The sequence below is a fragment of the Centropristis striata genome, chromosome 3 (assembly GCF_030273125.1).
Source record: "Centropristis striata isolate RG_2023a ecotype Rhode Island chromosome 3, C.striata_1.0, whole genome shotgun sequence".
In the NCBI taxonomy this organism is placed as follows: Eukaryota; Metazoa; Chordata; class Actinopteri; order Perciformes; family Serranidae; genus Centropristis; species Centropristis striata.
In genome coordinates, this window is record NC_081519.1 from 10,736,971 (window position 1) to 10,880,459 (window position 143,489).

At 39.3% G+C, this 143,489-nt stretch overlaps 9 protein-coding genes across 14 annotated transcripts; 3 read left to right on the forward strand and 6 right to left on the reverse strand.

Annotated features, from left to right (window-relative positions):
* Positions 1-3,785: 3,785 nt before the first annotated feature.
* timeless (timeless circadian clock) lies at positions 3,786-18,419 on the reverse strand. Of its 2 annotated transcripts, XM_059329384.1 has the most exons (32): positions 18,227-18,417; positions 16,732-16,843; positions 15,979-16,132; positions 15,683-15,797; positions 15,490-15,552; positions 15,245-15,346; positions 14,249-14,404; positions 14,036-14,169; positions 13,349-13,436; positions 13,083-13,259; positions 12,065-12,282; positions 11,870-11,973; positions 10,611-10,780; positions 9,980-10,105; positions 9,688-9,839; positions 9,506-9,603; positions 9,300-9,420; positions 8,812-9,013; positions 8,565-8,704; positions 7,912-7,991; positions 7,691-7,814; positions 7,511-7,593; positions 7,254-7,368; positions 7,091-7,173; positions 6,808-6,965; positions 6,502-6,721; positions 6,267-6,335; positions 5,695-5,813; positions 5,309-5,579; positions 4,778-4,829; positions 4,585-4,664; positions 3,786-4,379 (listed from the first exon to the last, which is right to left on the reverse strand). In XM_059329384.1, exons 2-32 carry the CDS (start codon positions 16,811-16,813, stop codon positions 4,246-4,248), a joined length of 3,990 nt encoding a protein of 1,329 aa, XP_059185367.1. In that variant the 5' UTR covers positions 16,814-16,843; positions 18,227-18,417; the 3' UTR covers positions 3,786-4,245. The 2 variants fall into 2 exon arrangements, with proteins under 2 accessions (XP_059185367.1, XP_059185368.1); XM_059329385.1 differs by lacking the exons at positions 7,691-7,814; positions 7,912-7,991; positions 8,565-8,704 and having other exon boundaries at positions 7,511-7,561; positions 8,841-9,013; positions 18,227-18,419.
* Positions 18,420-21,071: 2,652 nt separating this feature from the next.
* prph (peripherin) lies at positions 21,072-26,972 on the reverse strand. The gene is made up of 9 exons (XM_059329232.1): positions 26,390-26,972; positions 24,313-24,373; positions 23,777-23,872; positions 23,083-23,247; positions 22,865-22,990; positions 22,562-22,782; positions 22,137-22,189; positions 21,869-21,942; positions 21,072-21,784 (listed from the first exon to the last, which is right to left on the reverse strand). The coding sequence occupies exons 1-9, from the start codon at positions 26,929-26,931 to the stop codon at positions 21,713-21,715; spliced, it is 1,410 nt and encodes a 469-aa protein (XP_059185215.1). The 5' UTR covers positions 26,932-26,972; the 3' UTR covers positions 21,072-21,712.
* A 5,726-nt stretch (positions 26,973-32,698) lies between these two features.
* Positions 32,699-41,045, reverse strand: pmela (premelanosome protein a). Its single transcript, XM_059328973.1, has 12 exons — positions 40,988-41,045; positions 38,076-38,171; positions 37,826-37,972; positions 36,750-36,884; positions 36,358-36,519; positions 35,978-36,262; positions 35,031-35,870; positions 34,779-34,934; positions 34,559-34,661; positions 34,097-34,302; positions 33,920-34,010; positions 32,699-33,274 (listed from the first exon to the last, which is right to left on the reverse strand). Exons 1-12 carry the CDS (start codon positions 41,043-41,045, stop codon positions 33,121-33,123), a joined length of 2,433 nt encoding a protein of 810 aa, XP_059184956.1. The 3' UTR covers positions 32,699-33,120.
* A 12,659-nt stretch (positions 41,046-53,704) lies between these two features.
* Positions 53,705-54,641, reverse strand: paxx (PAXX non-homologous end joining factor). The gene has a single exon (XM_059328990.1). The coding sequence runs from the start codon at positions 54,517-54,519 to the stop codon at positions 53,929-53,931; it is 591 nt and encodes a 196-aa protein (XP_059184973.1). The 5' UTR covers positions 54,520-54,641; the 3' UTR covers positions 53,705-53,928.
* Positions 54,642-55,267: 626 nt separating this feature from the next.
* cdk2 (cyclin dependent kinase 2) lies at positions 55,268-69,328 on the forward strand. The gene is made up of 7 exons (XM_059328988.1): positions 55,268-55,686; positions 57,840-57,917; positions 58,010-58,130; positions 58,222-58,392; positions 59,312-59,413; positions 67,011-67,214; positions 68,363-69,328. Exons 1-7 carry the CDS (start codon positions 55,571-55,573, stop codon positions 68,465-68,467), a joined length of 897 nt encoding a protein of 298 aa, XP_059184971.1. The 5' UTR covers positions 55,268-55,570; the 3' UTR covers positions 68,468-69,328.
* A 2,635-nt stretch (positions 69,329-71,963) lies between these two features.
* Positions 71,964-77,384, reverse strand: olfml3b (olfactomedin-like 3b). Its single transcript, XM_059328982.1, has 3 exons — positions 77,286-77,384; positions 75,417-75,702; positions 71,964-73,710 (listed from the first exon to the last, which is right to left on the reverse strand). The coding sequence occupies exons 1-3, from the start codon at positions 77,382-77,384 to the stop codon at positions 72,926-72,928; spliced, it is 1,170 nt and encodes a 389-aa protein (XP_059184965.1). The 3' UTR covers positions 71,964-72,925.
* A 4,741-nt stretch (positions 77,385-82,125) lies between these two features.
* avil (advillin) lies at positions 82,126-92,280 on the forward strand. Its single transcript, XM_059328974.1, has 19 exons — positions 82,126-82,185; positions 82,695-82,769; positions 82,955-83,151; positions 83,234-83,342; positions 83,432-83,542; positions 84,996-85,201; positions 85,297-85,375; positions 85,536-85,634; positions 86,015-86,168; positions 86,283-86,383; positions 86,453-86,590; positions 87,226-87,384; positions 87,468-87,647; positions 88,284-88,441; positions 88,542-88,686; positions 90,946-91,134; positions 91,207-91,275; positions 91,556-91,666; positions 91,877-92,280. Exons 1-19 carry the CDS (start codon positions 82,126-82,128, stop codon positions 91,988-91,990), a joined length of 2,454 nt encoding a protein of 817 aa, XP_059184957.1. The 3' UTR covers positions 91,991-92,280.
* A 2,427-nt stretch (positions 92,281-94,707) lies between these two features.
* si:ch1073-456m8.1 (leucine-rich repeat flightless-interacting protein 1) lies at positions 94,708-100,608 on the reverse strand. Of its 2 annotated transcripts, none has more exons than XM_059328987.1 (6): positions 100,331-100,608; positions 99,956-100,030; positions 97,257-97,292; positions 96,855-97,016; positions 96,625-96,708; positions 94,708-96,309 (listed from the first exon to the last, which is right to left on the reverse strand). In XM_059328987.1, exons 1-6 carry the CDS (start codon positions 100,427-100,429, stop codon positions 95,824-95,826), a joined length of 942 nt encoding a protein of 313 aa, XP_059184970.1. In that variant the 5' UTR covers positions 100,430-100,608; the 3' UTR covers positions 94,708-95,823. The 2 variants fall into 2 exon arrangements, with proteins under 2 accessions (XP_059184970.1, XP_059184969.1); XM_059328986.1 differs by having other exon boundaries at positions 97,257-97,295; positions 100,331-100,606.
* Positions 100,609-103,498: 2,890 nt separating this feature from the next.
* Positions 103,499-143,208, forward strand: LOC131968207 (growth/differentiation factor 11-like). Of its 4 annotated transcripts, XM_059328979.1 has the most exons (6): positions 103,499-104,566; positions 107,163-107,274; positions 107,850-108,032; positions 111,276-111,797; positions 128,491-128,864; positions 138,306-143,208. In XM_059328979.1, exons 4-6 carry the CDS (start codon positions 111,383-111,385, stop codon positions 138,684-138,686), a joined length of 1,170 nt encoding a protein of 389 aa, XP_059184962.1. In that variant the 5' UTR covers positions 103,499-104,566; positions 107,163-107,274; positions 107,850-108,032; positions 111,276-111,382; the 3' UTR covers positions 138,687-143,208. The 4 variants fall into 4 exon arrangements, with proteins under 4 accessions (XP_059184962.1, XP_059184961.1, XP_059184964.1 ...); XM_059328978.1 differs by lacking the exon at positions 107,163-107,274; XM_059328981.1 differs by lacking the exon at positions 107,163-107,274 and having other exon boundaries at positions 138,309-143,208.
* Positions 143,209-143,489: the final 281 nt, after the last annotated feature.

Sequence of the window (143,489 nt, forward strand, 5' to 3'; positions counted from 1 at the left end):
ATTTTAATGTGCTCAGTTTGACAAACAAGGCATAATAATGGACTGATAGAAGTCCATTCACACCAAAATCTGTAGCCTTGTCCCCCCCCCCCCCCTCTTTTTGCAATAAGAAAACAATAGACTATCTAATTAAGGCCCAAACTTAAAAATAACAAATAAATTACAGATGCCTTTTTAATTAAGGATTTGCTATCTATAAATATGGGTGGATTACTGAACAGGCTTACTAATCATTTGGCCAGTGGCACATGTTTCAGGGGCCCCCGGGCCTTCACCCACAAAATAGCAATCAAGACACACTAAACAGAAAACAACGACCACAAACAGGCATTATATGACTACATAGACATACAAAACAGCTGCAAAGAGACATAAAATGACCACAATGAGACTCACAACAATCATAGAGGGTGTAGAAAGACCACAAAGGAAGATAAAATGACTGCAAAGAGATACAAAACAACTACAAAGACAGACAAAAAGGACTACAAAGAGATAAAAAACAACTACAAGGAGACATAAAACTACAAAGAGAAATACTGTGACTACAAAGTGATAGAAAACAACTACAAAGAAGTATAAAACGACTACAGAGATAGAAAACAACTAAAAAGAGGTATATAGTGACTCCAAATAGACATACAAGACTACAAAGATAGAAAACAACTACGAGGAGACATAAAATGACTACACAGAGATAGAAAACAACTAAACCGAGATATAAAGTGACTTCATATAGACAAAAATGACTACAAAGACAGAAAACAACTACAAGGAGACATAAAATGACTACAAAGGTTTAAAAAACAACTATAAAGAGCCATATAATTACTACATTAAGATACAAAGTGACTATAAAGAGACTTACAACCAAAGAGGATGTAAAACAATCACAAATAGACATTAAATGACTACAAAGAGGTACAAAACAACTTTTTCTGGCAGTTAAACAACTAAGTCTGTGTGCTTTGCCCCTTTGTAGGAAAGATAGTGGGTCCTTTTCATGTCTATGGGTCTATACCCAGGGGACGATTGTCTCATTATTGGCCTATGGCTATAACAGTTACACTCTCTCATGAGAGCAACCATTATAAAGGGTTTATACATTTTAATTAATTGTTTTATTAATGATGATGAATTATACATTTACTAATGTTTTATAGAACATTCGAGCCAACAGGGACACATTTTTGGGTTGCCAGGTTTTCTTTGGTTGGTGATTATTTTACTCCTGCAGGACACTAGCACTCAAAAGGACCTCTGACCTCTGACCTACTGGTAAAGAGCATATAAAACAAAATTTAATTAAAGAACATCAACTAAGCTATCAAGGGATTAAGTTCACTTTATTTCACCAGGATGAGCCACTCAGTATGAGTACTGCAGTCCAGTTAGTCTTTGGTAAAAACTCATTATTAGTAACTTATAAACATTTTTAACTGACTGCCTAACTTCTGTTGTGTGCTTATTAAAAGGTGAGAAACCTTTGACGGTAATCACTCATTAACGTTTAGAACTAGATCTCCAACGATTTGTCGACTAATGAATTACCTGATTGACATTAAACTGAAGATATTTGGGTTTTGAACTGACAAAACAAATCATTTAATGATATCACAATGGACTTTGAGGAGCTGGTATGGACATTTTTCACCATCGTCTCATTTATATACCAAACAATTAATCACTTGTTCGAGAAAATAATTGGCAGATTAATCTACAATGAAAATGATTGTCAGTTGTATCCCTATTCATAACTGCAGACTTGATGACACTCATTATCCTTTAATAATGACTGGACTAAAGACAGAGATTTATTTACAACCTGACAGTAATTGTAATTAATGGCTTATAACTGATCATTAACACAACAGTAATTTAACAATTAGTAAACCCCTTTTATAGGGTGAAAGTGGTACAGACATGATATAACATGATATAACAGGCTAACTCATTATCTTGTCCCTTTTGTATTCAGACAGTTACACACTGAGGAGGGTTAGGAATTTGCTGTGTTTAGAGAGTAACAACTGGTGACACAGGAGCCTGTGGATTGTGTTGGTAGATTCAGAGGGAATGAGCTACAGCTGTGAGTGCCGAGACTGTAGGAGCACTTTATTTGCACCACAGGGTCTACCGGAGGAGGAGGAGGTTGTGTGTGTGCCAGGGACAGGGTCTTATTTATTTATAGCCAAGACCATAGACTGCATGGCCACCACACTCATAGTTCAACAACTACACACACGGGTGTTCCTTGTTTACCATGTGCAAGGTGTTTATATTTGCATACGGAGATAATTTTATGATCTGGTCAGTCAAGTTTGACTTGACGGAGCAGATCATAAAGACATGGCATGTCTTGTAGATTTCACGGAAAAACGTGACAATTGAACTACCTGCCACAGAACTATTGTAAATCAAAGGCTATGTGTGTGTGTGTTGCAACATGAAGCAGATTCTGGGAAATATAAGTTGCGCAACAAACAAATCAGGTAGTTTTTTTCTCCGGGGAACTACACAGACATTTCCCTGAGAATTTACCTAAATTAGCCTGCGTCCCAAATTGATCCACAGCAAGAGAATGACTGCATAGACCTTCTACAACCTTTACCTTTTTGTGAATAAACAGTTCCATGAATCACCTGTGGCTGTTGCAGTGACATTAACATATGCTTTAAAACCTTTTCTTATGCATACTTTTCACCAACATAATATATTTGATGTGTTAAATCCTTAACATGTAATTTCTGAGAAGATTTTGAGACAACTGAAGCACTCAAGTGTGCTTTCTGTAGCCTTAAAATGAAAAGCCAGGTCTTCATTTTCATAAAAACAAAGCATGGCTTCTTCTTACTGAACATTTGCATCATTTAATGACTGTATAACGCATCTGTTGTTGACATTTACGCAATACACCCTCCAGGCTTTCATGTTGTGGTTACAAAACAATGAGTCATCCCCTTACATTCAATCTACAGAGTGCACGCCTGGTTTAAGTTGGCAGATGGGAGACATACTGAGACAGTTCTCTGTGAAGAGGAAGTGATATTCCTTTTACCTCGTAGTTTCATGAGCTAAACCCCCCAACAATTGTGCTCACATGGTTAACTCACAGCAGTATCTGTGGATTGTCAGGTCTGCTTGTGGCTCTACAGGATGGGGGCAGAGCAGATGCTGTGACAGGAAGTTACTAACGTGGTCCAGATGTGGGGACAAGAGACCACCTCAGACACAGCTGCAAAACGTGCAAGAGTACAGCAGGTTTTGTATAGCTTTTAGAGTAAAATACAAGCATGTTTCAAGCATTTTCAAGGAATCTAAACCAAAAATATAATTGTATCCTTTATCCTCATATCCAAATTATCATCATCTAATTACAATTGTGTGAATAAACACATACAAGCATATTCCTAACCTTGAAAAAGGCCTTCAAGACTTTGTACTAACCCTGTAAAAGGTAGAGATTCAGCACAAACACATTATGCAGAGCCTGTGTTGAAGAAAATCAAAATAAGTTTGTTTATGTGATTTTTCTTAGACAAATATGGACATACTGAGACTCAAATCTGCAATATTTCCATTAAGCCTGTCCTCACTCACTAGAGGTACAATGCTGATTAAAATTTTGGACATTTTTAACAGATATACAATATATTCAACTTGCATATTCTACGTGCAGGTATTCAGATATTGTTTAATAATTAACAGAGGTAGTAGTTAAACATTTAAGTGCCATCTAGTGTTTAAATGCCGCAGTGCAACAAAAAGCTGCAGGTGAGCCACTATTTGACAACAGTTTTTTTTATTAATAGGAAAGCATGAATTTAACTGTGGAATAGAAGCATCAACATTGTAAATGACAAAAGTACAAATCCAAGAATCAATTTTCTCACAACAATTATATAATCAACATACAGCTTCCAGATAAAAGATCAAGCAATATCTGAATGATATCTGGGCTGAGACTCCTGAGAGAACCACTAACAAAATAGAAAACCAGCAGAACCTATTTATGATAACAACATAAAAGCACCAATCAAGCTTAGCAAAAAGATGACAAAATTAAATGCTGAATAGGATCTCTATGTATCCACAGGGGCTGGTTTAAGGGCCTGTTTCTTTGCGTTGTTTGGTTCTCCATTAATAGAGTTTCTGCATACCTCCAGAGAGCTTTATCCACCTCTAAAGTGAGAGCCTTTAATGTCTCCCCCGTCTGCTGTTTTTACAGCCCATTAGAGAAAGTCACTAATCCTCATCGTCCTCTTCATCAATTAAGACCATCTTCCGTCTACGCTTCACAGGAGCGGAGACATCCTCCCGGTCTGAATCTGCATCACCGTTGATTTCCATATTATCAGCTGCGGTGGTGGAGTTATCCTCTGTAAAGAAAGTAATTTGTGAGCCAAAATGCTGCACTTCAGTCATGACTAAACACTAATGTTGGAGGCTCGTAGCACAGATGTTAAGCTTAGCATGAAATAAGGAATGACAACACATTTTTAACCTTTGGTTTTACATGTTTTCTGGCTGACTGCCCAGTTAGTTATAATTAAACTAACACACTAAAACACTAAAGTGAAATACCGTTCTCCTTATCATCATCATCATCATCATCGTCGTCGTCCAACACCCTGCTTCTTTTAGTTGAGGTCTTCTCCTGGGACCTGATGTGAACAGGATTAGATTAAGAATTAAGTAGTGCTTAGAATTAAAAATAGACATTTCTCAGCTGAGGTTTGGCTTAAATGAAAAAGAAAAACACAGGGCGATGCCTCACCTCTTGAGAGCACTGTCTGTATCCTCAGTAGGAGTGAAATCTGACACAGGAGCTAAAAACAGCAACAAAAAAGATGAAAATAAGAACAAAGTAATCTCAACCTCTGACTCATCTTTGATTAGAGGTAGATTTAAGATATAAAATGCTGCATCTCAAAAGCAGTGTCCCCTCAGTATTAGCTCTATCTTACGTGGCTTCACGTCTCACTTCTAAGGAGGTTGAACTCCTTTTATACTAAAAACTCCTTTTTTAACCTTGATATGTTGCTGATTTTTATGTCCATTATGTTCAACATTCTGAGATGCAAAACAAGGGTGAAAGGTACTTAACCATCACAAATAAACTGCTGGTTTTCCAGTTTCAGGCTGAAACAACACTTGAGAACTTTGCAAAACCACATTCTTTGGTGCTGGATTAGCAAAAGCTGACTATTGTAGTAACCATGTAATTTAACACTCACATAAGTGACAGAGCTGTAATTAACTGCCGTCACCTGAGACGAGGGTCAGACTCTGAAGCTCCCACATGTACCTGTGTGTTCAGAGGTGTGATGTTTCTTCTTGCGTGTGAGCAGCAGAGCTCTCAGAGCCTGAGCTCTCCGTTCTCCTGAGACCTCCTCCTCCTCTTCCTGCTGCTGCTGCTGCTGCTCCTCCTCCTCCTCCACCTGGGCCTGTCCGGGTGGACTTCTGGATCCGTCTTGCTCCTCGCCTCCTTTAGGTAACTCCTCTCTTGGGGTAAGAGCTGCGGCTGCACTCTGAAGCTGGGTTACACTGATCTTTGCTGGGATCCTCCAAAAGCTTTCCTGGTTACACAAGAGAAAAAAATAACTTTTTAGAAGGAAACTCTTAACAGTCTCAAAAAACACAAATATCAGACCAGAGGGGTTTGATTAGAATGAGGTGAAATGAAAAACACACCTGTTCATTAGCAGGAGCTCGTACTCCCAGACTGCGCAACAGTTTACGGAAGCTCTTGTTTTCCATGGCGTCTTCATTTTCCTCCGTCAGAGGAACAAGTGGCACATCCTGGGACGAATCTTTTAAATGGAGCACAACAACTTCATTAACAGACCAAACAGCACCAAGTACAATATGTTTTTGTGTACGTGCTGTAACTTTCCTGAGAGCTAAAACCACTTACAATTGGGTTTTTCCTTACCAACTCATGAGACCTCCCTGATCATTGTCATGATAAAAAGAATCTGAAAACATTTATTGGGGTACTGCTGTTGGCGAGGGCAGCAGCTTAACATTTTTGTTTGTTTTTAAATTAATACGGTAACTTGGAAAATTAAGCAACAACTATTTACGGACCCATGTTGCAAAATCAGGGTTTCCTGGATGTTCAGTACAAATTTCAACTCAATCAAGTGGCACATAAGCAATTGTTGTGGTTTAGGATACAAATAGAAAGGAAAAATCCATGACATGAACCGAGAGGTCTATGTGAGTTTTTAAGGAATGATCCAACACTTCCTTACTGCACTTACTATCAATTTCGCGGTCCTCTGCTGTTCTGTTTAGACATTTCTGTAGCCACAGCAATGGTCCGGACAGGCCTGATGAGAAAAAAACAAAAAAAACACCATGAAACAAATCCTAAGAGTACATTATGGAAGAAAGTTTACATCGTTGATTTCATCTAAAAAAAAGAGACTCCAATAGTTATTCAAAGATATAAAATGTAATCCATATGTTATTTGGCACAAAGGGCCTGTATCTCACCTTCCTGCTGCAGCGCATACACCGAGGTGCTGACATCAGGTCTCCTCTCCACTGTGGAGTGAAGGCTTTGGCTTCTTCTTCCTCTATTTTGTGATGTTTCCCTGTCTTGCTCTTCCTCCTCTTCTTCACTCTCCTCAGACTCAGACTCATCCTCTCCCTCATCTTCATCTTCATCTTCATCATCTCGGTCTAAAATATCATCTAGGAACTCTTCTTCAGTCTGTGGCAAAGAAAGAGTGACCTTTACTGTAGAACACTATAGATCAGATTAAGAGTTGGGAAATTAAGACAAAAAAAAAACTTTACCATTCCTTTTCCAGAGCTCTTCCCTTTAGCACTGCTGCGACTCCTCTTCTTATAAAGTTCTCGTCTCTCAGACACCAGGCCCATACTGAGCAGCTTGTCCACCACACGTCCACGAGACCGCTTGGCTGTGATCTTCTTCAGGATGTTACCCAGCACATCTGTGAAAATACATCAATAAAAAGGGTCACCACACAAATTATAAGTAATCTTGACAAATGAGGACAGAGATTTCACCAAAAGCCTCCTTCATTTTCCTCTTCTCGTACAATACGCTGTCCTGTACCATCAGAGTCTTTGAACTCCTCGTAGAGCATCTGCAGCTCCTCCTCCTGCTCCTCAGTCCAAAGAACAATACGGGTTCCTTTCCTTTTGGGACAGAAAACAAAATGTCTAGAGCCAGCCTAAGATATATACCTCATATTAATCATTATGTCTTAAGTATATACTTCTGTTTCCTCAGTTCTTTAGCATTGCCCACCAGGCCCATACTGATAAGCTTGTCCACCACACGTGCACGAGACCGCTTGGCTGTGATCTTCTTCATGATGTCACCCAGCACGTCTGTGAAAATACATCGGTAAAAGGGTCACGACACAAATTGGAAGTATTCCTGACAATGCTGATGTACAACGACTTCAAATGAGGACAGAGGTTCGCTGAAAGGCTCCTTCATTTTACTCTCGTGCAATATGCTGTCCTGTACCATCAGAGTCTTTGAACTCCTCGTAGAGCATCTGCAGCTCCTCCTCCTGATCCTCAGTCCAAAGAACAATCTGGGTTCCTTTCCTTTTGGGACAGAAAACAAAATGTCTAGAGCCAGCCTGAGGTATATTCCTCATTAAATTAACATTATGATATTACTCATTATGTCTAAAGTACATACTTCTGTTTCTTTAGTTCTTTCGCACTGCCCACCAAGCCCATGTGCACAAGCTGCACCACGACCTGGCGTCGATTGCGGTTGCTGTTGCTGAGTAATGGCAGCAGATACTCGACTATATCTGGCACTAAACACAAGAATCAACAGTCAGTTACTTCATCCAAGTACAAAATGTGCAAATGCATTTTGTAACTAATAATACAACAAAACAAAAGAAAGCAGACCTTCAGAGTGACGGTGCTCTTCATAAAGTTTGCGCAGCTCCTCTTCCTCCTCTTCAGTCCATGTTGGTTTCTTTCCCTCTCTGACATATTGAGGACAACAAGACTCAGTATTTCAAATTACAGGAACCAAGACTTTAACTTTCATTATCTAAAAGTGTCAGAAACTAAAAAAACATGGTTTATATTTCATTTATAACTCCATTACCAACCATTTAATTTAATATTTAGTGCAATGGTGTTCTTTACCTCTCATTGATCATGGTTCAATAAGGATAATTCATTCATTACATTGGAAAGACCTACATATAAAACACAATGGTGTTATGACATTGATTTAAAAAAAAATATATTTTACATTTTTTAATTTTCTTTTCTTTAATCAAAAAATACTTTTAACTATTTATTTTAGATTTTTAAACCTTCAAATGGGTCAATTTGGCCCGCAACATAGGAGGGTTAAATTTCATATGTTTGAAGCTACATTTCCTCTGCATGTTATGGCACGGTTTGACTTAACTCGACCTGCTCTTTTTTTGGTTTTCTATAAGTAAAAGTTTTGGATAGCACCTGCTACTTTTTGGTATCACCATGGTACAGCTTAAAGTAACACACACAATGGTAGACACACAGTGGCAGTAACAGTAAGCACCCACCCGTCCTTGCTGTAGCCTTCAGTCATCTCACGTACGGCTCCCACATTTTTCCAGAACAGCAGTTCGACGTATGCCTTGTTGTTTTTTGCTGCCAGCTCAAAGAAACGCTTCAACACAAACTTGGCAAAAGTCACCAGTTCCTGTGAAAGACAGAATAAATATAAAACCCTGTGTCTAATCTACACTTATATCACAAATAGTTTTTCTGATACGGCTGAAGAAAATGTTTCTCATTTCATTACTGTACCGCGTAAGCAGCTGCAGCAGGGTCACTCAGGATCTTGTTGAAAACGTTGAAGACCGACAGCTGGTACAGCTGGGCATCCATCTTGAGGTCGACAGCCAAGCGGTGCAGCATTCGGGCGATGCAGTGGTTTGTGTGAGGTGTGTTTCTTGCATATGATTTTAATAAGATGAGATATGGACGCACAACACTCGGGTTGGAAAATCTGAGAAGGGTAAGAGAGGGGGAGCACGCCCCATTAGGAGGTCATAACATGGTTAATACAGTTCACTACAACTAAACGAAGGTTTGGAAACAGATTAAGATTATTGAAATTTAAAAAAAGACATAAAAACTAAACTGAAACAATCAAAAACACTCTGAAAACTAAGGGATAAAACTAAAATAATTTGAAAAAATGAAAATAAAACTATTGAAAAGTAGAAAACTATAATAACTGTGATCACAGCATTACAGTGGCATGTTACTGTTAGTATTACTGTTTTCCTCACCTCTTGATGAAGTCAAGAAAGTTGAACTCTTGTTCAGAAACCTGCACAGACTCCAGCTCTTCCTCTTCTAACTCTAATGCATCATCCTCTTCCTCTGCTGCAGGCTCAGGAGGAGATGACCCTGAAATCAAAACGCAAGGTTTGAATGCTGCACAGAAGCTTTGATACGAAGCAGTCACATAAATATATATATATATTTTAATTACTTGGCAGGTTGGCATGCAGGATCTGCTTCAGGAGCTCCAGTTCCTCCTCAGGTTCCACATCAGCTGAACCAAACACATCTCCCTCTGGCCACACCTCCCTGAGAGTGACAAGATGGTGAATATCTGAGTAAATAAGCATGTGATTATTCTGAGGGATCGATGGCCTGTTGAGCCTCACTGACCTGGCGGCACGCAGCAGCCCCATCGCTTCTGGTCCCAGTCGAGCCAGCAGGGCATCCTGAACCCGCACCATGGCCTCCGTTCGCTGCTCCTCAAGTGGAGTTTCAGATGTGGCATCAAATGGCACGATGCTTTCAGTTAAAGACTCGGATAACTGCACGCAGACGACAGCGAGGTGACATTCAGTGTCGGAACCAGAAAATAGTTTCATTTTAGCTTTTCAGTTCACTGATGTCAGACTAATGTGTTTTTGGGAGCTCCCTGCTCCCCCTTGAGGTGGATTCTCACACTGACCTGAAAGCCTGAAGCCCTCAGCTCTTCCTCCACAATCTTCCAGGTCTCTGCCAGAGCCTCCGGACTGGTTTCCTCAGCCGAAGATCTTTTCTCAGCTCGAGACTTTTTCCGCCTCACCTTCTTTTTCTGCAAAGTTAAATGCAATATGTCATTTTCTGCCACTAGGGGGTCGCTCAATCTAAACAATAACAACAGATGGAGTTTGATGAGGTTGTGTTTGACGCTGTTCTGCAGTGTCACAGAGGGACTCAGCTTGTTGTTATGGTAAGATCCAGACATATGATGGCTTAAATAATGAAATGTTACTTCTAGTTACTTCTGTCAGACAGCCGAAATGCTGCGTCTTCATATCATGTGATATATGAGATGGTATGATATAAAGACATTGAAAGGTGAACAAATGAAGCAGACTTACAGAAAATAAGTACAGATTTCTCTAGTTTGGAACATTTTTGGAAACATTTGGAATAATGTAAGTACACAACTCGGCAAAATAGGTTGAGTCATTTTAAGATATTTAATTGCAGAAAAGTAACATATTGTATCTTCAACAGATCTAGTTATAAATAATTTAAACAGGTACTAAAAGAAAGAATTTACACTAATTAAAAAATTCAGTACAACAACTGACCTGAACCATCAGACTTCTTCGACCTTTGCAGAAGCGCTCCAACATGCGCATGAAGAGATGAGTTGACTCCACCAGGTCTATGAGGTAGGACTGAGGCTGAGTCGTCTCATCGTACTTCCTCAGCAGGGTCAAGAAAATCTCCCTGTACTCCATCATGTAAAATATGTTGCCTGGAAAGTACATGAAAATACATGAGGCAATTATGCAAACCAATATTTCAGACATAGAACAAGATTTAAGACTGAGTAGTTTATCCATGTATTTGAATCATTATGCAGTGATGAGACACGTATGTTCCACTTGAGCCTTATTACAGTTTTTTTTACAACCGCTATGACCTGTTGTTCAACACTTTTAACGCTTTTTCAAAACTCTACACACAGTTACCACAACATCAGCCTGTGTGGGCTATACAATTAACACAATTCTTCTTCTTTTGACACAAAATAAACACATTTTACACGCTTAAAATTAGTTTTAACTCCTTTTACGCACAAGCTCAATCAAGACCAAAACAGATGTTAACTGGTGAATTTTCATTTGCTTTCACAGTTTGTCAAAACAGAAAACCTCATGTTCAAAACTAATGGATTGAAGATTACATTCATCACAGCTTCTGCTCCTTTTTCTTTTTGTGTATTTGACAATACAGTAATGAATGACAGCTAAATGCTGATTTTTTTCCCTCTTTACTCTCCTGTAAGTCATTTTCATTTGCAAAACAGTAAAGTGTTTACTGCAAATCCTGTCATTTACTGTCTTTTTGAAGTGAGTGCTGTACAAAAAAAGGAACAAAATTCATGGCCAACAAATGAAAAATTAAGAACATTATCACAAACATTTACATGTACGATCAATACAATAATCTGTTGATTGTAAAAGAAAAAGGAAAAAAAGTCGATTTGACACATGCAAAGGGATTCAGTTTGTGCTATTCCATCAGTTGTCAGTGTTTTTTATGACACTGTGCTATGACTGACTAAATGTTTCTGTTGGAAGACAATGTGTATCAGTGCTTTGGTACATTTGGTGAACTGTGTTAGTGTATTATTGTATTTTGGAAGTGTGTGTCTGTGTTTAGTTACACTGCGTGATTTAGAGCATGAAATGAACTGTGCGTTAACAGTTTTGAAAAAGTTTTTAAGGTTCTGACAAACGGGTCATAGCGGTTGTAAAAAAAAAACTGTAACTAGAAAAAAGGCAATAATTCAAATATTCAAACTGAAAAGAGTACTCTATGTAAACAAAGAGCATCTCACTTTTAATGACGTTGGAACTCTGACGAATGGTTTCATCCTGTGAGCGGTCCATCTCGTTCACAGTCAGCAGCAGCTCCTGATAAGCCTTTAGTGCCAGGTGCATCCTGGAACCAAACCAGTGATTATCAGTCTGCGATCAATGCTCAGATCTAAAAAAAATAATTCTTCCAACATGCTTCCTGATGATCTTCTTACCTGCGTGACCAGGATGTGGCCTCTTTGCGGTCTGTGAGCATCATCTCATAATAGTTGGTGATGTTACGGTCAATATAATGGAACGCGCGTATGGACATGGTCTCAGAAACTAAATCAGCACGGAAACCGTTGCCACGGTTAAAGGCCATGAAGAAGCTGAGCGCCCAGAGGTAGTACGTCTCGTCATGTTGCTGAGTTTCCTCTCGAATCAGACTTTCCTGTAGATGAGACGAGGAAATACAAAGTGATGAGAGTATTCTACTTACGACCTATGCTTACGACGTACAACAAACCTGGAGAAGCTTTTACTTGCCAGAAATGTACACAGCAACTTAAGATTTACGTATGAGTCATCTACTCCACAGAAACGTATCAGACATATTCTTATGCCATATAGTTAGGGCTGGGCATTACGGCTTATAAATAATATCTCAGTTTTTTTTAGATATACCATGATCCATGATCATATACCATGATCTATACCATGATATACATTATTTTCATATTTGTATTTCACTTCATAAGTGTGATCATTGTAGTTAATTAATCTGAATTTTTAAGGAACACATCTTCATGACATTTTAGAGGGCTTTAATTTTGAAATTCTGAAATGTATTCTTTAATTAAATTTGACTAATTATTCGCAAAATTTAAATTAAACTGTTCATGTGAAATACAGTTATTTTGGTGTCCTCATAATTATTACTAGTAGTTGTAGTATTATTTCATTTGTCATTTAATATTTATTGTTTTTTCTTTTTTTATACTTTTTTTATGATCATTTATTATTACCAGCCTGGCTGACTTATTATATGAATGTTAAATTACCTATCACATAAGGTTACATTAAAAAATATTTGATATATGGCCCACACCTAAATATGGCTATATAAAGGTATTACACTTTTTCAGTCCCATTTTTACCATTTGAGGACCACTAAACAATATACAAAAAGGGAAATTGTTGAATTAGGTCTGTGAGTCTATGCATTAAGTCATTAATGTTTCAGCAGCTGACCTTGACAAGGTACATGAGGCGATTGTAGCAGTTCTCCAAGAAATCCACACAAAACTCTCGCAGGAAGAGACGAACATTTAAGGCGGAGCGTCGTTTGTCTTTACATTCCCGAGCCTGTCGATTCCTCTTGGGGACACGTCTCACTGCTTTGCCTGTGTCATGAGTGTAGTTTTTAAACTAAAAAACCACAAAAGAGATTCATATTAAAACTATTTGTGCAAGCATTGCTTAGTGACACAGATGATTTACACGAATTCATTACTCACATTATGAACATGTCTGTGATAAATCACATCTTTGTCCCCGATCGCCTTGAGGCCTTGAACAACAAAGGACCCTCCGAAGCGGGAGTGTCTGAAATAATAACAATGACGCACAAACACACAATAGAACACACATTTATTTTTCATACTAGAGAAGATAAAACAAGTTCAGTTCAGTTCAGCTTTTATTTTCGAACATGTGCGAGTAACACAACAAAGTAAACTCAAAAACAAATACATCCACTGAGAACAATCAAAACAAAAGAAAATAGCAATAGTCAAAACAAAAGCTATAATGTGAACGCAACATGTCCGAAAAGGAGTAGGATGAAGAATATGCTTATTTAAACCTACCCCTTCTCCACTACTCAATGAACACTTTTTTTTTTTCCTAAACATATATTTTTAAATAATACATATTTACAAAAAAAATGAAAATAGATTAAATAAACAAACACATGAATAATTTATCATTTATGAAAACACCCGGTTGTTAGAGCCCTTTTTCCTCCCTGTACCTTGTGAAAACCATGTGTTTGTACCGCATTTTAAACTGGATCATGCTTGGACATTGCTTGAGTCATATTCATATTGGGACACAGAGCTTTCTGTGACTAACATGCAGGGATTCTACGACATTTTGGCTTTGTATATCGAGAAGGTGATGCATGTATATGAGCTTGTTTGTACCTGGTTCCTCTTTGAAAAGTGCGGGAGTGTTTTGCTGCTTGCTCCCTCTGTCTCAGTGCCTCCAGCTCCTGAGAGTCTTTTTGCTTCTGTTCTGCTGAGCGAGCCTGACCGGCGCTCACCAAAGCTTCCGCCGTCTGTAAGGAAAGAAGAGCTCAAACACAGAACAGCTGGAAACCTACATGCATGTCTCCCAGAGGTGTTATTCTGACTCACCTGGTCTCTGAACATGAGGGAGATTATTTCCAACACATGCATACTCCACTGCTGCTCACTCTGAGCTGACGCCAGGAACTTGATCAGGTCATCGAAGCCGCTCATGTGAATGGCCCACAGCAGCCGATCATGGATGCTGGCATCGTCGTCCACTTTCTACAGGAGAGAAAGAGATTAGGCAAGAAGTACAGGTGAGATGAAGGGTGAGGTCAAATGTCCTGTGGGACAAAACGTAGACTCTTACATGGGACTCATTATGTTTTTCCTTATTTTCTGTCATAAACACTCACGGCCACTTTATTAAGTACACACTTAACCTAATAAAGTGGCTGGTGAATGTATAAAACGTTACAATGTTGCATGTGCATGTCAAAAGTTCCAAATAATAATAAAGTGCCTTATGAGGAAAAATTTCACGTTTCCGACCACTGTGAATGCTCCGTTTCAACATTCAACAGATTTCAGAGTAACTCTATTTATAATAATTATCTGTGCAATACGGACTTTCCAAAGAAATCATGTGCCATAATTCAATTTGTCACACTGTTGTTAAATATACACACACATTTGTACATATCTCTATTTACTTCTAATCATGACAATGTTACCACCATTTTTTTGTACATATCGCTATTTACTTCAAATCATATTTTTTATTTTATTTCTATTTGTACATTTCTTTATTTACTTCAGATTTTGATTTTATATTGTTGTATATTGAGTGTAAAGTGCTTTTTTAAAACTTTTTTTTATTTACAGAATTACTTTCTATTCAATTGTTACACAGCAGCAACTGTGTTCACATTACATACACTGCTACATGTAGCTATATGCTAACATCAGGGAAACCTGTAAACTTGGTTGCCGATGTTGTTAATTTCTCCCTGACTTCAGATCATATTCTTGCTAGAACATGTTCTATTGTACAAATTTTGGTTTAGAGGCTTGTTGTGTATAAAACTGAGCATCTCAGAAAGAGGGTGAATAGAGTCAGACCTTCTCTTCCAAGGGGTCTGCAGGTACATGAAGCACATTTCTGACCAGCAGCAGGATCCTCTCTATCAGCAGGGTATCCTCCTCCTGTCTCTGCTCCCAGTCCTGAAATAGAAGAAGGTGAGTCGGGACAGGCAGGAAAAAACACATAGAACAACAGAACCATTTACTGATATAATGTGAGAAACAGGTGAAGGTCAAGTAGGTAAAGGTGGAGTTTGTTCTGTTGTCTTTTTGTGAAAACTCACCAGTTGTAAAAGTGTGTATAAAGTCTCACTTAAAATGCCAAACACTGCTTCACTTGCAAACGCCTTAAAATAAAAGCAGAGGACACAAAAAGTTCTCATTATTATACAATGCAGTACATTTTAAAGATGAATTATGGTTGTTATTACAGTAATGGCATACGTTATTATTATTGTTGTAATAACACCACAATACCTCTTTACAGGCTTGTAAATGAGACGTCACTTGCAAAAAGTGATGTCTAAACACTGGATCATCAGGGACTTTCCCAAAGCAAAGCATGGCTGGCTGAGTAAGATTGACCATGAGCCTGAAATAAAACCAGAGAAGAGTCAGTAAATCTAACGCCAATATATTTAATAACATTGATACCGGTATTACCAACCACAATATTGGTATTGGTGTATCAACAATCCATGTGATAAGACCATATAATAAATATTTGTGAGCATTCATTTCAAGTGAAAGTAGTTTCATGTCAAGGTTTATACCTGATGCAGGCATCAAATAAGGCCTTGTCTTTTCCATGTTGGATGATTATAGGTAGAAGGTCATTCTGTATAATCTCGCCTGCACCGAGCTGCTGGCGGACATCACGGGTGTCATCTTCATGGCGTAAATACCTGATCAAGTCTTTCACACTCTCTGCAGACAGAGACAGAACAGTCACAGTGGGGGCAGGAGTTTCCTGTTCTTAACCTATGGCATCAATATATACCCCTTCTTTTAGATAATGCAGAAATATGTACAGCCTTTACAGAGTTAGAATGGCTAATTTCATCAAGCTGAGAAAAATATGCAGTTAGAAAAACAGAGCCTGCTCTGCATAGACAAAACAGACATTTCTTATGACACACATAATCAACACTAGAATGACAACAAAATGAAGATTTGACTAAAAATAGTAATATCAATCCACACCGTTTCAGACCATTGTTATCACCATATCTGTGCACAAAAAGTGGAAAAGCTAGAGCAAAATACTACTAAATAATGTCCACTTCAGACCAATGACAATCAGCTGTGATCTGGGAAAAGTAATTGAGTTTTAATGCCCTCCACACTGCTGAGGTGGTGCCCACAAAAACTTCAGTGCTGCACCACCCCATTGTTCTAGTGTTCATAAAATGTATTAATGTTGTGGAGAAGGAAGGGTAGTTGTCAGTTTCTTATGTGTTGTGGTAATTTATAAAAATCCTAGAGGGCCCTGACGGAAAAAAAAAAAGATTTTAAAAACCACTCACCTAAGCAATCAGGTTCCTTGTGATAGATGTCTCCCTCCAGATAGCCGAGAGCACTGCATGTTGCCAAAAGCTCGCAATTCATCTTGAATAAGTCCAAACAGCATCAGACAGCCTGAAGGTGAAGGTTCAGTTTAAACAGCCACATAGGATGATACAGAAAGATCAACAGAGTATCTCAAAAACCTGTGTTTACTACGAAGTTCAGATTTTGTGTTTTATTCTTCAGGACCAGATCAAGACAATGAAAATCTGCTCATTGCCATGAAGCAGCACATAGTAACAGACTTTAACTTAGACTACACATGACATGTACATTTAGAAAACTATTTGACCTGGCTAATCTGTCAGGGGATATCACACGTTTCTATAATTTGCTTATCACTTGTTTGAAGTGAAGTTTGAATACATTAAAGCGGGTTCTAGGTGTAAGTTATCAACAGCTGATCAACATGTTGTGTGCTGCATTAAAATGTTGACCTTAACATGTTGACCCACTGGAAACCAGACTAACCTTAACTTTACCTCTTAATCTTACTTAAAACGAGGGAACATAACCACATCGTCACACTGTTAAAATAATAGGTCATTTTTTGTCAAAAAACGTTTTTTTTGGCCTAAATCATCTCCTCATGACGCCGGCCACCTCTGGTAAAATCGCCTACATCCTCAGTTGATCAGATCATGTGATTTTACCCCTTTAAGATCATCACATCTTTGGTTTGCCACATTCACAGGCATCAGATAAGAACCCAGCAAAGAAGAGCTAGAGGGAGATTGTTTAGTTCTCAGTTTAGTTTATCAGTGTTTTATTGGTGACACTAATATTATTAACATTTTACTCTAAGGTGTCATAAGAGTGACATGAGCGTGTCATAAACATGACATGGGATGTGTCATGAACATTAATGACACTTTGAAGTAACATTAATGCTCATGATACTTGTCATGTCATGTTTCTGACAGGCTTGTGTGACTCTTATGTAGACACCTTCAAAATAAAGTGTTACCATATCTCGCTTAAGTCACAAAGGCATGTTAAAAAAATTGCCTAAGTCATTTATTTCTCTTAAGTTACATCATTTACACACAGTGTTATTACTATGCCAATAGCCATCCTTTGTTACATCCTTTTTGAGTGAAATGATCAATAAATGTCACATGTTTCACTTTTGGTGAAGTTTTTTGTGTTTCCTGCAAAACTGGAAAAATTAGTTAGGTGATTATTTTAACTGTGTGACGATATTCAACATTGTTGTCTGTTATATAAAAACACAGTGTTTAGGAGGTTATGTTAGCCACGGTAACTAGCTCGTTTAACCCATATATACATGTATATATACCGGTATGTCTGATAGACTATATACATGTACATGTCTTTGGGTTAACCCACAAAGTGCTACTGTTATGTAGCCACTGTGGTAGTTAGCTTCAGTTTACAGCAGTCTGACAGTTTGAATCCTGGTTAAGAGAGAGAGAAAAAACTCGGGTTACTTACCAGATCGTTTAAACGCCGTAACTCGACAGGTTCTGTGTTCAGCAGCTGCTAGTATGTAAAGTTAATCGCTTTATCATTTGTTATGAAGCTGGTTTCAGCCCGCTGTCTCTATAACGTCGGACAAGTCTCGCGCCAAGACAGCGAGCGAAAACTCAGAGAGCGGATGTAGAATGACGTCATGACGTAGAGCCTTTTTGCCCTGAGTTCAGTTCTTCAGGCAGCGCCTTACCAGTTATTCTATAATAAATTGACCTACCAAACAAACCCCTAAACAAAATCAATGAGTTAGCGGTTTCAATTTAATACAAGTAAACTAAAATTAAATTAGGAAAACAATTATATTTAACGTTTCAGTGTGCCATACTTTGACATCTTTTTTCTTTTTTTCTTTTCCAAAAGAACATTATGCATATACAGATGATTGTATACAAGTAACAAAAGAACCAAGATCCACTATACTATATAAAATATTACAGGGTACATACATTAAGGGCCTTAATAGCCTTTTTGTAAATTTATTGTCCACTTATTGTTTGACATCATTCAGGAAAACAACAAAAAATAGTTTTTTAATTGGTAATTGTGCCTTTTTTTGTTGCCAAAATCATTATCAAATTCAATCAAAAAAAAAAAAAACATGTCCTCTTTTCTTGAGTTTTTGAGGAAACCAAACACCAGATTTTCCTGTAATAGCATAAAGCTTTCAAATACATGAGAATGAAAAATCTTGCCAAAATGTCTTGACATGAGAACCTCTTGCAAATTCACAATTGTTCATGAACCCAAATTGCCTCTACAGATCAGTTCTCTCCATTACTGTAGACCTTTGCAGCTCCACCCAGTGGCACGATGGGGTTTTGAAGTTAGTTTCCACATGTTATATGGACATATATGGAAGTTGTTATTGTATATATACAGTTATCTTTTCATCACCATAGCTGTTTTGTCATTTTAAAACAGATACAGAAATAGAATATATAAAACAATTATATAGAAATACGTAAAATATTAAACCTGCAAAGTCCGAATCTAATCAAGGTTAGAAAAAAAATTGGCACCTTATTTTTTTCATGTTGATGATGATTGAAAATGTTTAACATGCAGCCTTTCGGATTTATGTTAATGTCCATAAAACAAAAACGAGTAACATAGTAACACACAGTAAATAATCAAGACTGACCTCCAGAGTTTTGCTGGAAAACAAATAAATCATATTTTTCAGGCAAAATGTCAGCTGATGATGTGAATGCTTTTTGTAATCATATTTACTTTCGAATAATAAAACTGGATTTGAAATAAAACTGAACACAAGTTTATAATCAACCCATATCAAATCCTCTGATTCTTAAATGAAGCCATTAAACAAACTCAAACATACTCTTAGCAGTCATTGATGATAAATATGGGGCATTTATATAAATGTAGTTTGGACATGTTGTTGAATTGATCCTCCAAAGTCTGCCTGAAAATCTCCACTCACATGCTGCTACCAAGCTTCTAGGGGTTGATGGATGAGAATGGCATGAGGAAATGAAAGGAGACTAATGTCATTTACAGTTAAATTAAGTCAAATTTGAACCTTACAAAGTCAGGACAGCAAGTCTGAAATGCGGCTAACCAATAGCTTAGCTTAGCCCAGCTTAGTGTCCTATGAGGGTTTTTTTCCAGTTATTTTCACTGTGTGGCCACACCGGCTATTTTTTTAGGGACAACTGAACTTTATACTCATAAAAATTAAACAGTAAATGTATGTCAAACTTCATTATAGCTGATAGCTAATTTAACTCAAACTAAACTTAGTGAGTGATACTTAGTATCTCGGTTTAGTTAGCTATTGGTCAATTTGATCTTTTGCTAATTAAATGTATTTGTCTGATTATCTTTAGTTAGCAAATTAAGGACGTTTCCATCAACTGGTTTAGAGCGAATTAACAAAGCTGCATAAACGTACATTGGTCAGGAGATGGCAGTGTAACGTAATGCTGTAGGCTAATCGGTCAGTAAACAGTAGAAGAAGTAGAGATTGCATGAGAGCATAGACTGTATAAAATAGCATGAGAGAGAAAAAGCAACAACAAAAAAGAGGTTGCAATTAGACAACTTTGACACTCAGTCACTCATTCAAGCCAGCATAAAAAAATTGATGTGCTCTCATAATAATCTTCAAAAAGCACATAGAAGTTTGTTGATGGAAACACTTGATGGTGTTTTGAATGTGGGCTCAGTGGATTGTTTTCTTCCTGATGACAATGAGGCTCCCCTGTCTGACCACAATGATCTGATATGACAGCTGGTTGGGGTCAAAGGAAGCAGGTTAGTTTCCTCTAAAACTGCTTCACTAACCCCTGAAACTTCACTTTAAGGAAGCATTTGTGTGAAAGACTGTTGGTGTTTGAACTCTGACCCTTTCGTGTTTTTTTTGAGTTCATTAAAATAATCAAAACACTTGGCCACATTTGGTGGCACTAAAAGACACTTAGCTGTTCATTTTGAATTAGGATGCAACTGGCTAACCAGACTAGCTACCTATGCTAATTACATAATGTCTTCCCTGATGGCTGATGATCTGTTCTGCGCATGTACTGGTTCAAAACACCCATGATTGTGATGGCTGCTTCAAAACAATAATCCACCAACCAATGGGTGATGTCAAGAAGGCTATGTCCACTTCTTTCATAGTCTCTAGTGGCCCCATATTTTTTCCCCTGGGTTTAAAGGGGTTGACACATTTATAGTGTTTTTCTATGGATCAAAACACTGCTCATAGAAATTAGGAAATTAGTATAAACCTCCCCAAAAACCCAGTGGAACCGTTATAATGAGATCTGTGGACAGACAAGACAGATTTGCTCCAATTAAGTTTATTTGCTCTTACATATTCATTCATCAGTCGTGCCAGATACACACAGCATTGCAAAGCACATTCAGCAAAAGTCTTTTTGGTCATATTTTCTGAGTAATTTCCAGTGTATTACATGTTTATTATTAATCCATGTATTTGATTTGATTCGTTAGTTTCCACTATAAGAGGATAGCAAAGCGTCTAAAACAAAAGCAAATAGGTAAATGGGTCAGTCTATCTTTTAAGGTATGTAGACCAAAAGGGCAGTGTCTTTTGTTAGTAAGTCATATCTATGACACAAACTGTACTAAAATCCCTCGTTTAACAATTGAGCAATTTCAGCCTTTAGTTTAATACTATGCTAAGGATTGCACTGTAAATCAAGGCCTCAAGTGGTATGTTACTAAAGTGGCTTTGCTTAGCTCTACAGATGACACAAGTGTATAGCAAAAGTTGGATGGCTTAAATAGCACCAAAGTGACACTGTCTAAAGGGATTCATTCGACATTGCATCTATACTGAGAGACTCTCTGCGACAATTTAACACATACAGTAACTAGTAAGAATGAGGACTATAGTTTTTGTTTTGTTTTTTTCCCTCGCTTTTAAGTAGTGGCTCTGGCCTTCACATTTTCTAGTGTTTTCTACTCATCGTTGTCGTCCTTGTCGGTGCGAGCCGACTCTCTCTCCTTCTCCCTCCTGGACTCCTTCACCACCTGAGGGAAAAGAAACAGAGCAGGTCAGATTCACTATCATTAAATACATACAGCTAGATTTGTTTTTAGTATCAATCATTGTACCTCTCCGTCTCTAGTCTCAACCGTCTTGATCACAACAGTCCTCTTGCTGTGGCTGTCTGGAATGTGTTCATAGTCTAATAAAAAATGTAAAAAATCACAGTAAAGATCAAAGAAAATAGAAGTTTTTCTTTTTTTCTTTGTGGCCCTTTGTAGCCACCTGTACTTCAGAGGTGGACTCATCAGGAGTTCACGGACATCATGTTAAGTGACACACAGATGGAGCATTTCAAGGTCTAGTTGGGCATGAAACTAAAGAACTATAGCTTACCTCGATCACCGTGGTGATTGCTCATGCCAAGATTGAGAATGGGAACAGTAATCCTAAACAGGGAATATAACATTTGGATGTTATAAACATATGTGTAACAACAAGTCAGTTGTTTTACTTGATGTTAAGACTTGCAAAATAGCTTTGTAGTTGACATAGATAAAGACTAGGACAAATAAGATATAAACCAGCACTTTTTTGGCTGTCAGATGAAAATTTCCACAGCTAGAAAGTCAGTTTTAGCACAACAAATGATTACTGTTAGCAATTTATATTCAGCTGTCTTGCTTTTTTTTTGTGTGATAAAACTGGATTATCTGGAGGACCTTAACATCAACACCTCATGAACAAACTTGTAATCAAGAGAGAAATCAAAAGTGATAAGAGAAAACAAATACAAAGCAAATGGACCTGAGATGTCTCACCTGCTCTCCTCACCCTCCAGCAGTTTACGGTAAGTAGCGATCTCAATGTCCAGAGCCATTTTGACATTGAGCAGGTCCTGGTATTCTCGGAGGTGGCGAGCCATCTCCTCCTTCAGGTGGCGGATCTCATCCTCCAGTCGGCCTACGTTGTCCTGGTAGTTACCAATCTCGTTTCCAAACTGGTCCTCCATTTCACGCATCTGCCTCAGCAAGGCTTCATTCTAAAAGCACAGCAGAACACAGTGCGATAAGATGGTGTATAGTAATGAATATCGACAGATGATGGTTGGTGTTGGGCCTCACCGTGTTCTTCAGTGCATCAACTTCACAGTTGAGAGACTGAATCTGCCTCCTGGACTCGTTGGCGTCCTGCTTGGCCTGCCTCAGAGCATCAGTGTTGCGCTTCGCAGACTCAGTCAGATCATTAAACTGCAAGAATGAAAGATGAAGGACACAAACATAAATGAATGAATGCTTGTTTATTTATGTGTGACAGTCAGTGTGTCTGTCTGCACACCTACCTTGGACTTGTACCAGTCCTCAGATTCCTGCATGTTCTTTAAAGCGATGGTCTCATACTGGGCCCTGATGTCCCTCAGAGCACCAGTGAGGTCGGGCCTGGCGGCGCTGTCCACCTCCATCTTCAGCTGGTGGGTTTGGACGCTCACTTGAACATCCTGGATTTCCTGATAATACCAAGACATTGACAAAATATTGTCGGAAACACAAAACTCTGGACCATTCTTCCATTAAAATTTTACTTCGCCATCTGTATCCTCCAGGGTTCAGTGTTGGGACCCCTACTGTTTTTTTTTTACAGAAAAATCTCGCAAATGTAATTACCTAGCATTGGATTTTATCCAACTTCTATACTGATAACACACTACTAATTGTTTCTTTTTCCTCCTTCTGAAACTAAGAGATTGCTTGCCTTTCAGATATTGCTGCCTGTTCTCGCAGTCAAGCTCTTTAAACAGCAACATGTTGCTTCATGGTCATAAGTGCCAGTGGTAAAGACAGTAAGAAAATTAGATGAGGCTTGTTAGTTCAGCACATAAAGTTACTTTGTGCACCATCTCTGGTTCTTGGGATATATGTTCAAAAGTTACCATTATAGGTCTCTAGATTACTTAGTTTACTAGGTGATTCCTGTAAGAAAGGACTTTTCTATTTATACAAACAGTGGAAAAGTGCAGACGAGGCAACATTACTTACTTCATCATGGAGCTTCTTAAGGAATTCAATCTCATCCATCAGAGATTCGATCTTCCTCTCCAGCTCCAGACGGGCCAATGTGGCGTCATCCACATCCTGATTTTTATGAAACAAACAGTGCAAAACAGTACTAATGAGAATACATTTTGATACACTTAAATATGAGAATGCTATTTGATGTCGGACTGTATTTGACAAATTATTGTTTAATTCTAAAAATGGCATTGCAAGTTTCCTTTGGTGCACAGATATATTTTAAGTTATCTTGTGAAAAAAGGATGTGAACTCCATGCTATAATCCAATTAGAATAAATCTGATTTGTACATCATAAATCAGCCTTTTTGCTTAAAGTGTTTTAGAAGTCAATTTCCTGTGCAGCAATCTAGATCAATGACATTTTAGAAATCTGCCCTGTCAGTGTCACTATTGTGGTTGTGTTGGAGATGGAGCAGAGCTGTCTATTGTGACCTGTTATCTGAGCCTGAGGACACTGTAATCAATAAGATAAGCATGGTCCGGTGATATGAGTGTTTACCTTGCGGAAGGCAACCAGGTTATTCTCAGCATCTGCCCTCTTCTGGGCTTCTTCATCCAACCTTAAGGACAAAAGAGCGAGACAAAACATTTCAAACAATGTACCAGTTTCTTTCATGCTTCAAGAATCTCCTTTTTTACAAGAAAAGGGAGAGAGATTTGTGTCGGCTTTGTCCAAGAACAGCCTTTCTGTCTAAGGTTGTGCCGGGGCGTCAGCTGGCAAAAAGCTTTCTGGATCAATTTGTTAATTCACTGTCCTGTAAAAAGGTTTTGGGGGGATGCCCGGTGGGATCAGCAGCTGCTCCTTTGAGCTAATGTGGTTTCCCTACAGTTCAATAGGGTCATCTGCACACACTCAATAAGGTTATATACACACACTTCCCATCTTTAAAGAGTTTAATTGATCATTTTAAAATTGGCTAGTGAACAGTGACAGGACAGACTGGAGTACAGATAATTTGACATTTACAAGGCAGCTCCAAAAAATCTGAAACGGACCCATAATGTAATTTGCCATGAAAAAATTATTTCTTATAATAGAAACTCAGTTACAATCCATGAATCATCACAAATTATATCACAACGCACAATACACACATTTGCTCATTCTCTGACTGATGAGCTCCATCTGTCCTGTCAGGCAGGACTCATGTCCAGACCGGACATAAAGTAGATTAGTGGGGAAAGCATCGCACTGTGGGCCCTGCGTCCTCATCTTTAATTCATGCTGTGTTACAGGGGTCCTTTTGTCCTAATGGGGTCTCTGGCACCATCCCATCAGCACAGAGGGACACTGAACACACCTAATGGAGTCATTGAGTCACATTGATTTTTCCTCACCACGCCTGATACCCAACCCCTCTTCCTCTTGTCTCATTTCTCTCTCTCTCTCTCTCTCTCTCTCTCTCTCTCTCTCTCTCTCTCTCTCTCTCTCTCTCTCTCTCTCCTCCCTGCTCCTCAGTTGGCCCCACCCTGTGTCTGCTCCATCCATCCATCCATCCATATTGCATGCATAATTATGTGTGGTTTTTTGAAAGTCCATACATTTGCATCATTTAAGGGGGAATCCCGGAAAACTTTCTTATCCAACCCTGACATTCCCGTACATGTTTTTTCACAGATTACAATTGCACTTTTAAAAACATGGTTAATGTTGTATAACGCTGCAGTTTGGTTAGGTTTGAGCAAGAAAGCTTCTTAGTTAAGTCTCATAAAAGATCATTATTTGGGTTAAATTGAGTATGTTTGTTGCATAATTAAGTCAACTTTGACTTTTGGTTTCACATGGGACGCAAGCAGTAGTTTCCCGGGTGAAAGTCTTGTATTTGTTCCAGGGACTTTTGTCAGAAACCTAATCTTGGAGGAAATTTGTTTCACTCCAAACAGGGCTGCCTTATCTAATTTGACATTAAGTGCAAATTACAATTTTCTGTGGGTCACTTTGCTGTCTTGTATTGAGGTTTACCTCCTTGTTTTTTGTTGACTTTTGCCAGTGCACGAGACATTCAGTCAACCTACATTCATGCATAGAAACAATCTCATGTGCAAGATGCATTGCAGTGTCCTGTATCAATGTGTGTCCACATGTGCCACGCCCTACACCACCATCATCACTGGACTACTCAAGTGGTTAACGCCCAGGGACTCTCCACCTTCTCTGTGCTTAAAGTGGACCATGTGCAGTAAATTTTAACAGTGTAAATTATTGATTTGATGGTGATAGCAGCACACACCCACAACTCAACATAAATGACTGACAACCCCAAAACAGAAGGAAGGAAGAGTTTGACTTGGTTTGTTAGAACAGGATGCAACTTTCTCTGTAGCTTTCTGTAATGGATCTGTTATTTGCTTGAGACAAAGCCGAATCTATCTATCTATCTATCTATCTATCTATCTATCTATCTATCTATCTATCTATCTATCTATCTATCTATCTATCTATCTATCTATCTATTTATCTATCTATCTATCTATCTATCTATCTATCTATCTATCTATCTAATGATCTTTCATTCTATCTATCGTTCTATCCATCGTTCTATCCTCTCTTTAATGCATTATGTGCTGGTACCAACCTCTGCTTGTACAGGGCCAGGTCCTCAGCCAAGTTGTCCCTCTCCAGCAGGTACTGGTCTCTCTCCTTTCCGGTGGCGTCCAGTTGGCGGCGCAGGTCCCTCACCTCCTCCTGGAAGAGCTCAGAGGCACGGTTGGGCTGACCGTGCTGCTGCTGGCCCTTGAACTGGTTGAGCTCCTGCTGCAGCGAGCTGTTCTGCGTCTCCAGGTAACGCACCTTCTCGATGAAGCTGGCGAAGCGGTCGTTGAGCTCCTGTAGCTCGGCCTTCTCGTTGCTGCGGGTGGTCAGGAACTCCTGGTTGATGGCTTCGGCCAGGGTGAAGTCCACCTTGTCATAGGAAAGGCGAGGTGGCTGGGCGACGGGGCGAGAACGCTGTTGGTGGTAGGTGGTGGAGCGGGTCGAAACAGCAGGTGACATTGAACGCCCATAGCGGCCCCCAGAAGCAGGCATACGGGAGGACACGGAGGAGTAAGAGGACATGGAGATCGGGTGAGGGCTTCCAAAGGCACGCCTGTAGGAAGTTGCAGTTTGAGACATGCTCATGGTTGGTCTTGTTTTGTTCTTGCTGTGAGAAAGAGAGCTGGAGTCTTGGAGATGCTCGTGAAGCAACAGGACATCAGACTGAAGAGTGCCCCTGGTTTTTATGCACACAGGCAGCCTATCCCGTCATCCTCACGCCTGCCCCTCCCTCATTTCTCCTCACCCCACCCACACAAACCCTTTCCACCTCAATCACCCATCAGCATACAGGCTTTGGCCACTCCCTACCCTTCACAGATAGACCCTGCCCCTCTCTGTCTCACTCTCTGTCTCGACAGCTCCACCCTTTTAACCAGAGGACTTGGCAGGAGGCCACACTGGCTTCCACATTACTGCATTGATATCTAAAGATGTCTCCTCACGCCCACCCCTCCTCGCCTCTCTGATCAATGCCCTCGTTGACACTTGTTCTCTGCTTCTTATTCATTCAGTTTTGATTTCTATTTCTCCACATCTCCCATGCCTTATGATTTCTCTCATCCTTGCACAATGCACTTACATGTAATCTTCTTACCTTTACTATCAAATGTATCTATCAAGGTTTCAGTTACATGGTTCCCAATAAGAAACTGTGAAATTGTAGGCTAAACTGAATCACGTGGATACATTGATTTAATTCTTTTTTCCCCTCCATCTGTCTCCCTTCCTCTCTCCTCTGTGTCTCTGTGTCTCTCTCTCCTTTTACAGTAATGGAACACTTTATTGATATTCTGGGCGTCTGGGGCAGAGCCATGACTCCACAGTTATTCAATCCTTTTCGAAAGCACTAGATCCAGTAATCCCAGTCAGTAGAATAAGAGTTGTCAAAAAATGTTAATGCTTTTTGGTGAACTTTTTTTTATTTTCTGGTAGACTCGTATGGAGTCTAAATCAGGACTTAAATATGACAGGTCAAAGAATAGTGACTGTCCCAATAGCAACAGTCCCAGCACAGATGAATACCAGTATAGGATGACATTATTAAAATGTTTTGTTGTTTTGAGTTTAATATAACTTGGAAATCATTAGTCGGCACTTGTTAATATTAATCAACTTGATAAATTTAAACTAACTAGTCAGTATTCACAATAGCAAACTTACTCTATAGCACCTTTAAAGGCAGAATGAGTAGGATTTGTCCTGTGCTGTTTGTAAACACAACATTCAAAGTTGGCCCCTCCTCCCCGGCTCAACGACAACAAAATGCTTTGGGACAACTTTTGTCTGAGCAATGACTGAGAGTTTTACATTATAAATGAGGCCGACAGTAACCATTATTTTCATGGGAAGCAGGCAGCAAGATCGATAAACACTGTTTTTATACAGGTGGTTACAATGGCTTCAAATGTTGGGTAAAAAAGGGTGATATTCTGTGAGGCAGCACGTTTAAATCTTTGTGCAGACTGTGTGTGTGTGTGTGTGTGTATATGTGTGTGTGTGTGTCTGTGTGTGTGTGTGTAGTCATTTTAATTGACGACTGCAGACAGGCTACCACTCTCATATGAAGTTGACGTAATTCTGAGCATGCCCTGTGGCGACTGGGTGTGGCTCTGTCTTCCCTTTGTGTCCCCTGTGTTGCTTGGTACCTCTCATCCTGTCCATTTAAACTCTTTTGTATGTAATATAATACAAAATCAAATACAACATATTCATATTTGTTTCTCTTTCAACCATACACACTGTAACACATCAACCAGGAGTGTTTTTTTATTTTACCCTGTGCTCAGCACTTCTACTAATTAGATTCAACTTTGTGTATCCTCTTCCTGGTGGAGCATCTGGACTGCACTGTAGTAAAAGTATAGTTATCACATCTTTAGTCTGTGATTCACAAACACACACACTTGATTTTCCTCCTTCCATGCCGCATGGCTGCTACTGCCGAGGTCTGGCTCTCAGTGTAATAAATGGCTCATGTTAGTCTTAGCTCCGTAATCTAATCAACCTGCTTTATGGTCAGTAACTCTCTCCTCTCCCTCCCTCCCCCTCCGTCCCTCGCTCTCCGCTCAGAGCACATCTCACTTTCTATTCTTTACCCGGATCCTGCTCCAATCTGCCCACATATCAAGGTTTCTTATCAGTGTTAAGACTATATCAGCAGTCTACACTTTAATTAGCAGCATGTGTGTCAGGCACAAACACAAACATGCAAAAAATACACAATTCAATGATTAATCAGTAACTCTAACCTTCAGCCAGATGTTACGATTAGTGATTGATCCTCTGGGTTCTGGGAGGATCCCCGAAGGAGCCATAAATTCAATCATGCTTCTTCTTTGACAGTGTCAGGCTAGAATATCTGTTCCATATATTGAACTCCCAGTATGTGTGTCATGTTTCAAACAGCCATTTAGGTTTCTCAGTCGTACAGGATAAAATCAAAAGGAGTAAACATATTGTGTTATGATTTAATTTTAGCATGGCATGGGCATGGGCATGGAGTTCCCCTTTTGTTCATATAAGATGTCTTGGGTGTGGTTTCTGATAATAAATCTAAATCTAACAGCAGCATGCAGTGACATCAGCACAGAGCACTGCTGCACTGAAACTGATTTTACAGCATCATTTTATGAAATTAAAATAAAGGTTTTTTTAGTGTGACACAAAGGGTATAGTAAAGATATAAAACTGACTTGTGATTATCTGTGAAACTATTGTAATTTTCAACAACTCAGAATATTGTATTGTATTTTATTGCAATGTTTGTTGTAGTTGTAGCGCACCACCTCCTCTTGTCTTAGACATCTTGATCTGGCTAGCACGTGCATTTGTTTTGGAAGCAAGTTAAAGAAAAACAAAACATTGTATTTCTTAAATAAAATAGACATATTACATAGCTGTCTCGGACAAAGTGGGACAATTCAGTCTTGAATCCTTCAGTTCAGTTTCGAATCCTTTTGAATCCTGTCCAATCCATCAATGCTCTCCATCTGTTGAATGACTGACCAAGGTAGACTGTTTTCACCCATACTCTTTGTTTAGCCACAACCACCATATATAATATTAAAAAAATCTAATTCTTCTCAGGAAAATCTCCTGTTTCCTTACAACTGGCTAAAGTACTGCTCCCTGCCAAAACTCTTCCTTGGGAAAGATAAACATACAGTTAATTTCATGGAAATAGCCAATCTTATCTGCTTATTTGCCTCTCTCGCGTTGCAGGAGGGAGAGATCTAAAAGATCCTTCGCTCCTACAGCCATCAAGCTGTAGTAGCGAACAACTTTAAGAGCTAACAGACTCAAGGATAAATAAAGTAATTTTATTTTTGTTATTTTTTTTATTTGATTGATCAGTATAGAATTGAGACTGTCTCATAACCAGTTTAAAACTCCTTAAAGCAGCTTTATTAAAGCCTATTGTCTGTGTTGCAATAAGCCTTTATCACTACACCCTGGACTCTTCTGCAGTTTCTGCGGTGTAGAGTACACATGAAGGAAACTGCATCCATTTTAACACCAGTTGCTAGGGAGTGGTGAGCAATAAAGAATCCTTCAAATTAATCAGAGTTGTGTAGCTGCTTGTGGGGCATCAACTCACTGACTCAACTCCAGGTTCTCTGTCCAGAGAGGGCTTGTTATCTGTCAGAGAGAAGCTGATTCCTGGATCTTGGTGACAGTCCAGCCAGTTTGACTGGGACAAGTGGTGAGGATGCTGTGACCTATCAAAAGCTGTAGGCCTGGTAAGATCTGGGAGGGCTGCCAGACTGCCAGAAGATAGAGATCATTTTGTGAAAAATGACGGCCTTCCAGCAGAGCGGTGGGGTTTTGTCTTGGCTGCAGTGCACGTCCGGATCGAACGGAGATGGCTGACAACACTTGGTACATGTGGCCGAGAGACATTTTAACAGAGGAGGATGATTAACGGCTGTGTTTGTGTAATTACTGTAATGGAGTACTGCAGTGTTACACAAGCCTGTTGGGGGGATATTCATTAATGCATGTAAGTAAAGAGGGAGGCAGTGAAAGGGCATTATAGAGCATGCATAAGGGAAACCACACTGATGTTTCCTCCAGATATCCCATATAGTTTGTTGAGAAAGGTACGCCTCAGTAATCTCATATTTAACTGCCCACAGTCACACTATCGCTGTAATACAATAGACTAAATCTTAAATTCAGTAAAAACAGACATCAGGACATAATGCAACAGACACTTCTTCACACCTTTGATTGATAGATGCAAACCATGTTCCCAAGAGCCATCTCTTCCTTTAACACTCCACATGTTTGGTCCCGCTGTGCATGCCAGACCATATAGCTTCTTCCATTAAAGATTTTTGCTGCATTGACGTCAGCCTTTTTGCCTGCACTGCAGTGTGTCATATGATGTGCATGTTACGACCAGCAGCTCTTTGTCAGCTCAATGCAGGAATGTATCCTGCCTCTGCAACATCTTAATACATCATTTTAATTGAGCAGAGATCAGAAGGTGATGCTCGTATTTTTTTAGCGCACTCAGCTGCAGTGTTCCTGTAACCCACCACTTCCTGAATGCATCTCTGCTCAACTAAATCCCTGCTGAGACCAGGAGAAACATCAATGACATGCCTGTACATATTATGTAGTTTGCTGCAGTCAAGAGACGGCATCTGTTGTTGGTTTTAGATGTTATTAATAGGCAGAGATGGGCAGTATTTTAATTAAATGTATTTAAAATATGTATTTAATTACTGAATTTTGTAGTTTGCATTTTGCTGGACAGAAAAATAAGATGTTATTTTTTATGAAATACTTTGCTTTCTCTTCTACTATTTTGTACTGTATATTACTCTGCTGCAATGGTAATGTTTTGTGTCTTTTGCACAGTTGGTTTCATATAAAGTTGGAGATCTTAGAAATATACTTACTTCACTTCACTTAAATCTCTTTGAAAAAAGGCTTCTGCTAAATGCCCAGTCTTGTTGTCATCTGAAAGAACTAGAGAATCACTGTGTCCTAATTGTTCAGGTGTTTCAGTCGGCTGTTCAGTCAGTCCTAGCAAACAGCTTGACTGACTTGAACCTCCCAGTATGCAAACTCAAAGACATTTTAATCGTCTGCTTAAAATCTATTATGTGGAAAGTTAGACGACCTCATCTTTTCAGTGAAGCAGTCAATTCAGACTCATACGAGGCTGCTAACTGTTTAGAATGTCATAATATCAGTTTATATGGAGTAAAATACATTTTTGTATTTTTAAATTACAATATTTTGTATTTTACTTTGATACATTTGATGAGCAAGTACTGGTAATTCGTAACAATCGTGTTTGGTGTGTTATGTGATACAACACATACATTTGATACAGTGATACATTTTGAAACCCATTTCATTATTTTATTGATCTGTGCTTTTCTTCAAATAAAGTAGTTGTAGTAGTTTAGCCCTCAGAGATGTTTAGCTGCAAGATCTACGGTTTAACTGGTTTAGTTAAACCTACATTTGTTGATTTTTTTGGCCACTTGGGGGCAGTACAACAACATATTTCCTCAAAAAGTTATGAAAGCAAATGTGTTAGCAAACAGTTGCCTATTTACACATGTAACAGATGTGTAATACTAATATTAAATCTTCTTTTTATCTCACTTTTGGTCACTACCAACTCGCAAAAGGTGAACAGTTGTTTAATCAGCGCCTTTTTGTTGGAAACAGCCTGTTGCATCTAAAAGCAATTCTTATGAGAGTGTGCGGGGTTATAATTCTCGGCATAACAAGCAACACCTTCTTAATTACACATTTGATCCGTTGTAATAATCAACAAGAAAGAAACACTTCATGGTGATGAAGTTTCACTTTATTCATTTCAGGGTAGCAAACATAATAACGTTCTGTGATGTCAGTGATTTAAATTACATTTTAAAGAAATTTAACTGAAACGTGTTATTATTGATTTTCCAATTGTTTTAGTATAAGTAGGCCACAAATGAGAGAATAGGTTATGGCATCTATAAACTACGAGTGCCAATTAATAAAAAATATTGCAGGTCAAAATAAATATCACTTTCCTCTACAAAATGTTTCGACATTCTTATGACACTTCTTTATTTCACACTTGACTCCTTCCTTATTTCTACACATGTTGGTGCACTTAGGGCTGGTTAACTTAACTTGGTTCACTTAATTGGTTTGCATTTAATACAATGACCGGGGGTTACAGTATTATAACAGATTATCATGTGTATAAAGTCAGTATTATAGCAGTTTGATGTTGAGTGCACAAGCTGATGATGATATTCACACAATCCTCCCCTGAAGAAGTGGACGACTCTCTCCTGGTGACTGTCGACTCAACAAGTTCCACAACAACAAAGGAACTGATGTTACTGAGGAGCTGCCGCCATTACTGGCATCATGGTCTTCTCTTAGTGGCTGGTACTGCTTGAACCGCCTGTTGAGAGACATTAAACAGATGAGACAGGTGAGGAGACAAAGTTCAACTAAATATGGTGGTTTACCCAATGAAACATATGAGCTTCCACAGCATGAAATAAAGCCCAACATTGATTTGTAGTTGAGAGACAACTACGACCAGATTGTTTTACAAGTAGCTCGTTTAGCTAAGTTAGCTAAGCTACTACAATGCTAATCAACATCAGATGATAGACAAAGGGTTTATGTGATTGCATTTTCATTAATGTTCTCAATCAGCATGTTAAAGTTGTCATTGTGAACATGTCAGCATGCTGATGTTGTCTAAGTCCATTTTGGCGTTCCACAGGGATCAATCACTGGACCCATACTTTTCCTTCTGTAATACTGAAAAAAATACATTATGCTGATGATATAGTTTTTCTGGCCACTTCAAGATTGTTTGATATTGTTCATGCTGGCTTATCAACATGGCTTAATTCAACTTAGCCATCATAAATGACAAAGTGTTCTTCCTGCTATGAAGAGTGAATTTCTCACATTAAAATTCAGTGAAAATATTAAACTTTTGATGCTGAGGACAAGAGCAATTTATCAGGCTTTTCTGGATTTTTTTCTTCTTCTGATTTTAGCCCCAATTAAATTGATCAAATGATGTACTCACCTGTACATCAAACCAATACAACAGACAACACAGGCGAGAACCATTACACCAAGGACTGTGGCTGCAGTTCCCGCTGGGGAACCACCGGAGGCTGAAATTGAAGCACATCATACAAATGAGAGAATAATCTATAGATGTATTACTTTTGTGGCAAATAATCATTTTTCCTCCACCCACCTACGGTTACACTGACTCTTGCACTTGCCACAGCAAGACTGACATCATTTGTCAAGGAGACATTGATGCAAAATACTCCAGAGTCATTGAAGAACTGACGAAGGATCATTTGACAGTCTGGAGAGGGTGTAGCTGCACTACAGACTGTCTCCACCGGTGTGATACAGTCAGCATCCGAAATGACTGTGCAGACCTCACTTGGCAAACTGAAGGAAAGATAGTGAAGAAGCAGAGACAAAGTGGACATGTTACTTTCATAAAAGTGATTTTTGTGCTACATAATACTTAGGAAGACACCACAGTTTCTGTGTAGGCCAGCTAGAAGAGCATTGTTGTATTACTTACTGTATAAAGACCATTAGTCCAAATCAATACACTTTTGATGCTAAGCTGAGCTGTGAGTGAACCTCTTGACCCTGTCTGTGTGCTCTCTATATTGAGGTAATGGTTATTATTGCTTACCTTCCCTGACACGAAATAGTGACGTCCACAGCATTCTGATCCAACTCGGTTGCCAATGCTACGACGTTGGCCACCTGTACAATCTCTACACTTTCAATACCCTCTGGAGAGTTGAAAGACGAAGAAAAAATATTTAAACACTATTAAACATACTGTTTCTATTAAATCAGAATATCATCCATTAAGGTTCAAACTGCCATGGCTACAAAAACTGACTTACGGACAACATCTACAGATGTGGCGAGGGAGCCATATCGGTAGACCATGCAGTCAGCTACAAGCTCTGGTGCTTGTCTTTTAGCCACAACGAGGGCGACCTGTGCAGGATCTGTTTCCACCTCTGCTTGAACTTCACCTTCAGCTGGAGCGACCTCTTCTAGCAAAAGAAGAGAAGTGTTGTTGTAATGTTGTTGTGAAAAGAGCCATTTTTAAAAATCTTGTGTACTTATTTAAGTTTACTGTGAACATTTACCTGCAGGAGCTGCAGTAGCTGCAACTTCATTCTCAGTTGCCTGCACTTCAGCCTCTGTTTCATCAGCTGGTGCTGCCTCTTCTACAGCTGTGGCCTCAGTGGCAACAGGGGCTACAATGTTATCAGCAGGAGCTTCTGTTTCAGCTTGGACAACCTCTGTGGCAGCATCATCATCAGTAGCAACCTCAGCAGCATCAGCATCAGCAACCTCAGCAGCCTCAGCAGCAACAACCTCAGTGTCTTGCTCTACAGCTACTTCTGCTGCAGGAGCAACCGTGACAGCGACAGCATCCTCAACTGCAGCTTCTTCTCCCTCTGCAACAGGTGCAACTGAAGCAGCAGCATCAATCACAGGCACATTTTCTACAGCTGCATCTGTAACCACTGCAGTTTCATCTGCAGCAGCTGCATCAGCGTCTGCGGCATTTGCATCTGCAGCAGCTGCATCTGCCGGCTCTTCAGCTGCAGGTGCAACAGGGGCAGCAGTGGCAACCTCACCGGCTGCTGCGGCTGCATCTGCGTCCTCAGCAGCAACGTCTGCTTCTGCGGCAGTGTCCTCAGCAGCAACGTCTGCTTCTGCGGCAGTGTCCTCAGCAGCATCGTCTGCTTCTGCAGCAGTGTCCTCTGGAACAACAGCTGCGTCGACTACTGCAGGTGCTACTGAGGCAACGTCGACTGCCTCTATGTCTGTATCAACAACTGCTTCTCCATCTCCTGCTTCAGCTGGTTGCACAGAAGCAGGAACATCCAGAGCAATTGCATCTCCTCCCTCGGCTGGTGCTGCAACGGTGGAGGGGATCACAACTACTGCTGGAGCAGCAGAGGCATCGATTGGAACAACTGAAAGAAAAGTTTAAAACAACTGAGCAAAACTTATGACAGACTTTTTATAGGAGACTGTTTGCTTAAAAGATTTTAAAAATAGCATAAATAGTTCAAAATCTCACCAGCAGTTGGGTTTCCACAGCCGTCGGGGATGCTTGCCATCAGGACCACCTGAGGTTTGAAGGTCCCGACGGCAAGGTACGTGTGAGTGACGGTCTGGTCTCTGGAGATCAGGGTCCCCGTGCTGTCACCAAAGTCCCAGCTGAAGCTGATGTCGGCGGTATTCAGATACTGGCTGGGATCGTGGAGCTTGACGGTGAAAGCAATGGCTCGGTTCTGGATGAAGTTCTGGTCATTCTGGTTTACGTCATTGACTTGGGCGAGTGATATGGTGAAGGGAACTTGGTCTGTTGGCCACAGAGAAAATATGTTGAGCTGTTTTACTGAGGCTTGTTAAAACATTACAATACAATCATTTTGTTGAAATAGTTTGATAGGTCACCTGTGATGGTGAAGACCGTGGAGGCATAGCCGAGAGGGATGAACTTGTCTTTGCCACGGCAGTGATAGATGATGACCTCCATGTTGTAAGAGCCAAGGGGGACGTTGTCTGTACCGATAGAGAGGGAGGAGGACGGTCCATCTGCCACCTGCCAGTAACGTCCTTGAAAAAAGTAAAATTGTGATTAGAGTGGTTTGGTTATCACTCCAAAATTAATTGAATTTGCACATTTTGGAGGCACTCCAGGTGTCACTTTCATCAAATAGCACCAGATGCTACGCATGGGAAAAAGTGAAATAAAAATGCCTGTCCTTGCTTTGTTGTGGCAGTTGAACCAGGGAGCAGCCTAGATTTAAAACAGAATAAATATGATATAAATCCAATATCTTTACCCCATGTCTTCCACACAAACACATAGCGGGGTTTCCTGTCCTGCATCCTGGTGAACGGTGTACCGTCGGGGAAAGTTCCGGTTGACTGGGTGTCCTGGTCAGGATACACAGGCTGACCTGCCTGGTACTGTTGGCCTGGAAAACATGACAGATCATACAACAATAACAGATATGTGATCAATTAAACTATGCATGGTCTGGGGCAACACAGGTCTAATAAAATAAGTATTTTGTCCTATCATAACACCAGCACGATTTCAAAATCACATTGGTTTAGTGATTAGGATAAATTGGATTTAAGGATTTAATTCACATAATAATTTGTTCTTTTGCACAATAATCTATAAATTAATTTTAGGGATGCACAATATTGGATTTTTTGTCAAAAATCCGATATGCCGATTTTTTACAACTCATTTAACCGATTACCGATACAGATATTTTTTCCCCGCACAACTAATACCCACAATCAGGGCAAATTTGGCCAATTTCCCAATTGAAATAATAAGTAAAACATAACCTGTGCAACTGTACAGCAATTAAACCCAAAATGAATAAAACTGCATGTACCTTTCAGACTGCTGCTTAAATTCAAATTTAACTTAAAAGACGAGCCCAATATGTGACGACTCAATCTGCACTGTGCAAACGAAATCACAAAAATTACAACAACTGTAAGCAGCTTCAGTCCCTAATCAGAACATAAATAAATAGGTGGGCTCAGACTACACTGCACAATTCTCTGAGCTACAAACAAGGTGCAACAGAGAGATGATGTGCACCCCATTATTTAATCAGTTTATTATATCGGCGTGTTGGCCGATGTCCGATGTTCATTTTCAAGCCAATATCGGCCGATACCGATAACGTGCCGATAATATCGTGCATCCCAAATTATTTTATTAAAAAGTATAAGTTTCTACAAATGTATAAACCTTTTCATTGCTTGTAATAAAATGATGAAATATCCACTTCATCATTAATTGAAATAGCAAAAATGATGACTTCACAATAAGTTGCCTATAACAGCTACTACCTGCCCTCAGTCAGTTGCTTTACTGAAAAGGTTTTCTTACCATTAATGGTGCAGTTTCTTGCCCAGACGACCTCCCCGTCAGAGAGCGTGGTCTGGTTTGGAGGGAAGTTAAGATTTATATTGAAGGTCGCTTTAGCTCCAGTCAGAGTGGGTGCATCATTTTTCAGATCAAAAGTTACTTCACCACCTGAAAAAGAAGAAGATTAAAAACAATTTAACATCTTTAGATTCAGAGACAGACAGACTCTTGTAACATTTATGTTTTAAGAAAAAGCTAAATGAGGCCTCACCAAACCAGCAGTTCCTGAATCTGGCGTCTCCGTCTTTCCACACTGGATACATCCGTGTGTTCCATGAGCGGTAACGTGTGAACTGACTTCTAGGCTCTGGTGAAGAGATTATAAAAGAAATAGATGTTTAAAGGTCCCATTTTGAAAAAAGAATTATGGTTAACAGTGCTGTTAAAGTAATTCCCTGGCTGCAATGATGGTGCAGAGATGCCAAGAGGAAAGATGCAGAAGATGTAGAAATACTGACCAATCAGAGAAGACTGTGCTGTTACAGGAGGGCTTAAAGAGACTAAAACAACTCAGCTATATCCAGACAGTATGAGAAAATATTAATAATAATAATGATATTAAAACTTAAAAATGTTCATATTTTATCTCAATTCATCATTTGTACACTTTTCTATCAACATCTTAAACAGAAAGAGCAGCATGAGCCACAGTCCCCACAGTGACAGGTTGTGCAATGTATTGTTTTGGAGTTGTTCTTTGTTGTTTTTAAGGCGAGCAATAGGTCTTCTTTAAAAACAACAAAACTATCTTAAGGTTGAATGTCTTTTTAAAGTGGTGCAATTTGTTTTCCTTGTGTTATATTTAAGTTTTGAGGATTTTATCAATGATACTTGACAGTATGTACAGTCAGGTTGTCCTCGGGGACAGTTTCCTACAAAAATAAATGCACTGGAATTCATAGGTATTCCACCTAATTTTGTGCAGTGAAGAAGCAACATAATGTTAAAAGCCACATGTTAAAAGCTTGCTTAATTGTTGGGACTGGTGGCGGTTTGCCTATCAACCAGAATTCTGGTGTTGGTGTCCTGTTGAGGAAAATTATGTCCGGATGTAGTTTTTCAAGCCTAGCCCTGGTCTTTTGCCATGACCTTAAGAAAGTGATTTTGGTGCCAAAACCAAACTGCTTTACAGCATTAACAAAGTGTTTAAAACAGCGATTGTGATGTTTAACAGCAGTGGTGATGTAAGGTACTACAGTGGCCATCACGTGTGAAGAATGTGCTCCGGTCACAAGTTGAAAACAATGCTTGTCACATGTCAACTTTTATAGGATAGCATGCAACTAACGCTGAAAGAGTAAATCATAGAGAATACTTTGGTTCACTGCAAATGAATACTATTCGGTTGACTGTGCCACATATCCACGCCCTCTAGATGGAAAATGTATTTGACATTGTTCCTAAATTTCAGGGAATTTATGCAGTTAACAAAGAAGTTAAATAAAAGGGGAAATAATCAAAAATGGTGAATTGTTCGCTTTCCAGGAATATTCCTTGATACATTTAACAATGTGTTGCACATTGCAGCAACTGGCTGTAATAGATTGTCATGTGTTGGTAGTTTTCTTCACTGTAAGCCAAACTGAACTTATTTGCCATCATAAAATAACAAAAAATCTCAATAATCAGTGTGTGGATCAGCCTGAATGTAGTGTGACAAGTAATGGAAACGTTTAGTCAGCTTTAGTTTGAAGCAGTGACACTGAGCCCAAGAAAAATCTCCCTGAGGCAACAATAACGTTTATCATACTGTAATGTATAATAAGTAAAGGTTAAACCTTTCCAGTAGAGTTAAAGTTGTGCAGGCTTTTTAAAATAGGCTCAACTACTATCAGTTATCTTTGACTTTTTATATTTGCATACTTCCCACTTTGTATTAGACCTGCTGCACAAATAACCATAGTCCAAAGTCATGGAAAAAATGATAAGACCATATTTTCCTTCAATTTCTTGTTAATTTTAATGTTGCGTACAACTAAAAGTACATTTGTTTGGACAAATATATTGATAACAACAAAAATAGCTCATAACAGTTTAATGTAAGAGCTGATATCTAGCCATTTCCCATGGTTTTCTTAATAATAACCAAAATCATCATTAAGAAAACTATGAAAAATGTCTAGATATCAGCTCTTAAATTGAACTCTTATGAGCTATTTTTGTTGTTATCATTATATTTGTCCAAACAAATGTACCCTTAGTGGTACCAGGCATTAAAATTAACAAGAAATTGAAGAAAACGACTGTATATGATAATCAAGCAACTCAATGATAGAGATGCTTATGTAAAGGAGAGCAGGTCTGTGTTTTTGGTGTTGAGGTGGGGTGAGGAGTGTCGGGGTTCTTGGTGGTGGGAGTCACACGACCTGCAATCCCCCTCAATCCCTTTCATGTGACCATCAGCTGAGCAGCAGCATCAGTAATCCCAGTGAGAGGAATGAGAGATTCCAGACAACTGATTTACCCGGGTTTTTTCTCAGCCTGTGATGTGTGTGTGATGTATGAAAACATTTGTTTGCATGAAATAACCTCATATTAACATGATGAATGTTTTTCAAATGTTTAAGTGTGAAAGGAAAATAACATAATGGATGCAGTATTCTGAATCACAGCATCTTGGAACATATTTGAGCCTGAGGTCATGAATTTAATCAGCATAAGAAACAACGTTTAATTTGCGTGTAAAAGTTTGTGCAGAGTGTTTTAGCTTGAAATAAGCGTGAAATGACGGATCAATTCATTTCCTGTTCTATTTGTAGGCCAAACCGAGAAACACTAATGTTTTACCGTGTGATTTGATGGGAAAGCAGAAATGTGTTGATTTAAATTAGTCACAGAAAATAAACATTAATCACTTTTTTTCTGTTTATAAACTGTGTTTCGTAGTTTTTCTTAATGCACTGACAACACAGCAAAAACTCTCACAAATTATTTGGACTTTCAAACTTTTCGTTTTGTGCTAATTTATATTATATATATATTTATTCACTTTAACCATATGCTGTTTTCTTGCTAGATATCTTTTATAATAGTGTTAGATAAGACAGAAAAGTTCAATGGGAAATAATTCAACAAAATCTTTGATTTAAGTTGTTTTGTGATGGGAAATAAAAGTGTACTCACTTGTTGCCGTGGCAAATGTAAAAGCTGCAACCAGCAGCACCAGTACCAGAGACTTCATGCTGAATTTGTTCTTCCTTCTCCTCTCTTCGAGCCCCGATCCTTACCCTGCAGACCTAACCCCAACACAACTCCCAGAGAGACTAAACAAATGTCCTCTCACTCTCTTTAAGATGGCCTCAGACCTGAATTACCATAAAGTTTCTTCTCACCTCTGACATCACTGGGAGTATTAAACTGGCACCTCCCCCTTTAGTAAGAGCAGTTATGACACTTTGTTAACTATTGTTATGTCTTACAGTTTCTTGCATTTTCATAACTTTTCATTAAATTCCATCAATGTTACTTGTAAACAGTGTCTTTTAAATTTGTGAACCACATTTTTAACTCGTTATGAAACAGTCAATTTAATGCTGATGCCTATAGTATATGACTAAAATAAGCAAAGGAGAAAATTAGCCAGAAGATTTGAAGTTTCTTTTGGTATATTATTCTTAATGCCTGTCACTCATTCACTGTAATATCTGTATTTTCTTTTTTCTTTTTTAAGGATTCAAAGACAATCCTGAATTGTGCCTCTTCCTCCTAGACATGTATGTACTGTGTCTATTTTATTTATAAAATACAGTGTGAGATGTGATTTGATATCAATATATGATAAGTAGTCACAGATAGATACATTATCTCATGCATGCATCCTGAAACATCTGTGTTTAAAAAGAAAAAAATATACACGGTTGGCCATAAAGTTGGAATCATTTTGTTTTCAGACACAATCCTCTGTTATTTGTGGTTTAATTTTCATTGTGATATGTTTGGAAGAGATTGATTAAAAACGTTTTGAGATTATATACACTTATCTATCAAGAATAAATCACATTGTCACAATCATTTCATGGAAAGAGGTAAAAAATAGATTTTATTCCAACTTTATGGGCGACATGTATTAAAAGTAAGTCGCGTCTTTCTTTCACTTCCTTCCAAAACAAATGTTAGCAGCTAGCCAAAACAAACAGCAACCGTTAAGCCTGAAAAGTGGAGCCAAAGCTGAGGTGCGTTAAACTTGCATTCTTTCTAACGGCCAGCAGGGGGCGACTCCACTGGTTGAAAAAAAAAAAACAGGATTGGACAGAGGTCTATGAGAAAAAATGACCCTACTTCTCACTTTATTTATCACCTCAATAAACATTTTCCTAATGAGTTTATGGTCTCAAGCACTAGTTTTAAGTCTCCTGCTACAAAATTATTTTTATTTTGTAAATTATGGTGCATTTAGTGTAAAAAAATAACAACAACAAAAATGGTATGTTTAACATGTCGCTACCTTGTCATTGACAAATTACTACCATGGTGGTGTCCTTTGGTCCTGTCCGATACACCTCTTGTTTCACCACAGCTCCGCCCTCTTGTCCCAATATGGTCACTTACGACTCCAAAAACCCTAGATGGCGAGAGCAAAAATGCCAAACTTCAAAACAGCAGAACACAAACCAATGGGTGACGTCACGGTGACTTAGTCCACGTCTTTTAGATTCTTACGACTGGCAGCGGTTATATTATTATTATTATTATTATTATTATTATTATTTTTTATATACAGTCTATGGGTTATACTTGTGGAAACACTACCGCTTTTGTCCACAGGGGGCGTCAAAATCAACACAAAAGGAAAGCCTCTTATAGATGTTTAAAGCCAAATTAAAATTTTACAACATGTCATGAATGTAATATATCAAATAAAACGTGTACAGTAACCTAATGCTTAAAAGGCCTCTGAAAGATTGATAGAGTGCAGGTAAATAATTCAAGTGAATACAAGGTAACTGACGTCCCTCAAGCAGGACAGTATTTTCTGAGTGCATTATTGGAAAGTCAATGGATGCTTTCTGCAGTGTAAATGAAAATGTTGTGCGTGATGCTTGCTTCAGGATGTAGAGAGTGGTGAGAACTGTGCACAAAGCTCGAGTCATGCCTGTTTCTGACGTATGACCTTAGAGCTATGTGTGCATGGGCGTCACAAGAGAAGTGTGTGGGAGAAAATCAATAGCATCCTTTTATTTCCCCGGCCATTCCTCTGTATCCTGCTGTCCACCTCGGGCTGCTGCAGCTCTGAGAATCTGACACACCCATGGTCATTTTACTGTTGGAGACATAATCCAAAGTTTCATTCAGAGGAAGAAGAGAAAACATTTCGAGGAAATTAAAAAACTTTTAATTTTCTTTGTGCACATTTATTCTAATAAAGCATCTTCAAGTAACACGAGACATCATCCTGAAACAAGAAGTCATTGAGACAACAGATTAATTATTCATGTGACTCTCATTATGTGGGTTCATGTTCTGTAAAGCCGGAAAATAGTAAAGCCACATTTAAACACACCTCATTTACTCTATAATAATCAATAAGGATGATGTTGTATATTTGTCTATCATGGAAGCAAAGAGAGAAACAGAAAAATGTGTGCTTATGACACTGAATCTGGATTATAAGATTAATTTTGAGGGGAAAAAATGCCAAAATTGATTTGCAAGGCAAAATGTAAAGTTATAAAAATAATTTAAAAATATTTTTTTTCAAGTTGAGGAGTCAGTCATAGCTTTAAGTATTATAACTCATCTTTGAATATATTTTTTATATATATATTATAGTTTCTTTTCATTTGTGCTTGGTTTTGTTTATTCCTGTCACATAATTTGTGTGCTATTTTTTGCAAACTGCAAAGAGATAAAAACAATAAATAATAATACAAAGATAATAAAGAAAATGTATAAGTACTGTATGTATAGTCATGGAAAAAATTATTAGACCATCCTTGTTTTCTTGAATTTATTGTTAATGTAATGCCTGGTACAACGAAAGGTACATTTGTTTGGACAAATATAACATTGAATGTGCTTATTATCAAGAAAACAATGGAAAATGGCAAGATATCAGCTCTTAAATTAAACTCATATGAGCTATTTTTGTTGTTATCATTATATTTATCCAAACAAATGTACCTTTAGTTGTACCAGGCATTAAAATGAACAAGAAATTGAAGAAAACAAGGATGGTCTAATATTTTTTTCCCATGACTGTTATACCAAGAAATTTTAATAAATAATTGTACTTTAATAAGAAAAGGTGCATCTATTAACCACTCTGTTGTTGCAGTGATTAGTGGTTTTCCCACTAATGTCTGATGCCTGTGAGTCTGCTCAGGCTGCACTACATGTGACCCCTCATGTGCTAACAGCGGAGTTCAAGAGGAAATAAATCCTTCCCACAAAGCACCTGACTTAACATACCACAAATAGTCCACTGTTATCTTTTTTCCTCATTAGTCTCTCTTGTAAAGTAATAACATTATTTCTGAGTTTCAGGGAATGCATGCATTTAACAAAGGAGTTAGATAAAAGGGGAAATAATTAAAAAACAACAACTGTGAACTGCTCGCTTTCCAGGAATATTCCTTGATGCATTTAACAATGTGTTGCACAGATTGGCTGCATTAGTTTATGATGTTTAGTAGTTTTCTTCACTGTGAGCCAAAATTAACCTATTTGCCATCATAAAATAACAAAAAAATCTCAACAATCAGCTTGTGGATCAGCCTAAATGTAGTGTGACAAGTAATGGAAAGGTATTGAATTTAACATCAGGGCCACTGTTCAGATTTTAAAAACACAGAACCTGTCCCTGACTGCTGTCAGACACATTGACCAGCTTTCAATCACTAATTCACACAAAATGAGGATTGCTTTTATTATTGGCCAAACACCAAATCAATAAGACTGTCTGGTTTGGGAAATGTCAGTAAAAGAACAAACCAGACCAGCAATTTAGTTAATGAATACAGAGAGCACCATTGTCATTTACAAGTCTGAAACAAACCTCCTTTACTTTTTTCAGTGACCCTAATTCCTTCAGTCTTTTGGTCATTTTATTTCATTATTGCCACAAACACCAGAACTAAAAAACAGGACAAAGGAGACAACTAAATGAAACACACACAAAGCAAAACTTTCAGTCATACATTGGCTTTCAATGGGACACATTTCTGATGAATCCTCTTAAAGGGTAACTGTTTCTAGATTGTTTCAAATCTGTGAGTAACCAACACTTTCACACAGGTAGCAACCAGAAAGAAGTGTGATCACTGTGAGAATCAATCTCTGTCAAAAAAAAAAAAAAAGGAACAAAAATGAGACCAAACTGTTAAATGAACCAACATACAGTCATGGAAAAAAATGTTTAGACCATTGTTTTCTTCAATTCTTGTTCATTTTAATGCCTGGTACAACTAAAGGTACATTTGTTTGGACAAATATAGAGATAACAACAAAAATAGGTCATGCAAGTTTAATTTAAGAGCTGATACCTAGACATTTTCCATGGTTTTCTTGATAATAACCAAAATCATTATGAAGAAAACTGGGGAAAATGGCTAGAAATCAGCTCTTAAATTAAACTCCTATCAATTATTTTATTGTTGTCATTATATTTGTCCAATCAAATGTACCTTTAGTTGAAGCAGTCATTAAAATGACATTTTTTCCCATGACTGTATGTGTAAGCAGGCATCAGCTATAGTGACATTTTCTGCTTTTAACTTATAATAATCTTCATCAAAAGAGAAATGGGCTGTTTCACATACTGGGTGGATGCACGTCGAGCCTCTGGGCTCTGATCATGTGCAGTGCTGGTGTGAGTCCCTCTAACAGAGGCTGCTTCTTCATGCAGTAACAGATGACATCCAGGACCTCATGACCTGCTCCCTACTTCAGATTAATGAGCTTTTTTAACAGCACGCATTTAGACTTATGATAGTAAAAAAGGTGATCCTCATAATATTAACAATGACTTGGTTCTATTCAAGTGTCCAGTAAGCCACGACAGTGAGCCAGCATTCACATTACCAGGACCCTGAAACTAAAGCGGCTAAATGTAATTCAGCCATCATTGATTTTATTATTATAACCTGTATTTTTTCTTCTGTGACATGTCAGCTTGTTTCTGACTGGAGACCATGTTGTATTTTACACAGGGGTCCGGCAACCACAGAGGCCTGAATCTGGTTAATTCGACACCTGGAGGAACATAAAGTAATATGATATATTAATAATAGATTTTATTTGTATTGCACTTTACAGTTCAGCAATCTCAAAGTGATACAGAGAATAAAAAAAACTATGACAGGAACATGATACAATAATAAAATGACCAGGTGTTAAAAGCAGAAACTAGAAAGACAATAAGCAAAATGCTTTCATAAAAACAAATGTTTTCAGGTCTTGCTTGAAGACATCTAAAGACATTGCAAGGGGGACACTTGTTGGAGGAATAGAGAGAGAACAGAAATTGTACTGTTGGACATGGTCATCTGGCTGTGACTGTCACCATCCATTCCTCTGCTGCTCTGCCAGTAATTTTCCACTCTCCTCCCCTCTGCTCACTCTCCCTGCTGGCCACGCCCTTCTCATCAGCCAACTCTGTTCACCTGTGCACTCAGGTGCTCCTCATCAGCATCCAGCCACTATATAAGCTACACCAGCCCAGCACTACAGCGCCAGATTGTCTTTGTAGTATGCAGAACTTTCCAGCGATTTTCCTCGGCTTGATTTCCCGGTTCCGACCCTGCTTGTTCCTGACCCAGAATCTTCGTCTCTGCCCTGGTTATCTGACTGCCTTCCGTCCCCGACTCCGAACACTGCCTGTGAGTTCTTGGTGTTATTTTGTCTGCTTCTGTTGCCACTCCGGCTTCTCCGTGGAGGATTACTCTTCGGCCTGCTTCTGCTTTGGTCTTCTGGACTGCAGCTCTGTCTATAGACTTGTTAAGGAAGACTGTGTTCCTGCCTGCTGCCTAGTGCAGTCATCTGTTGTCTGCAGTAAAATAAAGAACATTAAAATCACAGTAAGATTGTACTGCGTTTGGGTCTTCCTGATTTGTGACAGTACAATCTGGCCAAGAATGGACCCAGCACACAATCCTACCCCTTTGAGCCGTCTCGAGAGGATTGAGGGCGTCCTCCAGCAGCACGAGGCCATGATGGCTGCTGCCACAATGGAAGCCAGGCAGGCGACAGAGGTTAATGCACAGGCGCTAACGGCATTAACCGCACAGATGCAGCAGCTAACTGTGCTGCTTACAAATCCTCCTGCTCAGGCACCGGCAGCAGCTCCACCACCAGCACGGTCTACTCTACCACTCCATGATGTTTCTCCTGAGCCCCGGGTGGGGACCCCTGAGCGCTACGACGGCGACCCTGAAACCTGCAGCCCCTTCCTGACAAACTGTTCCTTGCTGTTCTCCCTCCAGCCTCGCACTTTTGCCTCTGAACAGGCAAAAGTTGCATTCACCATCAACCACCTCACCGGTAGAGCTCGCCTGTGGGGAACCGCGGAGTGGGAGAGTCAGTCTCCAGCCTGCTCCTCTTTTCAGTTGTTTGCTGAGGAGCTGCGCAAGGTTTTCGGCCTGGCGGCCGCCAGGTCTGAATCTGCACGGGGACTCATGGACATGCGGCAGGGAGATCGCACGGTGGCGGATTATTCCATTGATTTCCGCACCAAGGCCCGCCAAAGCAGGTGGAACACCGAGGCTCTGGTAGATGCTTTTCTCCATGGACTGGCGAACTATGTTAAGGATGGACTGGTCTCCCACACAGTTCCGCTGTCGTTGGACGGGGTCATCGAGTTGGCTATCCAGATTGATCTGCGTTTCCAGGCACGTCGTCGGGAGAGACGCCAGGGGCCCCCTCCACGCCAGTCGATTTTCCAGACCACAGGGGGGGTCAGTCACTCCACTGAGGTGCCACCAGTGGAATCTGAGCCAATGCAGCTGGGCCGTGCTTCCCTCACGCCAGAGGAACGCGAACGACGCAGGCAGAGAAACCTCTGTATGTACTGTGGCAAGGCTGGACATTACAGACTGACCTGCCCAGCAAAAGACCAGGCTCGCCCGTAAACGAGGAGGTACGGGTGAGCCCTACGACAACGCAGTCTCCTCTAAGGCCACGACTTCAGGCCCGCCTGCTCCTTTCCGATGGTCCTCGCACCCTGGCCATTTTAATAGACTCTGGGGCAGACGCCTGCATCATGGACGAGGGGCTGGTACAGCAGTTGGGGCTCGAGCGGGTTCCACTGTGTGACCCAGTTTCGGCGTAAGCTCTTGATGGCCACGTCCTGGGGACTGTCACACATCAGACCACCCAGGTACCCATGCTGCTGTCAGGGAACCATTATGAGTTGGCCCAGTTTCACATCCTGAATTCCCCCGGTCAGCCTCTCATTCTGGGATATCCCTGGCTACGTCAGCACAACCCCAACATTGACTGGGAACGGGGGGTCATCCGGGAGTGGGGAACCACTTGTCACCGCACCTGCCTGAAACAAGCCTCGTCTCCACCCCAGTCATCCCCTTCCAGTCCACCACCTGACATCTCCAGGGTGCCTCCAGAGTACCACAGCCTCCGCCTGGTGTTCAGCAAATCTAAAGCTTTGTCTCTACCTCCTCATCGGCCCTACGACTGCTCCATCGACCTCCAGCCTGGCACATCTCCACCCAAGGGTCGCCTGTACTCACTGTCTGCTCCCGAGAGGAAAGCGATGGAGGTCTACATCAACGACTCCCTGGCAGCAGGCATCATCCGTCCATCTTCCTCTCCCGCGGGAGCTGGTTTCTTCTTTGTGGAGAAGAAGGATAAGACTTTAAGGCCCTGCATTGATTACCGTGGTCTTAATGATATCACCATCAAGAACCGCTACCCGCTGCCACTCATCTCATCTGCCTTCGAGTTGCTCCAGGGGGCCACCATCTTCACCAAACTCGACCTTCGCAACGCCTATCACCTGGTCCGCGTCAGAGAGGGAGACGAATGGAAGACTGCGTTCAACACCCCTTCGGGGCATTACGAATACCTCGTAATGCCCTTCGGCCTCACCAACGCTCCTGCCATCTTCCAAGCTCTGGTCAATGATGTCCTTCGGGACATGCTCAACCGGTTTGTGTTCGTCTACCTAGACGACATCCTGATTTTTTCCAAGTCTCAAGAAGAGCACATCAACCACGTTCAGTCTGTGCTTCAACGTCTCCTCGAGAACTCCCTGTTTGTCAAGGCGGAGAAGTGTGAGTTTCACGCATCCACAGTCTCGTTCCTGGGGTACATTGTGGCCAAGGGCAGTCTCCAGATGGACCCGGCGAAGGTCTCGGCAGTCACCTCCTGGCCCGTTCCTGACTCCCGTAAACAGCTCCAACGATTCCTGGGTTTTGCCAACTTCTACCGCCGCTTCATCCGAAACTACAGCTCTGTGGCCGCTCCCCTCACGGCTCTTACCAGCTCCAAGGTGCCGTTCTGCTGGAACCCAGCGGCCGAGGCCGCCTTCAGGACCCTCAAACTCAGGTTCACCACAGCGCCCATTCTCCAGCTGCCGGATTCCGACCGCCAGTTTGTGGTGGAGGTGGACACTTCCGACGTGGGGGTGGGGGCGGTGCTCTCACAACGGTCTGCCTCCGACCAGAAGGTACATCCGTGTGCCTTCTTCTCTCGGCGTCTGTCCACAGCCGAAAGAAACTATGACATTGGCAACAGAGAATTGCTGGCGGTAAAGTTGGCTTTGGAAGAATGGAGACATTGGTTGGAGGGCGCGAAGGTACCGTTTATAGTCTGGACTGATCACAAGAATTTGGAATACATACGCACAGCCAAAAGACTGAACTCTCGCCAAGCCCGCTGGTCCCTGTTTTTCACCCGGTTCTGCTTCGCCCTTTCCTATCGACCGGGGTCCCGCAACACTAAGCCGGACGCCCTGTCTCGCCAGTTCCAGAAGGAAGGAGATTTGGGGAAGGAGCCAGCCAACATTCTTCCACCCCCCTGTGTGGTGGCTACTCTTACCTGGGACATGGAAGAGAGGGTAAGAGCAGCTACAGGGGGGCAGGCTGGTCCTGGTGCCTGCCCTCCCAACCGCCTCTTTGTTCCTGAGGTCGGAGGTCCTGCAGTGGGCCCACTCCAGCAAGCTCACCTGCCATCCCGGATCCCAGCGCACTCGAGACTTCCTCTCCCAGCGGTTCTGGTGGCCCACGCTGGCTAGAGATACTAGTGACTTTATTAAGGCCTGTCTCACCTGCAATCAGCACAAGGCCTCACATCAGGCACCTGCAGGGCTCCTTCGGCCCCTCCCGGTTCCACATCGTCCCTGGTCCCACATCGCATTGGATTTTGTCACCGGTCTTCCTCCTTCCCAGGGCCACACAGTCATCCTTACTGTGGTGGACCGTTTCAGTAAGATGGCACATTTCGTGCCCCTGCCTAAGTTACCGTCAGCCAAAGAGACTGCCCAGTTGGTGCTGCTACAGGTGTTCCGCCTGCATGGCCTCCCAGCTGACGTGGTGTCCGGCCGGGGTCCCCAGTTTACCTCGGTCTTCTGGAGGGAGTTCTGCAGCCTGGTGGGGGCCACAGCCAGTCTCTCCTCTGGGTTCCACCCACAGACCAATGGACAGAGTGAACGGATGAACCAGGAGATGGAAACGGCTCTGCGCTGCCTGGTTTCACGGAATCCATCGTCCTGGTCCCAGCAACTTCTGTGGGTGGAGTACGCCCACAATTCACTAACCAGCTCTGCTACCGGCCTTTCCCCATTCCAGTGTGCGTATGGGTACCAGCCCCCTCTCTTTCCGGCCCTGGAAAGGGAGGTCTCCTGCCCCTCGGTTCAAGCCTTCATCCGTCGCTGTCGCAGGACCTGGGTCCAGGCAAGGTCCTCCCTTCTGCGTTCAGGGAGGCATCACGCTGCGGCAGACAACAGACGGCGGTCCACGGCCCCAGACTACAAGGTTGGTCAGAGGGTTTGGCTCTCCACCCGAGACCTGCCTCTGCGGGTGGAGTCTAAGAAGCTGGCTCCCTGATTTGTTGGACCGTTCCCGATCCAGCAAATAATTAATCCAGCTGCAGTGAGACTCCAACTCCCACGCTCCATGCGGATCCACCCGACCTTCCACGTCTCAAGGATCAAGCCAGTCCATGAGAGTCCGTTGGCTCCGGCAGTGCCTCGTCCTCCCCCTCCCCGTCTCATTGATGGAGATCCTGCGTTTACAGTCCGACGACTGGTTCGGTCCCGCCGCCGTGGGAGAGGTCTCCAGTACCTGGTGGACTGGGAGGGCTATGGTCCGGAGGAGAGGTCGTGGGTTCCGGCGCGGCACATTCTTGACCCAGACCTCATCACTGACTTCCACCAACAACATCCTGATCAACCGTCCAGGACCAGACGACCTCCTGGTGACACTCGTCAGACTCCCTCCACCCACCCAGCTGAGGAGGAGGAGGACATGTAACTCTCTGAGGGGTTTTACCCTCCTCCAGACCCCCTCCACCCACCCAATTCTGTTTGGATTTTTTTTTTTTTGGGACGTCAGGAGCCGTCCCTTAAGGGGGGGGTTCTGTCACCATCCATTCCTCTGCTGCTCTGCCAGTAATTTTCCACTCTCCTCCCCTCTGCTCACTCTCCCTGCTGGCCACGCCCTTCTCATCAGCCAACTCTGTTCACCTGTGCACTCAGGTGCTCCTCATCAGCATCCAGCCACTATATAAGCTACACCAGCCCAGCACTACAGCGCCAGATTGTCTTTGTAGTATGCAGAACTTTCCAGCGATTTTCCTCGGCTTGATTTCCCGGTTCCGACCCTGCTTGTTCCTGACCCAGAATCTTCGTCTCTGCCCTGGTTATCTGACTGCCTTCCGTCCCCGACTCCGAACACTGCCTGTGAGTTCTTGGTGTTATTTTGTCTGCTTCTGTTGCCACTCCGGCTTCTCCGTGGAGGATTACTCTTCGGCCTGCTTCTGCTTTGGACTTCTGGACTGCAGCTCTGTCTATAGACTTGTTAAGGAAGACTGTGTTCCTGCCTGCTGCCTAGTGCAGTCATCTGTTGTCTGCAGTAAAATAAAGAACATTAAAATCACAGTAAGATTGTACTGCGTTTGGGTCTTCCTGATTTGTGACAGTGACCAAAAAAAAAAATGGTGGTTGTTGTCAGTTATAACATAGTAATAACATTTAGCAGTGACAAAGTAATTTAACACATAACAAGCAGGATCCTGTTAATATTATTGTAGTTAGAGTTTGTTATTTAGTAGTATTATTTAGCTTTTTAGTTAAATTTAACTAGTTTAGCAGCTGACTCAGCTTCATACTTTGGTTGTTATTGCAAAACTTTCACCTCAGTGACTCCTTGATTTTCCACAAATCTGTTCTTTATACAGACGTTTATTATACTATACTTATATATTATTATAAGGAAGTTTCAGAATGTTTATTTGAATGGGAATGTCCATTATTCACCTATTTTATTTCTATGATCAAAGGTCAGCATGCGAGGTGAATTTTAATTGAAAAGAGGATTTTCATAGTGACAGAGATAATTTCAATTTGTCAAACACAGGTGTGACTTTAAACTGTGTGAATTGGTGCAAAATGCTATCATAATTGGTGGGAAAGAGATGTGATACATGTTTTTGGTTCCTCCGGAGCTTTTTCTGCAATGACAAATCAACATGTGCTTGTGTGTTTTAATAGAGATGTATTTCAGCTTCTGCAGTGGCGTAATAGAAACAGATCTAAAGCAGTGACGGAGTGCACAACTACACTAACAGCCACTAGAGGGAGCAGCTTTGTGTCCCCTTCACTCTGTCCTGTTCAGCACACTGTGAAACATGAGGCATTTTACTGCACTATTTGACATTTACCGGAATATCAGAACAAATTATTTCTGTGCATAAGGATTATTATAACAAAAATAATCAAAACTGCCTGTCTATATATGTTGGAAACAACTTGGCTATGCATGTGTAACCAAATGATAAATGAAGATGAATAATCCCCTTTTTTCTCAGTTTACATACTATGTTGCAAGTTTCTTGTGTTTTATTTTGTGTCAACATGTAAAATTAATTGTTTTATTGAGTCATTTATTCTATAAACCTAAAAAGCTTAGACTGTTACAAGACTTTTCATCCATGTAACTATAACCCTTCACCTAAAATGGCAATATTGGACTATTCATGGACTTTTTGAGAGTTCTTTAAACGTAAATGCACAGTATGCACACACAGATTCTAAAAACACATTCACAAATTTTAGTGTGCAATTAGATATTCGACAAATCTGACACACACACACAGACACAGACACAGACACAGACACACACACACACACACACACAGTTACATAACTCTCAACACACATTTGCAAATAGTTACAGCTACAATAAGTTCTTAGAGATATGGAATTTTTTATTTTTAGTTTGGCACAACTACTACTACTTTGGGTGTCTACTTGTTTTTTTTGTTTGTTTTTTTTAAACTATCAGACAAAAATAAAACGTTTTTGTGCATTTTTTCTCTCATTTCCAGAGCAAAATAAAATTCAGTAATTCATTCAGATTAAATATATTATATTAAATAAAAATATAATTAAAATCAGTGTTGAGTATATTTTATTATACACCCACATATTTATTATAATTTATTGTAATTTACTTGTGCAATAATATTTTTTCCAAGTCTGTATATTTTTTTGCTATTTTTCTACTATTTATATAAATATACTTTCCATTTATTTCTATTCTTACTGCTTCCTGTTCTTTAAAATATGGACTTCTTATTTGTTGCTTGGTACAAGAAGTATGTACTTGTTTTTTTAGTTTAAAAATAAATCGATCAAACAAAAATAAAAAAATCAACTTTTTATATGCATTTTTTTGTTGCTTAAACTTAGTCTTTATTTCATTTCCAGAACAAATTAACATCCAATAATTCATTGACAGATTAAAATATCATTAAAATGAGTGTCCAGGATATGTTATCACACATGTCATTTAAAAAAAAGGTTCATAATGTTGTGATAGTGGGTTAAAAGAACATTCGTCTGTGGTCGTGCAGCAGCAATGTGAGGACACAGAGCATCAGATCAGATCAGATCAGCTCTGATCTTCATCATCGAAGGCCACGCCGGTCGCTTGCTGCTTCCTCTTGGTTCCTGGGTTGATGAGCGATGTCCCTGGAAGTCGTTTCTTCGTGGCCACTGATGGACCACCAGTCTGTGGCTGCTGAGGCTCAAAGTCTAGGGGCCGCCTGTGGTGATTCTTCACCGGGCTGACAGAGGGGGATCCTCCTGTGCTGCCTGGCTGAGCGAGGCTGTCAGCCATCCTGAACAGCAGCTCCTTCAGCTCCTGGGTGGCCTGAGGGCTCTGCAGCCTGCAAAGAGCCACAGTCAGGTCAACTGGACTGCAGCTCACATGGAGCTGTGCACTGGTGTCCTGCACCACCACGGACACGTCCCTGCTAGCACAGGCCGACCTGAGCTTCAGGATGTACTCCTCTGTAGATTTCAAGGCAAACTTCTGTCTGAACTGGTTCAGTGAATCCTCTGTATACTCTGTGCTCCAAACATCAGCAGCATCTGTCAGACAAACATTAAATACTCCGTGTTTTCTGCGTGTGTAGCACAGGAACTCAGACTGACTCTTTTTATCCAACACAGTGCAGTAGGACGCTTTGAACGCATCCATGTTTTCTCCCAGAGTTCACTGAAAACTACAGAAACACCGAGGAAGCAAAATAACGACTTTTGTTCATGCCTTTGTTGTCACCGCTTCCGTATCCTACGTTGCGTGCGTAAAACGTCATCGTAGTGTCATCACGTTACCTCTGAGGTTCGGTTGTTGGATGTTTGTTTCTTATCCCGGCACAGCCCGACTCCATCTGTCGAGCTTCAGGGCTAGGTCAGATTACTATTAAATGTAGTCAGTATAACATTTTAAATGCAAATAAAATCCATATTCAGCCTTTACAAATGTGGTGGTCAAATTCAATAACCCTTACAAAAACAGTACAGGCACAAATTACAGTGTATTAACTTTAATACACAGAAACAGAAATTCATCATTTTGAATTGGTCAAATGAAATTACCCTTTTTTAAAATGCCATAATTAAAATAAAAAAATTAAAAGTAATCAAATAATCTTTGAAAATGCAACTGTAACTACAGTACATGAATCCTAGTAATGTAATTACATAATCTGTGTAACATGTAAATGTTACTACCTATTTTATACAGTCTATGGTTACTACCTTATCATTAAACCAAAAATTTTCAACGCAACTGACAGTAATTTCTTAGAAGTACTTTCAAAGATTCCCAAGACTATTTTGAGGAGTATCCTCTAAACACCGCCCGCTTCAGACCTGGTGTGGAAAAAAAAAAACGAGCGCCCCCCGGGTAACGCGGGAAACGCTACCGTGTTGGTTCAGTGTTTTCCAGAGCCACCGCCACGCTAATCCACACATTTACGGATATTATCATCTCCAGGGCCAACAAATGACCCGATCCCGCAGCCTTTAGCTGTTTCGCTCTGACCTGAGACAGGTAACCCTCGCCAGGACCGCTGCCCGCAGGCTGTGGAGGACCCGGGCCGCCTGAAGCTAACGAGGAGCGGGGAGTTATATGTCGGTCCCCGCGCTGCTCGGTACCGTCTGTCTCTGTAGCTCACACACAAAGAGAGGAGCCCTGCTAACCAGCTAAACTACCAGCACACCTCCTGTCCTATTGACTTGTAAACATGGATACGTTTCAGAAGGTGGAGAAGATTGGAGAAGGGACGTATGGTGTAGTTTACAAAGCCAAGAACAAAGTCACCGGAGAAACTGTTGCTCTCAAGAAAATTCGCCTGGACACGTAAGTTCAGTGTTGTTGGTGATCATCTGTGCACCCCGGGAGGCCGAGCTAACACTGCTTCAGCTAACTGCTGCTTTACTTTGATTCAGACGTGATTAAGTGTTTAGTTCAGGGATGGGCAACTTAAACGCTGGAGGGGGCAATCATTTTTCATTGACACATGGTTCGTACAGGTGCTTGAAACCCTTGAAAATGCCTAAATTTTAATGTTGTGTTTTCAAGGTTTGAAAAGTGCTTGAATTTTGGATAAAGTGCTTAAAACTGATCTGCATTTCCTTGACAACACAATCCTATAGAACAGAAATATAATTAGTTGGAAAACCTGAAATGAAAACGTAAAATAATAATTTTCAGTATGCATGTATTCAAAGAAATATTTTTCCAGCATCTTACAGCTGTGGTAAATTACATAATTTACCACAGCTGTAAGATGTAGGATGCTGGAAAAATATTTAAAATGGACCTTGAAAGTGCTTGAATAGTGCTTGAATTTGACCTTGGAAAAGGTGTACGAACTCTGTGGACACTACCACAGGGCCACATAGGACCGTGCACTTAACCAGATATGATGAAACTGCAATTTTAAATATGATCACAATGCAGTAACTTAACATTTCATGCTCAAATGCATGTATAACAGTATAAATAGGAATACAAAAGGTTTTCAGTGCAAGAACAGCAGACCAACATTAATTGCAAGAAGTAATTTTGTTCATTTTTGTACTGAACTTTTAAGATTTCATGCTCAAATGCATGTAGTTTTACTGAGGGCCACTTCAAGCAAGGGTGCGGGCCGTATGTGGCCCCCGGGCCTCCAGTTGCCCATCCCTGGTTTAGTTCATCCATCAGTGCGTGACCGCTTCCTGCCATCAGTCTGAGTCACTGTTTAATGCTTACAACTAAAAGTGCTACAGTAAAAAAATGTTTCCCAACAACCACCCTGTGACCTGTTTCTACATTTAGACACTGTTCATATTATTCCCTATACATAAAAACACTAACATTTTAAATTTGACACTCTTTTTCTGCAGACATTTCAGTAAGGATAACACCAAAATGTGTTGCATTTGTAAGAAATGGTCCATAATCAAGAGCTGCATGAAAACAGAAAAAATATCACCAGCAATTTAGATAAAAAGGCCGATGCTATAGTATTTTTTTGTGCAAAAATTGCAGAAAATGCTGATTCCAGACTCTAAAATATGTATGTATAATACACAGGAAAAACCGTCTTCACTAACTTCAGAAGTAAAAAAACTGTTAGTTGCCCCCTAACTATAATCCATGGGTGGTGTTTTTGAAACCTGTTCCCAAGTTTAATCTGAGGGGTCACATGACAACTGAAAACTGGGTCACAGGTGCCAAAAAGTCTGAGAACCACTCAGTATATGCAGTTTTAAATGTGGGTCAGACGCATTGCTGTGCTTATCTGTTACTGATCTGTTGTCAGCTGATCTATTAGCTGGCAGTGCTGGTGCAGTGATATTGAGTATTTATAGTGCCGGGTATAAGAGCTGCCACTCATTGTACAGCTCTGGTCATCTCTCCCTAATCAGTGGCGCTTCCCTGTGTCAAATTAATAATAAACTGATCAATTTATAACGATGAACGACTGAACAATTCTTACCTATTTTTTGTTCAAGCTATATCTCATTGTACACAAAAGGAATCCAGAATGTGTACATTGTATAATAGTTTAATTGTACAATAAGAGCTTATCTATATAAATAAAAGATCATTCTCACTGTACTGCTAAAAAATAAAAATAAAAATAATAAAAAAAGGAATTGTGCACAAAAATGAGAAATGTCATTGTCGTACAAAAATAATTGTTATTGTTGGAAAGTCTCATTGTTTCAATCAATGTATTTGTATCTTCCAAATATACTTAAATGAGATTTAAAATAAAGGTTTTGAATGCTTAAACATCATCTTTGCCATTTCTTAATGTGCCCCTCTGATTAAACACTGGCCCCTCCTTGGCCCCCACAGTAAAACTGGTCTAGAACCGCCACTGTCCCTAATGGATGTCAAAGTTATTTTGTCTCTCAAGTTGCTTTGACTGCTTGCTGAAATAATTAACGTAAATGATAACACTATTACAATCTGAGAATACTGAATTACTTAACCAGTTCTTTTACGATGTATTTCAGGGAAACCGAGGGAGTACCGAGCACTGCCATCCGAGAGATCTCCCTCCTCAAAGAACTCAGTCACCCAAATATCGTCAAGTAAGTGCACAACTTAAATCCTGCATACAAGATTCCTACGTTACATGTTTCTGTTCAGTTTTTAAGCCGACCTGTCTGTTAACATGCTACAGGTTGCGGGATGTCATCCACACCGAGAACAAGCTCTACCTTGTGTTTGAGTTCCTCCATCAGGATCTAAAGAAGTTCATGGACTCCTTCACGGTCGCTGGCATCCCCCTGCCGCTGGTGAAGGTAAACATCAGCTATTTGCTATTTGCAGAAAGAAGAAATCAAATGTAAATGGACTCACCTGGGTGTTTTTTTGTTTTGTTTGCACGTGTAGAGTTATCTGTTCCAGCTGCTGCAGGGCCTGGCCTTCTGCCACTCTCACAGGGTTCTGCATCGAGACCTGAAGCCCCAGAACCTCCTCATCAACGCCCAGGGGGAGATCAAGCTGGCTGACTTTGGCCTGGCAAGAGCCTTCGGGGTGCCCGTCCGCACTTATACACACGAGGTAACGTATACAGCCACACTGTTCATGCATTTCATCAGGTTTCTTCATAAAAACAGCACTCCAAATAAGGGATGGGAATAATTAATTGATGATCAATTAATGGTCATTAAGAATTTGGTCGATCACATGGAATTTTTAATCAATCTGTGCATTTTTTTCGCCCTTTTTTTCTATGACTGCGTATCAGTACTCACTGAACTGAATCACAGCCGAGCTTTCAGTTCTGTGGCCTCACGTCAATAAACCAATGAGCTGAGAATTAAGTTGGATAAAGCAGTTGCAATAACAATTATACAACATAAAACAAGAGTTTTAATGTGAGCAAAACTAGCTTTCTGTATCAAACCTTGCTAGCATGAATGACTGAGTTTAATTTTATCCAAAACTTATTTAAACACAAAAAGCATTTATATATGCAAGATTACTGTGAAAACTGACCTCATGCCTCTTCTGGGGCTAAAACATTGAACTCCTTGACGTTATCTTTACAGTATAATTTCACTCGAGTTAGTTTGACGATTGATAGGAAGTCTCTTTTCATCCTTTCAAAATAAAAGCGTTCGCCGTCAAAACAGGCTTTTGCATAGAACTGCATATATAACTTTTTTTTTCCATGTATGCATGTTTTTACACATACTGGAGTATATATAAAAGCATAGCGATTAATTGATCATTAACATTATAGATAATCGAGTTGGCAGGTTCCTTCCTAACGCCTATCCCTCGTCCAGATGCAGAAAAACATCTGACAATACTCAACTTTATTTTTACTTTCTACGCTGCAAGTCACTAAACAAATCTGTTTTAGGAGTTTTCTTTTGTTTCAGCACATTTTTGTGGATATTTATTTTGGTTAATTTCTTCCAGAGACATATTTTCTTATTTTTTTCTTCTTACTATTTTCTGTGATATTTTTCAGGTGGTAACACTTTGGTACAGAGCACCAGAAATCCTGCTGGGCTGTAAATACTACTCCACAGCTGTCGACATCTGGAGCCTGGGGTGCATCTTTGCTGAAATGGTAATTTGTACACAGTTTCATTTTACAAAAAGCTTCACTGTGAATGAAGGAGGCCTGCACAACATGAGGCACAGTGGATCAAATGTAACATTTAACCACCAGACTCCCTATGAGGCGAGAACTGATTGCTGATTTCTTATTTTTCTTGTGCAATTTATTTTGTAATTTGTAACTTTGGATGGATCTGAATTTATATATATTGGTCGAATAATTAATGATGTTTGAGTTTAATTGAATATGACTATTTGTTAATCTTTTCTGTCTAGACCAGACTATTTCATTTATGTTTAATGCTGGTGGTACTGTAGCTTTAAGAGCCAGCAACCTCAGACGCTAGAAAGTGAGGTCATTGACCTGAGTAGTGAACTCTAGGCTAGCAGTGGAGACACACGGTTTTTTACCGTGTCCTGTCCGGTATTGTTTAGAAAACCAAGTTTGTGGAATTTGAGTGACACTTGTGGAATAAATTTCTATCCTTTTTCTAACATCACCTGGACTTCGAGTGGATTTTTAAGGACAACAGTTTTTGGACACGTGTAAGCCAGGAATACCTGCTAGCCAACATTAGCCACTACATTAGTAAAAAACCGTCTCCTTGTGGATTTGCCTGTGGACCAAGAGTTTGGAGTTCGTGGATTTTGGAACGGAAAGGAAAAGGCTCTCTGCAAGCTCTCAAGTAAGTGCAGCTGCTGTTTGGAAAAAACGGATGTGTGGACGAAGAGCATTATTATGCTAATTAGCGCCGACGACTCGCTAACGACTCACGGACGGTGCGCTAACGATCCGAGGACGGCTATCCTTTGTGAGTGCTTTGAAAGACATTGGAACGCTTTGTTGTATTAAGCTAACAGCAGCTAGCAAGTGGAAAGGGCTAGTCTTGTCTTATGAATAATGGAGGAGGACAATTCAGCCACATTGAAAAAACGATCAGTGAAGCCTACACTCAAAGCTATGGAAGAAGCATTACAGAAGAAAATACGGTCAAGGAAAGCTGTACTGACCCAGCTTACAACAAAAAAGAATGAGATGCGTCATTTGATGGATGATGATGGAAATTTAGAGTTGATCAAGACCAGGTTGGTTGTTGAGTTTAATAAGCTCTTCAGAGAGTTTCAGGAGCTGAACATTTCTGTTAAAGAGTTGTTTCTGCAAGTTACCTCAGAGGAAGAAATGAACAGTGATCAAGAGAAGTGGTTCAAACCAAAATCTGATTCATTCAAGAGCTTCAGTGATGACATTGATGGCTGGACAGCAGATGTCCATGTACGTATGGAGGAAGCAAGAGAAGCTAACGAATACATTAAACCATGTGATAGCATATCAGAGGCATCTTCAAAAAAGTCCAAAAGGTCTAAGGCAAGCTCCGGTCGTTCTTCTGCCTCTTCGGCACGCTTGAAAGCAGAACTGGAAAGGGCTGCGCTTTTGGCCAAGGCAGCAGCACTGAAAAAGAAGGAAGCCTTGGAGAGGCAAGAAGTAAAGCTGAAGGCTGAGAAAGAAGACCTCGAGCTTCAGACGGCTTTGGCTGCTTCAGACGCTAAACTTAAGATTTTGAAGAAGTTTGAAGAAACTGATGCTCTAAAAAAGGAAGATGAACAATCTAAGCCATTGGAGTATCCGACTATGACAAAGGACCGTCATAGAGAGTCTGTAACCGGCCATGACGTGACTGCTGAGCATCATGGAAATACAAGACATAAACACAAGTCACCATCACTCTTCAAAGCTGCACAGTTGATTTCATCAGCTACGAGTGACGAAGAAGAAGATGATTCGTCTTTCATCAGCAGTTCTAGTGAAAGTGTAGCAGGTGCTTTGCCCACTGCAAGACGACGTCAAAGGGACATTACAGAATTACTGATCAAGCAACAAAAACTTTCTACTCTACCACCACAAAACATTCCCGTCTTCAGGGGAGATCCGTTGGAATATAGACTCTTTATCAGAGCGTTCGAGCATGGTGTTGAAGGTAAAACAGAGAGCAGCAAGGATCGGTTGTACTTCATGGAGCAATACACCAACGGACAGCCGAGAGAGTTGATTCGGAGTTGCTTACACATGGATCCAGATAAGGGTTATCACAAAGCAAAGAAACTCCTAAAGGAACATTTCGGAAACGAATATAGGATCTCTGTGGCATACATAGACAAAGCTCTAAACTGGCCCGCAATCAAGGCAGACGACAGCGAAGGTCTCAACGCACTGGCTCTCTTCCTTACCAGCTGTAACAACGCAATGTCAGACTTGGATTACATGGAGGAGTTGGATAATGTCGCCAACATGCGCGCCATTGTTAACAAGCTTCCTTACAAATTCAGAGAAAGGTGGAGGAGTGTTGCCTTTGACATCCAGGAGCAAACTGCGAGAAGACCCAAGTTTAAGGATCTCGTCAAGTTTATTAACATGCAGGCTAAGGTTGCACTACACCCTTTGTTTGGAGACATAAAAGACAGCAACAAAGGACAAGTTAAGTCCTCAGTAAACTTCACAACAGAGAGGAAGAGTCACAGGACGACCTTTACTACGTCTGCAACACCAACGAGTAACCAAACAGGTGTTAGCACAGAGTTAAAGCCAAAGCCAAAGAGTCCTACTAGCTCTAGCAGCGCTTTCACCAAGCCCTGTATTTTTTGTCAGGGTGAACACAGCATGGCGCAATGTAAGAGGCTGAGGAAATCGCTTCACAAAGAGAAGATAGACTTTCTCCGTGGCAAAGGACTGTGCTTCAGTTGCTTGAAGCAGGGGCACATGAGCAATTCCTGTGAGGAGAAATTACACTGTGAGGCCTGCTCATTGCTTCATCCCACTGTGTTGCACATAAAAAGCAAAGACAAAGTTGCACCTAGGGGAGAGCCATCAGATGACGGTGAGAAGCAGTCTGTGATCAGTGGGTTTGTGGACAAAGCAAACAATGCATGTTCTGATACTGGGGCCGGGGACACAGACAGTATCCTTGCCATTGTTCCGGTACAAGTAAAAGCAAAGAAAGGCGACAAGGTGGTAACGTCGTATGCCTTCTTGGATCCAGGCAGTACGGCCTCCTTTTGCACCGAAGAGCTTATGAATGAGCTCAACCTTACTGGAAAGAAGATTGACATTCTCCTAACAACCATGGGAGAACAAAAGACTGTTCGCAGCCATGTTGTAACAGGTTTGGAAGTGTGTGGCCTAGAGAGTTGCAACTTTATAGAACTACAGGAAGTTTTCTCTCAAAGGACCATTCCAGCTAACAAAAGGAACATTCCACAACAGGAAGACGTGGACAGATGGCCCCATCTGGAGCAAGTGAGAATTCCCCACATCAACGCAGAAATAGGTCTGCTGATTGGGACCAATGTGCCAAAGGCAATGGAACCAGAAGAGGTCATCAGAAGTGTTGACAATGGACCTTACGCTGTGAGAACTATCCTTGGGTGGACCGTGAATGGACCATTGAGAGACAACAACTGTGAGCCTACTGGAGATGGAAAATACATCACATCCAACAGAATATCAGTGGCTAAACTGGATGAGCTGTGGAACCAACAGTTTAAATACGACTTTCCTGAAAGTAACCAAGAACAGCTGGAGATGTCCCAAGAAGACCTCCAATTCATGGACAGTGTTTCACAGTCTGCCAGGTTGGTAGAGGGGCATTACTGTATTGGTCTACCACTGAAGAAGAAGGACCTTCAAATGCCAAACAATCGTGTTGTAGCAGAACAACGGGCCTTAAATTTGAAGAGGAAACTTCTCAAGAACCATTCGTTCTGTGAGGAGTATGTTGCTTTTATGAATGATATGATCACCAAAGGTTTTGCAATGAAAGTTGCCGACCAAGAGCTGGATCGTAAGGATGGAAAGGTTTGGTACATTCCACACCATGGAGTGTACCATCCTAAAAAACACAAGCTGCGTGTTGTGTACGATTGTGGTGCTTCTTATCGGGGAGTCACGTTGAATGAGGAACTTCTCCAGGGACCAGACCTCACTAGTTCCTTAATTGGAGTTCTCACCAGATTCCGGCAAGAACCTGTGGCTACTATGGCTGATGTGGAGGCCATGTTCCACTAGGTAAGGGTTCCACCAGAAGACGCGGACCTCCTTCGGTTTCTGTGGTGGCCTGGTGGAGACCTGAACCAACCACTGGTGGAATACAGGATGGTCGTGCACCTATTTGGTGCTACTTCATCACCGAGTTGTGCGAGCTACGCCCTCAGACGTTGCGCTGAAGACAACAGGGACCTGTTTGATGCTTCAGTAATCAGCACAGTGTTGCACAACTTCTACGTTGATGACTGCCTTAGGTCAGTCAGCTCCGAAGAAGAGGCGGTGTCGCTCTGTCGTGATCTGAAAGCCATTTGCCAGAAAGGGGGCTTCAAGCTAACAAAATGGGTTAGCAACAGTTGGGTGGTACTGGCAGCTATACCCGAGAAGGAAATGGCAAAGGAAGTAAAGGATCTCGATCTGGATCAAGATTCACTCCCCATGGAAAGAGCATTGGGAGTACAATGGTGCGTTGAGTCCGACCAATTCAAGTTCCGGATTGTCATCCAAGATAAACCTCCCACCAGAAGAAACGTCCTCTCCTTGGTGAGTTCTGTTTACGATCCTTTGGGATTCTTAGCTCCGGTGGTTCTGCCTGCAAAAAAGATCTTGCAAGAGCTCTGTAGGCTAAAGCTCAGCTGGGATGACATGATTCCGGATCATCTTGCACAGCAGTGGTTTGAATGGATCAAAGACCTGCAGTTGCTCACTGACTTTGGAGTTGATCGATGTTTCAAGCCAGCCCACTTTGGAGAGGTCACATATGCTCAGTTGCATCATTTTTGTGATGCGAGTGAAGAGGGCTACGGCACAGTTACCTACCTCGTCCAGCAGAACAGCAAAGGCCAAGTCCATAGCACATTCGTCATGGGAAAGGCTAGAGTCGCCCCACTCAAGCCCACTACCATCCCGCGCCTGGAATTGACAGCGGCGACTATGGCAGCGCGCATGGATGGACTAATTAGGAAGGAACTGGAGCTACAACTTGCGGACTCCATATTTTGGACAGACAGCACGGCTGTGCTCAAGTATATCAACAACGAAATGACAAGATTCCGCACATTCGTAGCCAATAGGGTGGTGGAAATTCGGAAGGTGTCAACAGGATCTCAATGGAGGCATGTCAGCACACATTCAAACCCTGCTGACTATGCATCAAGAGGACAGAAGGTGAATTCTTTCTTGCAAAATCAAGTCTGGATCTCGGGACCTGTCTTTCTCACCCAGTCGTCTGACAACTGGCCAGAGAACCCTGATCATCTGACAGATCTCAACGCTGCTGATCCAGAGATCAAGAAGAACGTCACCACAAATGCTCTTGCAGTAGGAGAAACGGTTGATGCAATGCAGACGCTCATTGAGTACTACTCCTCATGGATGCGCCTTAAGAAGGCAGTAGCATGGATTCTTAAGGTGAGGAACACTTTGCTCTGCTTGGCTAAGAAGAGAAAGGAACAAAGGATTGCTATTGCACTGTCTAACACAGATAAGGACGAACAAATACGGCAGTTGCATAAGTTTATGGTGAACTACAAGTCAAGCCTCAACAAAGTAACCCTCACGGTCGATGATCTGAAAGAGGCTGAACTGGAGGTCATACGCCACTGTCAGACGAAAAGGTTCCAAGAAGAAATCACCTCCTTAAAGAAGGGTGAACCTGTCAAAAGGAGTAGCCACATATACAAGCTAAACCCGGTTCTTCAAGACGGTATTCTGAGAGTTGGGGGCAGGCTCAACCGTGCAGCCATGCCAGAAGAATCCAAGCATCCTGCTATCTTGGCTAAAGACCTACGGGTGTCAGAGCTCATCCTTCAAGAGGTCCACAAGGAAGTAGGTCACAGTGGACGCAACCATGTCCTATCCAAGCTGCGTCTAAAATATTGGATCCCGAATGTCAGTGCAGCAATAAGAAGGGTCCTGTCCAAGTGTCTTGTGTGTCGGCGGCTACATGGTGTCACTGGACAGCAACAAATGGCAGACCTGCCACGAAACAGAGTCTTACCTGACGAACCGCCCTTCACTAGAACCGGAGTAGACTACTTTGGTCCTTTTGAAGCGAAACGAGGAAGAGTTACTGTGAAGAGATACGGTGTTATCTTCACCTGTTTAGCCGTTCGGGCGGTCCACTTAGAGGTGGCAGCGTCCCTAGACACAGACTCCTTCATTAACGCTCTTCGCCGGTTTATCGCACGAAGAGGACAAGTTGTGGAGCTGCGTTCTGACAACGGGACCAATTTTGTTGGGGCAGAGCGAGAGCTCAAAAAGGCCATTCAAGAGTGGAACACCTCCAAAATAGAGGACACATTGCTTCAACGAGGCATAAAATGGATGTTTAATCCCCCAGCAGCCTCTCACCATGGAGGAGTATGGGAGCGTTTAATCAGGTCCATCAGGAAAATCCTCAATGCTACTCTGAGGACTCAGAATCTGGATGAGGAAAGCCTCCAGACGTTTCTGTGCGAAGCTGAGGCCATCATTAATGGGCGACCCATTACTACCCCTTCCAGTGACCCCAACGACTTAGAGGCACTCAGCCCAAATCACCTCCTACTACTGAGGACCAAGCCATCTCTACCTCCAGGACTTTTCAAGGCAGAGGACCTCTATGCACGTCGAAGATGGAGGCAGACCCAATATATGGTGGACCTTTTTTGGAAGCGTTGGGTGAGGGAATATCTGCCTGAGCTCCAGATGCGCCAGAAGTGGTCACGGGTGTCACGTAACTTTGTCCCAGGGGATATTGTTTTGATGGTGGATGAGACTGCGCCAAGAAACTCATGGGTCATTGGCAAAGTCATTGAAGCATTGCCAGATGAACATGGACTTGTTCGCCGGGTTCGTCTGAAGACTAAGACCAGTGAACTAGTCAGACCCATCACCAAGGTCTGTCTGCTCCTCGAAGCAGTATGAGACAGAGGTAAAGACTAGACTCCTTCAGTAAGTACCAGAGACTTCTTAAGTCAGAAGAAAGAAGACACGACTCTGGATTGTTATTAAGACTTTATTGCCCCAGGGTTATTTTGATTCATGTTGTTTGTAATTGTTTCTAAGTTTAGAGAACAATTAGGGGCCGGATATGTATGAGGCGAGAACTGATTGCTGATTTCTTATTTTTCTTGTGCAATTTATTTTGTAATTTGTAACTTTGGATGGATCTGAATTTATATATATTGGTCGAATAATTAATGATGTTTGAGTTTAATTGAATATGACTATTTGTTAATCTTTTCTGTCTAGACCAGACTATTTCATTTATGTTTAATGCTGGTGGTACTGTAGCTTTAAGAGCCAGCAACCTCAGACGCTAGAAAGTGAGGTCATTGACCTGAGTAGTGAACTCTAGGCTAGCAGTGGAGACACACGGTTTTTTACCGTGTCCTGTCCGGTATTGTTTAGAAAACCAAGTTTGTGGAATTTGAGTGACACTTGTGGAATAAATTTCTATCCTTTTTCTAACATCACCTGGACTTCGAGTGGATTTTTAAGGACAACAGTTTTTGGACACGTGTAAGCCAGGAATACCTGCTAGCCAACATTAGCCACTACACTCCCCTCTCTGTCCTCTCTCATGCAGCTCACCAAGAGGGCCTTATTCCCCGGCGACTCTGAGATCGATCAGTTATTCCGAATCTTCCGCACCTTGGGCACACCTGATGAGACCGTCTGGCCGGGAGTCACATCGATGCCTGACTACAAACCATCTTTCCCCAAGTGGGCCCGACAGGATTTATCCAAAGTGGTGCCGATTCTTGATGAGGATGGAAGAGAACTGCTTGGAGTGAGAAAATTTGTCATTTCATTCATAGATTCATTCAGCATTGGTTACCTGTGAATAGGAGATTGGTCTCATGTGTTTGTTTGTGGGTTAGTCAGCAAGATCCAAAGATTATGATTAGAGAAATTCTTAATCGACTAACACTCAGTTAATCGATGAGTTGATTTAATCAACAGATCTGTGAAACTGAGTTTCTCCATAAAGAATCACTTTAAATCAGGGTTGGAAATAAGCAAACGACAAACGCAAGTGTTTTCCTCCAGTGGTAGTCAGCAAATACAAACAGGTAATACAATTGCAATAATGATTTGTGACGTCGCACAATGCAGACTGAAGTCTACTTGTTTCACCCAAAGACTTAAATGGGGACACAGGGCAGGTGAGGTTACACAACCAGGTATTTCGTGTACTGGTAGCTAACTTTTTAGCCAATAAAAACATGTGTAGCCTCATCACTGGGGGCCTGTAGATAAACCTACCCAGGATTGGGAATGCCTTTTTTTTTTCTTTTTTTTTTAAATGGAGAGGAGACGAGAGGGGAAAGTGCAGAGAATAGCTTGTTTTTGACGAGGCAAGTCAGATAATGCTCTGTGTTGCCAATACCCTTCAGATTCCTGGAGGAAAAGCAACAGCTTCATAATGAAGACTAAAAACCTTAATGAGAAAGTGGCTGTTAAAATGAGTGTTTACCAGAGATCTGCTCTGGGAAAAAAGCATGAAATAAGTAATTTAGCATGAAAAAGGCATTAAAATGATTAAAGAAATCTTAAAAAATAAATAAAAATAAATTGGTTTTCCACTGCAGCATACAAGTATATGAGACTTTTCATAGTGAAGGAATTAGTTGATCATTAGATTTGCCAGTCAACAGAAAATCAGCAATACTTCCAACAATTGATTAATTGTTTTAGTCATTTTCAGACAAAGATGAACCTTCTTCAGTGTGAGGATATGATGTACTTCTTACTCTACTCCTATATTATACCTTTCAGCAAAAATCGCCGCTTTAAATCAAAAATAGGTTATGTGTGTGTGAGATTTGTGAAGGTGTTTTTTTCTTTGTCACCTCTGTCTGTCCCTGATGAGTTTGCTCCCCATTCATAGACAGATTGTTTGACTAAATTTCTCCATTTCTGTTTGTGTCCTTACAGGAAATGCTGAATTATGATCCAAACAAAAGGATATCTGCCAAAAACGCCCTCGTACATCGATACTTCCGCGACGTCACCATGCCGATTCCTCATCTCAGACTCTGAGTCAAGCAAAATGTCCATTTTAATGCCAACAATGTGTAAGCAATAAGGACCTCCTCGCCTCGCCTCATATCCACGACTGGAATGGACAGAAACCGTGGACACTACAGGATGTGTTGGATCCTTTCATGGATATTTGTTAATAACTAAAACCAGCTTTCTAGACGACACATGTCCTGACAGTTGTACAGATATTTCAGCCATGATGTTACAATTGTTATGAAGGTTCAACTGTAATTTTCAATATCATTATTTTGCATATTTGTGCGCAACTGCCATTTATTACATAAATTGTAAATGGGATGGTCTTCTGAGTGCAGCTGGGGTATACTCTGCCATTACATTTCCCAGTTTAAACGGTCTGTTGGCTGAAGGATGTCCAAATTCAAATAGTCCAGTAGTTAGGTTAAAGTTTGTGGGATAGTGCAAATAACAAATGTCATGATTTGTGAGACTGAGCAGCAGCTGAATGAAAGATGTGTCGCACAACAAACATCATCAGCTGATGTAAAACAGTTGGTGCTTAAAGATCACAAAGACTATAATCTTTGTTCTTTTAGGTTGATTTTCTTGCAGTTAAATTCTAAATTTGAGGTCCAAAGTGTCTTGAAAGTGATTTTATAACAGCACCTTTTGTTGTTTAACACACAAATGTTTATTGGTCGCAGGATTTCTCACCAAACTGAAGTTTTCAGATTTGACATACAGTTGTCATATACAAATGTTCCCTGTTGTAATTCAGATTTTACAGAATTGAATGTGCTGTTGCATCTTTCTTACTCTAGATTTTATTCAAACTTAACTGTTTTTATGAATATTGTTTATTTACAGTTTGAAAAAATAAACTTGTTTAAACAACTGTTACTGTTTGTTCGTGTGAAGGTCATTTGGGTTCATTTGAAGGGTCATCGGTCAGTCACAGTTTGAGTCAAAGTCAATGATGTTTTCTTCAGTTCTGCAGCCAAGTGAAACAGTTAAATGCCAAATAGTTTGTGAGACTGAAATACCAGACTCAAATGCTTTCTCGCGTTGTTAAATCCAATTACTGTTACACTTCATTAACCTCTGTCTGGCCCCGCTCTCTGGCATCCTGTCAGAAACATTAATGAGAAATAGTTTTTGTCAATCAGTTCAGTTTTTAACAAACATGTCATTTTCTACAGCCGAAAAAAATTTCTAACAGCTTAATGTCTTCATTTTGAGACACATTTGTGAAGAAATACATGGCTGCTAAAGTTGCTACACGCAACAACCAGAATATTAATAAAGCAATAAACCATCAGCTATTTAAAGATATAGTGGAGTAATAGGGCGACCTAGGAATGAGTTCTTAAACCAGGAATTCAATTAGCATGTTCGCTCCTTGGGGTCTCTCCTCTTGGTTATATTTCTGAAATAAAGTCTGTGGTTAACAAAAGCTTAAGGGATGTTTGCACTTTGTTGTACGACATCAAATGTGTTAGTACCCAACTTGTGAATTTTGAAGTTATTACGTGTCCTTAAAAAGGTGGTTGCTAACAAGTGGCTAAATGACACTACAGTGGTTATCTTGGACATTAAACGTTGTCACGCTGGACACTGATAGTAACTCTCTTCTTAGTCCAGCTTACAGCCTCTAATCGTGTTTTTCAGTGCTCTTAAATAAACAGTTAATTAGGCTACAGTTGCACTAGCTTGTCAAAACCGCTAGTTAGCTTGTTGGAGACTGTCTGAAGCATAACTATAGTGGAACTGAATAGCTGTGGTGTAGTTCACTATAGCATAACGTTAGCTTTTTATAGCATGAGAAATGGTTGTTTTAAAGACAAAAATGTTTAAGTATGAAGTAAAATTAGATGATGAACTGGTGGAGTGAGGTAAAATCACATCCAAAAACAGTTTTAAACATAAAATTAGGCTTGTTTTAGAAATTTAAAATCTTAAAAAGTAAATTACCCTGGAAAAAAGTGGCACAGAACTCTTCAAACCACTAACTGTGTGCTCCAATGAAATACAACCAACCAACAAACTTCCAAATAAGTATGTATTTATTAGACGTCATGTCAGTCATTTCACCTTCAAGAAACAAAGCTGATATCAAGAAAAGATGTACAGTAACAGAAAGTTAGCACATAAAATCAGAATGTGTCGTTCTTTTTGCCACCACCGGGGGCGCCAAAGTCTAAAATGTTTAAATCCTACACATAGTGGCTTTAACGTGTTTGTGTCTACACATCCTGTACTAGAAGATGACAGATTATGTGTGAACAGGTGTCGTTTGCTTTTTGTATTTATAATGAAAAATAATTAGAAATAGGAATGGATAAAAGTGGGAAAATAAGCGTATTATGAGCAAACAGTAAGAAACAGATGTTATATTCAGATATAAATTACAAAACAATTGCATTATATGAGAGGCAAAATTCAAATAGTGGTGCACTTTGTTAATCTAAAAGGTTAAGGCCACAAAATATGTATGTGCTCCACTTGCGTTGAATAAAAAAAAAAAGAGAAATATAACAGCACTAGCCAGCTAGCTGTTTCTCACACATAACCTAATGTCTTGGTTATACTTTCTTGACAGTTATTGTTTTTTGAACAATCTGTACTAGACATATTTAGATTTATAATAAGACTGATAAATTAATAAAGCTGAAAAAAGCTCATTTTAAGCATAATTCAATTTTGAATGCTATCTATCTCATTAATTAATTAAGTATTGTATTTTGTATGATATGATCTATAGATATAGATATATACTGACTAGTTCAGCAACACTAACGTCTGTGGTTAGACTGAATTATTATAGATGCTACACATGCTGCTGTTGTCTTTGTCTTTAACTTTAAACTAACCAACAAACAAGAGTGTGCTGCTATGCACTCAGCAATGCCACAAAGATTTATGTTGTAAAAAAAAAACAACAGCAAAATGATGAAAACTTTTAAAAAAAGATGGACGGATTATTACTGTAAGGTTATTGAGTGGTCCCACACGTTACACAAATTTAAATGTGTGACGTGTAAGCACGAACAAAAAGAAACTTGCTTGGTTGATTGAACACAAAAGATCACAGAAAAGTGTTTGGCAGCAACAAACCTCAGATAAAGAAATCAATAATGAATACTGAGTTATGTCTCATGTTCACATCAGAAAGTGTGACAGTGAACAGAAACAGTTCTACAATCCAGCACATATGAACCTTTTTAGTCTTTTGCAGATTCAGACTCAAAGCCGATAATGGTGACTTGCATGTTTCACTGACTTACGATAAATCATGAATTCTTAACTGCTGACCATTTTACATATACAGCCATGGAAAAAATTATTATACCATTTTTTCCTTCAATTTATTGTTCATTTTAATGCCTGGTACCACTAAAGGTACATTTGTTTGGACAAATATAATAATAACAACAAAAATAGCTCATAAGCGTTTAATTTAAGAGCTGATATCTAGACATTTTTCATGGTTTTCTTGATACTGATTTTGGTTATTATCAAGAAAGAAATTAAAAGAAAACAAGGGTGGTCTAATATTTTTTTTCCATGATTGTAGTGTAGTATTTAAGACATTTGAATTTATTTTCCCAACCTCCATTGTCGTCCATTAATTTCTACAAGAGTTGTACTCTTTTTTAGAAAAACCAAAAAAAACCAAAACATTTAATTGTTGAGACTTTTCAGAGCAGTATAATCTTAAACTTTTATTTAAAACTGAAACAAAACCAACATACTTGATGGTCACTGGCTCACAACTGAAGTCAGTTTTCAAGAAGAATTGTTATACCATATAACCTTTTTTTTTTTTTGCATAAATTCTACAGCCAAATCTTTTGAGGGAAACTCCTGGATTACAGTTGTGGTTTAAACACATGGTTAATGTTGTGAAAAGCTCACAGTTTGATTATGTTTTGGCAAAGATCTACTAGTTTAAATCTGGTTTCTGAAAAGATCATTTGTATTTTATATTGTTGTTGTATAGTATAGTATATAGCATTTTTTTTATTTACTTATTTCCATTTCTATTTATTATACAGCAGCAGCTGTAACAAAAGCAATTTACTGCTTGCGATGAATAAAGTATTTCTGACTATGATTATGATTTTGATCATGGCTTTGGTTGAAAGATAAAAAGTACTTTTGGTTTCATGAGGTGCACATATAGTGGTCTCCTGTGTGAAAGTCCTGCAATTATTTAAACCATCCATCCACCCTGACCTGCTTCCTATATGGACTTTGATTAGAAAAAAAACAAAAAAAAACCCAAATGGAATCAGGAGGTACAATGTGTTTTACTAGTAATGTAGCTGACATTGCAGTTTAGTTGTAGGAGAATGTACTTTTTAGGAGACCAGGCTGCAACAGGATGCATTAAAAATGGTGTATAGTAACATAAAGTCCACTTGATGTAGTTCCAGGGTTATATCGTTAGGCTTGTTTGTGGAGGTTTTGGGAGAATGGTGCGGTTTATTATCAGGTTCAAATCTCTAGTTTCTTTTTCATGATGAGCTTGTACAGGATCTGGTAGCCGTCGTCCCAGGCGTAGAGCAGCTGCTCCTGCGGGTTGTACTTCAGACTGGAGTGGGCACCATAGCGCTTTGGAAAGTAAACCAGCGGTGCGTCTTCGTTGGTCACCATACCGTTGACATCAAACACACACTGGACGCGTGAGCGACCGGGCTGTTTGGTGTTGTACACCACGTACAAAGTGCCACAGATGACGAAAGCCGCCTCAGCGTTCTCTCTTGGACAATTTGTGTCCCACATTTGCTCGATGTCCAGCGAGTTGGCGTCCATTTTAGCCAGAGAGATGTACCTCTCGCTCTGCCGCGTGGCATAGATCGCCCACAGGCCTTCCTCGTCCACAGCCAGGTCCATCAGCGTCTCAGGGGTCAGGCCGTACACGGGGACATGGTCCTGCACTGGAAACACTGCGCGGTCCGTCACGGAGCTGTTCTTCATGTCATATTTAACCACCGTTATCTCGTCAACTTGACTTATATAATATGCGTAATTATTGAAGACGACGTGTCCTGTTCCCCTCCAGGCAGACGGCAGCGTCACCTTCTTGGACAGAGACATGCCCAGCGAGCGGGAGAAGTCCTGCACAGTGGCAAACTCATGAATGGTGTCTTCATCTGTCCCGTTAAAAATGTAAATCTTTCCAGAGCCCCTGCTGCCGTCTTTGGTCCACATGCCCTTTGGCCCTCCGATTCGCTTCAAGATCTTCATGGCTTTTATGCTGGAGATCATGTCGCTGCAGTCTGAAAACAAGAGAGCAACAGATTTTATATGACAGGTGACACCTGGCCGGCAAGTTGACAGTGTTTACATTTTGTTATCATTTAAATATATCAGGACTGTTGAATAATATGACATTTTTAGCAAGGGTACGTTTACCGGTATTTTCTTTCTTGTCATGAGTTAGAAAAGAAGATGTTCCCATAGCCCTCATTGTAAAAGATTAGTAATGCCTGACACCGTGGCTCAAATTGCAAAAGAACAAAAACATTTTGGACTTTTTAAAGGCAGTTTGGATGATAAAAGTTTAAAGTAAAGAAAATTGTCTTGCCCGCAAATGTGCATGTGTAGTTTTAAGGCTGTAAGCTGTAGCTTGGTGATTTCAATATAACTTACAAAAATTTGCTCCCAAAAAAGTCTCAATATGTGTAATTTATATCTCGCTAACAGTTTTAATTTTTTGGTAATTGAATTAATAAATAGTCCATATGAACATCACACATAGATATATTTTTATAATGTTTTGACAATAACTATATCTTCACATAACCCAGACTAATGTCCTCATGTTTATAACTTAAAGTTTTGGTGGGTAGGATTTAGTGACATCTAGTGGCGAGGTCGCAGATTGCAACCAAATTAATGTATGTCGTAGAACCTAAAGTGACTCTCCAGTTGTCCTCTCCAGAGCAAATGTTAAGTCGCCTTTCTGGGCTTCTGAAACATGATGGTGCAAGAAGACCTGCTCCCCATGTGGTTATGAAAGTCTCATTCTAAGCTCACGGAAACACTCAGCGAAGTTTCAGGTGATTCCACAATAATGAAGACATAGTTGAATATTATAGAGATCCCCCTAAATCCTACACACTGCAGCTTTAAGTCTGACTTAACTCAAGTCCAAAGACTTCACCTCTGAGATCATTTTACTGACAGATTGTGTGACGTGTTTTCCACCCAGTCCAGTTTTGGATTGCCATCCCAAACCTCATGGCTTAGAGCGAAGTGTCACTGACAGGGCAGGAAGATGGAAAATAACTAACGCACTTTCATCTTTTCATTGGATTTGGTGACACTAAAATATAGAATACATTTCTAGAAAACCAGTGGTGGAGTGTACATTTACTCAAATACATTACTTACAACTTTGAGTTACATGTACATTACTTTTACTACATTTTGAGGCAAAATATTGTACTTTTTAATCAACTACATTTAGCTGACAGCTTTAGTTACTTTTCAGGTCGAGATTTAACATGAAAAAAAAAGTTCAATTTAAAATGATTACAAAATGAAACCCCATAAAAGTATATTAAGTGGCTAAAATTAGCCCTACACAGACAAAGAAAGATGCTGCTGACATAAATGCATAAGAAATAATAATCCAATAATATATTTGGAATATATAAAACAGTCTGAGTGGGTCCGTTCTGCATAACGAGTACTTTTACTTTTGATACTTTAAGTACATTTTGATGCTGATACTTTTGTACTTTTACCTCAGAAATGTTTTGAATGCCGGACTTTTACTTGTAGTAGAGTAATTTAACTGTGTGGTATTAGTACTTTTACTGAAGTAAAGGATCTGAATACTTTTTCCACCACTGTAATAAACTTAGAGTATTAGAGGGTGTGCTGGTGACTAGTGAATTGATAACTGATGTTTGACAAACCGTGTTATTAAAAGAAACAAGCTGGTCAGTCGACATAGTTTCAGCCCATCATATCTCACCTGACAGTTTTGAGTACTTGGCCTTCTGCTTCTCCTGCACCAGCGTCACCTGCTGCTCTATCAGCTTGTCGTCCACGTCCACACACGGCTGCGCTCCGTTCTGAGTCTCCAGATAGTCCAGCTCACGCTCGACCCGGTCCACCCTCGTCCCCACACCGTCCAGATTCATCCTTAGCGCCTCCTTCTCTTTGTCCAAGTTCTCCAGCTGGGAAACCATCTGCTGCTTCAGCTCCCGCAGCTCAGAGGCGTATCGGGCTGTTTGTTCATGCCACAGAGAGATCCGGTCCTGTTTTTAATTAAGGTGACAATGATTAGTTGTGTCTTTAACACACTTATTTTCATCCTACCTGTTTGTACTTAGTAATGTGAGCAATAAGTGACGTGTGTTTTACAGGAACTGTGAATGGACTTCTAGAAAGCTCTTAGGAGGCCATAATTTTATGTTCTTTTCAGGCTCAGTAAATAGACCGGGACAGAGGGACATAATAAGTAGGAAAGTCATCCTTCAAACGACCAGGTTCAGCCCACACGTGGCAAGTTTCCACCCTGCTCAAATGTCTTTTCAGCAAAATCCTACCAGCTCGCTCTGCAGCAGACCCTGACCTTTGACCTCGCTGTGGAGGAGGAAAAAAAAAGAGATTTTCTCTGCAGGTGATCTACATAACAGAGAAATCTGAATGAGGCAGACTAATAATACTGAGGGAGCTTTGTTTCATGAACTCTGGATGACTTTAGATGTACTATGAAATGTCACACAAAAATAGAATAACTGAATGACAGAATCCCCATAGAAAGCTATGACTAAATCCTCAGTGGTGGAGGATGATCCTTAAAAGTACTAATACCACACTGAAAATACTCCTCTACAAGTCAAAGTCCTGCATTCAGAACTTAATTTGGTATTCAGTATTAAAAGTAAAAGTACTCACTGTGCAGTAAGATGCCCTCCGTTAATGTTACACTAATATATATTATATATTTAGATCATTAATATTCCTGCTTGTATAACTGGTTGAGGTGGAGCTCAATGGAACGATTAACTAATGATCAGTTTTATAATGAATTAATCTACAGATTAGTTTCTCCATGAATAAATGAATTGGTTTGAGCCCAAAGTGACACAATTAAAGTCCAACCACTTTCAAAATGATTACTAATGCACAACAATCCTTCAAGCTGTTAAAGGGAAAAAGCAGCTCTGTGAAGCTGGAACCATGAAATAACTTAAACCAGTCAACTGACTTGTATCAATAGTCCTGTGTTTTTGTTCTTAAATAACAAATAACTAGTTACTAAAGATGTTGGATAAATGCATTGAAGTAAAAATAACAATATTTATGTCTGAGAGGTGGTGGATTTAAGTGCCATGGAAACAAAAGAAGTACAAGTACCTCAATTTTGTACCTTGGGACAGTAGTTGAGTAAATTTAATTAGTTACAATTTACCACTGTTGGTCCATAATGTATATTATTATTTGTTGGTGAAATAATTATTTTGCTTTATCATCATTATAAATGCCATTGTGGGATGCCGACACAGCACAGCTCTTCTAAACAAACCAGCTTTCATAATATTTTAACTTTTTCCATAATGTCACCTTAACAAACTGCAGTTTTTTGAGTTGTGTCATAGACCATATATGCAAATCTGGACAAGTCTAACTTTTAAAAACTACAGTTTTTTTTAGTTTTTCACTCAGACAGGAAGCTCATCATACCTATACATTTCATAGAGCTGTATTTTCCAGCATTTTTCCTCAGGATTTGGCCACATCTGCATTCCATTGCCTTTGCCCTGTCCCTGGAAGTTTCCTTCACCGGAGGGACTCTGGGGCGCAGGGCTCGGCAGGAAGGTAAAGTGAGTCTTACCTCAATAGCGAGCAGCCTCCGCTCCAAATAGTCAATCAGTGCTTGGTGCTGAGCGCTGGCAAAACAGGCCAAAGTAACCAAGACAACAAGTCCTCTCATTTTGTGTCAGTCCCTTTAGCTCCTCTTAAAGTTTGACTGGAGCTGAGAGAGAGAGTGTGGAGGAGCCAGCAGATTCCCAGAGGTGGGCTGGAATGTTTTAGTAAGCTGTCTGGGAGGAGCCAGAAACATCTGGTGAAGATGGAGGCACCCACAGGCTCTCAGAGGGAGATCAGACACTGGGTTTTACTTTTACTTTAGCTTGTACCTGACTAAATAACTAAAAGAGTAACTACAAATATAAAACAATCTTTGAGGGGGTAGATTCTTTTTATTTTTTTATTTTTTACCTAAAGTACAGGACATTAGTGTGGCACAGGACCACATGTTACGTAGGAGGAGGAAGCGTGACGTGAGTGGGAATCAGGAGTCAGTGAGGCACTGTTCTCCTGAGTTAAGAAGGAGACCATGGACTGTGCATTTAAATTACCCAAAAGAAAAAAAATGGAAAACTCTAACAATGCAATTATAAAAAAAATACAATATTTTAAGAGATGAATCTCTTAAATGTCGTCAGCTCTAATCTAAACAGGTATTTTGTGTTTCTGCTAGAACATGTTTACATGCTTTGATGTTAAAAATAAACTGTTATTAAATTGATTAATTAATGAATTATTATTATTAAACCGATATTTTTTTCTCCTTTCTGTTTGAATACATTTGTATTCACCTTCTGTCTGAAATGCTTTGTTCTTAAACACCTCTCTCTTTAAGTTCCCCTCCCTAAAAAGCTCAGTCTGCTCTGATTGGTCAGCGTTTCCAGGTCTTCTGTATCTGCCTTCTCTACATCTCTGCACCATCATTGCAGCCAGAGAATGCTTTAAATGACACTAAAACAGCACTTTCTACATATGTACAGTGATGGAAAAAAATATTAAACTCTTTTTTTCTTCAATTTCTTGTTCATTTTAATGGCTGGTACAAATAAATGTACAGTTGTTTGGACAAAAAAACATTTTTCATGGTTTTCCTGGTTAAACTCTTATAAGCTGTTTTTGTTGTTATCATTATATTTGTCCAAACAAATGTACCTTTAGTTGTACCAGGCATTAAAATGAACAAGAAATCAGAGAAAACAAGGGTGGTCTAATCATTTTTTTCCATGACTGTAGTACAGTACAGATGTCCTGACGGGTTGTTTAAAGGCACGGTTTCTTTTTCTTTTTAATTTTTAATCACATTATTCATAGAGCACCTAGACCTGCTGTATCATAAAAAATAAAAATAAAGGAATTATGACTTTTTGCAACATGGGAAACTCATTACTCAACACACATTTTTGACACTGAAGAAAAACTGGAATAGTACTGAAAAACATCTATTGCAAATCAAAATAATATGTGAAACATGTGTAAGAAATGTTATCCATCAGTGAAGTATTTTCTGGTCTTGTTACAGCAGTGTGTGCTGTGTTTCCCAGCTGTCCCCTGATCTGAATACTGGCCTGATGTCTGCAGCAGAACAAAAACAGTAGTTAGTTTGTCGAGTGGTGAATTACTGAGGAAATAGGACGAAGTGTCTCTGGTCTCACGTGTAATTATAAGATCACCTCGTTGTAATGTCAGTAATGACATCACTTCACACACACAGCTTGCTTTACCTGGTTTTTATTCAGCTCTGAATTCACTCTGGGCAAAACATGTGTTCATGTTCATGCTATAATTAATAGTATAATACGCTTCCTGTCCCTTTAAGTTTTACAGGTTTGTGCTTCATTTAAATTTAGCTGTTTTGAACGACATGACTTAATATCCGGTAGAAACACATTTGAGGGTGACAGACGTGAAGTAAGAAGTTTTATATAAGTTTGTTGTTGTAACTAATTCAGTCATTCTTTTACTCATGCTGTCTCTTAGATGATTTTATGTAAAATTACACCATGTGCATCTGAAGTGGTAAATTGATTTTGCAAATCAAAACAGTATTGTTTTCATTCTATGAAAACTAAGATGCAATAGTTTTGCATTTTCAGCAGTGTGTTTTCCTGCACATGTTCACTGGCACTATCACCACTGACAGCTGGAGGCTTTAACCTCGTTATATCACCAACAGATGCAATCAAACCTGGAACTAAGGAACTAAAATGACATCTGATCTGCACTGCTAAGTCATACCCTGAACTCTAATCTCTCTAAAAACACATTCCTCAAGATAAAGAAATATAAAAATCAGCTCTAAGAAGTTCTACAGCTTTATTATCACAGTTCTAAAGCTAAAGTTATTTTTATATCTAAAAGAAAAACTGTGTGGCCCTCTGACAGACTGTCTTGGATGTGGATAGACTTCCCTAAACCTGAGCAAAAAAAGCAGTTTAGAAACTTTAGACAGCAACAAAACATATTTTAGAAAGAGGCCAATGCAAAGTGAAAGTGTGTCCTAACAGTACTGTATTGTTCAGGGTTGTAACTCATTCGTTAATCTGCCAGGCTGCTCTTTCATCTTCATACACACCACTGCTGTGTCTGCTACAACCAAAGCTCTTTTGTATTCATCATTATTTACAATATGCTCGTTCTAATTCATGGCCGTGTGGAGGCACGTTTATGATTCTCCTTTACCCCGCATAGTGCCATCATTGCTTCACATTTGTTTTTATAAGGATGTGCTTATTTGAATGTATGCACTTTTTTATGTGGATATGTGCTGTAAATGTGTGTGTAAATGTCCATGTGTTGTGTATGCAGTGGTGACAGTGGGTTAAATGATAACAGAACATTTGTTATATATTACTAAGAACTGTCTTTGGTTTTATGTGCATGGAATTATGTAACAGAGCAGAACCAAAAATAAACCAGAAATGGATTTTTTGTATTTTATGCTTTATTTGATAGTGACAGAGACAATGGAAGGGGGACAAATGCATCAAAGGACTCAGCCTTAGTGGTATGCGCTCTACCAGTGATGTTGTCTGTCTTTTTTATTCCTCCTCCTTGTTAAACACGTGGCCTTAAGTTAGCAATTCGAGAGAGTTAAGCCAGAAGGAACTAGTGTAGCTTGGGTTCAGGTTATAGGGATCCAGTAAGTGTATTTTTTTTTTCTAACTCCATACCCCATGGGTTATTATTATTTTTCAAATATGAGTCTTCAGACCCAAATGATGCTGACTCAAGTGTCATTAGAGACAATTTATCAGTTTCCATGCAGCTCCAAGTGGCAACCTCCAGGTCTGAAAGTAAATGTTGAAATGCCTTAAACCTGCATTCTTTCTAATTGCCAGCAGGGGGCAACTGCAAAAAGAAGTCCCGCTTCCCAGCTCCACCCTCTCAATGTGGTCACTTCTGGCATAAAGAAAACAAGATGGCGATGAGAAGGTGAGGTCACAGTTGCCAGGTGAAGTGATTATTAGTCTTCTTCATTGCTCCTATGTTTCTACACTTCCTTCCTTTTATAACCACACTTGAGTGAAGACATGATGTGTTGAGTCGGCTCTTCACCAACATTGGCACGGTAAAATAACTGTGTTGCTCCGCCGCCATCGTTGACTGACAACTGAATACTTCACATTAAAATACTTCACTTCCTGTCTCTTAATCACATGACTAGACACATTAACTCACACAAATTAAATAAGTAGTAAAACAGTGCATATACATGACATAACATTTCCCAAAATGAAATAGAAATATTTTTCTCTATGTGCTTTAACAAATCATTCCATTCAAACAATATAAAAAAATTTGAAAAACTGTGATTACACTAGGTCCACTCCTAATGTTTAATTCAACTTCTTCCACATCTGCAGCAGTAGCTGCCATGGTTTTCTTGATAATAACCAAAATCATTATAAAAAACAAACAAACATGGAAAATGGCTAGTTCCCTGCTCTTAAATTAAACTTTTATGAGATATTTTTGTTGTTATCATTATATTTATCCAAACAAATTTACCTTTAGTTGTACCAGGCTTTAAGATGAACAATAAATGAAAGAAAACAATAGTCTATTGTCAGATTGTAGAGCTGTTTGCTGACTGATAGAAGGTTGTAGGTTTAATCCCTGGCCATCTATATATCGAAGCATCCTTGGGGTATCTGTCTATTTACTACTAATAATAATATAAACAATTGATCATTGTGATCTTATCTGTAACTAATAATAATATAATATACCATTCCTGTGATGTGTATTAACACAAAGTTTCCATTTATAGACAGTCCTTCTACCCATAGTGGAGCATCTATCCATATATGGTGTGAATATGGAGCTACAGGGCCGAGTGGGCTGTAGAATAAATAGACAAGATGGCGGTGATTAGTGTTACTGTGTGTTTGTGCATTTGAATATGAGTCAATCCTTTTTTTCAGCCCATTTGCCTACAGGATTGTGCATCTTCGTCAGTGATTGGGCAGAGCAGCGTGAGAGGTCCTGAAGCATGCAAACACAGGCAAATGTTTCAGGGGCAGTGAGGGGGAGAGGATCGAGGGCCTTTTGTTATCAGATAGAGGGTCAGCTGTTGGCACACAAGCTTGCAGGGAATTCAAACAAGAATACCAGGTATGTTCTGCTGGATAAAATATAAAGATATGATCATGTTTTTTCGATGTAGGTCTGCTATCAGTGTGGATTTGTCCAGTTTATGAAGAAAAAAAAAGCTAAAGAGGAAACATTTCTTTCTAAATTTGTTTGTTGTAGGTCTGTGCTGAAGGAAATTGTATTAAATGTACAAAAAATGTGTGATTTCATGATGATTTCTTCTTACAGAAAAAGGAAACAAGGCAACAAAAGTGCCACTGAAACTGAGCAACATGGAGTACACATTCAGAGCAGTAACTCACAGCCCAGGGATTATAATATGGAGAGTTGAGGTAATTGGATTTTACAGTAGCAGCTGAAATAGTTACCTTGGACTGATATTCAGTACACTAAATTACAACTATTTGCAATTAACTGTACTTTTTTCAATGTACACTGAAATACATCTTGAAATTAACATAAAAGTGCACTTTTAATAAGTACACTTCTAATGAAGAGAATTAAAATACACTTTAATAAAGTGTAGTCTAGTCTAGTAGTATAGTCTACTTATAGTTTATTTAAAACTTGGAAATAAATGTGCTGTCCACAGGTATACTGCATTTCTAGTATTTGCAATGAAGTAGGCTAGACATTGTTAAAGTATACAGTGAAATACACTTTTTTCTCTTTTAAATACATTGAAATAACAATTTTAGAATTGCAAACTTAGTTAAATTTAGTAGATTGAAAGTATTGCTACTCCAGGAGTAAATGACTAAAACAGTAGTGACAATTTGAGAGAAAAAAAGAGATTGACCCTCACTGTAAAGGATTTTTTTTCTCTCTCTCTGTGCAACAGAAAATGGAGCTTGTTCAAATCCCTGAGAAATCCTATGGAAACTTTTATGAGGGCGACTGCTACGTACTTCTGTCTGTAAGTCTGAGAAGGTGACTAATTGTGGTTTTGGGTGCCATGGCTGATGTTTGTTTTGTAGAGAACCACTGTTGAAATGTAGTCTCTGCTCTTTAGATATGTGTTGTGTACAATTAAACAGCTGCGTTTGTCTTTTAGTAAATCAGAAAGACAACACTCTACCCCACTCATACTGTTTCTCTCAGACTCAGAAGGTGAGCAGCTCTGTCTCTTATGATATCCACTACTGGATCGGCTCGCAGTCCTCTCAGGATGAACAGGGTGCAGCTGCTGTTTACACCATACAGCTTGATGACTTTTTGGGCTCCACTCCGGTCCAGCACCGCGAGGTTCAGAACCACGAGTCTGACGCCTTTAGGGGCTACTTCAAACAAGGAGTGATGTGAGTGAAAATGTCAGTACAGAAGGCCTTTGTTAATTGACAGTAAAATAAATCATTAAAATCATCATTGTGTCTCGTTTAGCTATAAGAAAGGTGGAATTGCATCTGGCATGAGGCACACTGAAACCAACACATATGACATTAAGAGACTGCTTCATGTCAAAGGGAAGAAAAGAGTGATTGCAACTGAGGTGGGTCACGCTTCAAAGTGGTTACATGACATAATGTGACATTATGGGATGTCATGTAAAAAGAAAGAGTGCTTTATGATTTGTTTCAGGTGGAGATGAGCTGGGACAGCTTCAACCTTGGAGATGTGTTTTTGTTGGACATTGGCAAGACCATCGTTCAGTGGAACGGACCAAAGTGTAACAAACAGGAAAAGATGAAAGTAAGATTTTTGGAACCGTGTGGGTGAAAAAATACATGCTGTTTGTACAAAAATCTTTTTACAACCTATATTTACATTTATTGTTAGACTGTGACCTCCAGTAGCCATAATCACGAAGGAAGCCAAGGCAGAAGTGATAATACATAGTATAAAGAGCAACAAAGTCCACTTAGGACATGCAGAAGGGGTGAAACAAACACAAGACATTCACTCAGGAGTCTTTGTGTCCTCAGTGAAACCAAAAGTCAACATTGTTAATATAAAGTTACGTATTATATTTAACTTCAGCTAACTCATGTTGTATGTGATATAAAACATGATGTCTTATGTCATCTACATAATTACTGTAACTATCTCAGGTGCAGCAGTCGATATTTTAAACCAAACTACCCTTTCCCAGAGTAAAAAAAAAACGTTTGGCGACATTAACCACATGTTTAAAACTGCGACTAGGACACTAAATGATCAAATGCTACCGCGTGTCATATTCGACACAACCACAACCTATGTAGTTTTGTGGTTTGAAGGATTTGGTTGGTGCAGAATTCATATGGAAATGTAGAAAACTAGAAAACAGTTATTTGACATTTTTACTCTTATCCATTTCTTTTTTTAGTAACTAAAGATATGTGGTAGAATTGCAGCGATTTCTATAGTCAGTGAATACATTTATAACTGTATTTCTCAGTGTACAATAATAACAATAATTTTACTTTGTTTGGAAGGGAACCTTTACTGGCTCTTGCAGGGTTTAATTTGCAGCATTTTATCTGGATCTACATGTTATAGTTGATGTAAGTTTGAAGTTTGGACCCTGAAATAAGTGTGCTCTCCGCGCTGCCCTCACTAGATCTAAATATCATTACACCTTTATGGAAAGCTGTGGGAGGGTGCAGTTTCCTTCTTCCTGCAAAAAGGCCAGAGGCTCTAAATGCTTCATTATCCCATAGCTCACAGTTCAAAACTACAGTTTGTAACAGCAATGCAGTGAGGACGGAAACTTTTAGGTCATTGGTCATTGGAAAAAACTCTCAACAAATGCCAACATTCTTAGAGGTGGATAGCAGCTTTCTCTCTCAACCATCTGACATGGTTAATTATCTAAATAAATACATCATAAATAAAGTTGATGAACTAAATAATAATATGCCAGCTGTTGATGGTAATAATATATCCAATTTATTAATAAAAGATAACATTATGAAAGATAAATAATGTTCATTTAAGTTTGATAAAGTATGTATAAAGACAGTAGAAAATATATTACATGTGACATGTTCTATTATTATAATGCAATTTCTAATAAATCAACATTGCAAGTCAACATTTAAAAGTAGAAACAATTTGTATTTGATCAACTTAGATATACATGTATTGAAAGGAGTACCCATTAAACCTATCTTAAATGGATGAAGGAAATTAAGTGTTTCATTAAACTGAATTTCTTTCCCAGGGCATGCTTTTCGCCAAAGACATCCGAGACAGAGAGAGAGGAGGTCGGGGAGAGATCCGAGTGATTGAAGGTGACGAGGAGGGCAGCTCTCCTCAGAACATGGAGATCCTGAATGGTGTTCTTGGAGAAAGAAGCATTCAGCTAAAGGACGGACCTCCAGATGAAACTGCCGACCAGGAGCAGAAGGCGAAACTTGCACTCTACCAGTGAGCTGCTCCGTCACCGCAACATCCACTGTTTCAAGTATTTCATGTCCAGTTAAACTGTTTTGGTTTTGTATGTGATTGTGGCTTTACTTCAGTGTGACAGATGCTGATGGTCAGATGAAGGTCACAGAAGTCGCTACCAGACCTCTTGTTCAAGATCTCCTCAACCATGATGTGAGTTGCTTCAATACTGACCAAATAAAGGAAGCACACGCTTTATATTAAGGCTACATCAACGTGGCTGCCAGTGCCACTATAAAACAGCTATTGGGATTCAAACTGCTGAAGTAGGAAAATATTTAATCACATATATTTAATGTAATTATGTGTTTAGGACTGCTACTTCCTGGACCAGGGAGGGACGAAGATCTTTGTATGGAAGGGGAAGAAAGCAAACAGAGCTGAGAGACAGGCTGCCATGGCCAGAGCTTTGGTGAGTGACTCTTTATATATATACTAAGTTTGATTGCTCCTGCACATAGAGGCATGGAAAAATTATTAGACCATTTTTTTCTATAATAATAGCCAAAATCATTATCAAGAAAACCATGGAAAATGGCTAGATATCAGCTCTTAAATTAAACTCTTATCAGCTATTTTTGTTGTTATCATTATATTTGTCCAAAAAAATGTACCTTTAGTTGTACCAGGCATTAAAATGAACAAGAAATTGAAGAAAACAATGGTGGTCTAATAATATTTTCCATGACTGTACACTCAGTTGCCACTTTATTAGGTACACCTAACTAAAACTAATGCAGTATAATACAGCAACCCTGCAATACATTTTTGGTGTCCAATTGGCTGTTAAAGGAGTTCATCAAAGCGAAAAACTACCCGTTCACTACAAATGTGGAGACGGTGAATGACGGCGCTGAGTCGGCTCTCTTCAAGCAGCTGTTCCAGAGGTGGACTGTAAAGGACCAGACTCAAGGTCTGGGCAAAGTGCATACAAGAGGGAAAGTGGGTATGTGTGATCTTAAATTCACAAAAACACAACAAACACAGACTAAAAGTACCCATTGCTTCTGGTAATAATGATGATGATGAATATTTAAAAAAAATTACATTTTTGCTACAGCTCACGTCAAACAGGAAAAGTTTGATGCCTCTCTGATGCACGTGATGCCAGAGGTCGCTGCACAGGAGCGAATGGTGGACGATGGCTCCGGTCAAGTGGAGGTAAGCAGTCTCATGGGGGCACTAGATCACCTGTAGGCATTACATTAAACTCCTTTATGATGTGCCCAGGTGTGGAGAATTGAGGATCTGGAGCTCGTCCCTGTGGACCCTCAGTGGTACGGATACTTCTATGGAGGAGACTGCTACCTGATCCTCTACACTTACTTGGTTAACAACAAGCAGTGTTACCTGCTCTATATGTGGCAGGTGAGGCTTTGTTTTAACACTTGGTGTCTTAACAACGCACCAACTCTCAGATCATCAGGGACTGGTCTGCTCTGTGTTCCCAGAGTCAGAATTGAACATGGAGAGAGGCAGCGTTCAGTTTTTTATGCATCACATATCTGAAACAAACTTTTAAATCAAGACTGAAGACTTTTCTGTTTGCCACTGATTTATAGATTCCTCCTTTAGAGATGCTGCTTTTTCCTAAAAGGGCATAGCCGGGTGTGCCGGATGGATTAAGGGACTCCTCTCTTTAAGCGATACAGAATTTGAGATTTAAAAAAATATATATATTTAATCAGCTCGCTTTCAATTTTAAAATCTGTTATTTGAATGTACTTTTACATTTTTCCCTAAATATTTCATCTGCTCATTTTTAGTCTTAAATTTTTATATATGAATGTCATTCTATAGATCTCTTTTAAATGCCTTTAATGTTTTGTTGTTGAAAGGTGCTATACAAATAGACTTGCCTTGCCTTGCCTTGCCTTAATAATCATACACTGAAACATTGTGTTTCTTACAAAGTTGCTTACAGGGAAATATATCCTTAACTGTCCCTGCTTTGGGATTGTTCTGATTATCACATGATGAAAGTACTTTACTTATTATTTCAGGGGCGTCACGCGTCTCAGGATGAAGTGGCAGCTTCAGCATTTCAGGCTGTGGACCTGGATCAGAAGTACGGTGGTGAGCCCGTTCAAGTGAGAATAACGATGGGCAAAGAACCAAGACACTTCATGGCGATGTTCAAGGGTAAAATGGTCATCTTCGAGGTACGACTGCATTCATCTTCATTTATCTGGAAACAGTCTGTTGTACACAGTTTTAATAACAGTACAGAATATTTTTCTGTCAGGGGGGCACATCTAGAAAAGGGTCCTCTGACCCAGAGCCACCGATAAGGTTGTTCCAGGTCCGCGGTTCTGACCCATCCAACACAAAAGCCATTGAGGTTCCTGCGCTGGCCTCCTCTCTGAACTCCAACGATGTGTTTTTGCTCAAGAGCCAATCAGGAATCTACCTGTGGTGTGGAAAGGTGAGAAATGTGGTTTTACAATCAGATAGACAAACTGATAACTTACTGAACTACAATAGCAGGGTGTAGGCATGTATATTGGTGTATCCAGTGGTGGAAGAAGTATTTACATCCCTTACTTAAGTAAAAGTACTAATACCACACTGTGAAATTACTCCAATACAAGTAAAAGTCCTGCATTCAAAACTCACTGAAGTAAAAGTACAGATGTATCCTCATCAAAATGTACTAAACGTATCAAAAGTAAAAGTACTCGTGATGCAGAATGGACCCATTCAGATTATTTTATTTATTCTAAATATATTATTGGATTATTATTATTGATGCATTTATGTAAGCAGTGTTTAGGGCTTAATGCCCCTTGTGCATAAAACCAGGTCTAGAACTGAAACGCTCAGAGATCGTAGTGGGTGGCCAATGATTTTAGAGCATGTGTTGACCACCCCCTGCAGACGATTTGTGTTCTGAAGGGACAGGGAGGGGAACCAACAGCACAGTGAGAAAGCAAGCACACTGTCAATGTAACAAAAATAAAATGTATTTAAAAGGCTCTTGTTGACACCAAAAGTTTGGGTGACCACATAACTTTGGCCATGTTGTGTACTGAAGCAAACTGTGACTGACTTCTTTCACCAGGGATCGAGTGGAGATGAGCGAGCCATGGCGAAGGAGGTGAGCTCTGTGACTAGCAGGAACTCACAGCCCGGCTCTGAGGAAATCGTGGCGGAGGGGCAGGAGCCCATTGAATTCTGGGAGTTGCTCGGAGGGAAAGCTCCCTATGCCAGTGACAAGAGGTGATGATGACACAAATACAACATGGACTCATGGGGAGTATTGCAGCGATCATAACACGGTTGTCTTCTGTTATTTTGCATGTCACATTGTTGATTACAGGTTACAGCAGACGGTTTCAGACCACCAGCCGCGTCTGTTTGAATGCTCCAATAAGACGGGCCGTTTCATTGTGTCAGAGGTGACTCAGTTCACGCAGGACGACCTTAATGAGGATGATGTCATGTTGCTGGACACTTGGGACCAGGTATGAGGTGATACTGTTTGTAATGAAGAAAACAGACAGCTTTATCTAGTGCAAATGGATATAATAAAGCTGCAATATAAAGCCAAATGTATCATATTTGATACATTTGATACATGAGTTTTTGAGACCTCAACATCATCAGTGTGATTTTTTTTTCCTGAAAAACCTGATGTATACAATCAGATACATGCAGTACATGGATAATCCACAAGTGATCAGTAATTTATGCATCAAAGGGCAATGTCATTTTTCAAGAATATTTTTGTCAATTTTGAAAAAAGTTAAGATGAGAAAAACTTTCAAATTGTTACTTAAACTTCAATATGAATATTTAATGGATTGATGTAATATAAAATGAATGAATGCTTCATAACTTAATTTATAGTAAGACCGTGTTGAAAATGTGTGTATCAAATTCCATACAGCAGGTATTAATGATAACTTATTTGAAAATCTGTCAATTGTCATTTTATTGCATTTCATACATTATGCATTCAAAAAAGCAACATACAGTCAGTTTTATGTTTTTGTTAGTTTAAGAAAAACAAACTGTGAGCAACAAATTGCAAAAAAAGACCTGATGTATCAAATATGATACAAATTCGAATTAATGTATACAAATTTATATTTATTAGGGCCCGAGCAGTCAACAACCTGTGAGGTCCCTATTGTATTTCGAATTTTTTTTTTTTTCTTCTTCCCAAATGATCACATTTTTCACTGCCTGAACATACCCCAAAACTCATGAAACTTTAAATATCAGTCACTTCTTTACTTCTTTACTTTTTTTTTAAACTTTTTTTTACATTTATTTTTCCTTCTTTATTTTATTTTAATTTTTAATTTTTTAATTTTTTAATTTTTTAATTTTTTAATTTTTTAATTTTTTTGTTTAATTTTTTAAATTTTTAAATTTTTTAGTTTAAATTTTTTAGTTTAAATGTTTTTATTATTTTTGTTATTTTGATTTTTTTTCTGCGCATGCGCCCCGCTGCACTTCTGCGCATGCGCGGGTTTTTTCCGCTTCTGCGCATGCGCGGGTTTTCGGCGCATGCGTATTGGCCAGGAACGCCGCGCATGCGCAGAACCGCAAAAAGTTGCGCATGCGCAGAAGCGAAAACGGCCGCGCATGCGCAGAAATTTTTTTTGAAAAAATTTAAAAAATAAAATTAAAAATTAAAAAAATAAAAAAAAAATTTAAAAATGTAAAAAAAATGTAAAAAAAATGTAAAAAAAATGAAAAAATTAAAAATTAAGAATTAAAAATTAAGAATTAAAAATTAAAAATTAAAAATTAAAAAATTAAAAATCAAAAATTAAAAATTTAACAAAGAAAGAAAACAAAATAAATGTAAAAAAAAGTTTTAAAAAAAATTAAAGAAGTAAAAAAGATAGTGGTGGAAGAAGTGTTCAGATCCTTTACTCCAGACTCCGCTCCGCTCATTTTAACTACCTAATAAACTTTTAAGTGGTTTTATTTATAAAAATGGGTAATCATTTTAAATGTATCATGTTTTTCATTTTAAATCTTGACCTGAAAAGTAAATAAAGCTGTGAGCTAAATGTAGAGGAATAAAAAGTACAATATATGTCTCAAAATGTAGTGGAGTAGAAGTATAAAGTTACATAAAATGTACATAAAAGTACCTCAAAATTTTACTTTAAGTCCAGTACTTGAGTAAATGTACATAGTTACTTTCCACCATTGCTACCTGCCTCTTCTACCTTATACATATCAGTTAAGAGTCCTCCTTCAGAAACTGTATGAGGATTAAAGGGATAGTTTGTGCATTATTATACAAAACTTGATGAGTAAACTACAATTATTGTCAATGCCCTCCTGAGGATAACCCTTTAAGGTTTTATTGATCGGCCCCTAGGTGGCAGTCTAATTTCATATTTGGTACCGTGGCCACACTATAACACTTAAGGCAATGAAATTCATAGGGGTGGTATAGACTGGCCCCTGTAATGCACACACCCCGACGGCAGCATGCCCCGACACGCGTGTACTGCGAGGGCCCGTTCAGTACTGCTTGTTTATTTTATTTTTTGTCAGCAGGTTCAATAAACAAAAAAACAAAACAAAAAATTCTGGCAATTATTTCATGGTTCAGGCTTTATAGGATTTTTAACGCTAAAAACATTAATGCTGGATGTGATCACATCCCCTACACACCTGAAGTTTTTTATAGGCTGTTTTTGGGCCACGTTACTGAGGGAAGTCTTAAATGTGTCTTTTCTTCTCATTGGTCTCAGGTGTTTCTCTGGATCGGGAAAGAGGCCAATGAGGTTGAGCGCAAAGAGGCCTTGGTCACCAGCAGAGAGTACCTGCGCACCCACCCGGGCTCCAGAGACCCAGACACCCCCATTGTCCTGGTCAAGCAGGGATTTGAGCCGCCCACCTTCACTGGGTGGTTCACAGCCTGGGACCCCTCGAAATGGAGCGTGAGTAAAACGAAATAATGTACACTGATTAGTGAAAGAAATCATACACTGACAAACATTGCTTTCTTTTAGGGAGGAAAGAGCTATGAGGATCTGAAGAAGGAGCTGGGAGACGAAGTTTCACCTGTTGATGTTACAGCTGTATGTTAAGTCTTTTTATTATAAGTTGTCTGATATAATGGTTAGCAAAATGTTACTATTCTTCTTCATGCACAGGAGTACTAAGCACATTACAATTACAAATTTTAACAGATTTGATTTTGTCTAATCAGCTTTGGACATGTACAACAGTTATGAGAAGTCATCAACAGGAGTAAAAAACTTGCATTAACATACAAGTGTGGTTTAAGAGCAGGAAGTGATTTCTTAATGAAGATAAACATATAAAAATCTTAACCTGAAGCATAATGTGACTTTCTAGGAGCAGAACTGTGCTGAAAGTGAGAAAAGCTTCCAGTTATTTCCACCTGACGACTTGGTCAACAAACTCGCCAGTGAACTGCCTGAAGGTGTTGATCCAACCAAGAAAGAGGTGTGTGTGTGTGTGTGTGTGTGTGTGTATCCCTCATGGGGGGGACATATATCTGTTTATGCAGTCACATTGTCATCATTAAATTAAAGGTAAAGATTGGGTTTATTGATATATTTATATATGCATATATAGATGTATACATATATAGACATATATAGACATACAGTATATAGTGCGTGTTTATTTTAAAATGTGGGATTTGTTTTTCAGAAACACCTCTCTGACTCTGACTTCAACGACATATTCGGGATCACCAAAGACGACTTTGCCACCATGCCGCAGTGGAAACAGCTGAAGCTGAAGAAAGAAAAGGGGATGTTTTGATCATTTTTTTCTGTATTTTGAATAAGCTATTAACATTAAAATACTTTGTCAGCTCCCCCTCCCCTATAATCACTGACTTTAGCTCAACATGATTTTAGAATAACTTTTATTCATTTGTTCACTGTTTTCTCTCAACTGTTAGTCTTGCATATTAATTATATTTTGACCTGTGATGATGTTGTCCAATTGAAAGTTTAATTAAAGTGTTTGTGATAATTTTATCTGAACAAAAAATATATATGGATTATTTATTCTGCTGCATGGTTTTTGCGGCATGGCTTACTTCACATTAATCCTGTTAAAAATGCTTTATATAGTTAAACCCAACTACATATTTTTTTAAAAACTACTTAGAAACAACACATGTAAATCTGAGATAACAACCAGAACATTAAAACTAAAATAAATAGGTAGACACCGTCTGTAAAATGTGTGTAATTTATCAAACTCATCACAGTTACAAGCATTTATGCAATTTTTATTAACTGAGCATGAAACCAAATTTAAGGATGCTTTGTGTACACCTTTAAACCAAGGTCTACTCTGCCATCTGTTGGACAAATAATGTAACAACACATGAGGTGTAAGACTTCTAGGAACACAATGAAAAGTTTAAAAGTCCTTCCCGAATCTGCAGTGCTTTTTCTTATGAATTATGCCATTACAGCATTTTTAAGTTTCACAGGAACAGATTATCAGTCGTAACGGAGAAGAGGCAAAGTGACATTTGAGTTCAAAGTTTCAATTTTATCATCTGAGCCTGCAGTCAGACTTGCTTTTATTACTTAGATATTTAGTTATAAAGCTGCTGTGATGTAAAGAAAACACACGACTAATGGGCTTCAGCTTTATTCACTCTTTTTATTTTGATATGTCTGGAATGTATTTTCCCTTACAAGTATAAATTTATGTGATTTACTGTTACATTTGAACATTTAATACAAATCTCAGGACAAAAATATCAAGACCCATAAAACTCATCAAATGACAGTAAGAACATCTTTTTTTTGCATTGTTTTGGAAAATGAAACACAAAAACCAATTAGCTTTCTTGACTAGTGTCAATAAAATCACTGATGTGTGCTCAAAGCGCCTGTGATAGAAAAACTATGATTGATCAGTTAAACATATGAAGTTATGTAACTTATGTACTAGTTCATAACACACCAAATCTTTTTATTACCTTAATAAAATGAATGTAAATGTAAATAACAAACAACCAATGATTGTGTATGTTTGTACAAAAACGTGACCAGCGTTGGTTGTACATGACCTGACTGCACTAGAACTGACCACAGTAACAGCCACCTCCTATCAGCTCATTTTATGGAGAAAAAAACATGTAATCTGAGCTGTTTGTGTCTCTAATGGCAGACAATACAGCAGATAATCAAGTATTAGCATGTGAACCAGCATGACGTTGAAATAAGAATGTGTGATAAAATACAAAACACAAATGAGTGAATACAAACATTCACATTTAAATTTCCTTAAAACCCACAAAATAAGCAGCTACATGTACGAACATTCTACCCATTTAAATTTGTTTCTATTGTTCCGCTTTTGTTTTTACTTGTAACAGAATCAGATAAACATTTGTATATTTCTCTTCCTGTAAGTCGCTTTGGATAAAAGCGTCTGCTAAATGACTAAATGTAAATGTAATGTAAATGTATATTTATTTTTAAAATGCTAGTGTTATATGTTCCAAGAAAACTAAAGTAATTTCTTAATTTTGCTAAAGATCCACCTTAACAATCAAAAAATTACAGACTGAAACAAAATAAAAATCCCTTCAAAACCCTTATAGTCGCAGTTAACACCTTAGATCAAAGGATTATTTAATATATGTGTACTGCGTGCAAAGTACTATTAAATGACAGACCAATTCATGTGCAATTTGGAAATCAATATACATTCTTATGTGCTCATGCAAACTATCACAAATGAGGTTAAAGGGTGTATTTGCCTCAAGCATAAAAGAAATGTAACATTGGAAAAAAGTGAATGTAAAAATTGTGATTAAATACAAAGTTTTAACAACAATCAGAGACATCCAAAGAGACAAATTTCAGTAAGTTTCACTGCAAATGTGCAAACATACAGCATAACTACGCAGGCAGAGAGGAAACAGCCTACAGCAGGTCAGCTGATTACTTCTCACTGACGTGTTTGGTTCTCACGGGAATGTTGTTTTTTTTATGTAATCGGACAAATTTATGCCACAAGCCACTACAAGAACTTTAGAAAGTGCAAATGCAGCCAAATCAATTTCCCTAAATTCAACATGAAAACAGGAAAAAGGGGGACGTGTACGAAAGATAAAAAAATAAATCTCCATGTAAAGATCCGCAAGGCAGCAAATTGATGGCATTTTCCCCTTAGTTAAAAAAAATCTGTCTTAGGATCCTTCAAACGGCTGCCTTTAAATGAGCTGTTCTCAGCTTTCAAAGAACGACGTACAGAAGTCCCGAGAGGCAGGCGAGGAAAACAAGTGTCAAGGTCTGATATAAATTGTTCTTTCTCCTGCATTTGTGACTTAAGATTATGAGTTAAAAAAAACTTTTTTTTCATTTATGAAACAGGTGAAAAAAAGGGTTTTTAAATTTCAGGAACTTTTGTTGTTGTTGTAATATTCTTTTTGGCCACCAGAGGTCGACGTGCACCACTAAACCAAGTTCGAAACATAACTAACAGCATTCATGTTTTCATCCAGATGAGTATTAATTTATCCATGCATACCAAATTCAAACATAAATACTTATATACTACTGGCTAGTGAACCTCAGTCTCCTGTGGCTGAAATGAGCAACAAGAAAACGTAAAAGTATTATAGTAGTAGTATAGTTTTTTTCCCACCAGTTCCAAAGTCATAAATACAGAAGAGAAGACCTTTAAGATCAGGCTTTGAAAATAGATGCTGACTTGCCTCTCAGGGCCAAACATGTCCTAAACCTCCTCTAAAGTGTTCTCTGCAGCCACACCAGATATCTTAAATTCATTTAACAGCTTCAAGTGTCTAAAAAATTCAGACAGCTCTTCTTAAAACCTGACTTCTAATATGATCCAAAACATCAACAGTCCCTGTCCAGATACTCACAGAGCTCACTGTGTTTTGTCTACAGGTAAATCCTGATGTGTGTCCTGGCAGCTGTTAATATAAAAACAAACCTTATAAGAAACCTTATATAAGAGGTAAACGTTCAAAGCAGCATGGACTAGTTTCCATGTCTATCCACAAATCACAAAAAAGAAGTTGAGACAGATATTAAAAAGAAATTATTGGCAAATAATATTAAGTAGTAGTCGTAAGTGGAATTCCAGCTGGTAAACCACCTGGATCCTGAGTTACCTTGTTTTGAATGTAAAACTGAAACGTACAATTAAGTGTACTACAGTGTATTACAACTAGAGCTGCAACTAACCATTATTTTTATTATCAAATCGAGCTGCAGATTAATCCATTATTAATTTAGCTATAAAATGACAAAAAATAGTGAAAAATGATTATCACAATTTCCCAGAGCCAACATTTAAGTGTTCAACTTCCCACCAGCTGTCCAAATCCCAAAAACATTTCTTTGACTATTTACGACAAAGAAAAGCAGCAAGAGAAGCCTTAAAATCAGCAACGACTGAAAAATTACTGAAACGACTTATCGATTGTCAAAACAGTTGCAGATTAGTTTTTTACTTCTTAATTACAACTCTAGATGTTACTGTTGGCCTAAATATCAGATGTGGGTAAACTGCAAACAAAGAGCTGTTCAATTAGACCAAATGACGATTAATCAATAATCTTTGACCTTTTGCCCAGTAGTAGCTGAAACAGATTAAGACACAACACAAGCTTCGGGGTTTTTGGGGTCCTGGGTCTCCCCGTCGTTGTTAGTAGAACTTGTCTCTGAATCGTCAGGCAGCTCCGAAGTGTCTGCTTCACCTGGAAACATCCTGTCCTGCTCCGGAGTATCGGCACACGCGTCCTCGTAGGCACTTATGCTGTCCGTGTCGTCTCGTCCGTCCTCTACGCCGTTTTCGAAAGGCCTCTGAATGACTCCGTCTTCAGAGAATGGGTTGTTCACTGCAAGAGTGGGTACGTGGGCCAGGGGCTTACTGACCATTCTCCGCAGCTTGGTCAGGACGCTTCCTTCATCCTCCGCCTCTTCGCTTTGTCCCACTTCCTCTGGCACTCTTTCACTGCTGTGAGGCTCATGCAGCGAGGAGTCTTTCGCATCATTTTTCATTTGGTGTCCCTGTCTTGTTACCTCGTCCACACTTCCATGAGTGTTCACTGGAGCAGAGGGTTGGTTATTCCTCTCCTGTAAAGAGAAATTTAATTGTCTGTAAGTCAATTTAGTGTCTTTTCAGATCAAACTAAACATGGCTGTATTTTCTGTTTGGTTAAATATATATTTTTTAAATTTGCCTGTCAATGCAATCCCATGTGATATAGTAACTAGTTAGTACAAGTCGGCAAAGAAAGGTTATGCTCTCCTAGTTATTCCGGGGAAAAAACATGCAAATTTCCACAATTCACATTTAATATAACTGTTGCATGAAGAGGTTCCTTTAGACTTTTTAGACATTAAAGCAAAAACCTTTTCTAATGTTTGAAAAGTGAACTGTCACATTACCTCTTTTAATCTCTCCACTTCTTGCATCAGCGAGCAGACCATGTGCTGCAGTTTCTGCTTGGCCTCCCTTTCTCGTTCCAACTCCTACAAATGCAAAGAAGAACAGCTTGTTAGTGTCTTTACTTTATTATATTCATGGAACCAAAATAAACTTCTCATTAGAGAGAAATCACTGAAGCGAGGTGTTTTGGATTTCTAGTGGTTTCAGTGTTGGTGAGGCCTCGACGTACCAAACTGGCCTGTCCAGCTTCCCTCTGGGCCTCGGCCAGCAGCTCTTCTACACCCTCCAGCGTGTCCTGCAGGACGTCCACCTGGAAAAACAGAGTGTCTCTCTCGACCTCCAGCCCACGCAGCTCCTGCACCACCTCGTCATAGCTGGTTTGCAGCTCCAGCTACACCACAAACACAGTTACAAATCAGTGTGGGCAATTTAAGAGGAATGCATGCCAGTTAGTGGGTGGACAAGTGTTTAGTTAGCTCTCAGAGGCATCAGTGGGAGGCCTCATATGGAAGCACGACAATCTTTCAATATGTAAAGGAATATGCATCACTGCAGTGATCTGTTAGACCACAGAACGATGAGTGAGACTTTAACAATCATCATATTTATAATATCAGTAAGAAATGCTCACCATTTCTGGGAGTCCCATGTAGAGATCTTGGTCGGACTGCTGAAAGCAACAACAAAAAAACATTTTAAAAAGGAGTTCATTTGTTAAAAAAAACAAACACTTGAGTCTTTTTAATTAAGTTAAATAAATATAAGCATGTTTGCAAAACATCCTGTGAGGCTGAATTTTGTGGCATTGTTATTTACGTTTTATACAGCGCCCCAACTATTTAGGAATCAGGTTTGGAGGGAAAAGCGCCTTTGCTGCTTTGACAAGTTAAATACCTGCTGTGAAAAAGGCCAAAGTCCTCAGAGAAAGCTAATCTTTTATTTTTCATTGTAGACCTTAAAAAAAGGGTGTTGCTCCACATCCTCTGACACAATTAGGAACGCCATTACCTCTTGCTGAGTCATACAAATACTTCTGAGTTTGGCTTGACAGGTATTCAAAATTCATATTCAATAACTGACTTAAGATTTGTATAAAGTGCATAACACTTTATCACATATGACAAATCTGTTACTCCCTTAAGTCAAGAAGAAACAGCTCTACTGTTGAAGCTTCCAGATTACCTCATATTTTTTCTCTTATCTCTCACTGTTTAACCTTATGTACACATTACACTACACTGTTGACAGAACTGGTTCAGGTACTGTGCACCTTTACATGGAAAGAACTGAAAACAGCCCTCAAACTAGAATTTCACCTTTTCCTTGTATATTATAAGGATTTATTATGTTTCTCACGATTCTTGGTGAGTTTTGGTGAAGTTGTGTTGTTTCTATTTTGCAGATTGTGTTTCATTTTCTTGTTTTCAGGTCGCTATTGGAAATGAGATATTATTCTCAACAAAACTGCCTGAATAAATAAAATAATGAGAATTACAAACCATACCTTATCAAACACTTGTTTGCAAAAGGTGCATCCATGTTATTTAGATAGGGTCAAACCTTTAATAGTAGTGGTAGCAGAAATGGTATTGTATCTGTCTGCTTGAAGAGAACACCCTAACAGGTCTTCTATTTGTTTTTATTTTATTTTTTAATGTTGTTAATTCTCCAGAATCTGACAAGGCACTGACTCTTGTACGCTTAAGTTGCAGGTATCAACATTTGTGACCTTACCTAAATACTGCACTGCACAATGACTGATAAAAAGCTCTCAAAACACAGCACATGACTAAGTAAGATAAAAAATGAAAAAAAAAAATTCAGTGGAAGCTGACACTCCTAATCAGTTCATGGAATATGATGGGTTATAAAGATTTAGTTGCATCAGACTCATTGCCTTCCCATAGTTTTTTTGTCAGTTGTGAGATAGCATTCTTTTTTATGATACACAAGAATAATAAATATTTTTTTCAAGCTTTTTATGAAATGTTCTGACATGATCACACTTTGTCTTAAACAAGTTGACTGTTAGTTTGGATTGTCTGTAAATAAACCGATATGAAACTAATACTATTTAATATTGCAGCCGGTTGAGGTGAAGCTGTCAGCTAGTCAAGTCCAGTGGTCCCTGTCCTCGATGTAATTTGATCTCTTTAGCCTCAAACAAGTGTTCAAACAAATTTGGTTCTTTGTGAAACTTCTAACAAGGGGTCCCAACTAGACACATTTTTTTGGTAAAGTCACAAACAGTGGGAATCACTGGTTAAAGGGATACACAGGAATAGTTGCTTATGGTTTGAAACACAAAATTGTAACCTGCACCTCCCCTGCTCAACCGAAAATGTTACAAGCTTTGTCATTTAGAGTTTAACCTTGCAATATTTGTGATTTTTTTCTGCATTGTCTACTATTATTTACTGTTACCAAAACAGCGATGAATCGTCATGGAAAAGTCCATTTCAAGTAGTTCAACTCAAATAGCCCCAACCAAGTATTGAGTACATGCATACTTTTCAGAGGCCAACATTTCCATATCAAACATACTTTTTAAAATTGGTATTTTGTAATATTAATTTTTTTTGAGACCCTGAATTGTAGGTCTTCATTTAATATAAGTCATAATAAATAATAAGAAATTAAATAAATTAAGACATGAAATGTTTCATTCTGTGTGAAATGGAACTTTATAATGTGTTATTTCCACTTGTTGAATTGAATTACTGACATATTTAAACTTTTCTATGATATTCTAATTCAATGAGATGCTCCTATATACCTTTAAACATGCATCAAATATAAACATATCATAGATTCTTTATTTAAAATCCAAATCTTACTATGGCTGTTTATTGAATGTAGTGGATTAAAAAAAGTAAAGTTACAATATATTCACCAGTGAAATCTAGAGGAACAGAGGTATAAAGTATGTAAACACAAATGCAAGTTTTTAACTTTTAGTTACCCTTTTTTAGTGCCCCTTTATCATGGAACAATCTGCAAAATGAATTGAAATTGTGTTTAAATGTTGTAACTTGTCACTTTTTATGCTGCTTTCTTGGTCAGGTCTCTCTTGGAAAATAGATTTTTTAATCACAATGAGACTTTTACCTGGTTAAATAAAGGATATATGTACACTTAAGCACAGTGCTTGAATAAATACAGCCTACATTGTTAGTTTCCACTACTGCTATGTATTCTGAGATATATAAACTGGATATATTGAGGACCATAGAAATGTTTGATTGGCTCAATAGAGATCAATACGGTATATACAGGTTTTTCGATTTTTCTGTCCAGCCCTGGCTCCTGATCAGGTTGCCTGGCTCCTACCTGACTGTCACTCCTCCTCTTCAGGGTGCCTGCTCGGCTGTCACTCCGTGTCAGACGCCGTGATGAACTCTCGGTCTGGTGAGGGGACAAAAATCAATCCTCAGGTACTAACTAGCATCACATCCAGTGAGAACAGAAACACAACAAGCTAACGTTAGCTCATAATGAGGAAGTGAGCTGAAGGCCTGGTAAAAACGGATAATTTGAGCCGTTGGTCAGACGTAAACGGTTAACAACGTAGCCGGAGTTCACGCTGACTACATAGCGACCGTTAAATGTTTGAAATAGTCCGCTAACGAGCGAAAACAAAACGTGGACGTTAGCTTAATGCTAGCTCTCAACGGTCAGAAATGACGGCGTGATTTCTCTGCTCACCTCCTTTATTATGCTGCGGAGAGACTCATCCTCGCTCAGTCCCCGAGAAAACGTCCGCTTCCTTGGCGAACCACTGCTGTCCAGCGTGACTGAATGCATTTTTTTTTATGTTTTATATAAAGTTTATGTAAGAGACACCTCCGAGTTCTCTGGGTGAAGAGGTGTTTTTTTGTGTTTTGTTTCCTACGCAGCAGCTGGGAGTGAAGTGCCGACGCCCAGGCCGTGATCTACTGAGAACCAAACTGTCTGTAACACCGCCCACACACTCCCAGAGAGGAGTCAGAGTTCAGCCTCCTCCAGGAGCCACAGCTACATTTCTAAAACTGTGGGCAAGTAAAAAAAAATGTTTTGAATTTCAAATTAGCACTGTGGCACATGATGTCAAGTCTTAAAACTCATGGATGACAACAAGGCTTATATCAAGTACCTTACAGGTAGCTTAAATTCAGGTGAGCTCGTTGTATTTTCTAAAAACATGAAGTAGGCTACATGAGGGAAGTTTAGGGGAAGAGTCTCTACAATAGGTAAAGGTGCCATATCGTCACCCTGTTAAAATAATCGCCAAACTCTTTTTTTTTTTTCAAGTTTTGCAGGAAACCCAAAAAACTTCACCAAAAGTGTAGCATATGATGATCATTTCACTCAAAAAGGATGTAACAATGGATGGCTATTGGTAACATTGTGTGTAAATTATGTAACTTAAGAGAAATAAATGACTTAGGCAATTTTTTTAACATGCCTTTGTGACTTAAGCAAGATATGGTAACACTTTATTTTGAAGGTGTTTAGTAAGAGTGTTTAGTGAGTCACACAAGCCTGTCAGAAACATGACATGACAAGTATCATGAGCATTAATGTTAAGTGTCATTAATGTTCATGACACATCCCATGTGATGCTTATGACAAGCTCATATCACTCTTATGTAGACACCTTTGAAATAAAGTGTTACCATATGTTGCTTAAGTCACAAAGGCATGTTAAAAAAATGCCTAAGTGACATTTTATTTTGACTTAGGCATAATAAATCTGCTTAAGTCACACACTTGACATGGGCCATTATCTTAAATGGGTAAAATCACATGATCTGATCAACTGAGGATGTAGCCGGTTTTACCACAGGTGGCTGACGTCATGAGGAGATGACTTAGGCAAAAAAAACAGTTTTGACAAAAAAATGACTTAGGCGTTTATTTTAGCAGTGGGACGATTTTTAAAACTGGGCAGGTAAAAAAAAAAGTTTGTTTTCAAATTAGCACTGACAACAAGGCTTATCAAGTAGCTTACAGGTTGCTTAAATTCAGGTGATCTTGTTGGTTTATGTGTATTTTCTAAAAACATGAAGTAGGCTACATGAGGGAAGTTTAGTGGAAAAGTCTCTACAATAGGTAAAGGTGCCATATGTAAGATATGGGCAGGTTTTTAGTTTTAAATTAACTTCTATTATCAACAACAACATCAACTTGTCTTGTTATAGCTTTATTTATTTAGGTACTGACATTTATATTTTTTATATATTTTTTTATATTTTAATATTAGTTAACGTTTACCGAGACCTGGGAAACTATATTTTGTTCTTCCATACTGTGGTTTGGTTTGAATAACAATAAAACTGTCTGAGCCTGGGTCGAACAGAATGTGAAGATGTGACATTATGTTAAAAGGCATTTGTGTGTTGTGTTTCAGAGATTACTACTGAAATTAACTGAGGCTGCCTGCACAAAAACATCCCGATTTATCTTAACTGTGGAACTAGCAGACCCACAATTTACTTCTCTCTGCTGGGCTGTTGTTCTCTACGTACGCTGCTAAGAGCAATCTCTTCTCCGGAGGGAGCTAGACTCTCCAAGGACCTGTCCATTGCAATAATTTCTTGCGGAATCTCAGTTTGGGGGTTGGTCTTTAGTTTGGAAAGTTAATTGTGTGCCCAAGAGTAATGTTATAAATTCTTGAACAGTCTTATTGCTGTAATTATTACATTAAAATTATTAAAAATGTAATTCATGCACGAGGTGAAATGCTGCCCCATATTTCGGAGCATTTGGCTATATTTTACACATTGCCCCTTTAAAGCAATACTCACCACGCTTAAAGCAAGGAAACAGTCTCAATTTAATACTAATGCCTCTATTTGACCTACACTAGATTAGATTAGATTAGATTACCATAGATTAGATTAGATTAGATTAGATTAGATTAGTTTCGTTTCAGCTTTATTGTCATTGCACAGTGTGCAAGTACTAGGACAACACACGCTTTGATTCTCGGCTCACAGACCAAACAGACCAAAAAATGTTTATTTTTCCCGGACAAAGTTTGGCAGTGATTAGTAGATATAAAAATCAATGTGATTGTGCACTCAGAGCTGTCTCTACAGAGAGAAGCCCACCTCTTCATTCCTCAGCCTTACATTCATGTATCTCTTTTATTAATGAATCTATCAAATTGCATTTTCTTCATTCTTTTTCTATATTTCTTCATCTTTTTGTCAGTATTTACAGCAGATATTTTGACTTGTGAAAGTTGAGAAAGCAAAGGTGTTACTAATGATGGCTCCATTCTGTTTGAAATAATAAGTGTCACAGTGAGCCAGCATGCGCTGAAACAAAAACAGCTAACTTAAACTAGAAAACTTCCTCTGGGGAAATTCTGAAAGGGCCATGAGGGCTACTGCCGGTGTGTGTACACAATGATGACATTCTGCAGAGATTTCAAACAATTAATACTAGTAATGTTATGATCCTATACAGTCTATGGATAATATTAATAATTGACTGTCTTTTTAATAATGTTGTGTCTTTTTTGGTAATTCTGTGTCTTTTTTAAAATAATTTTGTGCCTTTTTTTGGTCTTTATGTTTCTTTTTTAAGTAATTAAGTTTTTTTCCCTGTCATTTTGTGTCTTTTTTGTCATTTTGTTTCTTTTTCGGTAATTCTGTGCATTTTTCCAGTCATTCTGTGTCTTTTTTTTTGTCATTTTGTGTCTTTTTTTTAGTAATTTTGTGTCTTTTTTTGGTCATTTTGATACTGCCTCCAGCGGCCCCCAGGTAATTTGAGTTTGAGACCCTTGGTCTAAAGGGTTCTTTTCATTTTCTGTGTGACTGTACAGGGCACTGCAGTCTATTAGTTAATTTAAAAAAACCTACAGCTCCCATGAGGCTTTGCTGGCGCTCCTTCGTGTGAGACTCATGGGTGTTTTAGTTGTTTCCTGCTAACATAGTTATTGTTGAATATGACTTTTTAAAGTCACATGTGTTGTCCGGTGCTGCAGTCCAGTGTGTCTCAGACTGTGGATTCTAATCTCTACTATTATTGCACAAGTGAGCAGGTGACAGGTGACATTAAATTATAATGAATTAAGATTCAATCTATAATCTATCTATAATATCTCCATTGGCTACCTGTTGCAGCCCAAAGCATCAAATTCAAATCCTAATGCTGGCCTACAAAGCTGTCTCCGGTTCTGCAGCCACCTACCTGAATGCCCTGATTGAGACATACGCTACCTCACGACTGTTGAGCAGGGACCTGAAGACCTGAAGGCTCTTCAGAGAGGACCTTCTCTCTAGCACCACACGACAGCTCTACTCCTTCAAGAATCCTCACTAGACCTAGTCTGCTAAATGACTAAATGTAATATAATGTAATGTATATATTCTGATCAATAAATGAATCCAATAATAATGATGCCATGTGTGAAAGGTACACTATTTGGATTTATTAAGATCTCATTACTGGATTATATGAACTGCTTAAAGTCTGAAAACCCAAAACACTAATCCACCACTTTAATGTCGATCTGTGTTTCAGATTTGCCTTCAGGTGTCCAGAAAGTGGTCATACTCAAAAAGGAGTAACAGGAGCAGAGCTGCAGTCAGAACCAGGAGGACCCAGAGCCCCCACACATTAAAGAGGAACAGGAGGAACCTTGGACCAGTCAGCAGGGAGAGCAGCTTCAAGGGCTGGAGGAGGCTGATATCACCAAGGTTACATCCACTCCTGTCCCTGTGAAGAGTGAAGAAGATGAAGAGAAACCTCAGTCTTCACAGCTTCATCAAACACAAACTGAACAATTGAAAACAGAAGCTGGTGGAGAGGACTGTGGAAAACCAGAACCAGACAGGAACCCTGATCCAGATCCACATTTACAACCTGATACTGATGACGAGACAGGAGACTCTTCTGAACCTGAGACTGATGACAGTGCTGATTGGAAGGAGACCAGAGAACCTTGTGCTGGTGAGAAAAAGTTTAGCTGCTCTGAGTGTAGGAAAAGATTTGACAAAACATACAGTGTCAAGAGACACATGTTATCTCACACAGGGGAAAAACTTTTCAGCTACTCAGTGTGCAAGAAGTCTTTTTCACAGAGGGGAAGTGTACAGAAACACATGAGACTCCACACAGGAGAGAAACCTTTTAGCTGCTCAGTTTGTCGTAAAGGTTTAAGTCAAAGTGCGGATCTGAAAGTACACATGAGAAGTCACACAAGAGAGAAACCTTTCAGCTGCTCAGTGTGCATGAAACGTTTTACTGGACGCTCAAATCTGACTATACACATGAGAGTTCACACAGGAGAGAAACCATTCAGCTGCTCAATGTGTGGTTAAAGGTTTCAGTAAAAGTGGGGATCTGAAGATACACATGAGAACTCACACAGGAGAGAAACCACACAAACCTGCTGTTCGGTTTGTAAAAAATCCTTTACACAGAGTGGAAGTCTGCAGCTACATACAAGACTCCACACAGGGGAGAAACCATTTAGTTGTCATGTTTGTGACAAAAGATTTACCCAGCATTCACATGTAAAAGAACATAAATGTGCTGGTCACCCGTCTTCACAGATTCATCAAACCAATGAAAACAACTCCACTACATTTTGAGCCAAGTATTGTACTTTTTACTCCACTACATTTAAAATTTAGCATAAAAACATGACCAATTCCAAGTGATTAGACACATTAAACCTCATATATGAGTTAAAATGAGCCCGACCGTGATTTAAAATACAGATTACATAAATGCATCAATACAAATAATTTATTCATATATTTAGAATACGTATAACAATCTGAGTAGGTCTATTCTGCACAACTAGTATTTTTACTTTAAAAAACTTCAAGTAATGTTATGCATCGTATTTTGGTAATTTTGTGTCTTTTTTTGGGTCATTTTGTGTCTTTTTGTAATCATTTTGTGTCTTTTTTGGTAATTCTGTGTCTTTTTTTGGTAATTGTGTCTTTTTTTTTTGTAATTTTGTGTCTTTTTTAATAATTTTGTTTCTTTTTTAATAATTCACATTGTGGTATTAGTACATTTACTTAAGTAAAGGATCTAAATCAGGGGTCTCAAAATCAAATTACCTGGGGGCCGCTGGAGGCAGTATCAAAATGACCAAAAAAAGACACAAAATGACAGAAAAAATGGTCATTGGTCATTTTGTGTCTTTTTTTGTAATTGTGTGTCTTTTTTTTTGGCCATTTTGTGTCTATTTAAGTAATTTAGTTTTTTTCTGTCATTTTGTGTCTTTTTTGGTCATTTTGTGTCTTTTTTTAGTCATTTTGTGTCTGAAAAAAATTGGTTGCAGTATTTGCACACAGTGAAAGTTCCCACTCAGCAGGAAAGTGATGAAATTGATCTTTTTATAACCATGTGTGAGTCTGCACTCTGCATGTATCGACTGATGGAAATCTCTGCTGCTTTCCGTCTTCGTCCTCCGTCCACCAGAGCAGAAACGATCTCTGTGTTTCCTTTTCCTTTCCAGCTTTTTCAAAACTTTATTTATTGAGGGTTTTTTTTTCAAAAAGTAATACACATTGAACACAACAACAGACATTAATTAAAAAAAGTTATTAATAATTAATAAAAGAGTTAATAATAAATAGAATGTATTAATCAATAAAATAATTATAATAAATAAATTAATTAAATTAAATAATATTATTATTAAATAAATGGGGGGAATTAATAAATAAATAAATAACAAAACAATAATACACAATAATAATAATAATAATAATAATGAAAGTATACATAATTAAAATGTATTAATCAATAAATAATAATAATTATAATAAATAAATTAAATTAAATAATATTAATAAATTAAATAAAAATGGGGGAAAATAAATAAATAAATAATAAAACAATATTACACAATAATAATATACAGTCTATGGTTATGATACTATATTATATACAAGGAGCACACCGACAACAAGCATTCCTATACAGCAACCTATGCCCTTTAACCTCAAAATCTGTGTATTTGTGTGTGTGTGTGTGTGTGCACGCGTGTGCGTGCGTGAAACATGTGTATCTGGAGGAGTGCATTTGTGTGTGTGTGTAACGAAAATTGCATAAAGTTACCTGTGTGTGTGTGTGTGTGTGTGTGTGTGTGTGTTTGTGTGTGTGTGTGTGTGTATAATTAAAATCACATAAAGTTACCTGTGTGTGTGTGTGTGTTTGAAGCATGTGTATCTGGAGGAGTGTGCGCGTTTACACGCATGTGTGCGTGCGTGTATCTGTAACTGTAATCACATCAAAGGATCAAAGGCAATCAGAGCAAAGATCAAAGGCAATCAGAGCAGAGCAATCAACAGAATTAACTGCCACTAACTGCCAATGTCCCGGAACAGTGACAGCAGCCAGAGGTGGACAGACTGGAATTTCTGGCCTCGAACAGAAAGCATTTTTGGCAAAACCATAATACCTATCATTGATTCGACTTAACTTTGAGCGTCCTGAGTTCTTCCTGAATGTCTACATATGTTTTTTTAAGAAAAAATAGCTTTGTTAGAGCGATCTAAAAAAACTGTTACATCTCCTTTTTCAGAAATCTTCCTGCATTTTTAATATGGGAGCCAATGGGGCTGTTGGTGCATGTTGGTGGCGCATCTGTGCGTCCCACACCCAAACTATAAAACTGACAGCTTTACCAGAGGATTGTGAGTGAGAAGACAAATTTTTCTACGTTTCTATGTATAAATTATTGTCTGTAGAGTGGAATTTGGGGCCCGGGCACAGTTTTTCAAATTTATTTTTTGATAATTTTTTCTCTCCCTCTACACTCTGGAGATGATGTCACACACTGTGACACAAACAATCCGTGCAATACACACCCATTATAATCTCAGAATTTCTCCAAAAATTATCATGGTCATTGAACAAGAATTGATCAAAAATGGAGTCTCTAGGTGAAATTATGCCGGAGAAGTAAAAATCTCCAATTATTGTTCTTTTTTGCTCATTTTTTTTGACTGTCCCATTCACTTCAATGCAAAATTACTTACGTTGCAAAAAATTTGTATTCCATAGAGAAAGGTAATAGCACACTGATCCCGATCAAACCGCACGTTTTGATATATAATTTGTCGAAATTGCGTCCTGAAGAGGAAGAAGAAAAAATCCACAGTAACTAAAGCTATTGCTGTACGTAATTTTTACACCTGTCCTTTACTGTGAGAGAGAGAGCTGTCAGTTTAAGTTAATTCATATAAACATCTTTCTGCTTGTTCCATAGCATCATTATCACACTCTTGATAATCATGCCGGACAAAGGCTCAGCATCAGAAGGATGGATCCACAATCAAAAAAGTTCAGCAGCTCCTGGAGCCTTGATCACAGACTCAAAAATGAAGCTTTGTTTCTGGGAAGCAAATCTTGGTGCTGCAGACTCAAGAGTGGTTTATACGATGAGATTTTGGTGAGTATTAGATATATTATATCAAAAAGCACATGTGAACAACAAAATAGTTCTTGTATCTGTTCGGCAGACATACAGTATTTGAGGCAAAGGAAGTACGATGCATAACATTACTTAATTTGTAACATATTGTTAACTAAGGTCATACATTGAATACATGAAAACATAAGCAGGTATTTTCATGCTGTTGGATTTTCTAGTCTGTATGCTATGCTAAGCTAAGCTAACCAGCTGCTGGCTCCAGCGTTATATTTACAGCACAAAGTAGTTTTAGCCTTCTCATCTAACTCTTATTCCAAATATTTTTTACTGAAGTAAAAGTACAAATATTAGCTTGAAAATAACTACGGGGCTTTAACGCGTTAGTTAAGATGAATTAATTACACAAAAATTAACACGCATTTTAATCGCATGAGTTCAGACAACAACAAACCACAGTGAGCATGAACGAAGAAGCTAATGAGACCGCTTTGGTTGGCCCCATGGATGGGAAATTTTGTTACAAAAAACGAGCAGATGGAAGCGTCGATAAGAGCATGGTTGTGCCTTTTCAAAAAATATTACTAGATTTTGCGACCTTGAGTGGTACCAAAATCTGGTATAAAATTGGCCCATGGACTATGTGGTGGATACACAATGAGGATGGTCGAATTTAATAGCACCCTGATGGACTCCACTTGCCACATGTTTTAATATTTTAAGTCTATTCATATTTTATATTAATTTCTATATATAAATATTAGCATTTTTGCTCAATAGATTCAAGGTCATGTGACCTAATGACTCAAAATCAGTGTTGGATCATAGTACTCCAATGGCAGAATGAGACACACCTCTTCTTTTTACATTTGAAGTCTGTTCATATTTTTTATAAATTTTTATATCTAAATATTAGCATTTTAGCTCAATAGATTCCAGGTCATGCCATCAATTGACTAAACATCAGTGTTGGATCATAGTATATAATATTTATATGTGATTAAAATGCGATTAATTTCTATTAAGTAATTACAAAGCCTCTAATTAATTAGATCAATTTTTTTAATCGAGTCCCAGCCCTAACAATAACTGTAAGTACCATCAATAAAAGTACTCATTATGCAGAATGGCTGAGTTCACAATAATGTAGATTATTTTATTTTATTATTTTATAATTATTGATACATTCATGTGTTCAACATAGCTGTTAAAGGGACTAATTTGAAGTACTTTATATACTGATGGTAGCTTGTGATATCTTATCTGATTTAAACCTATCTTTCATTTATTTCTCAATTACGGTTTGCATTAACAATCTGAACCAAATGTAGTGGACTAAAAAGTACATACAATATTTGACTATTGTGACTAATGTACTTAGTTACTTTCCATCACTAATGAAAGGGTAGTGCGGTTTCAGCGCTCAGGTTTAGTTTTGGTGCCTTACATGGAGATTGTTGTGCTAATAATCTGAGCCGTTGTGTTGATCAGTAAACATCCCATCTGTATTTATAAACATAAAATAGATATACCAAGCAGGAGATACACCAAGCAGGAACATGCAGCAATAAAACAAACAAATGTGTGCCTTATCTCTTGATGACTCACTTGTTTAGGGTGTTGATCTATTTTAGGTTAGGCTGGTAAATCTTGTCGCTCAGACCATATTTGTTTCTTGAAGGTTGGCAGTAAAGTGATGTTAACACTGCTTCCCTGGGCTGAGAGACTAAGCTGCAAATGTAAGACTTTTTTGCACACATGGGAAGGAAAGATGTAAGTAAATAGCAGCAAACTGTTAGTGTGTCTGGGAAGCTCTCCATCAAGAATATTAACAGTCAGCATGATCGTTTTAATGCTTGATCCTAATTAACGTCTAATCCTAGAGTCACCGGTTTCATAATGAAGTACCAAAAATCTCAGCACACAGAGGAACTCATGGCTGAAACCTTATCTGTGCTGCAGCTGCAACTGAGTTTTCTTCCAGCAGATGACACTAGTGAGTCATCGGTGGTTCACTGAGAGCTGGGGGCTCGTCCCTCTGTGAAGTACAATTTGTGCATAAAGAAATCTATTCCAGAAATATCACAACTTTATTAAACACATAATACAGGCATGGATACATATTATATGTGTGGTTTGAGGTTGGGCTAAAATTTGAACAGATCTTTTAACACACTGTGGGTTTATTATAGATAAAATGTGACACACAGGAGCCTTAAAATGTTTCAATCCATAGTAATTCATGAAGAAACAATTTCAGAAAAGTGTTGCATTTTCGTGAGGTTCATACCAACTACACTGATTATTGCAAATTAAATGCAAGTAGGCTCATAACGTCTTAATACATCGTGTATATGATAAGTATGCAGACCTGCTGTTGCTGCAATCAGTCTATTAATTTAGACAATTAAACATGTTTTATTATTAGCATGGGGTGCATAGTATGCATTTTGATTTAAGATGAAAAGCCCAGCTATTACTTTACTGGTGTGCAGATACTTTGACGCTCAGTTTAGACAGCCTTGCATCAAGCACGTGCAACTTCTAAATAATCTGCATCTAACCATATGATGAAGATATCTCATCAGTGGGTTTCATGTTGAAATGCACAGTGAATATTTAAACGTGTGTGATTTAGGAGCTGATGTGGAGGATCCGTGTGGAATCCATTCAGCTTCCTTTCTCTATTTTCATTTTACGCCATAATAAAGCATTTATAACAACAGGCGCAACGAGCCATAGTTTGTGTCATCATCATAATAACCTAATTGGGCAATATCTCTAATGTGAGACATTGTTTGTGCACTGTAAAAACATTTATACTCTCATAACAGTGCGTGCACCCTCCCTTCGCTCTGTCCCTCTTGACTTGGTGACAGACCTAAAAGCCTTTTGTTGCAATCTTAGCCAATGGAGACGGATTACGACACCGGGCAGCTGAGATATATAAAGAGCCCCTTTTTGACCGCACTTGCACATTTTTCAGTGACACTTCTGAACACTCACACACCTCCATGGACTTAATTGTACAGAAGACCCCAAAACAACCATTATAGGCTACTGCACGTGAGCGGGCTATGCATTCATCAGACAGATAATTTGTTCACTTTCAATCCAAAACAGCTTGTACCAAGACATACTGGAACGTACTTTTTTTTTCTTTTGAAAACTTATTGCAAAATCTCCAGCTGCAAAAAAAAAAAAGCAACTTCGGGGTGATCGTATTGGATTAGATGCATATCACTGATTCCCTTCCTTTTGTAGGATAAGGCAAGGATCTGCGCACATCCGAGAGAGGGGATATAACGGGATAAAGCAAGTGAAAAGACAAGAAAAAGAAAGAAAAAAGTTACTGCTGTCCACGCATCGTCATGTCGAGGTACAACTTCTTACTGTGCTTGATGGTGCTCATCTCCCTGGGACAGTCGGGGAGCGATGAGCCCAATCTGCTGCTGCCTTCTGCCAGCGAGACGCCCACGGATGCCGGGCTGTCCCTGCTGGATGAGGACGCCGGTTCTCACGAGTGCTCCGCCTGCGTGTGGAGGGAGCAGAGCAAAGTGCTGAGACTGGAGACCATCAAGTCCCAGATCCTGAGCAAGCTGCGCCTGAAACAGGCGCCCAACATCAGCCGGGAGGTGGTTAATCAGCTGCTGCCCAAAGCGCCTCCGCTCCAGCAGCTCCTGGACCATCACGACTTCCAGGGAGACGCGTCGTCCCAGGATGAGTTTATGGAGGAGGATGAGTACCACGCCACCACGGAGTCCGTGATCACCATGGCCTCTGAGCGTGAGTAATAGTTTACAACCCAACAATATTGTCTCCAAATGCGTCATGCGCGTAATTGCGGAGCAGATAGGTTCAAGTGACACAGGCCTGCCTGCTTGCGTGGACAGTGGGGCTCATTCAAGTCAGTGACCTAACCTACTTTTTGAGATTGGGGGTCCAATCTGTGTGTCTGAAGCGGGCTGATAATATTAGACAAATGGATGTGGTCAGCTGCTGGCCACGGCTGTCAGAATAGGGATTACGCGTAAAGCTGATAAATCAATAATCAGCAGCATAAAGAGCCTCGTCACTCTGAAATAGACAGCTCCAATATGGCCTGATGAAGTTTTGTTTTTCATGGTGGTGAAGATGATGATGATGGTGATGATGATGATGATGGAGGGCTTAGTTCTGTTGGAGCAGCAGTCTAATATTTAATCCACCTGCTGTCAACTTTCCCCCCTTTCAGATGATTTTTTGTCTGTTTGACTGGGAGTAAACGCATGACAGGCCCATGTGAATGTCAAGTGCATTATTAATGATAATGCAGCATTTGGCAAGCACTTGCATCACTTTATGTCTTCTTTTGCATAAAGGCCCTAAAATCTGGAGTTATGATCACGTCGTGAGGCCCTCTGATTATTGCCCCTCTAACAATTTGCTCGCCCTCTTATAGTTTCCCATAAATCCACAGATAAACCGCAGGCAGGCCCCTTGGAGACATTTTATAAAATTACTGTTGAACCCTGGCAGCTGTGCTCTATCGGTCTTTTATAGGAGGCTCTACCGGTTTCCCTGCTGTTCATCGCAGTGAGAAAAAGTGTGTCCAAAAAGCTGCTATTGTTCCCCTCATGCAGCGGCCCCCCTCGGCCGCACTTGCCTTTTAAATGCGAAGTTTATGGGCGCAGCTCGTTTTTTTTTCACCACGAGTACACAAAGACAGAGAATCACTTAGGGTCGAGGGGAGTGTGTGACCTTTCCCTGGCGAATCGCGGGGTTCAACAACATTTACACACGTAATATATTCTGCACAAGGCGGATAAAACACACTCCAAATAATCAGTTTTTTTCACTCCACGAGTGAACAAAGATAAGCCTGTGTGCAGGAGACTTTGGCCTCATGTGTTGTCTGACATTATTAATTCCTCATTATAATATCTATCTATCTATCTATCTATCTATCTATCTATCTATCTATCTATCTATCTATCTATCTATCTATCTATCTATCTATCTATCTGATTACATTTTAAAAATCGGTCAAACAGTTTGGCTGAAAACTGAGTTTTTCTTATGTCCTATCTAGTCTTAAGGTTGTTTTTACTACATTATATTTAGAGAGAAAACAGTAGTCCCACGTGACCAAAGACTAAATATAGTATGGTAAGAAAAAGGATGTATCTCAAAAAAACAACCTTAACCCACAGTAAAGTACTTTAACTACTTAAATATTACGTATAATATTAACATATGCACACATATTCAGTGTAAAAATATATATCTTATGTACATGATATAACACAATGTCAGTGTTTTCCTCATTATAAAAAAAAGTGATTTGTTCATCAGATTTAAACATTTTTTCCTCCTTCACCAGTCCAGACAGTCCCACCTGTCTCTGTGATTACAGCAAATCAAGCTTCACTTGACATGTTGTAGCTGCAGACTCACAGGTGATCTAAATTTTATCTCCATTTTTTTCCCACCGCACTTTATCAAGGCTTTTAACTGATTCGTTTATTCAACCCCTTGCAAAAGTGTCTGTGAATCTAATAGTATATATATTGAGTTGTTTTTGCTAATGTGCTATTCAGTTCATCCTGAAGAAGAACGGTGCACAGCTGAACCCTTACATCATACAGGTTAACTTAGGAGGCATTGGAAAGTATTTGATTTGATATTTATCAACCGTTTGCTTGATATAGCAGCTATTTTTTGGAATTTTTATGACAAGCTTTTATGCTGATCTGTCTGTCTGTCTGTCTATCTATCTATTTTTATAACTTGCACACAAAGACACATATAGGGTGTGTGATGCATGCTGACAATGAAGCTCTTGTATAATACCTTGTGATGCTTTCTCTGATGTGCAGATCAGTCCTACAGTGAATTTTTCACTCTCCACCTGTAAATACACACAAGATGAAACTCTTTGCTTCTCATCCTCTGCACAGCCACACTCACACAACATGCAAAGTGATTCGACACCTTCTAAAGCATGAAAAACAGGCGTCATGCATGATGCTGGCTAATTGCATATTTCTAAAGGCCTCGCGCCAGCCACAGGAGCTAATGACTGACATTACTGCTGTATCTGTCATGTTACAGCACTTCCTGTTCTGTTCTGTCCTGTGTGCCTCATCTCTTTACGTCAGCTGCAGTTTTTATCATCTGCTTCTTCTCTCCATCTCTCCCACCCCTCACCCCCTCCCTCTGCCCCCCAACCCCCCACCTTCCTCCTTGTTAGCCCCCTCTCTCCTTCGTCTTCTTTTTCTCTGGTACTCATGGAAGAGTTGAGAGAATGAGTGCATCTCTTTTGCCTGTGGCGCCTTAGTGATCCCACAGGATTAAAAGTGCCTTTTCTGTCTCTCTGATAGAAGGAGGACTTCAAACACTATTCCCTGCGCACCTCGAACCCAATCACCCTTTCACGGTCGTGCACACTGCCTTTGATGGGCCATGTGGGTTCACACAGTACATACTGAACTGGACCTGTGCCAGAGTTGCTTCTTAGTATTCACTCAAGGTACGTGGGTGCCGCAGTGGGGGTTGAGAGGGTCCATGCTTCCTGGTCTCTAATTACTATGAAATTTCATGGAAAAGTACAGCTATTTATATCATAGTGCGGCACTAAAACATCTCCCTCTGTATAGTGTGTTGTGTAGGTAACCGCTCTGCTCGCTGTTCATGCATAAAAAATGAGTCAGTTCGGAACGGTTTATCAGGGTCAGTTTCTAGCGCAGCATCATGTGTGGATTTTTATTAACAAATCTTTTCGCATTAACATATTACCTGTTAGTTGGTGTTGATTTATGTGTGTAATTGTGCCTGCAAAGTGTGTATTTTGGAGGTCAGTTTTGCCTGAGGTGGGGTGAGGATTTGACCCCACTAGTCTCCCATTTGTCACCTGTCCAAGATATTTAGACCAGTCCTTCCTCTCCCATCAGTGACCTGCTCCTTCTTTCTTTCTCTCTGTATTTATGTTATTTTGAGGCTGATTAACTATCCACCTTCTTCATTTAGTACTCCAGCAATATTAGGGGAATACTTCACCCCCAGAATGACCATTTGAACATCTATACTGACCCTGTGTTTCTTTGAATTCTTGAAGATACTTTGTTTATCTGACATGTCTCCATGGTGAATGGAGAACCTAGTCACTTCTTGACGAATGGAAGTAAATGGCAGCAAAATTATATTAAACATTTTCAACTCTCGCACAACACATGCAGTACAATCCATTTCTCATTTACCCAGCCATATGCTTACTATTTCCCAGAAACATGCATTTTCATTAAAATCTTACTGTTTGAAACACTTCTTCTGTGTCTGTGAGGAGTATAAACAAAGCGAAGTACGATCGAGCAGCATGCCTGCGCAAGAGAGACAGTTAATGCGGTCGTGTTTTAAACTATAACATTTTAGCAGAAATGCATGACATTGGGTTAGGGTTAGGGTTAAACAAGATTTGGATTATATTGCACCATTTTCTTAACAGATGTTTCAAAGTAGTGTTGCCCTTGTTAGACTAGGCTTACATTTTCTTCCATTCATCAAAAATCTTCTTTCACAGTGGAGGCTTGCAAGAAAACAAAGTTAGGTTACATGAGACTAGGGGTGGGGAAGTATCCCTTCAAATACTACAAAGCAAATTATTCCACCAGAGCATATCAGGAAAATTATTTAAAGAGAAGTGGCACTTTTGTGTATGCAAGTATGGATTTCTAACTTTGATGAAAGACCTTTTTAAAAACAATCATATATTTTTTTAAATTAGAAGAAGATTGACACAACACTGAGGGTGGTGTCTTTTCTTAGCTGCAGCAAACATGAACAATAATTAAAAATTTCTTACACTATTGAAAACAACATCCTTTTGTGTGTACCATCTCACTGTCAGAGAGAAGAAAGAACAGAAGTGCAGCTGGTACCCGTGATACTGCTGGAAATTAGTATTTCAACCAATATTCAGTATTGATACGTATATATATAAAAAACAATATTTTAAGAGATAATCCAGCAGAGAGCAGCACCCGCTAACCATCTTTCTGAGTCTTTATTCCATGTTTGCTTTTTTCATTGCAGTGTGTCCAAAACAGAGAAAAACTGTGACCATCTGCAAGGTAAAACTTTACCTTTCTAAAAGGAGTGAAAACTGAGCTTTGGATATAAATAAGATCACATTTGAAACATCACTAATGACCACTCGGCTGTTCTGGAAACCTCTCACTCTGTTAAACTATTTTATACCCACATTTGATCTTTTGCATCATGATTGTGTGTAGGCTCACATTAGGAAGTGCGATGCTGGTAATATTATGTAATCCTGTTAACAAGAGGCACATTCAGTTCAAGCGCAGGCTCACACAACTCTTGAGTTGAAAAATGAACATCTACAGACATGTAAAAGGTACGAATGTACAAATTTCCACATGTGCACGCTCGTGTAGACACACAAGGATGCTCTCACACACACTCACACAGTCGCACACACACTCCAGAGAAAAGTTCTCCTATTGACAAAAAGGGTCACAGAGTTCACAGCTATGTGATATATTGGAAGAGGAGACTATTAACCTCATCGGGTCTCTTTCTTTGGCAGCAAAGACGAACCGGTAGTAACTCGAACACTTATCCCCCACCACACACACACACACACATGCTCACACACACACTCATCCACTAACCACTCCCACAAAAAAACAAGTCTTTTATAGTGTTGACCCTATAAAAGGGTCATTTCCTGAAGGTGCAGGAACCATAAAAATTAAGAGGGAGAGCGCTAAAAGGACAGCAGAAGTCGGACTGTCTTCAACTCACCGGCCAGTGTTTGCTGGAAGTTGATGACTATGTGAGGTTTTTATAGATTTATTTATTCCATGGAGGTCTCAGTTTGACGATGACACCTGTTCTCCCTGTGTAGTTGCTGGCATCAGTTGAGGGAAAGATAAACTTTGGTGTTGAATTGTTTGGACACAGGGGGGGACGACCGGTTTGTTTAAAAAGAAGTAAAAACTTAAGAAAGAAAGGTCTGTAGAAATTGCACAACATACTGTCAACTTTATGGCTAATAAAATTTCAAAGGGACCAAAGTCTATTAATACAGGGACAAAATTTCCCCAGGACCTCAGGAATCTCGCTCCTTCCACCCTCCTTCCCCTATTCCCACGCTCCCGTGTACCGGTCCCTGCAGCCGGTCGTTTCTCTTGGCATTTGGGAATATGTTGCTTAGGAATTTAATGCATGCTTTACCAAAAATACAACACTGAGAAGTTGTGAGAATGGATGTAAGACTGCTTTTATGTCAGATTGGAGGCATGGCTGTGCAAGAATAGTTTTGGTCCCTTTATGGAGAAAAAAAAAAAAAAAAAAAAGACGGTCGCTGCTTTTCACTGCTTGTGATTTCAAAGAGTGTGATTGAGTTAGGTGCACCGCGGCTCTCGCTGCGGGTATGAAGAGGAGGGGTGGAGGGAAGAAGGGAGGGAGTCCGCAGGGAGCAACAAGCAGCCCAGTCCTATCCTAAAGGGACAGAAATCATGCAAGGGTTTTATAGGTACAATTAAAAAGACCTGAAACAGATGTTACGTTTCGCTAATAAAGGAAATAATTACTTCACACCAGTAATTAAGCCCTGTGTAGGGACATGAGTGAGTGAAGAGGAGGAGGAGGAGGAGAAGGAGGGGTGAAAAGATAAAATGGAGATCATTGAGGGGATTATTGTTGATGGATGCGTTCAGGCTCTGTGTGGTCGTGTGCTGCTGAAGATCAGTTTATGGAAGAGTCCATTAAATCTAAGAGGCGTTTAAGCAAAAGGAAATGCTGCATTGGCATAATGCTTGATCCCATGAGGGAGCCACTGTGTTGGATAGAAGCACAATTAACAGTGGATTACCTCATGATTATCTACATGAAAATTTAATTAGCCTTTTTTCTGCGGCAAAGGGGAGCAGCTTCTCGCTGAATTTATCACCTGGTTGTATTTCTGCCTGCCGTACCCACAGCACCCCAGGAAGTTCATTATGGAAAATGCACAGTCCAAGTGATTTCTTTAGGGACAAGAGCCAAGTTTGATTTATATAATGTACAACGTGGCTCATAAAGGGAGCAAGATTTTTTTTTTCACTTTGCCTCGAAAATCTTGAGGAAATAGTGTCGAAAAAAATGCTTTTTTTCAGTAACTGAGTAATCTCAAACAGAAAGACTTCCACAAAGAAATATGGCACATTTTTTGAGTATCTAAGGTGATTAAATGAATGTCACCAGGGCCAAAATGGGAAGCATTCTCAGTCTATGAGTTTCGTGCCTCAAACCAGACCACTTTGGTTCATTACCTATTATACTAGAGAATTGTTGCTCAAAGTGCAGCACACAGGCCAATAGCGGCCCTCAGAGATAATTTGTGCAACCTCCAAACGTGACATTAAATACATGCATTTTATTTCAAGCTTCTGTTGTCCAACCGACTGGTGGGACGGTAGGTAAAGTTAGCGATCTCGGTGGTCAGCTCCTGACTGCATTGTTTCTATGTGGTCCTCAATCTTATGCTGGTTTCCAAAATTGGCATCCTGTCATTAAAAACTTTGAGCACCACTCTACGAGAGGTATATAATTGTAAACTTTACTGCATTCTTTATAGCCTTTTTATTCAAAGTGGGTTTTCCATGACATCATCATTTGCAATTCAGTGCAAATAAGTGTAGCCTCAAAACTTTAATTGCCAGCAGCGAAGGGTCTACTGGCTGCTGCATCAGACACCAACTGTTTCATGATATCATGTTTTCACGACAAAATCATTTGGGCCAAATGAATCCCCAAAAACAATATAATTGCCATATCTCTATAAAAAAAAGTTTTTTCCTTTCAGTTAAATTCTTCTTAAACTTCTCAAATACCAAAGTGTAGGAAGAGGTGGATAGAGTCTGTCACTATACCTGTATAAAAGTGGGCAAATATAAACAGACTTGCGACAAATTTAATGTGATCCCAAGACTCACTGAGTTGATGTTTTGCAGTAACAACCAAACAAGCAGCTCTGTAGATGAACAGCTGCTGACACACTATATAGTGCACCATATAATCTACTAACAATAGCCAAATGGACAAATATCCAAGCTCTCATTCTATTTCTCTATTTGTAGGCAATGCTACACATTCATTTTTCGTCTTGGTTAATCCATATCTTTGCACTATAGCCTAAGCTAGCATAGCTCTCTCATGGTCGTCATCAAATTCTGTCACTTGTTCTGTACCTTTGTTCTCAATGCTGTTTTTTTTATTCTGTCCTTTTGAACACCCCTTTTTTTCTTCTCTATTCTTGTCTTTTAGATCTACTTTTGTTCTCACTACTATGCACTACTGGGCTTCTGCTCACCTGCCCAGGTGTAATCTGAGGTGTTTGTAATGTTCTTCGTGATCACAAATCAGAGTCCAGGGGTCACACGGTGTGAAGCAGAACTAGTCATGGTCAAGTTAGCGTACTGCTAATTGCTTTCCGGTGAAGATGATGTTAAATGAAAGTCCTGAATGTACGGTGATGCAGTGGTTAGCACCGCCACCTCACTGCAAGAGGGTTTCGGGTTTGAATCTTGCTAGCGGCCCCTCTGTGTGGATTTTGCATGTTGTCCTGTGTCCCGTGTATTTTCTACAGGTTCTCCAGCTTCCTCCCACAGTCCAAAGACATATAACATATAATTGCCCTGTGAGAGTCTGGCGACCTGTCCAGGGTGTACCTGGACCCCAGTTAGGATAAACAGTTACAGATAATTAATTTATTCATTTTTTCATCCCAACTTTGGAATCCTTTTGCTCCAGGTTGAACAATAAATTGGTGCTAGCTACCACATGATATGAACTGAATGGCTTTAGTTTCTGCTGTAGAATAAACTTGTTCTCTGACATAGTTTTGCATTGGACGCATGGCTTGCTGCAGACTTTATGTGTTGGCTTGGCGGTGCTTGTTACACTGAGCAATAGTGAAAAAGTAGTAAAAGACCTAAAGTGATGATGAAATCATAGCTGCTGCAGATTTTCTTGGTAACATTAGTTTACAGTACAGTGACTTGATGACCAGCTTCTGTACTGTGATGTAATTTCCAGTGAAACAGAATATTTGAGCAGTGTACAGTTACAAAAGGGATTTAAATCTAATCCTTCATGTTTGATTGGACTGCTAAAAGGTTGGCTGGCTTAGAGTTTCAGTGTGCACACACACACACACACACACACACACACCTCCATCACCTGGGGTTCGTTCAAAAGGAGGTGAGGCAAACTCTGCCAACTTTCAACCAGCTTTGTGCAAGTGTGGGCAGCACACGCAGCACTCAGATGAACAGAGCCCGGTCTCCCAGCCCCTCCATTCTGCCATTGAGCTCCCCACTCAGCCGCCAGTAAACGTCTGCATACTGCCCACACTGCAGCAACACAGGGTGTCAAAATAGGTTAAAATAGGCCTCAGCCAAAACATTGTTTGTTCCAATTTGTTTGTTAGCCATTGACATGATTGGATAAACATCAAAGATTTGAAACCATTTTACTTTGATATAAATGCAGTCTGATACTGATGTTTTTTACATGAATTTAGTATATATATCAAGAGATAAATAAGCAGTTAACACAGGGACTGTAATCAATAGATGTACCATAATAACCAGTGAAATAACCCAGCAGTTGATTGAAGAAAAGTTTTTTCAGTGACATATGGTCAGCCTTATAACTACAAGATGATCTTTAAGTGTTTAAATAATAATGACTGAAATTCTAACCGCCTCTCAAGTGTTTGTTCTCTTCTGTCTTCCATCAGTCACCTCTGAGCTCCGTCCTCACGCCTCTGGGCTTCAGCCGTTTCTGAAACGATATTCTTCAAAGGGGGTCACTGCCAAATTGAATGCCATGCACACATGAGTAAACCAACACACTGTTGTTGCAGCACATTTCAGACAACATTCACAATTTAGAAACACTAAATTAAGTTTAAGTTAACTCTGAGAAGATTTTCCATTTCAGAGTAAGCATGGCTCTGCTTAGCTTCCACATAGCAAATAAATGCTTATAGTTAAGTTTGAACCTTTTTTTTGTTGTTGGTTTAAAGACTTTCTCTGTACTTTTACAGGCATGACATGCATTGGACCATAAGGATCAGGAGCTTAATGCAATGCAAATGTGCATGATTGAGTCTTAAAATATAAATCAGAGCCTGCAAATCAATCAAAAACATCTTGTCTCATTTACATATCTGCTTTCAAAAAAAAATATGTGAAAATTTTTAAAAAGTTTGGATTTAACTTTTGAACACAGTGCAGAGCATTGTCCTCCGACGTTAACGTCTTGCATGTATGTGTGGATGCACAAACACAAGCGGTGAGAACCCGGCATGTTTCCTGCTGTCCAGCTGTCCACCTTATTGCACTTCACTGCACGCTCGCTCTTTTCACTCGCCGTCCCCGTCCTGCTGGAGATGTCCAGCAGACGTTCCCCTCATAATACAAACACATATTACCCCAACACTAAAAAACAATGAGCCTGTTTGCTGAAGACAGCCAGTTTTGAGCTTGTGTATGTCGTGTGTTTATGTGTAGTTGCATGTTTCCGTGTGTGTGTGTGTGTGTGTTCACTGAGCTAGAACAGGGAGCATTAGGAGGTGTCTTTTGTTGCTCCTGGGGGTCTACTGTGCTCAGTCCTAATAGGAGTCTTGTGCCTGCCGTTGTCCCAGGGGAGGGCTTCTGAATGAGGGGGTCTAACTTCACACACACACACCCCCTCCTCTCCATCCCCAGCTCGAGCCCGGCCTCCCCCACCACCCTCTCCCGTCCCTTGGGACTGACCGAGAGACAAAGAGGGAGTGGGGTTGGGGTGGGATGGGATGTTTGAGGGGGTGCACTGTGGCCCCTGTCTTATTAGAAGGGTCGTGAACGTGTCACGATGATTAATATGCCGAGGTGCGTGGGGATACCCTAGAGTCACATTTATTCAACATGAGGGCTCCCAAACACACACTCACCACAAAATGGCACATTTGCATTTCCCATTAAGTTAAGAAAATATAGATATATATGCAAATGAAACTCCTATCTAGGTTTATACCATTTTGCATGATCCATTTGGACATCAACAATAGATGACCATTTCTCTCCACACCGCATTTTAGCTGCAGATTTTCACCTGATTGGCGCATGATTACACAACACGCACATGACCTCCTTTGAAGAGTTTGGATAAAGAAGTAAACTCGAATTAATTCGTCATTTTATAGATTTATTTATTTATAATATAATATTTATACTTAGAATAGTTAATACATAAAGTCCTGTTAAACTGACATAATTCACTGTAAAACAAATCAATTGATTTTACTTTTAGTTCTTGGTTTTTAACTTTTAAAGATATTCTATGCAGGATTTTCCTATTTTAAAAAAATTACAGACTCAAAAAATAAAAAAATTGTCCCTTACAGTCATCACTTATTACTCACTTGAAGTATGTGGTGGTGCCTGTCCTCTGCATGAATTTTCTTTTTTCTTTTCATTTTGTTGTGTTCAGGATGATTCTGTGCATCATCCTTTGGGCACAAAGTTACAAAAGTCGCCAAAAAAGTGCAAAAAAAAACAAAAAACAAATTGGGCTCAGTGTAAGACTGGGAGATACAGAGAAAATCACATATCATATTTCTGGCCAAATCCCTTCATCAATATTGCAACTATATTGTAGGTTTGAATTTGGTGCTTTCACAAAAATATTTACACCTTAAGATTTTGGATAAATAATTATCAGTAGTTTGTAGCAGTATAGAAGCAGTAGTTTGGTAAGTTCAGAAAATCACATCACTCTACTGTAATCGATTGTTTAAAACTTATGTCATATTACAACATCTAAAATCAAAGACAATATCGAGTCTCAGAGTTTGCTTTCACTTTATTTGAGGATAAGGGGCCAATAATTGAGGGACAATTCCTGCATAGTATGCTTTTAAAAACTAACACACTGAGCCTTCTTGGGCATTATATCATGTTAGGATCATTGGCTGGAGGTCTTGTAATTGCAGTTAGTATAGTGAGGTTGCTTTTTGTTCGGCAAGTATGGAAATGAAAATTAAATAAATAAATATCCATTTGACTAATTAAGAGTCCATTTTGACCATACTGCCAACATTAAAACACCCTCTCTGGTAACATGTGTTAACTATTCATTGTGTAACTTCCCCTCTCCATCTGTTTTCAACTGTTTAACTGGCTCAGCATTAAGGCATTTGATTATTAAAAGCATTTAACTTTGAAACAGGCCACGGTCATATTAAAACGGACAGATGGCATGGTGAATAAACCCTTATATACTATATGTCTCCCCCTAACATACACGTATAGCAGGCTCTGGGCTAACTATGGGACACAGGTACCCAGGGAGCCCACCAGATGTTTGATAGGCTCACCTGCAGGCCTGCTGCGTGCCGGCAGTAAAATTCATGTGCTGCATATGCTGCAATTATACCACAGGGAAATAAGCTGCTATAATAATGAAGTAGGCCAGGAGCACGAGGAGGAAAAGCAAACAAGCCTGTTTCCTTTGGAAAAACACAGCCTCTGTCCATACTTCACTTTACTTGTTTTTGTTTTTTAACTCTTTAGGTCAAATAAGTGCTATTACTGTATTGGGACTATCTACATCTTCAGTTTGGCCGAGGAGAGAGGTAGTGTTGCTCCAGTAGGTGGTGCTGAATGCAAAATCAGATTTCATATCCTTAATGCAGGATTGAAATCAAAGTGTTGAAACTCTGAAATATAACTGAGCAAATTGTTCAGGAAATTAAGCCATAAAACAGCCCGGCAGTTGCTGTAAAATTATGAGCTCTTTTTAGCTATAATGTGTTACAGCAGCAGGAGCAAAGTTAGTTCAGGTAGAGGCATTAAATGTCCCCCTGGTTTTCTGATCTTTACAAGCTAGCTTTTGCTCATTTTGCACAGCGCTCTGCCAAGACGTGGGGTGTAATTAAGCTGCAGGCATTCATCCTCCGTGCTCTGCCTCTTACTTGTGCACTTACAGGATCCATAAAGGCACAAATTGATTTCACCTATCAATGCAGTCATTGTTTAACATGACGTAGCTCATGTGTTGTGCATGTGTGTTTAATAACCGGGGTCCTAACTGGATCACGGTGTATGTATGGGCCCTGCTTCTCAGATTACTCCTTCTTCAAGAAAAAGGTTTCTGCTGCTCGAGAAGCTGAACCATTTCAGCTCTGCCGTGTTTGTTCCTTTTATTTTTGCTCCCAAGAACTGAACAAAAGCGGCACAAACTGTTTGCAAAGAAGAAGCGGGTGTGTGTCCGTCCCCATCTGCAGCGATCAAAAACAACAAAAAAGTAGTAATCACAAGTAAACCCCAAGCAAACTGCAGAATCATTCATTCCCAGTTTTGTGCTGATGAGCAAACACAACACCACCCACGTTAATTGCTGTGACCCCAGCAACCCACCAAAAGGAACATTGACATATTGTTTGTCCAGCGTGAGACACTGTATAATTTACACTCACTAATGACTGTCCCTGAAAATACAGGCTGAAGGACCACGTCTGTCCCTGGCTTGGCCCTTATTCAATGTTCGCCCTGGACTCTTCTAATGGATAGTCCATCTGTACCTCAGTGAATTCATATCCCTCAATGCATGCCCATAATTCAATTACAACACTTCTTTAGTGTAAAAAAACAAAAACAACCCAATGCAGTGTTCTCTCCTCGTCAATTGAGGTTTGATAAACAGTTTACTATTGGCTGGAGAATCTCCACCCTAATCAAAACAAAAACAAACTGTGGCTGTTTCTCTCTCTCTCTCTGAGATTTTAAAAGATTCTCTGTTTTGTTTTGTTTTTTAAAAAGAGGCATGTTGTGAAGAAAGACATATTACCATTGCCATGGGTCGACCTTGACCTTCAAACTCAATCTGGCTATTAGGCCTGCCCCTCCCCAGCACCCCTGAGATGTAAAGAGGCTGACGGTTTTGACCCCTGATCCCATTTCTTAACTAGGCTGAGGTGCCAAATAACCTTTTGACCCAGGAAGCATTTGCAGGTTGCCTGAGCAACCTCAGATTTAGCAGTGATTGACAGGTCCGAACTGTTTTTTTTATATGTTGTTGTTTGTTTTTTTTAAGAGAAACAACCACACTCCTTTGCAAGATAAATGACAGAAAAAGATAGTTTCTTTGCAGAACTCTAGAGTTGTATTATGTGAAATATGCTCAGAGAAAATGGGCGGATTAGATATTCTATTGTACTCAGTTGGCACATTACTATGCCAGATAGAAGCAGAATAAATTTCCCTTAATAAATGAACGCTTTACATGGAAATGAATGTATGAATGCAATGGATGGATGTCATTATATCAGATGGAGGTCTATGTAAATTAACCATGAGCAGAATTGACATGTGGTGCAAATCACAGAAACACCAGAGCCAAGGATCATGACAGGAATAAATCTGCCTATTTTAGGAGACTGCTTGTGTTTTTTGACATAACCCTTAATCCACACCCCAAATATATTTTCAACATGGGTAAGGCCACTAAAAAAACTTGAGATGTTTTAATTTTGCTAGTTGTAATGTAGGGGTAGACTGTTTCATTACGACTGACCCAGGGGAATCTAAGGTTACCATCTGGCCACTGGCCACCATTACTGATTCTTGTTTTAATATGCAAATAGATCTGTTTTTCCAACCTTGATGTAATCACAAATGTAACCTGCCTGAATGGGCCGAAACATCATGTGCTCATGTGATAACAGACAGCCTTCATGTAGATGTGGCTAAAATGAGTAGTCGGACAGAGAATGGCAGAAAGCAGCTCAGGCTCAATGCATGTACTCCATGTCTTTAGTGTTGGGTGGGTTACTTTTAAAGCTTTTATTCTAAATACTTTGGATTACTTTTTCGAATAACACCATGATGCACCCGTCCACCAAATTTCATGAAAATGCGGCCAGCAGTTTTTCAGCACTCCTATAAGTAATCTATGTTTAAAGACAGTAACTATATTTAGAGTTACCATCAATTGAAACTGTAATGGAATACAGTCACTGATATTTTTAATGTAATCACATTACTCCCCAACACTGCCTGTTTTAAATGCAGATACTGATGATCTTCTCTGCATTAGGATTATATTTATTTCTGTAAATGACGTGAACACAAACTCAAGTTTAGGTTTTTTTTTAAATCCCATATCTGTTAATATTCATCAAAGAACAAAGAAAATTGGAATTGCATCTAGAAACAACCAATATCACATACAGGGGCATCTCAATGAATTAGAATATCATAGAACAGTTTATTTATGTCAGTGATTCAATTCAAAAGGTGGAAATAACACATTATATAGATCCATTACACACAAAGAAACATTTCATGTCTTAATTTATGTAATTTCTTCTAATTATAATTTGTATGGCTTACATTTAAAGAAGACCTAAAATTCAGTGTCTCAAAAAAATTGAATATTACAAAAGACCAATTTTCAAAAGTATGTTTAATATGGAAATGTTGGCCTCTGAAAAGTATGTGCATCTATATGCACCCAATACTTGGTTTGGGCTATTTGACTTGAACTACTGGAAATGGACTTTTCCATCAAATTCTAATGTATTGAGATGCACCTGTATGTTAACAGCACTGAACAAATGGTGCATACTTTGTAAATGAACATTTGGAGTATCATAAAATGTGCCAACATGTGAATAACTTCTCAGTGATGTGCAGATCTGGGTAGTCTCTGGCTTTAAGATATTTATTGTCAAGGTGCTGAGTTAAAGCCAAGAAATCAACACTGTCAACTGGCCCCTTTAAAATGTCTATTTTATTACATTAGTTAAAGTACAATGTGTATCTCATTGTCAGATACAGATGAATAAAACATTGAGTTAATTTTCACTTGACGAGATAAGGAATTTGTGCTGCATTCATGTGACGTCGGAATAACTGGTTCATATTTCATAACTCATCTGCTCCTTAAATGTTGGTGATGGATTAATTAAAGCAGAAAGTAAACCCAGAGCAGTTGGGTGTTACAGTGTCCTTACTGACAAAATACTGTATCTGTCTTGACTACTGTCTCTCATTTCATGCAGAACATAATATTTGTTAGTATCATAGAGGACAAAGTTTGTACTTCACGAACAAAACTTTCCTATTTTCTGTGTGAATTTATGAAAGCTGTGCTAAGAAGTGTGAGCTAAAGGTCAAAACACTTCTGAGAGATGTTGTGGATTCTTTGTGCCCCTTCGGGAGTAAACTTTTTTTTTCTTCAACAGAGCTCGCTTGGCTCCATCAGAGAGAATCCCTCTCAGTTATGTGGCTCACTATGATTGTTGGCATATGACTATATCCACAGTGAAATATTGAGATGGACGATAATATTGGTGTTGTTTATATACTTTCTTTTATACCTTTTATATTAATGTATGTTAGATATTAATTAGAATATTAATTAGAATTTTAGAACATTTAAGCCCATTAACAGCACATCCTACCCTGGTCAGGGTTATTTTTAAAATACACCCACACGACCCATCATGAGAGCCAGTTGGGTTTTTTTAACACCATGTTGGGCCAAGTGGCTTTGTCCATTAGCCAAACCCCAGAAGTGCATGTTCTGGTGAAAGTTTAAATGTCTTCTAGGGCTGGGCAATATATCGATATAAAAGATATATCGATATATTTTTAAATGTGATATGGAATAAGACCATATCGCACATATCGATAAAATAGAAATAAAAGTGATTTCTTTATATATAAATGCTGCCCTTACTAGGGTTTGTCATATTTGTTTTTTTGTCATGTTCATTATTCTTTTCTCATATAAATATATTTATTTCAGAAAAAGATTGGCCTATTTTATTTCATAGGCTATTTTATTTAAGATATTTTATTATTTAAATGGCATTTCATGGTACTCTTGTTGTTATGCAGTTTTTGTGTTCACTTAAATAAACGGTTTCAATAAAGCTACCTGTCACATGTCATATTTGACTTTGACTGAACATTTGCTCTCACTTTGCGATAAAAATATCGGAATATATATCTTATATTGATATTCAGCCTAAATATATCGGGATATGACTTTTGGTCCATATTGCCCAACCCTAATGTCTTCATTTGTCAAAAGTGGGAATATGACAGGTAACAGGGAGAGAGAGAGAGATGACAGCGAATTGCATGCAACAAAGGTCACTTTATTGGACGTGTACTTGGAACAGTTACAGAGCTATTTCAATGATGATGATGATTGTGATGATATACAGAGTATATATAGTAGTATCTGTGTGTGTGTGTGTGTGTGTGTGTGTGTGTGGGTATATATATATGCATATATATATATATATTATACATTTATATATATATATATATATATATATATATATATATATATATATATATATATGTATATATATATATATATATATATATGTATATATACATATATATAAATGTAACTGTCCTCTCTTCAACAGCGGAGCCCCTGGTGCAGGTGAACGGGAAGCCGAGCTGCTGCTTCTTCAAGTTCAGCCCGAAACTGATGTTCACCAAGGTGCTGAAGGCCCAGCTGTGGGTGTACCTGCGACCGCTGCAGCAGACCTCCACCGTCTACCTTCAGATCCTCCGGCTGAAGCCCGTCACAGAGCAGGGCAGCCGCCACATCCGCATCCGTTCCCTGAAGATAGAGCTCAACTCCAGGGTCGGCCACTGGCAAAGCATTGACTTTAAGCACGTGCTGCAGAACTGGTTCAAACAGCCCCACACCAACTGGGGAATCGACATCAACGCCTTTGACGAGAGCGGCAATGACCTGGCAGTTACCTCGCTGCGACCCGGGGAGGAGGGGCTGGTAAGGACCCTCAGACCTGTCCCTGGGGCAAGGGGGGGGGGAGGGGGGGACGAAGACACTTCTCTTATAGCTCAGGTTTATGCAAATTTTAATTCAGATGCAGAACAGCCGCCAAAATCATTATTTAAAAAAACTTGATTTGAAGATGGACTTAAACAATTTTCACAGCTAAAAAGTGTGGAATTGATGTAGTCTTAACTTTTCCACTTACATGTAGTGCTACTTATCACCACCATTATCATCATTTGTCTTCTCTCAAATATAATGGGACTATATAATAATAAATATTCATTTAATTTATAAGCACCTTTCTAACACTCAAGGACACTGTACAATAATTTAAACAAGACAAAACAGGGAATGAAAACAAGACACAAGAAATATAACAAAACAAAGAGTGCGATGCAGACACAAAACATAAAGCAAAGAAAAAAGAAGTGTGCCACAATCATACGGAGAAAGCTAATTGGAACAGATGAGTTTTGAGTCTGGATTTGAATAGTGGGAGAAGAGTCGGTATTTGCTTATAGTGCATACAGCTTCAAAAACAAACATTTGGAAAACTCACCAGCAGTGTTGTTTCCTTCCTCAGTTAAGTTAACAATCGCTTCTGCATGGTGATTGATTGACACATGTAGTTCGGTAGAAAGAAAATAGTTCCTGCATTAAACTGCTCACAACAAGGTCTGTGGATTATCTTGAGTAACCGAAACACGATTTCTGGAAAGAGACATTGCTGTTGGATTTTTTCAAGTTGTTGTTGTTGTTGTTGTTGTTGTTGTTGTTGTTGTTGTTGTTTTTGGTGCTTTGAGCAGCACAAGCCGAATGACATTCGGCTCCATTGTATTTGAGAGAAGGCAGACATCTCTACGGCTCTCCTACACATGACAACTCACAACAAATTACTCTAGATTAAAGATTAAAGCTACAGGTCAGAGGGTTGGGTTGACACCATGTTTTTGTAAAGCTCATTAATTCCATCAGACTAAATCACAAAGTTTCACTGTTAAAGAACAGCGTCCCTCTGACTTATGTGACAGTTTCATCACAAACATAATTAGAGAAACCTCCACAACAGTTTTTGAAACCGAATGACAGCATGGGGTTTTTTTTTATGGTGTTCTTGGTGGTTTGATGTAATTATCTGGAGGGGGATTTTGACAACCCAAAAATTGTTGCAGCAATTTTTGGATTGTTACATAGTTAAGCATGGAAATGGACTTCAGAAAGCCAAATATTAATGTTCTGAACCATTATACATCTTAAGAGATTTAATTAACTGAGTAATTGATTAAGTAATTTTTATTAGATATTTATAACCAGGACAACTTGACACACAGTGCTCATCTCAAATTAATCTTCAGGTCCCCAGCTTTTAGATGATGCACGTCACTTCTATGTGGCATTTATTGTTGACCTGCTATCTCCCCCTAAATATCCACTGCCCACAACCCCTAATTCTCTCTCAAAGAATGCTAAAAGTGTGAAACATGTCAGTCATCACTAGGGATGCACTGATCCGACTCTTTCAGTCCTGAAACTAATACCTGGGCTGTGGGCATCGACACTCTGTATCTGTATCAGTGTTTCATTATTAAGCTGCAGCCTCACTGAGTTGAAGTGACTAGAATCATTCTTTGATGTGTAAGGAAACATCAGGTTTGACATAAATATTGTTGTCATAGCTTTGTAAAATCAAATGTGACAAATGTGTCAATGTAGATATATAATTACTGAAGTTGTATTGATTATTAAAATAATAATAACAATAATAATGCATAATTGAACTGAAAAGATCAGCCCCACTTTCACCAATACTAGATGCAGCTATTTAAGTCAGAATCCCTCGTCGTGATCGCTCTATATTTAGTTCAGTCCAGAGAAAACACAGCTGCTTAGTTTGGATCAGCCTTCAACATATTTGCCTTTAAGAAATCCTACATTTATTGTGCATCTACTGTGCACACGCTCCATTTTCCATATTTTTTTTCCATGCAGTTGTGAAAACTGAAATTATTCCTGACAAAAGATCACACTTTGTAAACTATAACTGGATTGTAACTGAATGTTCCTCCGAATAGTTTCTTCAAAGAGTGAACCATTCAGCTGAAAGGATGCAACCAGGATTTTTATCTTTGTTTGTTTTGCTTTTTATTGAGTTGAACTGAGTTGATGTCTAATGTAATGTTTGGGTTTGCTTGGATGAGTTCAAACTTTAGTCTTGAAGCAAAACCATCCGTGAATCATTAATCCAGTTGGAAATCCCAGAGTTACTGCGACTGATGTTGAGTTACATACAATATCTACGTTGAATTATGTAGGCCATTTATCCCAGTTAAGTTAAACCAAATATTTACCAAGTGGTCATTTGGGTCAGATCGTCGCAACACAAATCAGAGGTCAGCTCTGGTGTCTTGGCCAATAAATCTCTGCCCTCTGAGCACACAGCAGTGTGCAATATTATTCTTGAGCAAAAAAACAAGAAAAGATCAAAAACACACGCAAGCGTACCAAATAAAACAAAACAAAACACGCAAGGAAAGAGTCAAACGCTGCTTCTCCCTGATCCTCTGGGTCTTTTTTTCTACAACAAAGGCCCTAAAGGCCAAGCTGACATGGTCTCACCCCAATGGCCTTTCAGCTTATTTCCTCTTTTGAATGCGTCACACAAAACTGTGCTCGAGCCCAGCTGGAATCACTGTGGGGAGAGGAAGGCTTTGTAAAACAAACATGATGGAGTAAAATATTTGATCCGCTTGCTTTGCCCAAAGGTCAAGGTTATGGTAGCCTGCAGATGACCTCCAGGGTCACGGATCAAACCAAGTATACAGAGACAGCCATCAACGTTAGAAGAAGGATCGTTTCTATCAGAGCTCTTTATATCACTGCTCAAATGGCACATTGTGTTCCTACTCTGAAAATGACAAATGTCTTTCATATGTTTTTGTGAAATATCAGATGAGCAGGTTTTGAATTTCAAGCAGTTTTGAATCTTTTTCGTTGTCACTTTCAGCTCGTTTCAGCATTGAACTTATGGGTAAAACAACTGGTGGTCATTAGCAGCTGTTAGTAATGCTGCATTAAATCACAGAGTACCTTGTTTTTCCAACCTGGTCTCACAGGAGTCCATGAAATAGCCACGGATTTGCTTAACTCAAAATCCGTGGAATAGCCACGGAATAACTCAAATTTCCGTGAAACTGACACAGATTTCGCTACAATGCAAGTTAATGAGTCATATCCCGTGGCTATTCCAACATACCAATATGGAAGAAATATCCTATCTTTATTCAAGAGCGTAGATTTTCAGTTTGAGAGCATAATTTGTCTTTCTCGTGCTCAGATTTGTTCTCCTCATGCTCACATTTTGCGTTTGCACTCAGATTTCTGCTGCTTTCTTTCAAAATGTGTGCGTACACTTAAAAACCACATGCTTGTGCTCACATTTCTTCTTCTTGGACCCAAACATTCTCTACGCGCTCAGATCTCAACTCTGCGCTCTCAAAACTTTTGTGCTCGGACTCAGAACACGCACGTCCTCTCAGGTTGAGGTGTCTGCTCAGACTGAACGATGTCCCGCCCTGCACTTAAAATAGTGTGTTTCACCAGCCAATAGGGAGACAGCTAGATAGTGGCCCCGTCTTAGGTGCGTTCCCTCGCCCTTTTGAGCGTACTGTTATTGAAACTACTGTATATGATCGATGTGTTTTGAGTTGTCGCAACATTTAGCAATGAACTTACTTGAGGTCTTTGGACATCCATCTCGTCTCCCATTCATTCGCTGCCGCGCTCCGAATCCTACTCAAAGTCTTCTTCTTGTGAAAGCATTACCAACATTAGCCTAATTATGCGCCCCCTGGCTTTGACCGCGTAAATAGGACGGTGATACACTGCATTACACGCACCAATGTTATCCTCAAAACATTATCATCATCATAGTGTATTTTTCATTATACCTTTTTAATCACGTAGCCAAGTCTATTTACCCATCATCTCTTGTTAAACGTTTCAATAAGAGAATCAGCTGGTTACACGGATTGTATTACTGTTACATTAATTTATCAATTAAAATTTTAAATCATAATAACACATGCAGCAAGAGTGCAGCGGATGGGATGCGAACCGGCGACCCATGGTTTAAAATGCAACAGATGAGAGTGTACTTCACCACTGGACTATCGTAACACCGCTATACTGCCTAAAAAAAAAGAATATATATATATATATATATATATATATATATATATATATATATATATATATATATATATATATATATATATATATATATATATATACATATACAAATAATAATAAAAAAAAATATATATATATATATATAATCTAAACTACATTAACTCTTTTTAGGACTACTTAAGATTAATTCTACATAAATATGCTGCGTCTTAAATAGGTGACGATTCAAATAGCTGGCTAATATGGTATATTGGTGTATTTTAAGAGAGAAGCAGTTTTGCAAACAGACCATATACCCGCCCCTCCGGAGCGCTCAAAAGGGCGAGGGAACGCACCTAAGACGGGGCCACTATCTAGCTGTCTCCCTATTGGCTGGTGAAACACACTATTTTAAGCGCAGGGCGGGACATCGTTCAGTCTGAGCAGACACCTCAACCTGAGAGGACGTGCGTGTTCTGAGTCCGAGCACAAAAGTTTTGAGAGCGCAGAGTTGAGATCTGAGCGCGTAGACTTTAGATTTGAGCGCGCACAGGACATATTTGAGTGCGAGCGAAATGTTTGTGTCCAAGAAGAAGAAATGTGAGCACAAGCATGTGATTTTTAAGTGTACGCACACATTTTGAAAGAAAGCAGCAGAAATCTGAGTGCGAGCGCAAAATGTGAGCAAGAGGAGAACAAATCTGAGCACGAGAAAGACAAATTATGCTCTCAAACTGAAAATCTACGCTCTTGAATAAAGATAGGATAATTCTTCCATATACAAAGTGATTATGTACATTCACTGAGTGAATATTTAGAAAATAAAACATATATTTCTCGCTAGAAATGTGATCAAAATCCTTTTTTATGCAGAAACTAAGTCAAAATATTGATTTTTTCACAAAAAATTAGAGACCTGTCCGCCATGTTTTTTGTTCTGACCACCGGGACCTTAAAAGTCACGTGACTTGGAACACGAATAGCCACGGGATATGACTGTCATTAACTTGCATTGTAGCGAAATCTGTGTCAGTTTCACAGAAATTTGAGTTATTCCGTGGCTATTCCACGGATTTTGAGTTAAGCAAATCCGTGGCTATTTCACGGATTCCTTTGAGACCAGGTTCTGTTTTTCACACAAGGTGAGGTGTTGATGGATGTCAGATTTATTCCCGTGGGAAAAACTAACTAGACCTGATTAAGGAAATTAAAAACTGAAAAACTTGGGCTTATGAGGTAGTTTTGCTGCCTTAACATTTGTAGTTTTGTTGCAACGGAAAATAAGAAGTGAACCAAGTCTAAAAATAGGTTTCTCACAGGACACTACCTTGGTCTCCTGGGGGGCATTCCTGTACTTGACCCTTTCATCCACCACAACCTCTACTACTGAATCTTTCTGGCAGAAAGCCCTGAAGGCTAACTTCCCCTAAACTACAACATTACAATGTATTTCACATGATTCACAGCAATGTTAGCTGTGTGAAATGAGAATAAAACCAGGTCGCGGTCAGAGTTTTGATCCACAAAACCAAACAAAGTTCCCTCCATTAATCAAATGTTCTGCCAGTGTTTTCCCTCAACGTCGGTCACATTCGGGCTTCACTAGATAAAACCTTTTGTTTGTGCTTTCTAGGACTCCATGTCGGACTCTGTGCTGGTCATTTCCTGACGAAAGCTTACATTGTTGCACATTGTAGGGGAGCCATATCCTTTGGAAACCGTCCTGAGGTCCTTTACATAGAAATCTGTCTCCATGCTGTTACAGGCCAGATCGGAGGGGAGGTCTCAGCTTTTGAGTTAGGTTAGGTAAGAATGCATTCACACTGAAGAAGCCATTTCTAGAGTTCAGTATATGTAGGACACCAAACTGGTCCAGTAGGTGTCACCTTTGTCTTTTGGGTCACTTATAATACAGGTAGAAACTTTCATTCAGGGGACAGGTGTTGCTGGACGAAGGAGCACCAGTAGTTTTTTGAATGCTGCACCACGCTGTGTCAGGTGAATGCTGCGTTGGCTGTATGGAGATTTATGGACATAACAGGCATGTTACAGGTTGAAAACCATTAGCGCTGAGGCATAAATATTTCATCAAAAGCAATAAGCGGAGGTTGGACTTTCTTGTGAGGCAGTGAGGGCATCAATTATTAGTCTGTCCATTCAGCCCCTCAGTGGCTTTAAGCCGCTACACACACATTGGCAATATAAAGCGATTAATACATGTAAATTGCTTCACATATTATCTTTATTTGTGTGTGACAATCAGCTGGTTTGGTTGTTTTTACTCTCATGAGTACAACAATGTTTTTATACATTTCAAAATAACAGCTAGTGTGTCCGGGGAATGTGGTTATTACTTGATATGATGGAAAACCATCATGATGTAGTACTGCTGCACCAGGAATGAAAATTACTGTGCTTGTGCTAGTTGATTTTTGATCAGCATTTTTAATTTGTCTGAAAACATTTTAATAATAGCATTAATGATGAATCATTTCATGCATAGTTGAAGAGCCCTAGAACTGGTCAAACCTAATGGGATGCAGCCTTTATTAATGTTATTAATTGAGATTAACTTTTTTTTAAGGCCCTCACTCTGGATAACTTCTCATCATCCTTTAACTGCAGTACTGTACTCAGAAATAATAGCTTTTTATAAATCACAACAAACCACATAACGAGCAAATCAGAGAATGTAACTCAACCAGTGACTTTAGCTTGTATTTGATTGCGTTTTGAAATGCCCCCGTCCACCTCCACCTCAACTGTATCGTCATTATCATGAGATATTGTTAGTGCTTGAACACAGAGTAGATTAGTAACGCTTGAAGTCTGTCTTTGTCTCCTGGATGTCAAAGCAAAGATATCCTTTTGTTGTAAACGAAAGCACTATGCTGTTGGATAAAGGAAGAGCCTTCTGACATTATATATAAATTATATATGTATATATTTAAAAAAGGGGTACAAAAACCTTTTTTTAGGGCACTCTACCTTACCAACAATACATTTTGCACTATGGGACGTTCATGGCGTGAGGAGGTAAAGTGTTGTTTGTGTTTCGCCAAGCACAAAAGAGCTTGTACAGTATAGGTTAAAGAAGAAAAAACTATTCAAGCTTCTGGTGATAAACCATGAACTAGAGAGGTTATCACTTCTTTTTGATACCATCACGCTTTCCTGACTCTTGTCTGAAGCGGGGGCCTGTCCATACACTCACACACTTTTATCCAATCTGGAACCTGGACGTACTGTACCAGCGGCCTGAAAGGCCTCCTGCCCACTTTGGGTGATAACTCATGTGTATAATAAGTGTCTGGATCAATGAACATAGAATGCTTTAACTGGAAATGGCCCGCCCACCAACTTTAATCTGTTACCATGTTAGAGAGACTACGTCCTTTTGACTTAAAGGGACAGTTCACCCCAAGTTCAAAAATACATATTTTTCTTCTTACCTGTAGCATTCTTTATCAGTCTGGATTGTGTTGGTGTGAGTTGCAGAGTGTTGGAGATATCAGCCATAGGGATGTCTGCAATCTCTCGAATCGGCACCAACAAGACTTTGTTGTGAGGCAGTGAGGGCATCAATTATTAGTCTGTCCATTCAGCCCCTCAGTGGCTTTAAGCCGCTACACACACATTGGCAATATGAAACGATTAATACATGTGAATTGCTTCACATATTATCTTTATTTGTGTGTGACAATCAGCTGGTTTGGTTCTTTTTACTCTCATGAGTACAACAATGTGTTTATACATTTCATAATAACATCTGGTGTGTCCTGGGAATGTGGTTATTACTTGATATGATGGAAAACCATCATGATGTAGTACTGCTGCACCAGGACTGAAAACTACTGTATTTGTGTAACTAGTTGATTTTTAATCAGCATTTTTAACAACAGACATTTGTCTGAAAACATTTTAATAATAACATTAATGATGAATCATTTCATGCAGAGGCCTTCCCTCTGGATAACATCTCATTTTATTCACAATGTTTCAGTCCTCAAACCTTCATAAAGCAAAATGTATGTGCTACAACATGTCATTATGCAGAAAAGGGTTCTCTGTCTATTGTTGTGTGAGAGGATAAAAAAATGGACGGATTCACAACAAATGAAAAGACTGATACAACTCTTATGTTTGTGTGTTAAATATGAAGCTTGAGTGAGAAGCTTAGCATTAGCATAACAACTTCAAACAGGTGAGAACAGTTACCGTAGCTCTGTTTAAAAAAGCTTTAAAGCTGTTTGGTTTGATCCGTACACAAACAGAACTGTAAAAACAACACTTTGAGCTTTTAAGGAGACTTGCATGCTGTACAATTTCTTGGCAAATAACCGCCGTGAGCTGTAACTTCCCAGAGTCTTGTCATTGCCATGGGGTTGTCAGGCAACCAGCAGAGAAACAGAAGTGCTGGGCGGACGGATAAACTGAAGAAATAGTTACAAATACGTGTTTTACTCTTCAGTTTGTGCACAGATTAAAGTAACAAGGTCAGTTTTTGGGGTGTTGGTGGCCACTAAATTATATAATTTTTTTTTATTTTGGGGGTGAATTATTCTTTTCAGGGGCATCAAGTCCCTATATAGGCGTGTCTTCCATCAATGAATTTCTACGCACATTTTGAAGATTTGCATGAGAAAAGTGTGATGGAAACACAAAAATTAGATAAACCTTTCAAAAATGCACATAAAAGTTTTTAGGCTCGCTTGAGGTGGTTTTTGTCTTTTTTCGAAAAAATAGTTAATACGGTAAACAGGAAATGGAAACGCATTTTCTGGATAATGTTTAACATTAGCTGTTTCCGCTCTGCCGGGCCAAAACGAGCTGACATGAAAGAACAATTACAAGTTTCCCAATTGAATCCAATTCCTGAAGTCTTCTGTTCATTTTCTCTCGTGGGTGTTGTCTAATTAACAACCTCTTTTTTGTTTTGTTCCAATCTCTACTTCTTCTACTGTTTACCGACAGATTACGCTGCCATCTTCTGATGAAAGTACATTTATGCAGCTTTGTTTATTCACTCTAAACCAGTTGATGGAAACATTCCTAAATTTCGCTTCAAAATTTGCTTTGACTTTAATTGAAACAGGGCTGGTGTTGTCATGAATATGGTTTTAACTTTGGCGGCCCAAATTGTCCAAAAATCATTAACTTGTTGTCAAATGATAGTATTTTCCTGAACTGCTTTGTCGGCCTTATTGTTGTTCTCTTATAACCACCTCTCCCTCTCTGCTCTGCCTCTCCTCCCCCTGATTCCAGCAGCCGTTCCTGGAAGTAAAAGTTCTCGAGACGACCAAACGCTCTCGGAGAAACCTCGGCCTGGACTGCGACGAGCACTCCACCGAGTCCCGCTGCTGTCGCTACCCTCTGACTGTGGATTTCGAGGCGTTCGGCTGGGACTGGATCATTGCCCCCAAACGCTACAAAGCCAACTACTGCTCCGGCCAGTGCGAGTACATGTTTATGCAGAAATACCCACACACCCACCTGGTGCAGCACGCCAACCCTCGAGGCTCCGCAGGGCCCTGCTGTACACCGACCAAGATGTCCCCCATTAATATGCTCTACTTCAATGACAAGCAGCAGATCATTCACGGCAAAATCCCAGGGATGGTGGTGGACAGATGTGGCTGTTCTTAGGCTGCAGGGGAGACACACACTTGTGTACAGCCACCATCGCATCAAACCACCCAAAACCCTTACGGAGCTCTCCCCTGGCACCAGAACCCACTCCTCTGCACCAGATTTCACTTTTGCTCAGTCACAAAATCATCCCACTGGGTTTCCATTTTTCCAGTAATTAAATTGATTCTTACTGTAAAAAAAAAAGAAGTTATAAATGAAAGATGAATCAAAAAAGGACTGAGTGATGGAAATACAGTACATTATGAATGATTTAAAGAGGTTGTCCTTGTGGAGGAGCTTCAAAAAAAAAAAAACGATAAATGAGACAAAAGTATGTTATAGAGTTTGTGCTAGTTTTGTGGGTTTTTCAAGTCTTTTTTTGTTTGTTTTTTTAAAAGGCATCTTTGTGAAACGTCCAGGTTAGTGGATTGAGATGACAGGAGACATAAGCATTTACAATATTTTTTTAAAGCAGTCCTAAGGTGAGTTTGGAAAAACGTAATTTTACAGATGTGCTTACTTACGGGTGAGATTTGATTCACAAAAAATGTTTGCAAGGGGGGCATGATCAGAATTATTCTGCAATCTATCACTTTAACAAAAAGAACTAAATCCATGCTAATGTGAGGAGGGTTTACTGTTAGAAATACTCTTAGTATAAATCCAAAATGTTGTTTACAGATGTTAGAGATGTGTTCTCGAGATGTAAAGTGTTGAGGAGATCCAAAACCAAACCTATACCCTCTATTAATGTATAACACCCCGGTGTGACATTCTCGAGTATCTACGAAACCTTTCACAGTTACTTTGATCTTTTTTTATTTGCAGTCTTGTAAAACTCAAAAAGGAAAAGGGAAAGAAAAGGTTCTACTCTTTTAAAGCGGACAAGTAAAACCTGTGTAGCTATTTCTGCCATTCTGCAAGAGTAGATAAGACAGATTTAGGTTTCACTTCCACACTAAAGTCTAAAAAAACTAAGTACTGTAATGTAGACGCACTCTAAAGGCATTCGGCACTGCCTGGTTGAGGAGGAGGAGGAGCAGGATCCTGCAGGATGACAAGAACCCGACACATTTTCTTTCTTCTGCGTGACAAAAGGAAAATACAGTCTAACACCTTCAACTTTTGCATTAAATAACAAGTAAATGCACTGTTTCATAACTTGAAGAGGCCTGGGACTGAGCATGTAACGAACATAAAGCAAAAAACCTGACAGAAATGCTCAAATGTTCACCCTGCTGTGAATTATTGAGCTGAAAATAGCAAACAGGATTACAGTATTATGACTAGAAGTTTACACACACACACACACACACACACACAGCATGTACAGCATGTGTGTTAAAAATACACTTTAATTTAGAAAGAGCAGCAGCTTCATTACTCACGTTGAGCCAGTTCACTCACTTCTTCTCGATACTAGTTTCAGAAAAAGGAAAATAAAAATGCAAATCCTTTAACTGCAGTACTGTACTCAGAAATAATAGCTTTTTATAAATCACAACAAACCACATAACAAGCAAATCAGAGAATGTAACTCAACCAGTGACTTTAGCTTGTATTTGATTGCGTTTTGAAATGCCCCCGTCCACCTCCACCTCAACTGTATCGTCATTATCATGAGATATTGTTAGTGCTTGAACACAGAGTAGATTAGTAACGCTTGAAGTCTGTCTTTGTCTCCTGGATGTCAAAGCAAAGATATCCTTTTGTTGTAAACGAAAGCACTATGCTGTTGGATAAAGGAAGAGCCTTCTGACATTATATATAAATGATATATGTATATATTTAAAAAAGGGGTACAAAAACCTTTTTTTGGGGCACTCTACCTTACCAACAATAAATTTTGCACTATGGGACGTTCATGGCGTGAGGAGGTAAAGTGTTGTTTGTGTTTCGCCAAGCACAAAAGAGCTTGTACAGTATAGGTTAAAGAAGAAAAAACTATTCAAGCTTCTGGTGATAAACCATGAACTAGAGAGGTTATCACTTCTTTTTGATACCATCACGCTTTCCTGACTCTTGTCTGAAGCGGGGGCCTGTCCATACACTCACACACTTTTATCCAATCTGGAACCTGGACGTACTGTACCAGCGGCCTGAAAGGCCTCCTGCCCACTTTGGGTGATAAGTCATGTGTATAATAAGTGTCTGGATCAATGAACATAGAATGCTTTAACTGGAAATGGCCCGCCCACCAACTTTAATCTGTTACCATGTTAGAGAGACTACGTCCTTTTGACTTAAAGGGACAGTTCACCCCAAGTTCAAAAATACATATTTTTCCTCTTACCTGTAGCATTCTTTATCAGTCTGGATTGTGTTGGTGTGAGTTGCAGAGTGTTGGAGATATCAGCCATAGGGATGTCTGCAATCTCTCGAATCGGCGCCAACAAAAATATATTTAAAAAACAAAAAAGTAATTTCTCTTTCCAGAAATTATGACTTAAGATCATCCACAGACCTTGTTGTGAACTTTTTTCTTTCCAATGTTAGAGCTGGGGCTCTTAAAGCCTCCCACACTCTGCCCTGGTTCTTTTGTTCTAGACCTGGTTCTTACAAAAGGCTCAAAACAACTGAATAGAGTTTACCATGTATTGAAAGAATAATAGCCAAATGCAATGAGCAGCGCTGGACTCTGCTGTGTCCACGCTGGGATCACAAGTCAGAGTGCCAAAACGTTCTTCAATTCACAGTTTTCTTCTGGGTGTGGGACCCACCCCGACAGTAGGTTGGACTTTATCACAATTGGTCAATTTTGGATGGTGACACAGTAGCCAACCCATACTGGACACCTTGTGATAACACCCGCTAACTGTATCCCTGCTCAGAAGGAAGCGTGCACCTTCTCATGGACAAGAGACTCCTTCTCATGACAGCACAAGATGTAAACATTAATGTCATCCTCCCTGCCGGAGCTGAAATGGAATCTTGCTTTAGTTTAGCTTCTTCTGTGTTTAAAACAACCCCATATGTCGTTGTGTGTACAGCAGTTTTTTACAAACCATGTTAAGTTTATTGTGAGCAGTGACCTCTAGTGGCTGTAGCAATTAAAACAAGGTGGAAGTGAAGATATGGAGTATAAAGAACGCCAAGGTACACTTTGGGAAGGCGGGAGGGGTGGTGCTTGAGTCAAACAAAGACTGGTGTTTGTGTCCCAGTCAAACCAAAAGTCAACATTTTATGGGTTTAACCTCCATGCAAAGCTACATCACATTTTACGTCATGTGTTTGTAGCCTATTTAACTACCACAACTTCCCTAAATACTTAACATCTGGCAGTAGTTAATTTTGGTAAAACTATGTTTTCCTACACATGAGAGAGTAGTTTTCCTGCCTAAATCTAAGCAACAGGAGACCATGTGACGACATTAATCGGGTGTTTTAAAATAGCAGCAGGATGCGTTGATCTCCTAATTTAGGAAACACTCCTGGTGGTCGTATTAGAGGGTGGGAACAAACAATGTATGTGGTCCAGTGGTTAGTAACAGGGTTTTGATTTCTGGAAAGAGACAATGCTGTTGAATTTTTCAGATGTATTTTTTGGCAAGTGCCTTCTAGCTCCATTATATGTGAGAGAAGGCAGACCTCTCTACAGCTGATATCTCCAACAACTGGCAACTCACACCAAAACAATCAAGACTGATAAATAAAGCTATGGGTAAGAGAAAAAAATATGTATTTTTGATTCAAGGGTGAACTGTCCCTTCAAACAATGTGTCGACTGACATGTTTTTGCCTTTGTGTGTATTTTAAGTGAAAGCACCCATGTAAGAATGGGAGGAGTATCCAGGGATTGTTAGCCAAAGTAGAGGATGACATGTGTGCTGTAACTTTTGTGATCGCAGGAATATGCTAGAACATTTCAAAGGGAGGAAAAAGCTGGTTTAGGGGCAGTGGTTGGAAATAATTCAACTGGTCAATTGTCTATTTATTAATATTAATTACAATGCATTTCAAAGTCTGTCTACCTCACTTTAGCCTCCTAAAAACCTTGCTTTTTTTAATTTGTCATCGATTAATCTGTGCAAACATTTAACCCATAAGAACCCCCTCCCCCCCCAAAAAAAAAAATGTAGATGAAAACCACAGGGTCCCCTTGCTCTCAGGTTCAGATTGAGTTATTGACAGAGTGACTGATGGTAGCGGCTCTGGTAATGTGTGGTCAAAAGAAATAATTAGCTGTGCCCACATCTATGGCTTGTTGAGAAGTTGCATTTTGAATTTTAGTGTTTGTATACTGGTATGTGTGAGAGTGTTTTCATATAAATATATGAGAGTAAGAAATCTCTATGTAAATACCTACCCAAATGTTGACATTTATGATGTTTTGGACAGGTTCGCCGCTTCTAATGTTTTTCTCACTTTCCCCCATCATTCCTCCATTCTTTGTGTAGTTTTTTTTTTTTTTTTAAATCACCCCAACTTTGTAGTTTAATGGTTGTGCATATGAATAACTGTTCAATTGTTATTTTTGCCTTTTGTTGTTTATTTACTGTCATTTTTCTTTTGTACAATAAATCATTTATTTAGCTTATGAGATTTGTTGTTTATTTCTAAAAAGCTCTGATGCCAAATATTTCCTTCAAATGTTGGTCGAGACCAAAAACAGAGCCAAAAGATAGTGAATATTAGAAACACACCTCCAAGTCCATGCTAGTGTTTATCTCTGTCTGTATAAATACGCCACTGTTTGCTAACAGGTACACGTCTATCAGTTTTCAAACTCACTTTAGTTTGAACTTTGAAGTGTCGACAGTTCGTGACTGGATACTATGTAAAATGATGAGTAGCAGAAGGTCGAGAACTGTTGTGCTG

Bases quoted from the DNA above. Each gene is read 5' to 3' on its own strand.
- timeless (XM_059329384.1), bottom strand. From the start codon at position 16,813: ATGAATTGCGAGCTTTTGGCAACATGCAGTGCTCTCGGCTATCTGGAG. The intron at 7,992-8,564 runs GTGGGTGCTTAC...TCAATATGTCAG, and splicing joins GAAGGCTACAGCAAGGACGG to AGAGGGAAAGAAACCAACAT. The intron at 6,336-6,501 runs GTGAGATACAGG...TTTTCTCATCAG, and splicing joins GTATGCGCTGCAGCAGGAAG to GCCTGTCCGGACCATTGCTG.
- prph (XM_059329232.1), bottom strand. From the start codon at position 26,931: ATGAGCATGTCTCAAACTGCAACTTCCTACAGGCGTGCCTTTGGAAGC. The intron at 22,991-23,082 runs GTAGGTGTGCAG...TCATTCTTGCAG, and splicing joins AGGACTGGTACAAGTCCAAG to TTTAATGATCTGACTGAGTC. The intron at 21,943-22,136 runs GTAAGCTATAGT...ATTTTTTATTAG, and splicing joins CAATCACCACGGTGATCGAG to ACTATGAACACATTCCAGAC.
- pmela (XM_059328973.1), bottom strand. From the start codon at position 41,045: ATGAAGTCTCTGGTACTGGTGCTGCTGGTTGCAGCTTTTACATTTGCC. The intron at 37,973-38,075 runs GTGAGGCCTCAT...CTTCTTTTTCAG, and splicing joins ATTCAGGAACTGCTGGTTTG to GTGGTGAAGTAACTTTTGAT. The intron at 33,275-33,919 runs GTGAGTACATCA...GTCTCTCAACAG, and splicing joins TGTATTGGTTTGATGTACAG to GCGGTTCAAGCAGTACCAGC.
- paxx (XM_059328990.1), bottom strand. From the start codon at position 54,519: ATGGATGCGTTCAAAGCGTCCTACTGCACTGTGTTGGATAAAAAGAGT.
- cdk2 (XM_059328988.1), top strand. From the start codon at position 55,571: ATGGATACGTTTCAGAAGGTGGAGAAGATTGGAGAAGGGACGTATGGT. The intron at 58,131-58,221 runs GTAAACATCAGC...TTGCACGTGTAG, and splicing joins TCCCCCTGCCGCTGGTGAAG to AGTTATCTGTTCCAGCTGCT. The intron at 58,393-59,311 runs GTAACGTATACA...GATATTTTTCAG, and splicing joins TCCGCACTTATACACACGAG to GTGGTAACACTTTGGTACAG.
- olfml3b (XM_059328982.1), bottom strand. From the start codon at position 77,384: ATGAGAGGACTTGTTGTCTTGGTTACTTTGGCCTGTTTTGCCAGCGCT. The intron at 75,703-77,285 runs GTAAGACTCACT...AATTAAAAACAG, and splicing joins GGAGGCTGCTCGCTATTGAG to GACCGGATCTCTCTGTGGCA. The intron at 73,711-75,416 runs GTGAGATATGAT...TCTTGTTTTCAG, and splicing joins CAAGTACTCAAAACTGTCAG to ACTGCAGCGACATGATCTCC.
- avil (XM_059328974.1), top strand. From the start codon at position 82,126: ATGGAGTACACATTCAGAGCAGTAACTCACAGCCCAGGGATTATAATA. The intron at 82,770-82,954 runs GTAAGTCTGAGA...TGTTTCTCTCAG, and splicing joins ACTGCTACGTACTTCTGTCT to ACTCAGAAGGTGAGCAGCTC. The intron at 85,635-86,014 runs GTGAGTGACTCT...TGGCTGTTAAAG, and splicing joins CTGCCATGGCCAGAGCTTTG to GAGTTCATCAAAGCGAAAAA.
- si:ch1073-456m8.1 (XM_059328986.1), bottom strand. From the start codon at position 100,429: ATGCATTCAGTCACGCTGGACAGCAGTGGTTCGCCAAGGAAGCGGACG. The intron at 97,017-97,256 runs GTGAGCATTTCT...TTTGTGGTGTAG, and splicing joins ACATGGGACTCCCAGAAATG to CTGGAGCTGCAAACCAGCTA. The intron at 96,310-96,624 runs GTAATGTGACAG...TTCTCTTTACAG, and splicing joins AAGTGGAGAGATTAAAAGAG to GAGAGGAATAACCAACCCTC.
- LOC131968207 (XM_059328979.1), top strand. From the start codon at position 111,383: ATGTCGAGGTACAACTTCTTACTGTGCTTGATGGTGCTCATCTCCCTG. The intron at 111,798-128,490 runs GTGAGTAATAGT...TCTCTTCAACAG, and splicing joins GATCACCATGGCCTCTGAGC to CGGAGCCCCTGGTGCAGGTG. The intron at 128,865-138,305 runs GTAAGGACCCTC...CCCTGATTCCAG, and splicing joins GACCCGGGGAGGAGGGGCTG to CAGCCGTTCCTGGAAGTAAA.